This window comes from Pipistrellus kuhlii, unplaced genomic scaffold (genome assembly GCF_014108245.1).
Source record: "Pipistrellus kuhlii isolate mPipKuh1 unplaced genomic scaffold, mPipKuh1.p scaffold_m20_p_10, whole genome shotgun sequence".
NCBI lineage: Eukaryota > Metazoa > Chordata > Mammalia > Chiroptera > Vespertilionidae > Pipistrellus > Pipistrellus kuhlii.
Window position 1 is genome coordinate 4,566,908 of NW_023425405.1, and position 144,179 is coordinate 4,711,086.

Below are 144,179 nucleotides of genomic sequence, written 5' to 3' on the forward strand. Positions count from 1 at the left end.
TTTATGATGCTAGTGATGCTCATGCCCACACATTTTTTATAGTCTACGCCTTCTCAAGGAACATAGTCCTCTTTTGGGTCTTGCAGCCTCACATAACTGTTCCAGAAGACCCAAAGCTCAGGGCCATTCAATCTCCTCCTCTACTATGTACCACAGCAATTCAGGTATTTCATCCTCTCCCTGGCTGATTTATTTCCTGGCGTCTGTTACTACGCAGCAAATTTGCACCATATCTTGACTTTTCACCAGAATGTTAATTCCTGTCTCTGTGACAGGGAAACCAATGAGCTCTTCCTGATCCAGTTTTACGGTCCACCCTTTTAATGGAGCACCTGCTGTATCCAGTTCCACGGGCTCTCCTCTGACCCCTGTGGACATACCTGCTACCTATCATAGCTCCTTTGGGATACAGTCTATTTCCTCCTTCATTAGGACCCATACTTCTCTAGCTACATTCCTGGGACTTTGTTGGCCAGGAGAAAAGGTCAGGGAAGCTGCTGAGAGAGCATCCGTTACTTTGTGAGGGAAAAATCCTCTGTATTATGTTTCCACATAGGAGGAGTGCAGTTCTAAATTGGAACAAGTGTGACCATACTGTATATCCTGAAAGTGGTGGAGAATCAAAATCTTCAGAGGTACCCACTTAGATGTCCTATATCATGTGACAGAATCCATTATTACCCATCTAGAACCTTGATGTCAGCGTGAGAGCCTTGATTGCACATTCAACCACCTTTGAAGCTTAGCAACTCTGGTTACTAAATATTGGTCTTGATTTTTATCTTTTTCTGCTTGTTCACTGCATGGGAGGAAGGCTGTTTCTTCACCACCAAAACCACTCTTTTCCTGACATTTAGCTTACAATTGTTTGCTATTTTTTTCTAGATTTTTATAATCTACCTTTAGGGTAGCAATGAACTTAGTAAAAAGTATTTGATGCCATTATTTTTTAGTTATTAACTCCCCGCCCCGTACAATTCAAATGACTAAATCTTCATACTATTCAGAACACAGCCCTCCACCACACATTCTCCAAGGTAGCCACAGGTAAAAGTTTACTTTTAAAAAATTATTAAATTGATGTTTAAAGAGAGAGGAAAGGAGAAGAAAAAGAGACAAACATCGATGTTAGAACAGAACATCAAATCAGGTGCCTCTTACATGCCCCCTTCCCAGCATCAAGCCCACAACGCAGGCTTGTAATTGAAATACTGGCTTATGCCAGAGGCTGTGCATGCTTCATTTGGCACTCAAGATGGGATCTACATTGCCAGCTGAAGAATGAGGAGAGTCCCTATACCCCATCTTATTCCCCACCTTCTCAAATTATTCCTGGTACCAACTGTGCCCTTTTGTTTATCTGGAAATCAGATGCTGACACAAAATTTTTACAGGAAGGTAAAACCTATGAAAGGAAAATGGAGTGAGGAAGGGACAATGAGAACTAATAATGTCTCTGTCAGTCCGGTAGGGTGAACTGGAGCAAAGATATAAGTTAGAGGAAAACTGATGGTGTGCAGGCCTTTGCTTAGCTTTAATTATCTTAGATAATTAAAGAACTGGATAGAAATGAAATTAATTTTATAGCATCTACCATGGGAGCCAATGTAAAAGTTTGACCTTGTATCAAAGCTAAGGCAGACCTTAGAGGAGCTAACAGCAGAGATGATCAGGTCACCATGTTTCTCACAGCTGAGCAGTGAGTCTCTTCCTGAAGGGAGATCTGCAGGCCACGTCGTCATGTCTACCAGATTCATAACCTAACTGCTTCTTTATTTTCATTTTTAATCTGTTTTGATTGTAACAATAAACTCAGGAATTGGAAGCTTGAAATATTGCTCTTGGTGGTGAAGATGTTATTCACCTCTGGGAGGTAGATATATTTATACTGATTAAGTCATTATCTTATTGATTTCAAGTGTGACCTGACCTGTTGTTTACTTACTTCTTCAGGTACTATTTAATTCTTGATTTCAGGGAGAATGCAGAGTTTGAAATAAAAGGATTGAATTCTGCTAAGACATCTTACTTAGGAGATGATTTTATTGAATTGACTGGGGTACAGGTTTTAAATATACAACTCAAAACATCATCTGCACACCTTATCATGCATGCATCTCCCCAAGCAAAGTTCCTTTCCATATCCATTACCGTGCCCCCCCCCCCACACTTTTTTTTACCATCTCCCCCTCCTCCCACCACCATTTCCCTCTTGCTATTAGCACACTATTATCTATGTCTAGGTGATATATATATATATTCCCCCCCCTTTTTTTTCTTTTCTTAATCCCTTCACTTTCTTGCATCCTGTCCCTGAACCCCCAAACCCCTTCTTCTCTGACAGCTGTCAGTCTGTTCCATGTACCTGTGCCTCTGCTTCTATTTTGTCAGCAATTTGGGTCTTGAAAAAAAAAATACAAGAGAGATTTTGGAAATGTTTAAATTAGAAATATATCCCTTGTTTGAGGAAGTCCACATGGAGAAATACTAATAATTAGATGCTTAGGATATGTTTTCCTGTCTTGGTAACTATAGTTCAGTAAATGTGATCATTTAAGGCTGGGCTTTTTAAATTTTACTTTTTAATGCTCTGTGAAAAATAGATTTTAGCACTAAATCAGTAGTTTGTGAATTGCAGAAAATCTAACTCTTTTAAGGCTTTAGAGGCATACAATTCATTATGCCACTTCTATTTACTTCAATAGTTATTATACTTGTTAATTAAAGCATGTCCCCAAAGACCTCTGCTTTCCAACCATGTATTATCCTGACTGGAAGTGCCCTACATATATGAAGATAAAGATATTTAATGAAAGTATTACATAAGACAGTCATTTTACTAAACTGAATTGGCTGTAAGGGGAAAACCATGTACTTGAAAGTAAAAAGTTTCACTTAAATGTTGATAAATAATAGAAATTACTAATCTATGTTGGTCTTTGCTAATGCATTATGCATTTATTTGTGAGTTTGGGACTCTTTTAAGTTTAACCTAGCACAAACAAAAAGGCAAATTTATTATAGAGGGAAAAGTGCTATCTAAAGCAACTTATGCTTGAGGATGGTAGATGCTGTAAAATTAATTTCATTTCTATTCAGTTCTTTGATGTATTTTGAATATGCAAATCTGGGCTCCAGTTGCATTTCAAAACAGTGCTTTGAGGATAATTTGTAGTTCTCCTGAAAAGAAGTTGAGAAGGGGAAGTTGGGATAGAGAGAGAAAGGAATCAGTATGATGGGGAGAAGCTGGAATTCTAAGTGGGGCAACAAGGCCAAGTAGAATAAAAGAAATCCTGGCATAGGGTGATTAGAACTTTAATGCTAAAAGAATTTATTGTTTCTTTCTCATTATTGTAAATCCTGTTCTGGCTTCCTCAAATCTTCAGTAGCATTTGTCATACACACAAATGCCATGTTTGAGACCCATCGTATTATTTTCATGTTGTTTTGAAATTTGCTAAATTGTTTTTAAAGAATTACAGAAAACATTGAGACTAAAATCTATGACTGGACTTGACACAAATAATTGTGAGACATCATCAGTTAGAAAAAGTAACAGAATTAATTCAGCAGAAACCAGTGCTGACCATGGAAATCTAAGCAATTTACACGTTCCATCCCTTGCCCTCCAATCCCTAGTGATTAACAGAAGTCTTGGGAAGTTTTTAAATTATTCACAAATAATAGAATTAGTGTTCAAGTCCATTAGCTACATCTTAAGAGCAGGTGATTCTGTTAAAATCTGAGTTGCATAGAGATACTGCCATTCAAGGATGGAGATAAACCTGGGCCTCAGTAATGATGGAATCAAGAACTCAGTTTCCTCAGTGGTTTACCTTAGTTTCTTTAGATGCATTAGTTTTTTCTAATTTTAATTTTTTAACACTTAGCATGAGATATGTCCTCTTAACGGATGTTAAATGTACAATTGTCAACAAATTGTCAACCTTTTGTTTGCAAAAGTCAGAACTATTTTCACAGATGAATATCTTATCTTTTTCCAAACAGGTCTTTGTGGGGGAGCAAGTTTTCAACAACCATAGGCACAGGATTCTATAGCAGATCTTTAGGATGTACTTACCTTGCCCAACTAAAACTTTATGCCACTGCCTTTGTTTTTGCTTATGACTAAAACCCTTCTTTCTCCACATGGTAGGAAACTCAACTTCCAACAGCTATCAGGAAGGGATGATTAAACTTGGTAGTTCCCAATTCTCTAAATCCCAGGGACAGGTCTGATGTTACTTGACTCAGATAATTTCAGATGACACTCTCTGCACCAGCCAACTGTGGTATTGCATAATTTGCATTGGTTTACTATTACAAAGATTTTGTTTTAGGGTACCACTGTGTTTGGATGTATTATATCTATGTTTCTATAGTCATCCATTTTTTTTTCTTTTGACATATGGATTAGGAGCTTTGTATCCTCCCAAATGTAATAGGCCTTTTAATTCATTGGTTACAGAATATGGTTAACTGCCTTTTCCAATCATAAATCATGTCAACATTGAAAAAGAACATCTGTGATAATTCAGGAACATGGCAGCAAATTACTAATGGGACAATTGAGACAAGGGGAAAGATACACTTATTACAGTCAGGAATAGGTGATGGGTGGTAGAGCAAGTTTATTTTCCTGAAGAATTTGTTACACTTTCCAAAGACCATCTGCAAAGTCTCCTCTGAATGTTTATCTGTGTATTTTGAATTTAATCACAACTTTAAACATCTCTTAGCTAAGCACATCTGTCAAATTATATTGAAGGCAGACAACTGAACAGGGCAGCCTGGATTTTATTTTAGAGACTCACTCATTAGACGAGGCTAAATATGTGAATCATATTGATTTTCAACTGTTCTGTCTTAAATCTCACAGAATATAAAATAATTGGGGTATGTTTAAATATATGCCCATACATATAGGTATGAAAGTATTTCACATGTCAATATCTTTAAAGATGATTTTCCTGAGGTTCATCACCCACATTGTGCTCTTATGTTATGTTAACTGTGGATGAAAATGGGCCATATAGTAAACCTGAAACACTCGGGGAGGCATGTGTGGTGGCCTTACAAACTCAGAGACTTACAAACTCAGTAACAGCAAAGGATGGTCTGAAATGAAAATTTTCAGCTAAAAGTAGGTTATGGTGGGTAGTCATGCCCTGGGCTGATATCTTCCCTGACAAAGGTTAATCTTTACCTTAACTAAGTCTGCCCATTGTCTTTTTGCACCTATGATAATATACCATCGGAAAGTCAAAGTAATTTTCCTTTTTCTGGAACTCTCAAAGCACAGGCATTGTTCTGCACAAACCACTAATCCCCTCATTGCTATTGGGCTAGTTGTTGACTGTTAAGCATCCTATAGCTACCTGTAAAAGAAGTGTGTCTGCCATTTTACTTTTTAATCCATTCCCAGAGATTTCTCTGCTTTGCTTTCTCCTGCTGCCCTAATCTATCACCAGTGAGTTTCATGTAACCCACTTCTGTTTCTCCTTTGATTGTAATGGATAAAATAAGGTGTAAAACGGCTATTCTCTGGAGCATTTTCTCATTCAATGAGATTTTACCTCCCAGTAAATGTCATCAGTTTGGCTGAAATAAAGTGTAATGCCATTGGTCAGCACTAGTCACATGGCCCCACCCAACTATAAAAGAACTTGGAAGAGCCTTAAGTGCCCATCAGCAGATGAGTAGATTAAAAAACCATGGCACATCTATACAATGGAATACTACACTACTGGGAAAAGGAAAAACTCTTACCATTTGCAACAGCATGGATAGAACTGGGAGGCATTATGCTAAGTGAAATAAGCCAGTCAGAGAAAGATAAATATCACATGATCTCACTCATTTGTGGAATATAATAAACAACATAAACTGATGGTCAAAAATAAATCCAAAGACAGAGAAGCATCTAGTAGACTGTCAAACTTCAGAGGGAAGGCTGGTGGGCGAGGTGGGAGGGTAAGGGTAAGAGATCAATCAAAGAACTTGCAGGCATGCATATAATCATAACCAATGAGCCCTAACACTAGGGGGTTGAGGGTATGTGCTGGAGGGGGAGGGGTGAGTGGCCAGGGAGAGGTCAATGGGGGGGTGGGGGGGGGGAGGAGACATATGTAATACTATAATATATGCAATTCTTCAAACAATAAAGAATTAAAAAATCACAAAACTTAAAAGAAGATAATAAAACTAATGTTCAAAAGACAAACAAATAAACAAAAAACTGGGAAGAATAAAAGAACACATGGAATAATCTATGAAGCAACTTTCTTTGCCACACTATATTCCACACATTTTTTTTTTGGGAAAGAGGAATTCTAATGAAACCAAACAAAAAATGTTAAATATCAAGCTTCTTGTTCCTTTCTCTTTATTCCAAGGGCACAGCACATGTAAAACATATTGACATAGTACAATAGCTCACTTCCCTCCTGATTTTCACTGCTTTTCCTTTAATAGTCATGTAGCATGTGAGTTGGATAGAGATGACACAGAACTCTCAGCTGGGGAAATGCTGTGAGTTCTGTGACTCTGCCTCAAGTAAATAATCGAAACCAACCCAAACCATTATTTATTTGATGTAAAGTTAATTTCTGGTGGAAAACTTGTTTAGGGTTAAAAAAACACAACTCAGTTTTGCACTTCGTTGACCTATTAACCACCTCTTACTTCTTTAATCCCTAATCTCCTTCCAATGAGGAACAGGTGAGTGGACAGAATCAGTCCCCATCTCCAACTGTTTACTGTAAATCACGGTCTCTTTTTCTAACTTTTCCCCATATGACCCATTTTAGTTAGAGTTGGAGTTGATAAAAATCAAATGAAACAGTAGTCAGAGAGACCTATGATAGTCAGAAACAACTGTGTTATTGTAGAAAACATTAAGCTTTTAATAACATTTAAGAAAATGTTTTTTAAAGTTTCTCTCAGTGTGTACATATAAATCACAACTGATATGCAAAGCAGAAAAAACAATTGGCTAATTCATGAACTTTGTTTTCTTAACTTCTTGATAATATTTATATTTTAGAAAGTGATTCTACCTTGGTTTTTAGCAAAGAGTCAATGAACTTTTAAATAATTTTTGTGTATATTTAATTAACCAAATACTGTATTTCATATGTGAATTTTTAGTTAATTACATATATTGATTTAGTAAAATTTATGTCGTAAGTAAATTTTGAATATGAAATGTACTCAGAATTTTAACAAATTTTATAATTTATAGCTATAAGTGTGAGCCACAATATGTCTAACTAGGTTATCATATATATTTAACATAGATTTTAAAAATATATACAGAGAGAAGGGAGAGAGATAGAAACATCGATGAGAAGGAAACATCGATCAGCTGCCTCTTGCACACCCCCTACCGTGGATGTGCCCACAACCAACGTACATGCCCTTGACTGGAATCGAACCCGGGACCTTTCAGTCCACAGGCTGACGCTCTATCCACTGAACCAAACTGGTTTCAGCTTAACATAGATTTTAAACAATTTCTTTCTATAAGAAATTTCTGACATACCAATAAAGAGTGTAGAAAGAATAAAAAATTTAGAATACCTTGTTGCAAATAACATAATTTTTGCTGAGTGGACTGCTTTAGCAGTAATAATGTAGTTGCTTCTTTTTAATTATAATAAAATTGACAATATTCTGGAAGAGTAAAATTCATTTATAATTTTAAAACCATTAGACCCTCCTGGGACATCTCAAGGTACTTTTCATTTTTTAATCAGGATTTGTTTTTGCTTGAATGAAATGATATTTGTGTGTGGAAAACAAAGCTAAAATAGATACAGTTTTCTTTTTTTTAAATTGTGCTAATATAGATGATTAGTATTAATGGCACTTTTAGTACATTTGCAATTAGATTTTAATCATCTTGATTCACTTTATTTGCTTTAGTTGTTGTGTTTTGTCCTTAGGGTATACCATATTTATAGTAAACATTTTTTCTAAATGAATAAATCTTATAATTAACTGTATTTAAAAACCATACTCATTTGATAATACAAGCATGGATATATATTTCTAAAATCTAAAATGCAATATATTTTTAAATATTTAGGTAACTAAGATGAGGATATGCACCTTTCAGTGGTTAGTACTAAATTCAGATTTATATTTGTAGTTGTAAAACGAGCAGCTTAAATGGCACATTCATTTTTGGTTTTGATGGTTTGAGAGACAATTAATTTCATCTTTGTACGTTTAAGACATCTTTATAGGCGTACCCTTAAATACGCACAAGTTGTCATCTTGGATGACAAAGAAATAGACTCCGTCCATAAGAGTCAATAATGGAAACTTTCCCCCTAATTAGTAGAAAGAAATATCCTGGCTCTTTTTAGGATTTGTTAGACACTTTTTAAGTTTGCTAACAATACCTCAGTATCTACAGAGACATTCCAAGACCCTGAGCAGATGCCTGATACCACAGTACCAAACTTTGTATGTATTATGTTTTTTTCTTAAACGTACATAGCCTTCCTGAAATCTTCAGGTAGGCTTGATGCCTTTTGGTGAAACACCTAAAGTTATTAGGAACACATTTTCTGCTCATGTCTCCCACCACAAATTTATAGTTGTCTCTATTTTAACTAAGCACTTATCCCACACACTGTAGCTGTACCATTTTTTAAATGAGTATATATTTATTGATTTTTAGAGAGAGAGGAAGAGAAGGAAAGGGATATGGAGAGAGACATTAATGTGAGAGAGAAATATTGATTGGTTTATTCCTAACCAGGGATCAAAAAATTGCAGCCTTTTGGTCTATGGCAGTGGTTGGCAAACTGTGGCTCATGAATCATATTTGGTTTGCGAGCTGCGGTTTGCAATATCTGTTGACTAATGAGTTTGTCAACCACTGACCTAGACTCTCAATTCCAATAATTACAGGCTGTTGTTCCTTGTGACTAAGCACAAGGATATATTATCACATTTGAACCAATTGAGCCACCCAGCCAAGGCTGTCATTGTAACTTCTGCAGTTTGAGGTGCAATGGCAATACTAGCATGAATTTCTTTTGCCTTCTTTACAATTCCATGGATAGAAGTTTTCCCCACCCTATATAGATCTTAGCAAATTCAGCATAACAGTATTTTTCTCTCCTTATTAAGTCAAGAATTTTTACTTAAAAGCTTCTCAGTGTGGCATATCCAAATTGTCAGCATTACTACTCATGTGCTTTGAGGCTATGATTAAGTAAAATAAAGGTTACTTGAACGTAAGCACCGTAATACATGACTGTCTATCTGATGCCCAAGATGGCTACCAGGTGACTAATGTGACCTATTGGTGGGAGTACAGAAGTGAGGCAACGGGATGATTCACATCACAAGTGGATGGGCATGAAATTTCATCACACTACTCAGAATGGTGCATAGTTAAAACTTACGAATTGTTTATTTCTGAAAATTTTCATTTCATATTTTCAGACCATGGAAAGCAAAATCACAGATAAGGGTGGGAGAGGAGGCTACTGTAGTTTGTAGAGCTGCATTTTATGAATTATTTGTGTAGCTGTTTAAGAATTTATGTAAGAAATTAAAGCAAATTTGAATATATTTCATTCATTTTTCAGGTGAATATTTGCTCAATATACCTATACTTTCATACTTTATACTTATACACTGAGCCAATATTATATTGGCCCATCCATTTTTTATTTTGCTAAAAGCCTGAGAGAGGAAACATTCTAGGGCAATGTCTTATAGAAAAGCAAATAGGGCGTCAGTAGCTACAAGAATATAGGTGAAAAAATAAGAAATTTCTTACAGGCTATAAATTATTCTTAGTGGTGTCAGGATAACATCACAGAACATCATCTTTATTTTAAAATATTTATTCACCTTTCCCCTCCTTTACCCTCTTGCTATACATATTAAAAATGTGATTCAACATTTATATATTATAGTACAAATAACTGAGGCAAAAAATTTACCCCAAATGATGGAAGGCTTTGGAATGTTTTTGTGGTTAAGATAAATTAGCAAAGAGTTTCCAAGATCTTCTGAAAAGCAGTTTTAAAATAGAACATATGTTTGTTTGTTTTTTTAATTATTATTTTATTTTATTTTTTAACATATTTTATTGATTTTTCACAGAGATAAAGAGAGAGGGATAGAGAGTTAGAAACATCGATGAGAGAGAATCATCTATCAGCTGCCTCTTGCACACCTCCTACTGGGGATGTGCCCACAACCAAGGTACATGCCCTTGACCGGGATCGAACCCGGGACCTTTCAGTCCGCAGGCCGACGCTCTGTCCACTGAGCCAAACCGGTCCCAGCTAGAAGATATGTTAACAAAATTATGAACCTACTATCAGGTATATTTTTCTTTGGCACCTAGAACTGATTCTGCTTTACATTTGTGTGTAGGTATATAAATACGAAATTCCTTTTGAAGATAACTCAAATAAGAATGTACATTATAAACTGGAGTATTTTAAATAATTAAATAAGTTGTGAGTATTCTAATGTAATTTGTGATCACAGTTCAAATATATCTACCTTGTATGTCATTATAGGAGAAAGTGTTAAATAAGTGTCAGGATAAATAAGTGTTCATCAGGAAATGAGTAACGAGTGAATGAATAAAGAAAAGGGTGGGAAATGGGTGGGGGGGATTGGGTGTAGGGGGTCAGAGAATACAAACTCTGGTTACAAGATAATCTGGGGAGATATAATGGATAGCATAGTGGCTATAGTTAGTAACATTGTATCCCTTAAACTTATACAACGTCATCTGTAACAAGGGGCCCAGTGCATGAAATTCTTGCACAGATAGGGTCCCTATGCCTGGCTGGTGATCAAGGCCAATAGGGGCCTTCTGGCTGCCGGCTGGGGCCTTCCTTTGTTCTGCACCACTCTCTGGTGGTCAGGGCACATCATAGTGAGCAGTCAAACTCCTGGTCACTTGAACTCCTGAGGGAACAATTTGTATATCAGCCTTTTATTACATAGGATTATATCTTAAGAAAACTGGAATAAAAATGTCATTGTAATTAACCTTTAATCTTCCTCATATATCCAATAAGCATCAAATAAAACCCTGCTCATTGTGATATCTAAGGAAATCGATATATTCCATCTAACTCAACTTTATTCAAAGGCTTACTTTCTCTTCCAAGTAAAAATGTGCAAAATGAATAGTTAGGGTAATTTAGTCAAGGTATATAAAAACCTTTAGTATCTTTATTGTTCTACTCATTGGGCCTGTAAAATACACAATTAAGTGATATTTTTATAAAATACATAGAGGTTTGAGGTTTATAATTAAAGAACAAATAAGGGCTAATTCATCTGAAATATCAATTACTGAGATGCCAATCATTAAATGGCATATTTAATAATGTTATAGACACCTTAGAATGCTGAGCCACATAGGAGTGATTATTTTGAGCCATATTTCTATTATGTTTATAACCTTTAAATATGATTTAAAAAAGGGATGCTTTTGATGAGCATATTATCAAGTTGTTATGACAGATAAATTATATTCATGGAAAGATGGGGTCACTGTAAGTATTCGACATGCCCAAATTTCTGAATATGATTGTTGTTTTCATTATATTAGAGTAAATGTAACCCAATATGGTTTTCAGAGAAGAGGATATAAGGTAAAAGTCTTGGTTACTGAACACTCTGTCCTGATGGGATTTATTTAAAACTAGTAGCTCTGCACACGAATCCATGCACCAGTAACTCTCTGCAGGGCCTGGCCACTCTGCACCCACTGCCCAGAGACTCTCCATGGCCCAGAGGCCCATCCATGGCTGGGCAAGAAATGCTTGCCTCATCACCATTAAGCAAGCATTCCGCCAGACCACTCATGCTGCCCGCTCTCAGCATCTGCCCCCCTGGGACTGGGGGACACTAGAAGGGCTGAACGAACTGGGTGCTGCCATCTATGGGCTATGGGTGCCATCATCTTTGTGACAGAGTGACAGCTAATTTGCGTATTACCCTTTTATTATATAGGATGAAGGCACAAACAGGTTGCTTCTTAAATAAAATCATTGAGAATATTGTGTAAGATAAGGCAAAGTATCAATGATATGTAAACCACTTTTTGCATATCAGAAAGGGGAGCAGCATTAATGTTATTTGCAGGTTGTCTTTTCTAATTAAATTAGTCTGTTCATTAATAAATGTTTTATAAATATAATATTTCATTTTTACTTTGTTTCTACTAACAAATGTTAACATTTATTTTGAAAGAGACACTTATTATGAAAATAAGTAGGGGAAACAATACCCAGATGGATGACAGAACGAATGAATACAATGACTAAGTTATTAGTTGGATTATACTAATGTAAGTTTTCTGGGAAATATATGCTACCATAGGCCCAGGAAACTCATCTTATAGGTATATTATATTGATTATTGAGTTTTATTGAGTCAGTCACTAAGATTGTAGCTTATCTAATAAAAAATATTTTTTAATTTTTTTGTTAAGCCTCACCAAGGATATTTTAAAATATATATATTTTATTGATATTTTACAGGGAGGAAGAGAGAGAGGGATAGAGAGTTAGAAACATCAACGAGAGAGAAACATTGATCAGCTGCTTCTTGCACACCCCCTACTGGGGATGTGCCTGCAACCAAGGTACATGCCCTTGACTGGAATCAAATTTGGGACCTTTCAGTCCACAGGCCGATGTTCTATCCACTGAGCCAAACTGGTTTTGGCCCAGGGATATTTTTTTTTTCATTAATTTTTAGAGAGAGTAGGATGGAGAGAGGTGGGAAAGAAAACAGAATTGAGGAAGACACATCAATTAGTTGCTTTTTGACTGGAGGCAGGGATTGAACCTGCAACCCAGATATATGCCCTTGATTAGGAGAATCAAATACATGACCCTTTAGTGTGTAGGTTAACACTAACCATTGAACAATACCATCCAGGGCTCTAATGAAAATATTTAATTATAGATTCATACATATCTACGTGTTAGGTACAAAAAACCTTATAAGAATATTTTTTTAGTTCAAAGAATCTATATAAACATACATTTCTAAATTTATAAACATCTGACTCTAATGTATATACATCATAGATGTCTAAAATATAAATTGCTAAAGTTTTCAAAATGAAGATAACATATTAAAGTAATTGTTTCTAATATTATAGATGGCATTGAATGGTACATGGAGGTAAAATGTCTACATGAATATAAAGTTTCTTTATATTACAAGCATTTTACTATTACAGTACAATATAAACATCTCTAAAATGAATCAGCCACCTTATTTTTCCCTTAAACATAGTATATAAGGTATTTTGAATTAGTACCTCTGCTATGAACATAAATTATTTACACAGGCTGTGAAGCACAATGCCTATTGCCCATGGTGACCCCTAGTGTCTGCCATTGATAAGGGATCCCTCTTGCATGGTTCTTTCTGAATGTGTTCATCATTTTTTCATGCTTTCTTTCCTCTGGTACCTTTGTTACTTTTAGAGTTTGTGAATTTTAATCTGCTGCATCATTTTACAAATATATATGTCACATTCTCCTTTATTTGCTTCTTTCTGCTCTAATTCTTTTGATGCAGTCCTTTTTATCTCCCTTTCTTCAAATCCTCTCTCTCTCTCTCTCTCTCTCTCTCTCTCTCTCTCTCTCTCTCTCTCTCTCTCTCTCTCTCTCTCTCTCTCTCTCCTTGTTGTTGTTGTTGAAGTTATTTTTTGTTCTTTTTCCCATTTTAATTTAATTTATTTTTATTTTTAGTCTTTATTGTTGAAAATATTGCAGATGTCCACTCCCCCCTCCCCACCTCTTTTAGTTGGGCCCTGCCCCCCACCCCAGACCTTCACCACCCTATTGTCTGTGTCCATGGGTTATGCATATATGCATACAAGTTCTTTGGTTGATCTCTTGCCACCCACTAACCCTCTCCTGCCTTCCCTCTGAGATTCGACAGTTTGTTCCATACTTCTAAGTTTCTGGTGTTCATCAGCTTATTTTATTAGGTTCTATGTATGAGTGAGCTTGTATGACATTTGTCTTTCTCTGACTGGTTTATTCGTTAGCATAATGTTCTCCAGGTCCATCCATGCTGTTGGAAATGGTAAGAGTTCTTTCTTTTTTACAACTGTATAGTATTTCATTTTGTAAAGATACCACAGCTTTTTTATCCACTCATCTGCTGATGAGCACTTGGGCTGTTTCCAAATTTTAGCTATTATAAGTTGCACTGCTCTGAAAATAGGGGTGCATATATTATTTCTGATTGGTGTTTCTGATTTCTTAGGACATGTTCCTAGAAGTGCAATCACTGGGTCAAATGGGAATTCCTTTCTTATTTTATTAGTTTTTTATTCTCTCTCTCTCTCTCTCTCTCTCTCTCTCTCTCTCTCTCTCTCTCTCTCTCTCTCTCTCTCTCTTTGTGGTTTTTGGTTTGGTCCTATTTTGTTATGTCTTGTTCTGTCAGCACCTATATAACAGCTGCCACAATGTGGTTGGGATTAAGCATCATAGTCAGCCAGCCCAAGGAGACAACCCACCAACAAAAGGAACAAGAGCAATCAAGAGCCAATTACAATAGAAGGGCTCACATAATCCATGCAAGAAACATTTCTAAGTTACCCCACTCAGAAGATCAAGGAGACTAAACCACTGGGTCCCAGAATACACTCAATATAGAACAGTCCACCAGGACTGGGAATCATTGCAGATCTACTTAATAGATACAAACATGCAGAGGCAACCAAAATGGAGAGACAAAGAAATAGGCCCCAAAATGAAAGAACAAGAAAATTCTCCAGAAGATGAGCTAAATGAAATGGAGATAAGCAATTTTTCAGATGTCCAGAGTAATGATTAAAAGAATTCTCAACAACATGAAAAAATAAATACAAACGATGAAAACAACTAGTTGGAAAGGAAGAATAACTTAACAGAAATAAAGAATAAACTGGAAGGAATAAACAACAGATTAGAGGAAACCGAGGATCAAATGAAGTTTGAAAAAGAAAGGTTTAGACAGAGTTTTGAAAATAGCTCTATAAATGCTAGCTTGGTAAAGCCTAATAGGGTAATGATATTTATCTAAAGCACTAAGACCAATCATACACAAGACACAAAGATCCCACTGCATTCTTTTGCTTATTCTAGAAGTATTGCTCTCATGATTTAGTTTTGTTTATTATTTTGTTTATATATTTGTGCTCCAGAGTACAAACTATAATTGGTAAGATGAAAACTACTTTCTCCTTGATCAAATACCATATAAATTATGACCTGCTTTGAGATGAAACTCTCAAAGTCGTTATGCAGGGACAAGATTAAGCAGATATTCAGCAGTATGCATCCATTGATTTACTGGATTTCTCAGACCTGACACACATCAGCCATCTGGAGCACAGAGGCAAACTTCATGATTTTGTTTGAGTTTACTGTGCTGCTCTCATGGTGAAGCACAAAGTCATAAAGAAATGGTGGTGGATAATAAAAAGGGAGTTTGGGAGAGTAACCCAGTATATAGTGACAAGCAGCTTGCAAACAGCTCAGTAGTGGCTGGGAATTTATGATAGCATTAGTCAAACACCATTAATTTTATCCTTGCTCACATTGGGAAGTAAAAGAAGGTAGGATAATTGAATCCAGGGGTTCACAGTAAACAAGAAATTGACCACTAGCTTCAGTCTGTGTGCATCATCTGTGTTGGCAATATATGTCCCAGAAAAAAGGAAGGTGAGAAATGACCAATGATGATGCTGTGCATATATATTAAGAATAGTTCTTAACACATACTAATCAAGTTCTTTGATAAACACACACACACATATATACACATACCAAACTCTCTCACAAATCCCAATTCTTATAGCTCTGTATATATATATATATATATATATATATATATATATATATGTATATATATATATATATCTTAATGTATTAATTTATTTTAAGATTTTTCAGCTCTAGTTTTCTATGTCACTTATTTGGTGGCCAATTTGGGGCCAGTGGCCCATGTAACCTGGTGTTTATGAACAAGGGCATAGTCTCCTTCTTGGATTCACATTTCAGGCTTACAAATTAGTGCCTGTGTGGATATTGTCTTAACAGGTTACTTAACCTTTCTGGGCTCTATTTACCTGTAATATGAACCAAACACTATGAACCTCATTGAGTTACTGTATACTTGATTACATTGTACATCAGCTAACACTCCTCTTAGCACATGATAGATGCTTAATGAATTTTAAGTACTATATAATACCATGCTTGCTATTTTACTTTCTCTGTACGTTAGTTTTTTCTCCCTAATCAGGTTTCAGGCTCCTAGAGGAAAGACAAGACTGCAGATGTTCAACAAACTCTTATTATCTGTCTTCTGGTTTGAACCTTGCATTGCTGATTAACCGGTATAGAAAATATTTGTTTTTTGCATGAGAAGTGAGACTGGTTATGTTTTCACTGATCATGTCACATGGCAGCGTCTCCATTTGCCACTATAAGAAGCCAAACTTGTTTGGCTTAGTCCTCCTTGCCTTTCTTGCCTTCCTACATGTGGAGGGTTCATCTCAGCATTTCCAAAATGGATATGTATCAGGAGGTAAAAGAATCAGAGCTTGCACATACACTTATTTTTTTTAAAGAAAACTGAGACATAAATGAAACCAGTTTGGCTCAGTAGATAGAGCGTTGGCCTGTGGACTGAAGGGTCCTGGGTTTGATTCCGGTCAAGGCATGTACCTTGGTTGAGGGCACATCCCCAGTAGGAGGTGTGCAAGAGGCAGCTGATCGATGTTTCTCTCTCATCGATGTTTCTAACTCTCTATCCCTCTCTCTTCCTCTCTGTAAAAAATCAATAAAAAATATTAAAAAAAAATGAAATCTCACTGTGCATCAACTTGTTGGGCTTCTTTAAAGTTCTTGTTTTGGAAATTTCCCCATTCTTTTCCCTGTCTGATAACTGCTTCCTTTTTCACTCTTGCCAGTCTTATTTCCTAGCTGATTTCTTCCAGGGTGGAATGGGATAGGACTTCCTGTGGGTGTGTTTTCCTTGAGTTATGATCCTTGACTACTTCCATTGTTTCACTTTAGCTGAGGTGTTCCACATTCCTGCTGCTATATCAGCTGTCCTACTCCTCAACCCCTCATCCGTTAGCTTGCATGTACACTTATTTTTTAAAGAAAACGGAAGACATAAATGAAATCTCACTGTGCATATTATAGATGATTATTTGTCTCACACAGAATGTGAGGTGAATTGAAATGAAAGAGCAGGAGCTCTCTGGCCTGCAGATGGGGTGGAGACCACACTCATTCCCTTGGTTTCTACATCTTGCATATGTCACAGTTTATAGATACTCTATTAAGTAGATTTATAGATAGATGAAATCAACAAGTGATTTAAAAGATTTCATACACATAGACCTCACATTGAGAATATTAATAGAGAAAACCACACAAATAAAATAAAAAGGGTGGATTTCACAGTTTTTAGCAATGTTTTTCATTAGCCACATTAGGGCCCCAATATATTAATAATATATTTAATTTTATAATAACTGGTCACATAAATGAGATACCTTGAAATATAGTTTGATTTGCATACACTATAATTTTACATGATCATTACCACATTTATATTTTCTATAATGTATCTGTTGTATATTTGTTATTTCTCAGATACAGCTTTCATTTATATTAAGTATAGAAATACATTATATAAATTTAGGATCATTCCTTTAAATGACTTCATCATGTTAAATAGGTAATTTTTAAAAATTTGAATACTTAACAATATTAATCATAATACTATTTTAATAATATGTAATAAATATAAACACATAATATATATTGATTATCAATTTTAATTAAAGCTAAATATTTTAGTGACATTAAAATTAACTATTTATAATAATGTTTGTTTTTATGTCATTCTTTTCAATTTCTTATTTTTGCATATTTTTATAACTTATAAAAGATATTACTAATACATGTATCAAATTTACACAAATATTTAAAATTTAGCTTTTATGCTAAAAATTATGCTGTTTGTGAGACATGGTCAAAATATTAGTGACATCAATTATAACTTACCATTTTCTTAGAGCTAATACTGACAGTGTTTAACACTCCAGGCACCTTGAAGGACTCCTTCAGGTACAGTCAATACAGCAGTGCTTCTTAGCATTGATTGAGCTTTCACATTGCTAGGGATCTTGATAAAAATAAAGATTCAGTCGGTCTGAGGAGAGCCTGGAGTCTGCATTTTGGTAAGATTCCAGGTGATGATGATTCCGCTGGTCTCCAAGAGTGCACTTTGAGCAGCTGGGCTGCAGAGCACATGAAGAAACCTACATGACTACTCCCCTCTCTGCCATCTCATTGATCAGGCAGCCTAAGGCAGCCACGGATCCAGGCTTTGCAGCTCCAGGAATTTATTTCTTGATGGGATCCAAATGGGGGAAAGACAAATTTACAGTTATGTTAATAAATTGCTTCCCATAAATAGCTAGTGTGTTTTCATGTAGTTACCTTGGGATGACCTCACTGAAGGATTTAGGATCCTATAATGGAGCAGGAGGAAACAGTAATAAAATAGCAGTGCTGAGCTTCGGGTAAAGTTTTCAGGTTGTTATTTGAAAAGACTATTGTGGTGGGACAGTATGTAGCAACATTTTAAAGAATATTTTATCAATGGGAAGATGATTCATTCTTAAAAGGACCAAACTAACTATGTTTGATATATTCAAATGCACCAGGATATATTCAATCAGTATACATCATATTGTCTGATCAATGTGGGTAGGACTTCAGGTACTGTGCTGAATAAGAGTAGTGAAGTGGATATCTCTGTCATGTTCCTGCTCTTAAGGAAAACACTTAGTTTTTACCCAGTGAATCTGATGTTGGCTATAGGTTTTTCACGTGTGGCCTTTATTATGTTGAGGCATAGCCTTTATTCCCACTTTGCTTAGAGTTTTTATAACTGGGTGCTGGATTTTGGAGAATCCTTTTTCTGCATCTATTGATATGATCACATGATTTTTATCTTTCATTTTGTTTTTGTAATGTTTCATCACATGATTTTTATCTTTCATTTTGTTTTTGTGATGTATCACATCTATTGATTTGTCAATGTTGTACCAGTCTTGCATCCTCAGATTAATCACACTTGTTTATGGTATATGATCATTTTAATGTATTGCTAGATTCAATTTGCTAATAATTTGTTGAGAATATTAGCATTTATGTCCACCAGGGATATTGGCCTGCATTTTTCTTTCTTTGTAGTGTCTTTACTGGTTTTGGAATTAGGTCAACATTGATCTTGTACAAACTACTTGGAAGTGTTCCTTCCTTTGAAATTTTTTGGAATATTTTGAGGAGGATAGGTATTAGTTTTTCTTTAAATGATTGGTGAATCTTGTGTATTAAACCATTGGTCCATAACTTTTATTTTCCTTGAGTTTTTTTTTTTTTAATGTTTATCTTCAACTCAGTCACTTTAAAAAAAATCTTTATTGTTTAAAATATTACATATGTCCCCTTTATCCCCCATTGACCTCTCCCATTCCACATCTGCCCCTAGTCCAGGCCTTTACCATGGATGTGTTGTTTTGTTGTTGTTGTTTTATTACAGCTTTATTTTCAGTCTATCCAGGTTTTCTGATTCCTCATGATTGAGTTTTGGAAGAGTGTATATTTCCAGGAATTTGTTCATTTTGCCCAGGTTGTCCAGTTTTTTGGCATATACTAGATGCTCATCATATTTCCTTATAATCCTTTGTAATTCTGTGGTGTCAGTGTTACTTTGCCTCTTTCATTTCTGGTTTTATTTGAGTTCTCTTTTTTTGTTTCTTGATGGGCCTGATTAAAGCTTCATCAATCTTGTTTATTTTTTTTAAGGAGCCAGTTATTGGTTTCACTGATCTTTTGTATTGTGTGTGTGTTTTTTAGCTCTATGTCATTTATTTCAACTCTAATTTTTATTATTTTCTTCCTTCTACTTATTCTGGATTTTTCTTGTTGTTCTCTTACTAATTCTTTAAGTTGTAGGTTTTAATAGTTTATTATTATTTTTTTCTTATTTCTTGAGGTTGGCCTGTAGTGCTATGAACTTCCCTCCCAGGACTGCTTTCACCATGTCTCAGATATTTTGGATTGTTGTGTGTTCATTTTCATTTATTCCAAGGAACTTTATTTTTTCCTCTTTGGTAATCCATTCATTGTTTAATAACATGCCATTTAACCTCCATATGTTTAAATGATTTGAGTTTTTTTATTGTAGTTGATTTCTAGTTTCATGTCAATGTGATCTGAGAAGATGATTGGTATGATTTCAATCTTCTTGAATTAATTAAGGCTTATTTTGTGTTCTAACATATCTTTAAGAATGGCCAATGTGCAGTTGAGAATGATGTATTCTGATGTTTTGGGATGAAATGTTCTGTAAATATCAATTAGATCCAATTTATCTAGGGTGTTATTTAAGGTCACTGTTTCTGCGTTGATTTTTTTCTTGTCTGGTGAAGTCAGTGGGTGTTAAAGTCCCCTACTATGATTGCATTACTGTTGATCTCTCCATTAATGTTCACCAAGAAATATTTTACCTATATCTATCTATCTATCTATCTATCTATCTATCTATCTATCATCTATATATATGTATATATTTAGGTGAAACTGCATTGGGTACATATATGTTAACAAGGGTTATATTTTATTATTGAATTGATTCCTTTACTATTATGTGACCTTCTTTGTATTTTTTATAACCTTTGTTTTGAAGTCCATTTTGTCAGATATGAGTATTGTTACCCCAGCTTTTTTTTTTTCAAGAACTGAGTGGTTCATTTCATTATTATTAATTCAAACAGAACTGGACAGAAATATAAAACCAAGACAGCACCTGGACTTATCAAATCAGATGCAATTAGGATGATTGTGTGTTGAAAAGTCAGGGCATGTGTGTTGAAAAACTTCCTCAGTTTGTTTGGAATGATTAATAAATCTCCATCTTTTGAACCACTCAGTAGTGAGCCTTGAGGAAGAAATAAGTTCCAAATTTATAAGTTCCAAAGTTGCAGTGAGGCATGGAGGTAGTTGATAAAACGGAGCAAGAACATAAAAGAGGGCAAATAGCCTGAAGAAGGGACACAGATTAAGATGAATTACTGTGTATAAAATAATTCAACCTGTGCCAGAGCAGATGTAAGCCTGATCAGGAAATCATCAGAAACAAGATTTGGATATAAATTGGATCAACATCTTGAGGTAAGGATTTGTGACTACATTTACCTTGGTAATCTCTACAACCTTGCACATATCTGAGGATCAATAAATATATCCTGTTATCAGTGCTTTGAAGGTAGAACAGGTAACTAAGATCATGCAGAAGTGGAGAAAGAGTTGGTTGTGTGTCACTGGTCCAGGTAGGAGGCAGAGCCCATCTGCTATACCAGATGCCCAGTGGTCATCTGAACCACAAGCCTGTGGGAGGCAGAAGGCATCCCTTTCCAAGAAGGCCACCAAGAATGAGGTCAATGTAACTATGCCAGGGCTACTTCTAATCTCTGCCAATAGCCTAGCAATAAAAAAATATTGAGTTCCCTAATTTAATCAGAAAGCTCTACAAATGTGTGGAGAGGTGTCTGAGTTGCAGTTTAAAATAAACAACCTTTGAATGTGACTGATAAAGGTGAATTCATATGGTGTCTGTTATGCAAACCTCTACTATTTGGGTTTGCAGTGCTTTCCTTTAAACAATAATTTCTATAAACCGATTACAAAATATTTCTGAATTGACCCTCAATTTTTAATATAAGATTTAAATAATCTATGTATTTTGGATGATTCAAAACTTTTATTTAGCTGTAATAGACAGGAGAACTTGAAAATAATTTAATTAACTTTCAACTGCAGATTTCTAGTTCCCTCACGTACATATAACAAGAGTATTGAAACACACTTATGCAACAGTTGCCTTAAATATGCGCTATATTTATCCCATGTCAACATAGACTTGATGCCATAGCTTTCTGTAACCAAAATTAAACATTTTGATTTAATATAAAACACTTGATGGGGGAGATCCGAGATGGCAGTGGGGTAGGTGGAAGCTATACTCACATCCTCCCAGGACCAAACTGCAATTACATCTAACATATAGATCAATCAACCTTAATAACCAATTGAAGAGAAGTCTTAAAACCAAGGATTTAAAGAAGAATCCACTTCAAGATTGGTAGGAAGGGTACAGATGTAAAGAGGGCTGGTGCTACCTCTACAGACCACAGCTGAGGTTCTGAAGAAATATCTCAGCTGCAGGGGCATTCACCCGGGGGTGTAAGGTGTAAACCACAAGCCAGAGAGAGGCACCCATCAGACTAATCCAGGGAGAGGCTCCCATATAACAACTGACTAAGAAAGGCAGTGGGTTTTCTGTCTACCAGAGAGATGGGAGTCTGATAGAGACAAAGGCACCATCTTAAAGAGTCCTGGGGAGGGAGCTGAAGGAATAGTCATCAGGATCCCTGTGCTGAGTCATTCTCCTATCTTTCTTGGGTGGAGCACATCCTTCCTGGTGCATCAAACTAGGGGAAAGCCATAGTACCACCCTCCGGAATTTCTCTTGTCCTAGCCTGTAAAGCTTACACCCTGTAAGGAATATAGCCAGACACTAACAGGCAGCTTGCAGGTGGAGGTAGGCAGAGACTAATCTTCTGAGGTGCCTAGGGACTTTTGCTGACCTGCCACCAGACTCAGTGCTGTACAAAGCAGGCCATCATATATAGTTTCATCCTTCCTGTGTGCATCCAAGCCCAACAGAATTAGCCTCAAACTGTGTATGGCTTGTAGCTTCAAACAGCTTGCCAAGGGCAAACACAGACAGTGTCTGACATTGGCCTGAACCAGAGTTTCTTTCAAGATGCCCAGAACTAACAGACCCAGTGATCAGGATCAGTCAACAGCAGAGCAAGATCCAATAAGCTTTACAAACAGCATATCCAAAAGGAGATATCTTCAAGTACCAAACCATGCTGAGGCAAATTGTGCTTCATGTGGTTAAACACAGCAGCTTGCACACTATGGTTGGGGTTGAGCCTCACAGTCAACCCGCAAAAGAGCTAACTGAAATAGAGGCAAACATTTTATTAGATATAGAGTTAAAAGTAATGGTTATAGGAGATGCTCAACAACATGAAAAAGGACATAGAAACCATAACAAAAAAGACCAATCAGAAATGAATAATATAATATCTGAAATGAAGAATATACTGGAGGGTAACAAAAAGTAGGTTGGATTAAGCAGAAGATTGAATCAGCAATTTGGAAGACAAGGTAGGAAAAAAGACCCAACCAGAGCAACAACAACAAAAAGAATAAAAAGGAATGAAGAAGTTTAAGGGACATTTCAGACAACATAAAGCATAACAACATCTACATCATATGGATTCCAGAAGGAGAAGACTGAGAAACTATTTGAGGTAATAATGAACAAAAACTTATCCTACATGGTGAAGAAAAAGACACACAAGATAAAGATGTGCAGAGAGTTCTAAACAAGATGGACCCAATAAGATCCACACCAAGATACATAAAAATCAAAATAACAAATGTTAAAGACACAGAGAGAATCTTCAAAGCTCCAAGAAAGAGAAAAAATTAGTAACTTACAATGGAGCTCCCTTAAGACAGTCATCTGATTTAAAAAAAAAAAAACACCCACAAAAAACCAAACCAAAACAAAACAACAAAAAACAAACAAACAAACAAACAAACAAAAAACACAAACATTTTAGGCCAAAAGGGATTGGCATGAAATATTCAAAGTGATCAAATGAAAAAACCTACAAACAAGACTACTTTACTTAGCAAGGCTATCATTTAAAATTGAAGGAGAAATAAAAAGCTTCCTAGATAAGCAAAAGCTAAAGGAATCTTTTGCCACCAAAGCAATATTACAAGAAATGTTAAAGGGCCTGAAACAAAGAAGAAGAAGGAGAAGGAGAAGGAGAAGAAAAAAAAAAGGAGGAGGAGGAAGAGAAGGAGAAAGAAGAGAAGGGGAGGAGAGAGGATTAGAGTTAAAAAAATTTAATGGCAATAAATACACATAACTATCACTACCCCATTTAAATAGAAATGACTTAAATCTCCAATCAAAAGCAGCTGAATAGATGATGAAATAAGAACCATATATGTGCTACAAGAGACTAACCTCAGGATGAAAGATACGCAAAGATTAAAAGTAAAGGCATGGAAAAAGATATTTCATACAAATGCAAAGAAAAAAGCTGGGGTAGAAATAATTATATCTAACAAAATATACTTTGTAATAAAGGCTATAGTAAGAGAAAAAGAAGGACCAAAAAAAAAATATAAAAGTGAGCAATTCAACAAACAAATATAATGTGTGTAAACATTTATGGACCCAAAAATAGGAACCCTAAATATATAAAGCAAATCTTGATGAATATAAGGGGAGAGACTGACAGAAATATAGTCATAGTCTAAGATTTTAACATTCATTGCCATAAATGAATAGAAATTCCAAACAGGAAATCAACAAGAAAACAGCAGCTTTAAATGACACACTAGATTAGATGGATTTAATTGATATCTTCAGAACATTTCAATCAAAAGCAGTAGAAAATACATTTTTTTTCTAAATGCATATTCATATGACATATTTTCTAGGATAGACCATACTTTCCTTTTTCAGATATCTCCTCTCTCTCTCTCTCTCTCTCTCTCTCTCTCTCTCTCTCTCTCTCTCTCTCTCTCTCTCTCTCTCTCCACAGTAACTCTAAGGACATACATTATTGTTTTTTTGAAGAGATGAGAAAATTGAAGCCCAAAGGGTTTCAGTGGTGGGCTGGAGAACACAGGTACAAGTAAGTGGCCAGAGTGAGGTTGAATCCAAAGTCTTCCAAACTCTGAAGTGCATGATCAATCAGGTGTCTCTTCTGCTTTCCTTTCTTTGAAATACTGAGTACTTTAGAGGAATGGAGGAAATCGAAGTAATATTTCTGCCTACGGACCTCGTGATGCATGTATGTGTTCTCCATTGTCAAACTGGTCCACTCTACCTGTCACCAGCAGCAATTAGAAATGGCCAGGGATGAAATCAGGGATCAAGTGGTCAGGTGCTGTCACCTAGTGAGCACACCACGGCATTTGGGGGAGAATTCATTGTAAGAGGAGCTGGGACAGGACAAAGTGACAGTGAAAGAAAATATCACAGGGGACATTTTAAAAGAACATAGAATGCTAGAAAATACTAGTTTTGTTTTATCTTTGTTAAACTGAGTCTGTAAATTATATCTTGAATCTAAGAGCAAACGATTCTGGGCTCAGGAAAGATTATTAACTTATCTTGATGTCTCATAAAATAAAATGAAGCAATCCCTAAATCAAAGAGAAATGATGTATCAATATATATTCAAATATAAATACTACTCAGAAAGGATAGTTGTGTACTTAACATTTTTTTGGTGGGGAGGGATTTAAACTAAGCTGATTTGAGTCAGTTTCATTATCTTTAAAATGGGTAAAATAGATATGATCTTACTGGGAATTGGGACAAATTCAATGAGATAATATAACAAAGAACTAAGCCCTGTGTTCAAGCCACTGGTACCATTTATTGGAATATACTATAAGTAGTATGTAACATTTAAAAATTTATTATAAATTATAGAAACTGGTTTGGCTCAGTGGATACAGCATAGGCCTGTGGACTGAAAGGTCCCAGGTTAGATTCCGGTCAAGGGCATGTACCTTGGTTGTAGGCACATCCCCAGTAGGGGGTGTGCAAGAGACAGCTGATCAATGATTCTCTCTCTAACTCTATTTTTCTCTCTTCCTCTCTGTGAAAAATCAATAAAATACATTTTTAAAATTGCTTTGAAGGTTTTTTTAAAAATAATAAATTATACAATTTAAGTTTGGTCTTAGTTATCCTAATCGGAAATAGATTTTATTCTAAATCACTCCCAGATTTCTGCCAATATAAACGCACAAAACTTTTGATTTTTTTTTTTTTTTGACTATTTCTTCCCTAGTCACACTTTGTATTTACCTTCCTGGATTGTGCTGCGATAGACAGAACGGCAGTAAGAATGTCTTGTGAATAAACATATATTGTATTTGCAAGATCCCAGGAGAGGTTATTTCGGGGCCTTTGAGCAAGGGAAGGCGTGTCTCCTGAGAAAGGAGGGCAGGCTACTTCCATGGGCCAGGGAGTCTCAGGGGGACTCAGGCCTGGAAATTGTGAGCTTTTTCTGTATCCATCCAAGTGAACCCTTTGCAATTATTAGGACCCCACTCTCTTCCAAAAGATGCCTGGGTCTTTACAAGAGAGAATTGATGAGGCTGCAAAGTCAACTTCTATTATAATTTTACAACCCACTCAATTAAAGTTTGTGTCTGATTTAATTAAGACTGGGCCTGTGGCTACAAGGGAAAAGGGTTTATTTTAGGACTGTCATTGAATTTCTGACTCTGATTTGAGCGGAGAGTCGAAAGAGCTGAGCCTGTAGTTTTTCCCTTCTTTAAGGGCTCTGGAATACTCCTCAGGGTCATCTTGACTGCAGTGAACAGGTGAATGAAGCAGTCACACAGTACCCCAAGGAACGTGCTTCATCACCCTAAAGCACAGGTGATAATGTGATTAATCATGATGTCACTACATAATGTAGATTAGCTGCATCTCATTTTCCATTTGTAAGTAGCTCAGTACTGTGCTCCTGACCAAAGACATGACCAAACTGATGCCAACTCACCATCACTGAGAGTCTCCTTTTTGGGTCCTCACTCCTGGTACCAATGTCTTAATCAGCCCGTGAGGTTTCTGTGTGTGTGTGTGTGTGTGTGTGTGTGTGTGTGTGTTGCATTAAGTACAATATCATCCACTCTAGTTAAAATGTAATTAATGACTTAACTGTTCCAGACCTACCTGACTTCTCCCTGTTCCTCTCTTACCGCTGCTGTCCTTCCAATACAGTAGAAGTAAGTATAAGTCATTTTCTGACTGTGGTTGTTGTTTTGTTTTTGTGTTTTTGGTTTCATATTTCCGATGTGTGGAATACCATTCTTCCACTAAGCTTATTAAGATATTACTTTTCAGGGCCCAGCCTAATTTTCTTGGATTCCCTGATTATACATAGCAGAATATCATAATGAAATTGAAATTGTATTTTTTTTCACTGTTACCTGTACCTCAACTCAAGCTTTCTCTGGATTATTCATATCTACCTGCTAGAGAAAAATAACAGATAACACCACCTTTCTCAGTCCTCTCTAGAAGTTTAATTGATTCAGGGTGATAGTAGGGTGAGCTGAGTGAGCCAGACAAGCCACTTAGTAGGACTCTGAAGAGAAGGATGCATGGAGGATCTACAAAAGCAAAGCCATTGGTCACCAGAGCTCCCAGTTTTGTGTAATATCCCGGGCTTTGTAGATTAAGCCATGCTTTGATAAATAACAATCGAGAAAGAAAAAAAGAAACCACAGAATATGACAACACATTTCTGTGTATTATTTCCATTAGTATTTGAGACATAATTGAATAGAATAACAGATCATTTAAAAGATTCAGCTATCAGGCAAATTTCATTCCATATACTGGGACATTTGAATACTATTTAATACCATTTATGCTTTTAAAAATACATTATCATTTATAGGTAGCCATAATGTGAGTAAAAAGTTTGTATGTAATAACTAGTTATATTTTCAAGACCATAATACAATAAATAGATTCATTAGGCCCTCATTTATGATGCTTCTCCAATAGTTAGTTTAAGAAGATGGGAGGACATATAAGTTTCTTTGTATTTAGTGTCAATCTACTTACTAATTATTCTGTTGAGAGAAATTTTGATTATTATAATGATCACTTTAATTCTGGAAATGCCATGTTGTTTTTTAAATGATATCTATGAATTTATGATGAGAAACATATGGAAGGTCATCAAAAGTTCATTATCCCATGGCCACATCTAATGCAAAATACAAGTGCTAAAAAGTTATTTGTAGAGCTTTACTTAAGAAACAGGAATAAACTGACAGACATGTAGACACACAAAAGGAATATATTTTTATTGGCTGCATTTTGAATAATGACAAAGTGATGCTATAATTTATATATATATTTTCTCCTATTGGTTATATTGCTTTATGCTTCTGGGTATTAATAAGCAAGTCTTTTACTTCACCATTATCAAACTTTAAAACACATCACTTTGTATTTCATTTTTGCTATATTCTTAAATTAATTTTAATTTTTACATGTAAAATCATTACCTTTTTATTATTTGTCAGTCTTTACTCTAAAATAGTATTTGCAATCATTAAAGCACAAAATTAATCATTTAGTTACATATAAGGGATTTTTTTTACTTAACCAATTCTATTATATATAATACAATCAAGATACTATTTTAATTTTCAACAAAACAAACAGATACATTGTTATCAGGAAAATACATTATAAACTAAAGATATCAAGTTTTAAGAGATAACAGTTTCTAGCCCTAACCGGTTTGGCTCAGTGGATAGAGTGTTGGACTGTGGACTGAAGAGTCCCAGGTTCAATTCCCATTAAGGACATATACCTTGGTTGCAGGCTTAATCCCAGTCCTGGTCAGGGCATGTGCGAATGTGAGAAGGCAGCCAATTGATATTTTTTTCTCCTCTCTCTCTCTCTCTCTCTCTCTCTTTCTATCGCTCCCTCTCTTTCTCTCTCCTCTTCCCACTTTCTAAAAATCAATGGAAAATATCCTCAGGTGAGGATTAACAAAAATAAATAAATAAATAAATAAATAAATAAATAAATAAATAAATAAATAAAAAATAACACTTTCCATAAATTAAGATAGTAAAATAGGATATAGATAGAAAATATTTACATATTATAAATATAAATATTTCTATATAAATAGAAAACAAACAAAACCTCTCAACATAGTTTAATATTTGTGTTTCATATTTACCATTTCCAGAACTCAAAATTTCTTTGTGAATACCCAATTGTCTGGATTCATATTCCTTGTTCTCAAAGAACTTGCTTTACACATTTCTTATACTGTGTCTGCACTCTCAATGATTTTTTTCAGCTAATGTTAAAAAAAGTCTTTGTCACCTTAAATTTTTAAAGATATTTTCACTGGTTAGAGAATTCTGGGTTAACTCTTTGTTTTATATTGACTACTTTAAATAAGTTATTTCATTGAGCTCTGATTTGCATAGTTCCTGAGGAGAAGTCTGTTATAATTTTTATATTGTTCTTTTGTATGTTTTGTTTCTTTCTTTCCTCAATCCTGCCTTCAAGATTTTCTCTGATTGAGGTTTCAGCAACCCAAAATACCATGTGTCTCTTGTGTACGTATTTAGTACTTTTTATACTTGAGATCTATAGGCTTCTTGAATCTATGGTTTGATATCTTTCACAATTTTTGGAAAATTTGAGCCATTAATTTTTAATTTTTTAAATTTTGTTCTGCCCTGTTCTCTTTCTTTTGTCCTTCTGAGGTTCCAATTAAATGTATGTTAGGCTGCATTGTGTGTCCTACAGCTCTTGGATACTCTATTTTTCACTCCCCCTTTCCCTTTGTGTTTGTATTCACTACTACAGTTTAGTTAATTCCTTAACTGTGTCCATTTGACACTTTCTTACGGATTCCATCTCCTTGTTGAAATTTCCTGTATGTTTATGCACTTGTCTATTATTTCCTTTAGATATACTTAAGATACAATAGAAACTATGGCTTGTTTAAAATCCAAGACTGATAGTTCTAATACCTGAATCATCTACTTTTCTGGCTCTATTGATATCTCTGTTCTTTCACAAAGTTGGATACTTTTCATACTTATTTATCTGTCCCATAAATTTTTATTGATTTTTGGACATTGGGTGTAGAATAGCTGACACTGAGGTAAAATAGTATCTGTTCTTCACAATGAGCATGGCCTGCCCATTGTGGGTGGTGGAGTCATGCTATTTGGCAGTAGAGGTGAGTTTACATTTTGCTTTTGCTTTGGGTACTTTCAGTGGATCACAGTCTTCAAGTTCTTCCAGAAGTGGTCTGTCCTTGCTTTGCGCTTATTGGCATAGAAACTAAGAGTCAGGAGAATTTCTCTATGCGTCAATGTTTCTTTCCAAGCTCTAGGACATTATAGACTTCCTGCACCAAAGAAAAAGTCCCTCTACCCTCTTGCCTTTCATTGGGGGTATAATGCTGCTGCTTCTCAGGGATGCTGGCTGAGGCTGGGGGAAAGGGGTGGGAATGGTCAGTGTTTGTTTGCCAGGTCCATTCTTGTATTAGACAGGCCTTGGGATTAGAATATGGAGTGAGGCTTCCTCAACTTTCCAACCCTTCTTTCCTATCACTAAAGTCTGCTCTGTATCAGTGGTGGGTCTTGTGTCACACAGAGCTTTCTACCACTTTCCCCAGCAGTAAACATATATTTACACTGGAATAGGCTACTAGCCTGCTTCTTCTCTAACCATTACACATATGCCCTAAAGAGGACAGTGTTTCCTGCCCATCCCTCAGAAGCTTAGATGTGCATTCCATCGGAGAGGATGCAGATAGTAACTGGTGCGCTGTGCCTTTCTCACGGTGGGAGCTCCTACTATCTTGCATCTCCGCATAACCACAGAAGCCTTTTCTGGCCAGTCACTGTGCCTTCAATCTTTCTTGAGGATAACGAGTAGAGGTCAGTAGGAAAGAACTTGGAAGTGAATTGTAAATTGTCTTTTGTCTGGATCTCTCAGAGGTTCTAATCTGTCATATAGCTCACACTTGTCCTTTATTAATTAATCAAAATTTCAGCTATTTTTTTCTCACTTTTCTTACCCACTTGTATAATATCTAATCTCTCTTTATCTATATCCTACCTTATTATTTGTTTCTAGAGGAGTTTGTTTCTCTTTGAATTTTAGGGTACTACATTGCCTAGTGACCCCAGCTTTTTGCTGTGTTCATGGAAAATTATGATTTTGTATATTATCCAGTTTTTTTCTCATTATATTATAGTTTATCCAACTGTTGCTCTTTCCAGATTTATATAACCCAGGTGGAAGCTGAACTTTCAATACGTTAAATTTTAAGAGTATTGACCTTGCCACTCATTCAGATCACTCAAGATTGTTATATCAAATTATATACTGGAATCAAGGGATAAGCCTCTCCCTGGCTGGTGTGACTCAGTTGGCGGAGTGTCATCCATTACATTGAAAGGTTGTTGATTTGATTCTCAATCAAGGCACATACATAGCTGTGTGGGTTTGATCCCTGGTGGGGGTATGTATGGGAGGCAACAATCTCTCATACATTGATGTTTCTCTCTCTTAAAAAAAAAATCAGTAAACTATATCCTCTGGTGAGGATTAAAAAAAGATAAGCACAGCTTTGCCATATAACCTAAACATGTCTTAAAAAATTAACATTTTCTTTCATGATTAGAATATAGGTTTCCTCTATCTAGATCTCATGAAAACATGACATAATAAAATTACATTGTATTTTATTTTTTAAATTCATTTTTTCCCCTCAGCCTTCTATAGCTTCCAAAATTTTATGCTGAATTTACATATATCAAAGTCGATACCAAGATATTCTGAAAACGGAGGAGGCAATTTTTTTTTATTTTCCTCCTATCTTTTTCTACTCCTTAAGTTATATCCCTTTAAGCAGGCAATGGGAGTATAGGATGAGGCAGAACTAAGGCAATGCCAGGGGAAATTAATTTCCTGGTAACTTCATTCCTCCATGCCATGCTTGGCAAGAGGCTTTTTCCCAGTCACTCAAAGCCAGGATAGCCATTGCCTCGTTTTCATAGGCATCCACGTGTACTTTCATCTGATATTTGCCTCTCCAAGGAGTTCCTTTCAAGCAGGCTCAGATCTCCATGAGAGTTCCAGAAACTGACTTTCTATCAGTTCTGAGACTTCATTGTCTTCCAGGTGTATGGCTGAAGTCATTCATCATCATTGCCATAGTACCACACATTTCTATCTTGGCATATCAGACATAATATTACCCAGGACCTTCACAACCTATCCTGTTTGTCAGGTTTGTCCTTTATTATAAAACAGGCAAGATGGTATTGATTATCTCTGCCTATAAAGAACATCTAGACTTCTTGGACGCAATGCCATGATTGCTTCACAGAATTGGCATTGAGAAAGAAGAGCAGATTTTTTATTTGTGTGTGATGAATGGACCTTGTCCATTAGACATTTCCTGATAAGTAGGTTTGCATAGTAGGTCTCAGGCAAAAAAAAAGTCCTCAATACTCCTAATGGCTGTATTTCAATTGCCACTTCATCTCAGCCCAGTGACTTCATAATTTATTCGTTTGTAAGTTCGAATATTTCATTTTCAAAAGGGATAATAAATTGGATCTATTCCAAAATTATCTTATTTTAGAAATATATGAATTCATCCTTGTGTCACTTATAAAGATTAATGCTTATCCACAAACTGATGATCAGTATTTCTATCATTTTCTCTAAGTCTGTCTCTAGGGACAAATCAAAAGGGTGTGGCAGGCAGGGCTCCTGAGGGCAACTGTGTCACCAGGGTGGGATTTTTTTTCTTGTCCTGAGCTGTGGTGTCTGGGAGGGGCCACGCCTCTGAGGAAAAATGGCCTTTCAGTTTGGGTGGGTGGGTACAATTGAATGCTGGTCTCCCAGATGCCACTTTCCCCTGTCTCCTCCCAATGCTTCCCACCCCACCTGTCCTCAGTCTGTACCACCCTCTCTCCAGCAGAGCCTCAGCTGAGAAGCTGCAAAGAAAAATCCTGTACTCCTGAGTTATTTTGTGGGGTTTTTTTTTTTTTTGGTTTTTTTTTAGGTGACTACTTTAAAAAAAAATATATATATATATTTTATTGATTTTTTACAGAAAGGAAGAGAGAGGGATAGAGAATTAGAAACATCAATGAGAGAGAATCATCGAACAGCTGCCTCTTGCACATCCCCTACTGGGGATGTGCCTGCAACCAAGGTTCATGCCCTTGACCGGAACCGAACCCAGGTCCTTTCAGTCCGCAGGCCAACGCTCTATCCACTGAGCCAAACCGGTTTTGACTTTTTTTTTTTTTTAAACAACAAAAAACAAACAAAAACAGAGGCTTTATCTCCAAGCAGTTCTAGTCTCTCCAGTGGCCAGAAGCCCTGCCTCCTTTCATAGCTGGATGTTACACTGGCCAATGTTCTCAGCTCTGGTTCTCAAGGCTGGAGAGCTGAGCCTGGTCCTGGCCTTGATCTCCTCGGGGCACTGCCCACCGGCCCCCCAGCTGAGAGATCTCAATCCCTCCTTACTCTCAGCCTGATGCCCATGGAAACCAGGCCAGCTCCTCTCATGACCTTGACCTTCCTACCAGTCTCCAGGTGTTTCCTGTCGTTCCTTGTTGTAAGTCTCCTCCTCAGCTGGACCTCAGTTGGTAATTCCAGGTGGATGTTCCTCAATTTACTTTTATTTCAAGTCCAGCTCTCGGCAGAAGTGCAAAAAAAGTCTGCCTATTTGGCTTCCATCTTCTTCTCTCCTTGGTTATTTTTATGACATGAATCCTCTAGCCTCTGTCCCTTTCCAGATTGAGTCCCAAAGATATAACTTGGAAAAGAAGGGACACAAAGCATTACGATTTTTTTAAATGATAATTTTAATTGTAAAAAATAACCAACCAAACAAAAATAACTCACGTATTTCAAAGACAAAAGTAAGTTTATTGGAGTTAATGAAAAAATTCTTGTGGGTAAAATTTTTCATTAAATAATGTAAAATGAAAATCCGCCTGTGTGCCTAACATTTCGCTATTTATATTGCTTCTGCAATTGGAGATATTGAGCAAACGTTGCTGACATTGCAACATTTAGCCGTGCATAGCATTTATTATCAATATATAGCAGCCCAACGTGGTCTCCCTTGCTTCAGTAATGAAGTTTGCTGTGGTCAGTGGAAAGAGTTTGATTGATTTACAGAAGAAAGAGCTATGTTCAAAACAAGTTACACACGCAGCCTAGAAAGGTTATTGGAAAACGGGTCTGGACCAGATATGAGTACACCAGTTTAAACTACTAGGAAACAAACACCACGTCCTTCAGAGGAAGTGACTGCGATGGGGAACTGATGAAAGCATTTGTTCCCAACCAAAAAGAAAAGAAGAAGATAAGGAAGAAGGTGAATGAGAAGGATCAGGAGGAACAAAGGTAACAATAATTGAATTTACCATTGCCAGCCTGAAAAGAAAGGATAGAGTGAATATCGATAAGATGGTTATGCAGATCATATCAGTCACAGTGTGAGAATCGCTTCCTCCACAAAACATGCTCTGCTCTCCCAGTTTGCAGTCTCTTTCCTCTTCTGCAATCCTCTAAGGTGGTGATTTCAAAGTGCAGTTCCAGATGAACAGCACTGGCATCTTCTGGGAAATGCTTATAAATGAAAATTCAAAGGCTCCACCTTAAATTTACCTAGACACCTCGGGGTGGCCCCCCTCCCCCTGTCATTTGTGTTCTAACAACCTCTTGAGTGATTCTGATGTATGCTCTCAAGACAAAGGACCCCAGCTGTAGGACAATGCACCTCTACAAAAAAAAAAAAAAAAAAGAAAAAAAAGAAAAAGAAAGAAAGAAGAAGAAGCAGCTTGTAATTGTTGTTTATTCTTTTTTTCTTTTTGTAAGAAAAAAACATAGCTCACTATCCAAACTCTTATTTTTAGAACAAAATCTACAACCTTGTTTTTCAAAAATGAGATACTTAGTAAGACAAATTTTTCACTGTCAGAAACCATACTGAAAACTCTGTGCTAGTAATATGTCAATCAATCTGAAAATCTAAGTGTTTAGAGTAGTATAATTTGTTTTGTTAAAGGGCTCATTAACATGCATTTGTGCAGAAAGCTATTTTTTTGTAAAAGCAAATGAAATCCAAAGATTAAGCAATTCACTAAAATTAGGAGCATTTACCTTGTTGCACTAAAGAAATCACCTCTTTTTACTATTAAGAATCATGATTAGGTGGAGAGTGTAGGTGTCTGAATATTAACAATTTGTAATTTCCACATGGAAGCCACAATGTTCTCTCCTATAAAATTTTAGTTCTAAAGGTAAATTTTCTGTGCCTTTTCAGATAAGTAATTTACTTTTACGTTCCTAGCACTTTTCACAATCTCACTAGATCCATCTTATCAATGCATCTGACTTACAACCAGCATTTTTGTTTGTTCTCTCTTTATGATTTTGAGAAATACACCTTTTGGTCACATCCACAAATTCTATAAAGCATCATTCATTTTTATGGTGGAAAAAAGGATTCTATTTATTAAGGTCACATGTTTCAATGTGATGAATTTGAGGTGCCCAAATTTGAGATCCTCTTATTCTAAAGTTTTCTTTAGAATAATAATAGTAAAATAAAATAGTATTGTATTAGCATAGGATAAGTTTAAATTTTCAAAATTACGTTCATATAAATACAAAGCCTTACTATTGCAAATAAATGTTTTACTATTATCCAGAAATTTATTTTCACCTACAGGATGCACAGAAGGTAACTATCTCTTATAACACCGTCATTCAACCATCCTTCTTTCACAGACTCCATGTAAACTAGAAAACTCTCTTCATAAAGTACTCTCATGCTCCTCATATTCACTAATGTGTATTTTATGCTTGTCTCACCCACACTCACAAAGTCTAGGGCAGTCAAACCCGATAAGTCTCCTTCTTTCTAAGGAACTTGGGTCATGCAAGTTGCTTTTGGTTTTATCTTGATGGCATCAGGATCATAGGCAATGAAGTTTGTATATAATAACTGACTAAATTGTCAGGTATTATTTCCATGGCAGTTTCATACTTTAGATATTTTTTTGAAGATGTTTCTTCATCCATACATAGTTTTTAATGATGATTCTGACTTGATTTCATCTTTTATTTTCTTTTTGGAGATTTTCATGTAGAATTTATCTTCCTTCCTTCACTGCACATATCAAGAATTTTAAAATCTTACCTACCAATAAATCATATCATATTCTAAAAGATCCCATGTTTCTTATTGATGTTCCTTCATAATTATATTTCAAAGAGATGGTCCCCAGGTCCTTGAGAAAGACAGTCCTGGGTTATAAAGCTAGTTAGAGGTTTATTTAGGTTGTTTCAAAGTTTTCATTTTTAAGTGATGAACTGAATATCACGTGTTTGTTTTCTTTATAACATGATTAAAATGATTGAGCAATACTCAAGAAATCATCATCCGAGGTAGTCCTTCAGAGTGTTATGCATTTGATGTTGTTGCAATGAAGACTGAAGTAAGTATTTTGCCACACTTATATACAACTTGTCTTTCTGAATAGTAAATTAATGTTAAAATACAAATATTTTCTATGCAACTTTCTTCATTCTTGTATTATTATTCCCCTGTAATCTCAACTTCTTTCCTCTTTCTTTAACATAGTAACAGTTTCAAGTTTTTAAATCAGTGTTCTCAAATACAGCTGTGTGTGTGTGTGTGTGTGTGTGTGTGTGTGTGTGTATTTTCCAGCCAAACTCTTTGAAATAGCAATCTCTCTCCCATTTTTACATTAGTCCACAATGATATGACTTAATCTGGCTTTTATCCCACTTCATTAAAACCATACTTGGTAAGGTCATCAATAACTCTTAAAATTCTGGATCAAATTATTTGATATTGCTGAGCACACATATCCTTCTGCCTAAAACGCCTGGCATGAATTGGAACAATTTCTCCTACATTCTTAACTCTTCCCCACTTAGTGTCCTGACGTCCTCTTCCTCTTGTCACCCTTTTAATACTTTTTCCAAATTTTCTTGTGTGAATGTGCGAGTTGGTAGAATATGTAATAAAATTACTTAAGTAAAAGTATTCACAGAAGGTGTTTTAAGCTATTACAATATTAACTCATGATAGATATGAGCTGAGGTTGCAAAAAAGTAATGCATAAGGATAATGATATAAAATGTAATGAAAAGTGGTAATAGTTATTCATCAATATAAGAATGGATAAGTAAAAATAGGACACACATGTAGAGGAGCAATATAAAGTAATTAATGAATTATTAATTGAGGGCATAGTTATATCTTGGATATATATGATTAAATAGACATAGCTGGTTATTAAAAAGGGAACTACAATATGTTAAATTTATGTAAATTGAAAATACAAATATCCTTACGTATTTAAGCATATATAAATAAATAGAGGGTAGATAAACACTAAATTCATAATAATCGTTGCTCCTAACAAGGAGGAGAATGATCATGTTATAAAAGAAACTTCAGTGTTATCAATTATGTGTTATTTCTTTGAGATAAAAAAGATATTCAGCAAAATGATAAATACATAAAATTATGGTATTGCACAGATTAATGTTATATTAGTCATTGTATTCTAATACCATGTTTCCCCGAAAATAAGACAGTGTCTTATATTAATTTTTGCTCCCAAAGATGCGCTAGGTCTTATTTTCAGGGGATGTCTTATTTTTCCATGAAGAATAATACGGTACACATTTGTTGTTAAATGAAAATAAAGGAAATTTATTACCTGTTTATGGTACGGTAGTATGGTAGTTGTCAACACAAACCAGACAAACTGTGAATCCTACAGTATCAAGAATTTACTCATTTATTCAATGACAATCATGGCATCATCTTCTGGAACATCATCATAACAATCCAATTCCTGAATTTCCTGGTGAATTTCTTGTGATCCATTTCTTTCAGAATCAGTGGACCAAATCTCTCATGTTTAGCTTGGGGGGGTGGGGGCTTATTTTCAGGGGGATGCCTTATATTTCACTCAGAAGGAAACCTGTAAGTAGGTCTTATTTTCGGAGGATGTCTTATTTTCCGGGAAACACCGTAGTTTAAAACTTTTTCCACATTTAAAAAATAGTGGATGATTACTTAATATAATCTGGATGTATCTGGCTGTGAGGCACTGCAGAAAACATGAGCAGAGATTGACGAGGAATGTGAAGGTAGGATACAACACTTTTTAGGATGGGATTGCGTTCTGCATGTTGTATGACTGCTGGAAACACCCAGTAGGAAGGATAGAGCGATGAGTAAGAGATGGGAAGCAATGACACAAATCTCAAGTGACCTGAACACAGAGACCTTGAGAGGGCAGGAGAGAAGGGTAATATAGCACAGTGAGAACTCGGCTAATTTAGGTCCAATGAATGAGTAAATGGCTCATTAAATGCTCTTCAGAAATCCCTCTGGATGTCTCTTATTTAATTACTTTTTCAACTTTTTAAAACAATAAAAACTTGGGACACTTTCCTCTTGTTTACAAGTTTATCATGTTCTCTTTCTTTTAAATAGAGAATATTCTTACTGCTGGTAGAGACAAGAAAGACATAAAGTTTATTTTTAACCACCAGTTTATATATTTACTGAACACTTAAATTTCAGATGCTATTCTAGGCATTGGAGACAGAGCTGTAAAAATACAGTGATGCAAATAAAATCATACATGGGTATGACGATAGAGTGGGAAGCCTTGTTAGTTGTGGTGTTTAAGAAAATGCTCTTTAATATATTTTATTAATTTATTTTTTGGGAGGGGGAGAGGAATAGAGAGTTAGAAACATTGATGAGAGGGAAACATCAATCAGCTGCATCCTGCACACTCCCTACTGGGGATGTGCCTGCAACCAAGGTACATGCCCTTGACCGGAATCAAACCTGGGATCCTTGAGTTCAAAGGCCGATGTTCTATCCACTGAGCCAAACTGGTTAGGGCAGAAAATGCTCTTTAAAGAGTGACATTTCAACAGTTTTGAATAAAATGAAGGAGTGGAGGCCTTTTAGCTGGAGAATTTACTTGAGTAATTTCTTCTGGAAAGTATCTTGAGTCCATTTCAATTTTCACATGTCTTTCCCATGTGAAGAAATGAGATTATTAGATCTCGGTTCTTTTTTTGTTACAATTTTAACATTGTTCTCCAGTCTTTTTTAGTTTCCTGCATTGCAGGAAGTAGAGCATCGTAATTCCAGTCATATTTTATGCCTTTGTTACCTCTTTTATCTTTTTCAAACCCTAAAATTGCTTTTTGTTTTATCTTTTTAATTTAAACACATTGCTGAGTTTGTGTAGAATAAATATTTATCTCTTATACTGAAATTGCCCAATAGGTTATGACATATTAGTCTGAAATTTTTCTTTAGTTCAGGTAAGTATTCTACTATAACTTATTTGATTCTCTCTTTTCTATTAAAGGAAGTTGCCGTCTGATCAACAAAATTACTCTTGACCCAGGATTCAATTTCTTCTAAGATCCTCAGAAGCCAATATTAGTATCAATGATCTCTTTTCTCCTTTCTATAGCCTCTCTAGGTGCATTTTTTATTCATCATGTACACATGCTTATGATTCACTGTTGGAAGCTACCCATTGTCTTAACAATCAGAAAAGTATAAACAAGGAACACAAGGTCCTGAATCTTTAGCTCTGGCAAGGGACAGAGCTATGCACCGATTATTTAGTCAAGACAATGGTGGCTCAAGCAATTTCCTGACCAAATAATCTCAAAGTAAATATTTACTAATATTTACTGACCCTTAAGATAGTCTGTCTGTTACTGGAATTGCCTGCCTGACTAAGGGCAATATGTGCATCTAAAATTAAATAAAAGGTTGGCGGGGCTTGGGCAGAAGTGAAGTCCTTTCCCTTGCATTGGACTCCCCACCTGGGCCCCCATTATTTCCAAATTATTATTTCTTGTCTTGTCTCATCATTTGCCCCCAGCCCTTCTCCAGATCCCTAACACTGAACCATGTGGGATGTGGTTCTTACAATTCACACCATCATAAAGGACCTTTTAAAGTGTTTTAGCATTTGCATACAATCATATTTCTTGTATCTCACTTTCATTTCTAAAATAGTTTTCTCAATAAGATTCTAGTTACCAAATGCAAGATGCCTTTAATACTTTGATTATTTGATACACCAAACATTTGAGAACTTTTCTTGAAACTCCTCTGGTAACCCTTGTAAAACCAATATATTTTTTTTTCTCTTTCCAGAAATCAGTGGCAGAATTATCTTAATTTCCTATGTGATTTCTCTTCCTTCACTTCACTCAAAGTTTGGCTTTCTCAGAGTATTATTTTTTTTTTCTTCTCTTCACTTCAAACTTTTCTTGGGCACATGTATTTAATCCCATGGTTTTAAGTATACAATGACTTCCAATTAATAGCTCCTTTAGAGTGATTTGGCTGACTTCCAACAGCCTGTTAAACTATCTGTGTGCTATAGATAACTGAAAATAACAGGTAAAAATGGAAATGACCCCCTACAATCTTTTCTTCTGAATCTGCTCACCTCTTTTATTCTAAGTCTTTTAAAAAATATATATATATATATATATATATATATATATATATATATATATATATATTATTAATTCTTTACAGAGAGGAAGAAAGAGGGATAGTTAGGAACATCTATGAGAGAGAAACATTGATCAGCTGCCTCCTGCACACCCCCTACTGGGGATGTGCCCACAACCAAGGTACATGCCCTTAACCAGAATCGAACCTGGAACCTTTCAGTCTGCAGACTGACACTCTATCCACTGAGCCAAACCAGTTTTGGCTATTCTAAGTCATGATGATTAATTTTTATCTGCTACCAGTTTTCTGAACAAGTATATGGCTCAATTCTAGATTTCCCTATTTCAATAGCTTCATATCTAAATAACATTGTATTAAGCTGATCTCTACTTAATTAATAGTGTTTAAAACCCTCTTTTTAAAAAAAATATATTTTATTGATTTTGTAGAGAAGGGAAGGAGAGAGATAGAGAGTTAGAAACATCGATGAGAGAGTCATCGATCAGCTGCCTCTTGCACATCCCCTACTGGGGATGTGCCCGCAACCAAGGTACATGCCCTTGACCGGAATCGAACCAGGGACCCTTCAGTCCCCAAGCCAACGCTCTGTCCATTGAGCCAAACCGGTTTCGGCTCACTCTTTCTTTTTTAAAAATAAGTTTTTATTGATTTGAGAGAGAGAGATAAAGGGAGAGGGAGAGAAAGGGAGAGATAGAAACATTGGTCAGCTGAGTCCCACACAGCCACTACTAGGGATCAAGTCCACAACCTAGGCATGTGTCCTGACTGGGAATTGAACCATTGATCTCTTGGTTCATGGGTTGATATTCAACCATTGAGCAACACCAGCTGGGCAAAACTTTCCTCTTTTTCAAATCATGAATCTAATGTCCTAGCTCACCTGGAATAAAGCAATATAATAAAGTTAGTTGTTCAGTTTTTTCTACTATTCTCTTCAAGTCAGGCTACACGATTCCAGGATAAAATTTATAAAACACAAAATTAATCTTGTACATGTGTTAAACTTTACTCATTTCTTACTATTTTATTCAAGTTAAAAAATCAGAATTCTTCAGTATACAAGTCCCTGTCAATTATGCTTACTGCCAATCTATTCATGTCTCAAAAGTTTACCCCCCTACAAAGGATTATCTTTCTCAGGACACTACTTCTTATGGAAAGCAGTTTTCTACTCTTTAATACCTGGGTAAAAGATTAGTCACATAAAGACTTGGATATGCTGAAACTGGTTTGGCTCAGTGGATAGAGCATCGGCCTGTGGACTGAAAGGTCTTGGGTTCAATTCCGGTCAAGGGCACGTACCTTGGTTGCGGGCACATCCCCAGTGAGGGGTGTGCAAGAGACAGCTGCTCAATGTTTCTCTCTCATCGACGTTTCTAACTCTATTCCTCTCAATTCCTCTCTGTGCAAAATCAATAAAATATATTAAATAAAAAAAAAAGACTTGGATATGTCTGCTTTTGTAACCCACCCCGTGATCCTTTTAATATTGTTCCTGTAAATGGTGCCTTGTAAATTCACATGTAGCTGTTAAGGGAGGAGAGAGGGCTTCATCATACCAGTTGCCCATGGGAGTAGAATTCTTATGACATACCAAGAAAAATGAATTTTCTGAGATGCATAGCAGAAGGAATGATTTTTATTTGCAGGGCATCAAACCCCTGAGTGTCCAAAATCCTACTTCTCTTTGTCCCACCATAGAAGAAGTGTAGCTGGAGCTTCAGTAAAGCTAAAATCAGAGTCAGTGCCCAAAGTTTCCTTTTCATGCCGGACCCAGTTCCAGTCCGGCATCAGCTTAGCTTGTGTTTCACATTACTCCTTTGTGTGTGGAGTCTGTATCTCATGAGCCAAAGGTGCGAATGCAAGGCAGCAGGATAAAAGAGCATAAGAGTCACAAGCTAAATATATTAAGAGCAAGAACTTCTGTGTTTAGGAGATTATGTATTTCCAAATTCCCAGGTGCCTGAAATGGCTGCACCCATTCTGGCCAATGATTTCTGTTCCCAGGTGTAACTGACAAACAAGCACCTTTCCTCATCACCCCAGCTTTATTGGGCATGTGTCTATCTTCACCCAATTTTTTGTGTTTGTTTTTTTTTCTTTTTCAGAGAATAGGCTGATGATTCCCTGAGGAGTGCAAAGTTGCAGCCTACTGGTGAAGCTGCCCAAAAGACATGCTGTCATGTCTGGCCTTTGCTAGGATTAATAACTAGCTAATTACAATGATTTCATGACTACTGATAAACAGCCTGTTTGCTCATGGATTCTAAGAGTTAACCTCAAAGGAAGTAGACTCCAGCCTTCCATCATTTTGGCTCCAAGAGGTTTGCTCACCTTAAAGGAAAACTAGACCATTGTTAAGAAGAGCCTACAACCCTCTCCAGTTTCCTTCATCCTGCCTTCCCCTTCCTTGCTCATAAAAATCCTGCCTGCATAAAAATCCTGAAATGTTAAGATGGTCTTTGTGACAGGAATGCCCCCATATTCTCCAGCTGCTGGCTCTTGAATAAATTTGATTTCAGACCCTGGATTAGCTTTCAAGCAACAGGCAGCCAAATCTGGGTTTAGAATCAAGTCCATATTAAATTTTGCTTGTCATCCCGATACATTTAACAAAAAAGAAAAAAAATTATGTGATACATTTTAAATTAGACACAATATCTGGCTAACTATATTTATCTTTACTAACATAGAGTTTCCCTTTGTAGAATATTTAAGTTTGTGAAACATCAAACCTACTGTAGACCTTTCTGGAATTGACCTGTTAATTCTGCTTACAGAAAGGAATGGAGCTCTGGTTTTGTTTCATTACAGGAATAGCAGTCTCAGTACTGACTAGGAAATTGTTTCTGCTATACAACGGCAGACATTGTAAAACAAGAATGATTGTCTACCTCAGAAGTTCCCAGAACTTTTGCACATTTGCATCACTTTGAAAATTTAAAAAATTTCGAAGCTTAGTTCCACCTTCCCCACCAAATGAAGTCATAATCTGTACCCTGAAGAAATAAAATCATAATTTCTGAGTGTGAAACAGAGACATTCATATTTATTTGTTTACTTTTATTAAAGCATTAGAGGTGCATAAAGCCTGGTGCATGAATTTGTGCACAGGTGGGGTCCCTTGGGAGGAGGGACCATGGGAGGTTGGCTATGAGAGACCACTGATCAGCAGAGGACAGGACCTGCATCTGCCCTTGGTGGTCAGTTCATGCCATAGTGACCAGTTGACCGGTCATTCTGTTGTTCGGTCACTTAGGCTTTTATATATATAGACTAGAGGCCCATTGCATGACATTCATGTCCTGAGAGGAAAGGGGATCCCTCAGCTTGGCCTGTGCCCTCTTGTAGTCCAGGACCCCTTGGGGGATGTTCGCCTGCCGGCTTAGGGGGATTGGGCCTAAGCCAGCAGTTGGGCATACCTCTGGCAGTGCGGGCTCTCACAGTCCGGACCCCTCACTCCTTATCACCTGTCTGCAGCGGAGGCAGTAGAAGCTATGGCCACCATTGCTGCGCTTGCCAGCCGTGAGCCTAGCTTCTGGCTTAATAAGTGCTCCCACTGTGGGGATACTCAGTGTGCATCATAGTGACTGGTCGTTCTGCAGTTTGAATGATTTGCATATTAGGCTTTTTTTTTTTTTATATATATATAAGATTCCAGCTGGTTGCAAACCATTTTAAAAACCAGGGGATTAGAATATTGCTCAAGTTTCTGGCTTACGTTAATTTTAATGTTTCACCAAGTACCACTAAGAATTTATTTTCTATTTTTAAAAATGAAAGTATATATTAGTTTTAGCTATATTAGTTTTAGCTATACAATATAGTGACTTGACATTTCTATATCTTACAATGTTTTTGCCCCACTAGTTCTCATAATCATCTGTCACCACACAAACTTATCACAATATGATTGACTATATTCCCATTCACCATTTTAACCCCTACCACCACTTCCTTCTGGTAACCATCCTTTTGGTCTCTGTTTTTATGAGCCTATTAAAAAAAAAACCACAACATTTTATTTGTATGTCTACTAAGTCTGCTATGGAGAAAACTTGATTTCTGAAAATCTCAATGTGCCTATTTATTACACTATTATAATTACTTTACCAAGTGGCAAGAGTATATTTAGTTTTAATGGAAATAACATCTGACTAGACATGTAAATAGTATATTTACAATAATTTAACCACATGTTATAATAATATGTAAATGTACCACATAACTTCCGTGAGAGCCCAGTTTAAAAGGTTCTTTAATGTGACTTCAGATAACTTAAAAAAAAGAAAACCAGAAACTTTTACATCTCTTAAGACTTCATACTATATATTTCTTAAAGAAGAACCTAAGCTTTTTTATCATCAGTCTTATAATACCGTTGTACTTCAATTTCTCACTAAATCTTAAATTAAAAAAAAACATCATTAAAGAAAATTCTGTTTTTATATTTTCTTACTCCATAGATATATTCTTTAATTAAAAAAATATATATCAAGGGAATGTAAGGAAATGGCATAGATAATTGTGCTGATTTGTTTACAAAAAAAATCATTTTCTAAGAAATGTTTTTCTCCATTTGCTGGAGGCAATTTCATTTCCCCCAGAATCTAAACTGAGGAAAGTGGATTGTTATGATAAAATAAGGTAACTCTGACTTGGTTGACATTTCTCTTTCTCTCTCTCTCTCTCTCTCTCTCTCTCTCTCACTCTCTCATCTTTCTCTCTTTCTCTCATCTTCCTCTCTCTCCCTCTCTCCCTTTCCCTCTCGCTCTCTCGCTCGCTCTCTCACTCTCTCTCTCTTTCTTTTTTGGCAGATCCTAAAGGTGAAGTCTCTGGGTGGGTCTGAAACATGGTTAAAGCTGATACCAGCCTTATATGGTACTATATTTGGTTCTTTATAGGTTCTCCGCTGGATTCCTCTCTTCTCAATTCCCGTGATTTTGGTAGCAGTCTTTGGTACACCTTTCTCAATCTATGGACAGTTATCTTTATGTTAAAGACCACTATCAATTACAAACCATCCTAAGAGATGAGAGCTGACATGACCTCATATATACTCTCTTCTGTATGCACCTGCTAGTCCATGAGAAACATGTCTCATGTCTAATAATTTCTAGGAATGTTGCTCACTGTCAGCACAAGATCTGCTCTCAACTCTCCCATCACAAAAGCTACTCAGCCAACTCTTCTCTCCCTCCCAAGCTTCCTTGGTGGTCATATTCCATGCCTTGTTTCTTGATAGAAAAGCAATGAAAACTTTTTTTTTTTTCTAAATAATTTCCTTTGCAAATTTTTGGGTTCACAGGAGTGATTTTTATCCACTCACTCAGGTAGATACCTTGCATTTATTTTTCATACTTCAGTCACGCTAAGATGAGTTCTATTCTGAGATCCTCCTGTTCATATTTCTGTTTAGTCACTCTCTCCCTAAATCCTTTATGAAACAAGGTATCAAAAATATGCAAATCTACATACTTATAGTACATATAAATCAAATTTGAAGCTGAAAGACCCATTAAGGTCAGGAAGTTAAAATAAATAATAAAGAGCTGTAAGTACTAAAAAGGAGAATGTAGAGATGATGGGATATAAAATTATTAAAAGAAATTGAGAAACATCAGAATACAGGTAACATTTGAATTGAATCTTAAGGAATGTTTCTGATTTTATTAGTACCACTCATCTCCCAATTGTTGGAAACACATTCTCTTCTCTAATGTTCTCAATCACATCGCTGTTTAGAACCTATTTATTGTAACAGCTCCTGGTAAGTCAACTGAAGAATGAAAAACAAGTAATTAAAATGTCATTTCAAGATAGAATAACACCCCCGTATCCTAGGAGTTCTCTTCATTCTTCTTAGACTCTTTTCCATTGGAAGTATAATTATAATACAAGAAAAGCAAAGAAATGAATCTCCATTGTCAGTCACTTATACAAAAATCTATAACTAGAACATCAAGTCTTTAAAAAAAATTTTCCTTTAGGCCTAATTTAATTTTATTGTTTCTTAGCCTTTGGCTAAGATCAAGTGTAGATCTAATGTAATTTGCCACATACCATTTTATAACCTACACTAGAGGCCTGTGTTGAATGAAATTCGTGCAATAGGCTCTGCCCTCACAGCCCAACGCAGCCTCTGCTGGCCCTCACAGCCCTGGCTTCATTCATATGGTTGTCCCGGGGGTTGTTCTGTCTAATTAGCATATTAGCTCTTTATTATATAGGATATTTATTTGACACTGCTACATTATTGTCACACTTCTTGATCATTTAAAGAAGCTGAGGTTCAATATCTATGAATTAAGCAATAACTAAACTAAAAACGTTTTGGAGGTTGCCAAGTCAAAAATGCTTTTGTATGAACCTGTAATAATAAAAATTGTTAAGTTACTGAGGGTTTACTCCAGGCCAGACACTATGCTAAAAGATTTATGTGCACGATCTCCTTCAATTTGTACATTGTTCTATAGAGCTAGTTTTTATAATCATCATCATGTAAATTAGTAGATGGAAGGAAGCCTTGAGGCATTGTAATTTCCCAAGGTCACAGTCAATACAGAGTCAGGCTTTAGCCTTGGCAGGTTAAGTTCAATGTCATGTTCTTAATCACCACAATTTACCACTCTGCCTTACTTCCAACTATAGCACAGGCAACCTTCTTCAAATTGAAATTTTTACCTAATTAAACATTACATCTGCATCTTATACATCCACTTGCATATCAGTTACTTGTGAAAGTAGACTTGGAAGAATTTTGTAGCCTGTTATAAATAGAGTACAATTTCGTTCCATAGACTATATCTTTTGGTAAAAAGCAAAGTGGTATTCATCTACATAAGTCATTTATATGGTATTTATGTATAGCCTCATCACATGTGCCAAGAAGTAAAAATATCTCTTCTGAAAAAGGCACCTGTTCAACTTCTTACAATTATCCAAAATACCACTCATATCCATTGTAAGTGTATAATGTATGTGGAATGAATGAATGAATAAATGCCCTATGCTGCATAAGGGCCAGTTAATACAGTGAATACATGAATATATGAGATTATGTTTGTGTGTATGCATTTATATTTCAACTATTACAGATAATCATTAATTTGTTTTTAATCACCCCTATAATGTAAAAATGCTCATTTGACTTTAAAGGAAATGAATGTGGACACAGTTCATAATTCCTTTCTTCAACACTCAGAGAATAGCTTCCCCACTGGCTAGGATGTAAACTATAAACTGGATTAAAACTGTTTTTACAGCCTACGTGCCCATCAGCAGATGAGTGGACTAATAAACTGTGGTACATCTACGCAATGGAATACTATGCTGCAGTAAAAAAGAAGGAATTATTGCCATTTGCATGGATGGAAATGGAGAGCATTATGCTAAGCAAAATAAGCCAGTCAGTGAAAGGTAAATATCACATGATCTCACTCATTTGTGGAATATAGTAATGAACAACACATACTGATGAATAAAAACAGATTCAGAGACAAGGAAACATTGGTCAAACCTCAGAGGGAAGGTAGAGGAAGGTAAGAGGGGAGAGATAAACCAAAGGACTTGTATGCATGCATCAACACAGACACCAGGGAGTGAGGGCTTGAGTGGGGTGGGGGTCTGGAGCAATGGAGGGATAAGAACACATATGTAATACCTTAACCAATAAAGGAAAAAATGTTTCTAATGCTAGAAAATAATCATGGTGTATACCAGGGGTCGGCAACCTTTAAGACATAAAGAGCCACTTGGACCCGTTTCCGAAGGAAAAAAAAAAACCTGGGAGCCGCAAAACCATTGCGACATTTAAAACAAATATAACACTGCATATATGGTTTCTTACCTTAATGCTATATACCGGATCGTGCAGTTAGCTGTCAATCTGAAGAAAAAAAGGACTTTTTTACTTAACAATGTAAAATATATTTTTGCAAATTAATAGCTAATTAAAATATTTAATTTACTTGGTTAATGAGATTTTTGCTCCTGAACCTCAGTGCACAGTGTCAGCACATCAGGGCTGTAAGACGTTACCTTCATTTTCACACAGGCTTGCCAGTTGTCGGAGCCGCGGTAAAGCTTCAAAAGAGCTGCATGCGGCTCTGGAGCCATAGGTTGCCGACTCTTGGTGTATACTAATATTAACATGAGTCAAAAATTTTAAAAACATGCAGTGAAGTGAGGTGAGGAGATAAGAAATTGCAATGCCAAGTACTGCTTCTCTCTGTTGTGGGTAAATTGTTCCCAGTTTATATGAAATCTATGATTTAATCTTTTTCACTCAAAAGACTTTTACTGTAATCAAAACATCAGGAATGAAAATCCACCCACTGGCATAATAAGCATTTTAATAATCTGTAACATATCCATATCAGTACGGAGGCTGCAAGTTGCCATTAATAGCATAGCTATTTCAAAGTTTAATTGCAACTTTAACTGCAACTGCTTATTGTCTTGCATTTAAAATCAGACTGCCAAGGATCCTGACTTCTGTGTTAAATACAGATTAAATCCCACAATGTGCATTGCTAATATTTTACTATTAAAAACGTATTTTAATGAGACCATGACATTATTTGATATAGGTTGTATAATTTCTTATCCCTCTCATATGTTTTGTGAGAAGAATAGTATACATTACAACAATGACTACAAAGAATGAGTTTCATAGAATAAAAATTATTGTATTGGTGCAATGGTTTTATTGAGATATAAAAATAGACTTACTTATTTTTCTAAGGACAAAAAATGAATAACTACAAAAATGAGGTGGAAGAAGCAAGAAGGGTCTATTGCAAGACTTAGAAAACTTGAAATGTGAGTGATTTTTTAAAACATTTGATAAGATATGGTTCCTTGGGGGCCATATTGAACATCAGTAACCCAGTGTGCTTTAGGAACACTGTTCTGGAGAAACACAGCTTAAGAAATGCCATTTACATCATCATTTGCTTGAATAAATGCATCTGTCAAGTACTATGTTCACTGGAGAAGTCAACATCTACCAACATTTATGATTGCTCTCACCAAGGGATTATATTAGATTCACATAGGCCAGCAGCCTATATGCTTTCCTGGTTGCTGGAGGTATGAAAATGAGCCAGGGTGTGAAATGTGCAACCTGTAGCCAGAACTTTTTAATAGCAAAGATTCTGAAATATGATCAGGAATATGTACCTGACTGTTGAATATTTTCTACATATGAGTGAAGCAGTAAAAATATAGTCCCCTAAATATAGAGTCTTTCTTCAATAAGATAATACTTGACTTGAACCTGACAACATAAATCATTCCAACTTCAAATACTCCTTTCCATTCTGCACACAGAGTAGCAGTTAATGTTCCTTTTGAGACTAGAACCAGACATAGCTGTTCTAGTCAGACTTTTTTGCTATAGGGTAAAATGAACTGTATATAAAGGGATAAGCAGTGTTTAACTGTTAATTTTCTTAAAAATTGAATACCTTGCTCAGAGCCCAAAATAATAACTTACATATTTTGGAAAATGACATTTCAAGTTGCATCAACTGAAATGTCATAAGAATTTTTAATTATCAAGAGCAGGAAAAAGGAAACAACATTATGGAAATATAAAAACTCCTTTGAAAGACAAATACTACACAAATGATGCTCTAGGATTCTTTTCTCCAATGAATCCCTTGCCTGCTTCAATAAGCAAACTGACATATGGCACTGTGTGTTTCTGGTAGATCAGCAATGACACATACAAATTCAACAAACCCAGTCTACCTGATAAACCAATAGTCTGACGTGTATAGGCATCAACTGTCAGTTACAAGAAATAAGAAAAATGTATATAGAAAATATTAAACCATACAAATTCATAGTTGAATAAAAATGAAGATTCATTATGTTGACTTTCTAGTGTTAACTTATTTTTAAGAATCTATATCTCTGGCATTCAGATAGAGTGTAATTTCATCCTATCAAAAGCATGTAAAATAGCCACTCTTGGTAAATGAATATAAAAATTATTCCACTGTTGGTTTGGAAAGTAAAATCTCAGAATGAAAAAGCCTCCTCATCAATGACTCCAATACAATGTCTTAAATTTTATCTCCACTTTTTATTTTTCACATTTCTATTCCTGCAGGTTCTAACCTCTAGCCCACACAAAATGCTTACAGAATATAGCTCTGGCTCAAATAAGTACAAAAGCCCACCTCCCCTTACTCCCCCATCCCTGGTTTCTTAGGATAGATAATGCAAATTGAGGTTTCTTAAAGTATTTTATAAATATTAATGGAGGGCTACTTGGAAAGGACATGATGAATACACACAAATGTTTAGTCCAAAAAATATATTCCTGTGGCAGAACTTGCAGAATGTTGGAATGGGAGCTATAAATCAGAGGTTCCCAGGATTCTCTCCTGGATTTGATTATTTGTTAGAAAGGTATACAAAGTTCTGAAAAACATTATATCTGATTACAGGTTTATTATAAAGAATAATAAAAATGATAACATAAAATAGGATATTTTATATGCCTCAATGTGAATGAGATATAGGATTGTGAAGATAAAAATCTGATGAAAAGTTACATAGGGTGAGGTCCCAAATGATCCTTCAGCCAGGAAGTGCCTGTCCCCATGGAACTAGGTAATTACCATTCCAGCATTTGGATGTGTTCACCAACCGGAAAGTCATTAAATTTCATTTCTCAAGAGTTTTTACAGAGCTTAATCTCCAGCCCCTGCACTCGCCTTGAAATTCTTGAGCAGGGCTGAACATTTGAACTCTCTAATCTTTTATTGCTCTGGTGACCAACACCATTCTGAAACTATCTAAGGGACCCATTCTCAGTCATCTCAGTAGTATGTGCATGTGCTCAAAAGGGGTTTCTTATGAAAACAAAAAATATTTCTCTGACTGAGGAAATTCTAATCACTATGTGAGCTTTGTGCCAGGAACCAGGAACAAAGACCAAAAACATTGATTAACACTTACCAGAAAGGGAAACTGGCTCTGAGTAGCTCTGCCTAGGGTTGATCCATCTTATATGGGTTCTTGACTTCATGAAGGAAAGATTTCACAGTATAAATCCAGGTTGTTTTAAGGCCACTTTTATTAAAACCGGGACAGTGAAGCAAGGATGGTCTTAGCATAGAAGAAACAAAAGGAGAGCCTGGGCGGGCCTGCTTTAGCTCAATGGGAAGTCAGAGAAGAGGGGGCTTGGAGCCAGGTTCAAGGGGTTAGTCTGGGATGAGCTGCCACTGCCTATTGTTCCCCTGGTTGCAAGTCTGATGGGGACCCTCAGAGTTTCAGAGATGCTGCATCCTGTGGAGGAAGAAGAAGGGAAGGGGAAAGGCTTGGGCATGCCCAGGAGGGAGATTGCTTTGTTTTGAGGGTTTTATCTCTCTCTTGCAGGAACAAGGGAAGGTCTGAGGGGAGGGTTTCAGCAGAATATTCATCAGCTTTCCAGGTGCACCCTTTTGGTCATGGTCTGTACTGATTGGTCAGCGCCAGGGAATGGGGTCATTAGTCATTGCAGCTGGTACTGGTTCTGCCCACTTGGTTTTGCTGCTTTTCTGGGTCTGGAACTGAAATACAACTGAGGCCTACATGTTATCTCCAGGAGTTGACCTTCATTATATGGACGAAAGGAGCTACTTGCTAACTTGACAAGCTCAGGGGAGGCCTGTGTGGCAGTCTTGCAAACTCAGAGACCTAAAGTAATTACAAAAGACGGTTTGAAAATTAAATATTTAACTACAAACAGGTTATAGTGGGTAGTCATGTCCTAGACTGATATTTTCTCTGACAAAGATCAACTTAAATCTTCTTTACTGAGCCCATTTGTCTTTTTGCCTCTAAAATAACATATCTGTGAGATGACTGGTCCCTTTTTCTAGAGCCTCTGGGACACAACCAAATGTGGTGGGCACCAGGACAGATGCCTCAAATTTCTTCATTATCATGTTAATTGTTCCAGTACCCAGCTAAGTATATGTCCATCATTTTACTTTTTATCCAATCCCAGGGTTTCCCACCACTTTGCTTTCTCCCACCTCCTTAATCCATTACCAATGAATTTCATGTAACCCACCTATGTCCCTCCTTTGATTGCAATGTATAAATAGAAATGTAAACCACCATTCTTCAGAGCATTATCTTAATTCATTGAGGTTCTGCTTCCCGGTGTATGTCATCAGTTTGGCTCAAATAAACTCACAAAATTCTTTACAGGTTTCAATCTTTGGTTCTTTTTTTGTTAACAGGTACCTGGATGTAAATTACTTAGCCAGTTAGTTCAGCTGTCTCAATTTTCCTATTCCACTTGTCCTGGCTTTCTGCTCTGTCTCAATACCACAGACTCATACACCACAAAATTAACCCCCCAAAAAGGATTATAGTTTAAAATGCAAGAGCTAAAACTATGAAATACTGAGAAAAAACATAACAGAAAATGTTTGTGGCATTGGTGGGGCAAAAATGGTTTTTAATTTATAACAAAAAAATAAATTGGATTCCATAAAAATTACAAACACTTGTACTTCAACAAACACCATAAAAAAGAAAAGAGTAAAAAAAAAAAAGCAAAACCCAGACTGAGAAAAATATTTTCAACTCATATCTTATGAGGCTTTTTATCCAGAGTACATAAAGAAGTTCTACACCAATTACAAGGAAAAGGACACAAGTTAGAATGTTATTTTAATATAATTTTCACCAAAGAAGCTATAAGAATTGCTAATGAACACTCTAAAAATGCTAAACGTTAGTCATTAGGGAAATGTAAATTAAAACTACAGAGAGATTTCACTTCATTCTATAGAACTGATGCAATTTAAAAGACAAGTGCTGTTGAGGATAGGGAGAACCAGGAACTTTCATAATTGCCTGTGGAAATTTAAAATATTACCTCCATTTGGAAAACATTTTCTTTTATCTGTTTCATAAAAATTTAAAAATAAAAATGCTCTATGACAAGCAGTCCTGACAATTAATAATCAGAAAAGAACTTGCTCCCTGCAGAGCATTGAGGGAAGGGGACTAGCCAAAGAGAAGATAAACACATGCCCAGGAAAGATGGGATAACATAGGGAAGGTACTTGCATGACAATCACACCTGGAGACGTTGGTCATTGGCCACAATGGGCGTGGCCAATGTAAGCCCCAGAAGATGTGGGATACTTTACCCCCTAAACATTTTTACTAAAATCATTGAAGTGCACATGTAAAATGGGTGAATATTTGTGGTCTATATATTTATGTAATTTACTCATCAAAAAGCTATTTCAAAGGACTTATTTCTGATCTTCCATAATTAATTTTTTTCTCAGGGCATGAAGGCTCCATATTAATTCAATTACCATCTGGATTGGTTCTCTTTTAGCTCAAAGAACTTGAAGAACTTATTTTTTATACTTCCTAGCTCTTGGTCAGTCTCCACATGGAAATTAATACCACACAAATTTCTAGGCAGGAACAATCTCTTAGTAATATGTTAAAATTATTATCTTGAGAATAAGAGTGCTTTGTTTGTTTATTTGTCAAAGCTTTACTTAGAGGCCTTCTTAATTTGAATTTACATTCTGAAACACATGCTGTTTCTTCAATTGATGGACACCACAGACAATTTTACTTTCAGAGACCCAAACTTGAGCATAGGAGCATTATCTAGGCCCAAATACAATATGAAAACATGAGTTATATCTGGTAGCAAGAGAATCATTCCTTCCCTTACAAGGATGCAGACATAAATGAATAGATATAATCCAATAAGCAGGGAAAGTGATGTTAGTATTTTAGAGGTACAGTAGGAGATGAGAAAGAATTGTTACCAGGGAACAATAATTCTGGGTCATGAAAATAAAATGGAAGTGGACCAGCCCATGAGAGGTAGAAAATAATATTCTAAGTAGATAGTATGTGGAAGATATTGGATGGGTTGCTTCTTAAAAACAAACAAACAATAATAAGATATTATAATGAAATGCATTTAGTGAACTAATGCATTTATACCTAGAATATGAGGCATCATTGAAACTTATAATGGGAAATAAAAACTGAGAGACTGGTTTTTTAGTCAATGTTAAAAAATAACAGCTTTAGTTTTTGCTTATTTTTATTTTAAACATATAAATGGTCATTGATTTCATGTTGTAGAAATATCACATTAAGGGTTCTATATAAAAATATTGGCTTAGGGAGAAACATGATGTACTAAAGACTAGGCAACTATTGTTATCGAGTTCTGCAGAAGAGTTATTAAAGAAAAACAAGGACAAAAGCCACTGTTTTTTAAAGGTATTTTGCATTCAGAATACATTATTTAAGAAAGCAAAATTCTATCTAATAAAAGAGTAATATGCAAATTGACCATCACTCCAAGATACAAGATGGCTGTCCCCATGTGGTCAAATATGTCTGCCCTCATGTAAACACAAGATGGCCACTTGCAGAGGAGGGCAGTTACAGGTGACCAGGCCAGCAGAGGAGGGCAGTTGGGGTAGGGGAACCCAGGCCAGCAGGGAAGGGCAGTTGGGGGGACCCAGGCCTGCAGAGGAGGAAGTTGGGGGTGATAAGGCCAGCAGCGGGGGGGGCAATTAGGGGCAATCGGGCTGGCCAGGGAGCAGTTAGGCATCAATCAGGCTGACAGAGGAGTAGTTAGCAGGTGATCAGGCTGGCAGGCAGAAGTGGTTAGGGGTAATCAGGCAGGCAGGCAGGCAGGCAGGCAGGCAGGCAGGCAAGGCAGGCCAGTGGTTGGGAGCCAGCAGTCCTGGATTGTGAGAGAGATGTCCAACTGCCTGGTGGGATCGGGCCTAAATGGGCTGTAGATCAGCTCTCAAGGGGTCCCAGATTGAAGAGGGTGCAGGCTGGCTAAGGGACAACCCCTGCCCCCTGTGTACGAATTTTGTATATTTGAGATCTTTCCATAATATTTTTATAATAATTTTTCTTGAAAGAAATAGCTTTTATAATCTTCCATTTTTATACCTGTTGGCAAAAAATGCAATCCTTTTTCTTGGCATTCAAAACACAAAATTAAACAGGATTTATATATACAGATACATTTATGTATACAAACATGGAAATGATAGGCAAATCTACAAAAATATAGATTGGAGAGGGTACAGGTCAGGCTAAGGGACCCACCACTCCCCTGCACGAATCTTCGTGCACCAGGCACCTATTTGAAATATAATTTTGTGGGGGAACATATAAATAGAAAATATGAACCAAAGATAATATTTCTCTTTCTTATCAGCTGACTTTCTAGCTGAGGGCCCAATTCTACAAACAAGTATGATTTACTGATGTAGTTGGGTTAATTTGAAATGAAACAGGCTTTTCCCCATTGAAATGAAGATGCACAGAATAAAGTATTTCTTCTGGTGTGGTTTACGAAGAGGCTTTAATGATTTCCTTCTAATGAAATTTCTGGGTTTATGTCGAAATGGGTCATTAGTAAGACCTCTGATGTGCCTGGACATGAGTAGTTATTTTAGTGAAAATCAGCATCTGAGCATAATTTCTATGGTTCTTATGATCTCACTATGCCATTACGTTATATAAATTTCTCACTCCCATTTCAGCTTTATTTGGTTTCCCTTTTAGTTTTTGTCCTTATAGAAGATCTGGCAAAAGTAGGTTTATAATTGTTCATATGGAGAAGAATGCAATAATTAATAAGTAATACAAGAATAAACTCTGTGTTTCATATACCCACAGCCATTAATCCACTCTTTTTTCACCTTGTATAAGTCTTAGTTTGTATAAGAAGTTCATGTTAGATATTTTCTTGTCTGAGAGAGCATGTGTTTATTTTGTTTGAAGTTCAAAATAATGCTGGTTTCTTGACTTAGATTACAAGCAAATACATGGTTCTTAACTTTCAGTAAAAAGAAATAAGGCAGCTCAGAGCAAGTATGTGGTTTTCTGTATTGGGCCTGTGCTTTTTATTGACTAGTTCATTATGTATGAGGACATGTGCCATCTTTGTTAGCCAGTCGGCTTAAAATATCACATTCTTATAATAAAAGGCCTTTGGAATTGAAAACAACCTCATGCTCTGTTTAGATTTGTGACTGTCATTCTTCTGGTTAGTATTGCACATAGATCTTGCAACCGTAGCAAAGATGCATCCACAATAGCTGTCAACCAGAATGATCATTAAACTCAGTTTCCAGTCAACACTCCTGCCACGTGGCACCTCAGGAACACTAGACAGAGCATTCGAAGCTGCCAAGACTCATACTTTTCACTGAGATCTGGTGGGAGGATAAAATAAAGCCAATGGCCCCTGGGAATAAAACTCCTGGCAGCAGGTTTCTGTCCCCAGGCTCTTTTGTTTATAGGCAAAAACAAATCATTCATACTTAGAAATGTACATTGCTTATTGTTATATTACATAAAACATTACCCGGTTTTCTAAAATGTATTATTCATTATGATGTTGTATTTCAAATGGTGATTTTTTTTTTCCTGCCTTTGAGTTCTTCATATGATCTGCCTCCCCAGTCCTCACATTATCTCCCTGCAAAACTGCTTGTACACATAGAGTCAGATATCTAGCAATAATATGTTTCAGACCTACTAGTAAATAAATTCCAGATAATTATCAGTTGTGAAGTAAGTTAATGAACTTCAACGTGTCCTCCAATTTCTTTCTAAAATAACCAGAAACCTCTTTATCTATTTTTACGTGGGAGGTAATTGTTGGGATTCTGAAGGGATACTACAGGAAGGTGGAGGAACAATTGTCTCATTTCACTCATTGGCTCCGGAGTGGTGGGTCTTCCCCAAAGTTTCTGGTAGTGACTAATTGTAGGAAAGGGAACTCAGAGGACAGATTTCCCAGGCTTTCCATGTAGAGAAGATACACTCAATCTACTTTCACCACACAGAAAATAGTTTTAGACTTGCCATGTGCCACCAACTCTGAGAGCTGGGAACACGGCAGAAAGCAAATTTTACAGAAGTAGTTGTCCTTGTGGAATGAATATACTAGAGTGTGGAAGGCTTAAAACAATAAGAATATAAGAAAAATAATGCAGTATTTTAAAAATCAATCTTGAGAAATATAAAACAGGAGAAAGAGATAAGAAATGCTGAGAAAATCAGAGGACATGAGGTCAGAGAGGAAGCAAGCTGCCAGGTCAGTTAGAGAACGACAGTGGCCTTTATTCTGAGCTTCATGATCAGACTAGAAATTTTTGAGCAAGGCAGTGTGCTGATCGGAAATTTGTTTTAAAATCATTCCTCTGACTGCTTGGTTAAACATAGACAAGGGGCAAGGATGGAGTCAGAAAATTGAACAGGAAGCAACTGTAGTAATCCAAGTGATAGAAGTTGGAGGCTCAGACTAATGAGCTTTGGTATCAGAATGATGTTCAATTCATAAGCTCAATTTGCAAGCCATCCACATTTTTCCATGTTAAAGAATTGTTTTCATATCATATAAACATATGGGAAAGAGTTGATACATGGGAGAAGATAAAGCTTCATTTACCATTGAAGTATGAAGATTATCCCTTGAAAAACAGCAAAAATTGACATAAAGATCTAGATAACTACTCTACCTTCATTAAGTACTGATATGCTATAAAGACATCTGCCTCACTCCACCATGTGGAGATTGCCTTTTTTCTCTGTGTGTGTTCATATAACTCTAGACAACTATATGTGCAAAATTATAGTCTACCTCAACCTAGTCATGGTGTTTAGATTAGAGAAGAACATTTACTCAAATTGAATCAATGTTTTTTTTACTAAAAATTAGGAAATTCCATTCATTCCAGTGTTTACCAGAATCACAAATGATAATGTAACAGATGGGGAATTGTGGAATATCCATGTGTTATGTTTATATAGGCAAGCAAAAATTCACCCAAAAGCACATGAGAAATTTCAGAACTATTAGGAAGCAAAGAAGAAAGGTGTTGAAATTCCTACTGAGATTCCTATTGCTGCTCATTGTTCAAGTACTTTCTCAAGTCTGAGCCAGTGTTCTACAATACAAGACATTCCATGCCTTTAGGGGACTAGGAAAGGCGAGGAAAGTTGTGACCAATGGTACAACACACTCATGTATAGGCGAAAATGTTCAAAGAAACTGTTCAGTAACACTGACATAGGAGGTACAAGTGTATAGAGGAAAGCCAAGTTTAATTTTATCCAAAATTGGAAAAGAGCTTTAAGTCAAGGAGTTGAGGACATAAGGGGTTTCCAAAGAGTGCAGTTAGGAGAGTCCAAACAGTAGCAAACAGTGGAGAATTAATCAGAGAGGGGAACCACTGAAGAACACTGATGATTTATTTCTGGATTATGTACACAGAAGACAAGTTGGCCCTTTGGTGGGGGATGAATGGTAATAAGCTAGAATAGCATGGAGTTACTAACTAAACGATGATAATTTTGTACTATTAGAAGAATCTGACAAAAAAAATCATTGTGATGTTTAGTAATGCTTAAAGAAATATCAATCTTCTTAATGCTGGTCACTCTCATTTCTGATTTCTGAAGGAATTAGATTTGGGTACAAGGACTAGTGAGTCTTTTTCTGTTTCTAAAGGATTCAAAGGCTGAACTTTGGGCAGGGGTGGCTTTTCTGTAATGCATGTAGCTTCTGAGGATTTTTCTATTAAATCAAAGCCAAATACATGAAAACAAACAGCTCTATTCAATCCAACTTCTAGAGATCCTTTACCCAACAGGTGGGAAGTTGGGGAAACAGCAATTGTTATCATTGCTGTTTGCTTGTGAATTTACTGTATCCAATAAAAAGGCTCTTTTACAGTTTTTGTAGCCCAGTATTAAATAATAAGATGAATCATGGGAATGGGCAAAGGAAAAACAAAATGGACTCTTTGTAAATTAAGTTATACCTCTAAATTAGGGGTGTTGAACTCAATCAGAGAAGGGGCCAAAATCTAAAATCCAGCCTAAATCGCGGGCCGAATGGTTTACTGAACAGTCATAAACTGTCATTGTGATGGAAACGCAGGGGAGTACAGTGATGACAGCGTGGTGCGGGCCACATTGCAAGGCCTGGTGGGACGGATTTGGCCCGCAGGCCTTGTGTTTGACACATGTGCTCTAAATCATTCTCAGTAATTATGGAAGGGCAATTCATTTATTGCTTACTTAATCATTCAAAATCTTACCTCAAGCCCTAATTGGTTTGGCACAGTGGATAGAGCACAGGCCTGCGGACCGAAGGGTCAAGAGTTTGACCCTACTCAAGGGCATGAACCTCAGTTGCAGACTCTTCCCTGGTCCAAGCTCTGGTTGGGACTCAAGAAGGAGGCAACTGATCAGTGTGTTTCTCTCATTTCCATGTTTCTCTGTCTTTCCCTTTCTCTTCTACTCTCTCTAAAAACCAATAGAAAAATATCCTTAGTGAGGAATTAAAAAAAAAAAATCTTACCTCAAGATCAAGCTTTGAATATAGCTGTGGAACAAGAAGAACTTGGTTCAACTTTTGTCTTCCTCCTACCCTATGGTAAATTGTAAGAGGTCATTTCTATCTCACAGATTTCCCCATCCCACCCCTGCCTGGAATTAATCATTTAATACATACACTACACTGACAAAAAAATAAATAAATAAACCCAGAGTAACCCCTGATTAAATTCTTCCTTTTCTCATTTCTATGCAGAAGCCAGTGGTTATGAGCAACAAACACTTCATGGATGTGGCTGACTGCTGTCATGCCCATATTATTTAATAGTGGCCAATTAGCCTGTAAAGAGATGGCTTCTTCTAAGACACATTTATTTAAATTCTCTGTGTCTATGTTTGTGAGATTGAGGATACTGTGGCAAATAAAATAATCACTTTATTTTTTCATCATGTTTCAAAATGTTCCCCAAAATTTAGTCATTGCATGCTCTTATGCCTATTTGTTTCAAGTTATTCTGAAGCTTAGAGATTATCTTTCAGTGAGCACAATCCAACATGTTAATCGAGTGTTTCTTGTTCTTGCAGTTATTTCAAATAGCTTTCAAAGTCTTAGTGTTCAAATATAGCTCAGTCTCATGGTATAGTTATTGAAAGAAAATAATTTGAGATTATGATTATAGATATATATGAACCAAGAAATGAAAGGCATGGCAAATATAACTCACAAGACATTTGCCTTACCTTTTCAGAAACAGAAAAAAACCTGGTTGCTGCTCTTAAATAGATTTAGTTCAATATTAAAATCAGATAAAGTAATCAAGTTGGGTTTTCTTTTCATTATGCAATTATCAATGATGTTTTACAAATCAGAAAGCTGTACTTTTCTGTTAATTTGCTCTATGAATTAAATATTAATGATAATAAAATGAGATTAAAGCTTAGAAAAATGTCAATATATTCCCCAGGGAAAAGTGAAGGTGATTATATTTTATCTTACATTTCTATTGCTCTCTAATTCACCACTTAAGCAATGTAGATGGAATATTGACATAGCCAAGTGGGAAGAAGTCAAGAGCAGCACAACTTAATCTCTCAATCCAAACCTACTTAGAGTTTAGGCTTTCTCATAGCACTTTTTAAGAAGTCTTTTTTAAGTTTTACATATTTTTTAAACTCCATTATTGGAAAACCACACTTACATTTTACTTAATTGTGAAAATTTAAAATTTAGCTACCAATAACTAAGATTAACTTTTGCATTCATAAATTGCACTGGACTAACTGTTGCATTTCTAAAGCTGAGGATTGAAATGAATATATCAATACAATCATTCATTTTAGCAATAATGACTGAAATTGAATTACCAAAGCAATAAAATAATTTTATTTTTTAAAAGTCTAAAAAATTTGTTGAGAAAAAATAATATTTGTAAACGTAATGAGAAGTATATATAAGAAGTATATATAATGAGTTGTTTTAATCTTTGAATTTTAAAGCCAATTGTGTAAAAGTATGACTCATAGGTTTGAAAATGGCTTGTGCTTCCATCTCACTCAGAATTGACACAAAAAAGCTGCTAAAATTGTTAACATTTCAGGCTACTACCTCTTCAAATATCTTTGTAAAATTGACAGATATCTTCTCTTTAAGAGTTATGTATTAATTATTTTTTGCTATGGGTAGTAATGATCATGTCATATTTTTGGCTGGTTATGAAATATTAGTAGCTAGTGCTTTTTCTATGATACTTTCCTAATTCATCAAAACATTCAGATTATTTTAAAATGCATTAATTAAATAAACTATTTGCAAAATATAATTTAATAAGAATATGTGCTGTTTAAGACCTGAAACACGCCTGGGGGTGCCATGGGGATGGTCTGCAATTGACCTAACCCATTTCATCACATGAGAACAATAAAAGGTACAAAATGTACCTACTTTACAATCAGAGAATTACTCAGTTGATAATAAACATTTATTTAAAAATTTATCTCATTGAACACTGCTCTTATGTACTGAATGTTTGTGTCCCCCCTCTCCTAAGTCCATAAATTGAGATGCTACTCCACAATGTGATGCTATTAGAAATTGGGACCTTTAGAAGGTAATTATGCTTAGATGAGGTCATAAGAGTGGGGCTCTCATAAATGGGATTGGTGTCTTTATAAAGTCCAGAGAGAGCTTGCTTCATTTGCCAAATGGTCTTAAATGCATTTCTACTCTATAAGTGATTAATGATTAAATATTGAATTTTCTTTCATGGAGACTTATAGTATGTCCTGTTGTCAGAGACAGCAGGAACACTGCACAGCACTGCTGCTCTGAGTTGCTCTGAGTCCCTATATTCTTCTAAATTCTTCCCAACTACGCCAGGGTAGGTCTTTCTCAAACCCTGCCTGTTGTACTAACTGTTGGGAACTTAATCCAAGTTCCTCCTTTATCCTCTGCTCACTAATTACAGGTGTTGGGTCCCAGACCTTCTGCCTAGGGCTGGTCCTTTTTGGATGCTGGGTCGTAGGTGGAGAAGCCCTGAGAAGTTGTGGGTGTATACGAATGAATCTTTATTGCAGAGGCTAGTGGCCATATAGTCATCAGACAACATAGTCTTTTACAGCAGTTCATAAAACAGGCACCCGTACACTGGCCGGTTAACATGGAAGCTCTTGACCTTATATCATAGCAGTACCAGTTCTTGGCTCCATCTGAGCTCTCCAGCCTCTTCTGCACAGATAAGAGTTGCATTCTCTGTGCTTACCACCTCTGCTTCTCACACTAGCTGGTCAGTAAAGTATATTACCATGTAGACAGCGAAGGCTGGTTGCCAACAGAGACATGAATCATTTGGGTTATGAAAGGGCATAGTGTACTGTGGGATCTCTGTGGCTTTGCAGCTGTGTGCAGAGTGGCCTTGGGCATTCAGAATACTATCAACAAAGCCTTTCACACTCTGAGTGGCCTTGATTGTCTGGTGACTCTGGTACAGTTCCCACACCTGTCTTTCCAGGAAAACTATATCCTGGTTAGACCCTATCCTCTTCTGCATTCCATGATTTGCTGCATTTCTCTCCCTCTTTTAAATTTATCTTAGCCCCAAAATACACATCATCCATAGATACTTTTTCAGTTCTCAGGATTAATCAATCAAATGTGGAGGGGTGATATTAAAAAATATAGAGGGGTTGCCCTAGCTGGTTTGGATCAGTGGATAGAGTGTCTGCCTGTGGACTAAGGGGTCTGGGTTTGATTCCAGTCAAGGGCATATGTCCAGGATGTGGGCTCAGTCCCCAGTGGGGGGCATGCAGGATGCAGCCAATCAATGATTCTTTCTCATTGTTGATGTTTTGATCTCTCCCCCTCCTTTCCTCTCTGAAATCAATAATATATATATATTAAAAATATAAAGGGGTGATATTCAAAATATGTGTTAACAATTATGGTACAGTCCAACTATTATCACAGTTGAGCACTACACAAATCAATGGCAGACACACTTAACTGACCTGGCCATATTGGTGCACACTGACTAGATTTCACTGTTGAGAATATACAAGCTCATAGAAAAACAAGAGCATTTATGGAGATATATTTTTTGAAGATTCTATTAGTTTTCCAGGACAGTTTTAATGATTAATCACAAACTAGACAACATAAACAAGAGAAATGTGCTGTCACAGTGGAGGAGGTCAGATCCCCAGTTGAGGTATGGACAGGGTTGAAACTTTGAGGAACTCAGGGGTAATCCCTTCCATGCTTTTCTTCTAATCTGTGCTGACCACAGAGACCTTGGCATTCCTTACCTGGGGCTTCAAAATTCCATATGCTTCTGTATCCATGTGACACGCTTTCCTGTGTCATGTTTCCCCTCCTCTTCTCTTATAACACACCATTCATTGGATTTAGGTTCCACAATCTCATTCACTGTTCCGAATCAAAGTAAGTCATGCAATCAGCAATTCAACAAGCCATCTCTAACTACATAAATATTTAGTAACATGAGCCAACTCAAGAACTTCCAGGACAAAAAAGACCATCATAAAACATTTACTAATCGAATCAGACAGAAGAACAACCTAGGGGGCTAGAAACGTCATAACACAATGATTGCAAATCATCATCCCAATTTACAGATCCAGGCCAGCTAAAGAGCCCCTTTAAACACAAAATAAAATGTTCATATTATGCTTCACTGTGTTCTAGAAAGAACAAAACAAATGAGACAAAAATTAGAGACTTTTTTAAAATGTCAGGGCAAACGCTCTCTTTTACTTCATACACACAAAAAAGACTGTTGCTGCTGAAGACAAATTAGGCAAGTGCTGTAGCAGTTAGGCCTGCTTTCCCTAGAGCTTGCAATGACTGCTTTGCTTTTCAGGTAGACAAAACATTGCTTTATGGGTAAATTTCAGTCCTCACTTCTATTTATGCTAAATTCATATTCTTCATGTACATCATGACCCAAAACGGAAATAAATACCATTTTCACTAAATGAATTAAAATTGCAAAGTATAAACAAACAAAACAATAATTCAATTACCAAATGAAAAAACGTGAAGTAAACAAGCAGAGAAATCACTCAATTTGCATTTTTACAAAGCTCTGCAGAATTCCTCTTTTACAACCTGCTAGATAATGTTGTAATAAGTTAGAATTACTTTTCTTAATATTCACTTTTTTTTCTTTGCCTACAACAAAACTTGGTATGTACCTTTCAATATTGTCTTGGAGAATGTCAAGAGAAGCATTGATTTCTAAGACCTTTGTGACTTCCATATAAAGAATAATATATAATATTAGCTATAGGTCTATTCTCTTTAGTTAACATTTTTCTGAAAAAAAAATCCATAAATTGTGCCTATAACTTAAACTTGATATATGTAGCTGAATAGGGGACTTTCAAAGACTGATAAAGAAATTTGCTTCATTTGCACTTATTTACATACTATCTTTAGTAAGTTAATTATCTTATGTAAAGGGTCCAACTTCATTTTCTTACAAGTTTCTATTCACTTGTCCCAGCATGCTTGGTTTCTTTTTCCCTGTGCTATGGTCTGGAAAGTTCTACCAGGAAAAAAGCTGAAATAATTGTGAGGCTTACCTCTTATGTTTACCTATTTTGAATGATTGCAGTCTTTTGCTATCTGTTATCCAATGCATAAGAAGAGATGTTCTATGTATTTTGGTCAGCTTTATAGTTGTTAATTGTGAGAAAAATGTTCTAAAATCAGATACATGGTCATAATCTTCTCATACCACCTTAAAAATACTTATAAAATTTGCTTTCTGAAATTTTGTCAGGTAACTGAGGTAATTTACATAAATAATATTAAGACAATTTTAGGAAAAAAACTGACATGCACATTTTGAGAATAAAAAGGTGGTGACAGGGTTAGGTATAAGACAAAATATAGTCAAATTGGCATGTCTCCAATATCAGAAAATCACAAAATCTACCTGTTCAGATCATTTCAAAGGTCATTGATTAGACCCTAAAATGGGCACCAAAGTTAAACCTTCATTTTAAATAGAGGGATTCCTAAGAAGAAGCTGATATAGGGCCCACAAGGGTGAATAAGAATACATATTTTTAAAAAACTAGGGAATGATGCAGGGACAGATAGCTAACCTGAGACTGAGTTAGGCAAAGTTTTATGGATGCCACGTAGCTCCCTTTCTCTTCCCTTAAAATAGGTCCATTGATGGGGCTACCTGGTGAAGTCAGACCTTGGAATGATGGTGAAAATGTATTTTTATAATCAAAGTCTTAGTTTCCAAGGGTGTTCACTCTGGATAATCATACGACCTACATGTAGAGTTTTTGTTAGAATTGAATGAAATCTACATAAAGTACTTCACATGTTGCAAGAACTCAAGAAATATTAAGTCTATCTAACAATGTGTGTGTGCACCATGTGACAAAGCATTAGTTTGATTATAGAAATGTAGTAATAAGTTGTCAGGAAAATCAGAATATTCTGACTGCATTTATTCCCATGCCATTTGTTTATTTATTGTTTTAGAACTGCATGGACTATTTTAATAAAAAGGTATATGACAGTGTAAATGAAAAAGTTTATAGCAAAATATTTTTTTTTTATCAGCTGGGGTTCTCTTTATCCCAGAATATGTGTTTTAGATAATGTGTTTGCCTTTTGAAATTATTAATAGAATAAAATCATTTTTTAGAAATATAGATGAGAAAGTAATGGATATATACTGAAAAAATAGAAAAAAAGGCATAGTTTTATATTCAATAATAATAAGTAGCTTAATCCAAGAAGACCATCTTATTTATTTATTTATTTTTTTTAAAGAACTATTCTTAGGACTCTTGAAATTTCTGTGGATTTAATATTATAGTAACGACATGGATGATTTTACATCAATATAAGCAAATTTCAATCACCTAGCAAATACTATATAAGAGTATCTGCAAAGATATGATGAATTGTGCTTATATGTTATACACTAAAATAATATTATAAAATTGTTAAAGTATTCTTTTGGATCATAAGCCATCCTTCTTCTGAGAGCAAAAAAGCCTAAAATTATTATTTTTGTTGTTATCACTATGTCTTGTTTATGTATGTATGTATGTATATATGTATGTACTTATTTATTTATTTATTTATTTTTAATTGAATTTTTGGGGGATGGCATTGGTTCACAAAATTGTACAGGTTTCAAATGTACAGCTCAATAATACATCATCTGTCCACTGCATTGTGTGCCCATTGCTCCAAGCAAGTCTCTTACCATCCTCATTTCTCTTTGCACCTCCCATCTACCCCAATCCCCCTTTCCTTCTGGCTATCACCACACTGTTGTCTCTGTGTGTGTTATATATATACAACTTATTTTTGTTTTGTTTTGTTTGCTTAATCCCTTCACCTTCTTTTATCCACCCCCTCCTCAACACTCTGCCCCTCTGACTGCTGTCAGTCTACTCCATGTATTCATGCCTCTGTTTCTATTTTGTTCATCAGTTTATTTTGTTCTTTAGATTCCACATATAAGTGAGATCATATGGTACTTGTCTTCTCTGACTGGCTTATTTCACTTAGCATAATAATCTCCAAGTTCATCCTGGTGTTGAAAAGGTAAAATTTCCTAAAAAAAAAAAAAAAAAAAAAAAAAAAAAAAAAAAAAAAAGGCAAATTATTAAACTAAAATATTATTATGTAAATCAGTTAAGAAGCTTTAACATTATAAAAAAATAAATAAAGGAACTGATTGCCTCACTGACCAAGCAGTTTAGGGAAAAAAATCTAAAAAAAGCAGTTACTATCAAATGTAAAAGAAAATAATTATACTTTAATTAATATTGAAACATTCTATTGGTGGCAAGTAATGCTGTTATTCTGGGGCACTGCACTATTATTTATAAAGCTTACATTATGTAGGACAGTTTTGCTTTCAAGGTCCTGTTAAAATGCAAGTTTAAGGCCACAAGCTAAGTGCTACTTACACTTGGCACTGTAAGCGGACCATTTACATTTGGAAGAAAGAGAGGTTTAAGTTTTTCTTTCTGTTTTCTACCTGAAATTAAATAAAGTTAATAAAACCCTTTGTTTACTATGTTACAGAGGAAAAGGTATAATGAAGATGTAAGGTGCAGTGTGGCCATATCATAGCTATACTATCTAACCAAAAGAACTGGTGATGACTTTTATGTACATGTATATATGCATGTTTGTAAGTGTGTATTTACATATGTAAATGTAAATATATACATATATATTTTTAAAATATTGATATATTTTATTGATTTTTTTACAGAGAGGAAGGGAGAGAAATAGAGAGTTAGAAATATCGATGAGAGAGAAACATCGAACAGCTGCCTCCTGCACACCTCCTACTGAGGATGTGCCTGCAATCAAGGTACATGCTCTTGACCGGAATCCAACTGGGACCTTTCAGTCCGTAGGCCGGCGCTCTATCCATTGAGCCAAATTGGTTAGGACTACACACACATATTTTTAAGCCTCTTATGCTACATACCTAATGTTAATTACCTGCTAAAATAATTGCAGAATCATATAAATTCTAGTTTAGCTAGCTGTTATATATTAATTGCATTTAAAAATAAAATTGAGTAAAATCTTGAAAAGTAAATATTAAATTAAGTGTGTTTATATCTGACATTATAAATATACCCTTATAACAAAACTGTCATACATCAAAATGAAGCCACACACTGCCGAAACTGGTTTGGCTCAGTGGTAGAGCATCTGTCTGCAGACTGAAAGGTCCCTGGTTCGATTCTGGTCAAGGGCGTATACCTTGGTTGCGGGCACATTCCCGGTAGGGGGTGTTCAAGAGGCAACTGGTCGATGTTTCTCTCTCATTCTCTCTCATGAACGTTTCTAGCTCTCTATCTCTCTCCCTTCCTCTCTGTGAAACATCAATAAAATATATATTTTTTTAAATGAAGCCACACAATTTCTTTTTCAGAAAACATTTTAATTCATCAATGACATTTTGAAAATAAACCATTATACAATAAAAAATGGATTTTCTACTTTCTCTTTTTTTTTTCTTCTTCACTAGAAATACTATTTTACTCCTATTTATGTCTGCCTCATTTTTGGAATTGAATTGAGATTGACACACAATTTGGACATATATATTGAGCACCTGGTGGTTAGATTGGTGCAGAGTCCCAAAGAACCACATTAGAAAATGTGCTGGTGGAGATGGCAGAGAACTAAACTGTCCTAATTTGACTTTGTGCTAAGTGGGGGTATAGAAAAGAATAAAATTGCAAAATACTTACAAATTAAAATTTGTGTTACTAAAGGAAATGCTGACATAGAAAGGGAAAATGAACCAACATTAAGTAGACTGTTCAGAAAAGGACTTTCTGAGACTTAAATTAAGAGGAATTAATTAAGCCTGTGAAGTAAGAGAGAAAATAGCATTCAAGTTCAGAGAGCTCAAAATGGGAAAGAAAATAGCTTTTTAATTAATTGAAAAAAAGAAAAAAGGAAGAAAAAAAAAACCAATAAGGGAGACTGGCTCAGAACACAGAGTGCCAGGAAGAGGACTAATTATCCAGGACCTTGAAGACGATTGAAAAAAATTTGGATTTTTTTTTTTTATCCCTCTGGATGCATTGAGAAGTCATTAAAGCTGTTTAGAATAATTAGAGTTAAGATATGATCTACTGAACATTAAGAAAATTGTTTGTTTTTTGCAATTGTGTGAAAAATTGGTTGGAGTTGGGCAAAAAAATCTAGAAAAAAATTGTAAAGGCCAAATTGAAGAAGTTTTTAAACATTGCTCTACAATCAAAAGCACACCACCAAAACTTTAAGTAAATATTTTAAGACTGAAAATATTTATGTTTTAAGTCAATAACTTGGAAAGTAGTTGAATATAATCAAGATTATCACTTAAGACAGTAGAAAAATTCAATTATTAAAGCTTGGACCTAGAAGATTGACAAACAGCAAATTTGAGAAAGCAGGCAATAAGATTTTAAGTGAAGACACAAGTAAATGGGACAATGTTATGTGTTCATGGAACAAAATAATCAATACAGTTACAAAATCCAAACTACCCTAAACAATCTACAGGTTTAGTGCAATCCTAATCAAAATCCCACTAGTATTTTTCATAAAAATAGAAGAAAACAATGCTAAAATTTGCATGGAACCAGGAAAAAAAAATCCTGAATAGCTAAAGCAATATTGAGAAAGAATAACAAATCTGGAGTCATCAAAGTGTATTTCAAAGAATATTTCTAACAATATTACAAAACTATAGTAATTACAACACTATAGTATTGGCACATAAACCAATGGGACAGAATAGAGAGTTTGGGAATAAACACATATATGCCAAAATGCACAACTGGGAAAGAAGAGTCTCTTCAAAAAATGGTGTTGGGAAAACTGAACAGCCACATGAACAAAGTGAAAGAACTCTGTTTCATAACATACAAAATAACTCAAAATGAATTAAAAACTTGAATGTAAGATCTGAAATAATAAAATCCCTAGAAGAAAGCAAAGGGGATAAGTACCTTGACATTGGTCTTGGCAATGATTTTTTTGGATTCAATACCAAAAGCAAAGGGAACAAAAGCAAAAAATAAAGCTTATACAAAACAAAAGCTTCTGCACAACAAAGAAAACCACTCACGAAATGAAAATGTAAACCGAATGGAAGAAAATATTTGTGAATCATATATTTGAAAAAGAGTTAATATGCAAAATATGTAAACAACTCAATTGGGTACAAAAACTGAATAGAGAATTTAAAAAAAAAAAGTTATACAGATGGCCAATAGGCACATGAAAAGGTGCTGATCATCACTAATAATCAGAGAAATGCAAATCTAAACCACAATAAGATGTCCCCTCACACCGAGTAGAATGAATATTAACAAAAGCCAAGAAATAATAAGTGTTGGAGAGTATATGAAAAAAATGAATTCTGTGCACTGCTGTGGGTATTGGTACAGCCACTATAGAAACAAGACGAAGAATTCTCAAAATTAAGAAAAGAACTATCATATGATTTAGCAATTCAATTTCTGGGTATATTTCAGAAGGAAATGAAATCACTGTCTTAAAGAATTATCATTGCAGTTTTATTTATAATAACCAAGACATGGAAATAACCAAATAACTAAACTGTTGGGGGGCAATCATCTTGCATATAGCAAATAACTATGTTTTCACCTTAAACTAATACAATGTTATATGTCAATTATATCTAAATAAAACTGGTTAAAAAAAAAAAAGAAGAAGAAGATATAAACCAATAAGGAGATTTCATTTGGACCTTATCAGTTTGAGATTTCTTGAAACAATGTAACATCTGTCAACAATTCTAAAATTCTCAATTGTAGAAAAGATATTGTGAATAGTGCATATAATTAACATGATTATATGTCCTTTGGTTATACTGAGAGTTCTAGAAATAGGTTGCCAGAGTAAACCCTGAGTGATGGATGAATGATTACTCTGACACAGGTTTGCTATGAAAGAGAGGGCTAAGGGACTGCCTGGCTAAAGGAGCCAGACAGCCTCCATTTCCTGCCTCTCCAGGCTTTTATAATAATAGTAATTTGAGATAAGTTTATCTTTTAGATACTGTCAGTAGTAAGAAATCTTAAGAGGACACATGTGTCTGCAGTGTCCTTTAAGCAAGGACACCTAAAGATTAAGAATAAAGATTTTGGTAAACACCCGAGGGTCTGCACATGCACAGACTTGTTTGGAAAAGTCAAGGAACAATTAGGGGCAGCTGCCTTCAGCCAAACTCCCCTAAATCAGAATTTTGATAAACAGGATTGGCTGCCTTCAACTAATTTCCCCTTTTTGGAAATTCCTCCTTATAAACTTTCCAAACAAGTCCCCTGTGCTCCCCCACATAGGTTCAATTTCAGAAACTAAAAACATGGTTGAATTAATATGGGTTTAATAAGAGATTGATACTAAAAAACAGTTTTTGTAAAAGTAAATCTAAAGTATGGACAGTTAAAATCTTTGACTACAGAGTCTGTACATGGTCAGGTGTTCAGGGAGAGATGGACAATAAGGAAGAATGAATGCTACTATTTAAGACTTCATTCTGGAAGATTCAGAACATTATTTACTGAGTATTGTTTATTTGGAGGGCACTATACAATGCACTTCTCTTCTACTTTTTACATAAATATCAGAATAAATTGTCCATTTACATAGATTCTCAGTAAAATTCAATCATTTATCCTTTATGATGATTTGTTATAAGAAATCTAGCGTTTTAACCCCCCCGTGTGTCTCTCTCCAAAGCCCATAAAATAACAAATTGGGATCAGAAAGAGAAATTCCATAATATGAGGTCCCAGAAATGGTGCATCTCTTAGTGTGCTTAGTGGTGTTAAGAGTTCAGTTGTGGCAACATGATCAAGTGTGGACATGAAACCAGAAATGAAAAATATTGAAGTTCTATGAAGGAAACCTAATTCATTATAAAGAACATAAGATTAGTCATTTTTATAACTTAAAACTTAGATTCAACTAGAAAAAAATAGCTTATGATACATGATAAACATTTTTATTAAATTAATTTTATTTTAAAATTTTTTTATCTTTATTGTTGAAAGCATTACTTATGTCCCCTCACCTCCATTAACCCCCTCCTCTCCATTCCCTTCCCCTCTCCAGGCCTTCACCACACTATGCACTATTGTCTGTGTCCAGACATATGTATATGTGCATATATATTTTTTGGTTAATCCCTTCACCCTCTCCAAATCCTCATTCTGATGCATGCTTCCATGTTTCTGGATCTATTTTGTTTCTCAGTTTATTTTGTTATTAGGTTCCACTTATGAGTGAGATCATGTGATACTTGTCTTTTTCTGACTGACATATTTTGCTTAACATAATACTTTCCAGGTCCTTCCATGCTGTCTCTGAGAACAGAAAACACAGAAATCAACCCAAGCTCAATTAATATTTGACAGAGGCAAGAGCATGCAATTGAATGAAGGTGGTGGTGGGATAATTGGACAGGTGCATGCAAAAAAAAAAAAATGAAATTAGACCACCAAGTTATACCACACACAAGAATAAACTCAAAATGGGTAAAAGAATTTGGTGTAAGTCTTAAAACTATAAAAATCCTAGAAGAAAACATAGGCAGCAAAATATCACACATCCCACATAGCAGGATTTTCACCGATACAATGCCAAGGGCAAGAGAAACAAAGGAAAAAATAAACAAATGGGACTACATCAAAATAAAAAGCCTTTACATATATTTTATATGATAACGATTTAATGGATAGAAGCTAATAATTAAAATTATATTCAAAGCAACTTTTAAAAAAAATCTGTGGATGCTAGGGGAGCTTTTATTATGGAAATCTCTTATTTAGGTTTCATTTGTTGTGGCATTGTAGATAACAATCAGGCTTTGTGATATAGTGTCTCAGGATAAAACTGGAGAAAAATAAAGTATGGGTTGTGTGCTGAGCCTTTTGCCGTTTTGCTATTGGTGGTCATTTGCTGGAAACCAAATCTTTTTCAGCTGGGAAAGAGATGTTGACAGGAAGCCAGGAAGGCTGGTCAACAACCTCAATTGCTTTAAACCTTTAGTTGAGATTATGTTAAGTTGAAGCAGCTGTTAAGCCTCAATAAAAGGGGATGGCAGGGCCAGAGCAGTCGTAGTTCTCCCACTAGAGTTGGACTACCGCCTGGCCCCCCAAATCGCCAAATTAAATTTCTTTAAGTCTCTTCATTTGTGTGCGGCCCTTCTCCAGAAGCTGAACCCTGAATTGGAACTCTTTCTACGCTGGCTGGGAAAGAGACTCCAATAGTCATTTACAACATTTTGCAGCTAATTGACCAACTAAGTTAGTGTTAATCATAGTGTTAATAAGTACACTCTCCTGGTGAATTAATAAAATAAAAAAAGAGATTTCCACGTGTGATCTAGTTATTTATGACTACAGCAATGTAAACCATTTCTCTAAATTTTAAGTTTCAATAATTTAAAGTCTCAATTTATTCATCAAAATATATATTAGAGCCATTTACCATATTCTGGCACCTATACTACACTAGAAATAAAAATTTGTTCAAGACAAATACATTGCTCATAATGGGCGTCAAGCCTGTGCTCTGGCTGGGTGGCTCAGTTGGTTGGAGTGTACTCCCATATACAAAAACATTGCAAGTTTTGATTCCTGGTCAGGGCACATACCTAGGTTGCAGATTCAGTCCCCTTTGGGGCATGTATGGGAGGAGGCAACCGATCTGTGCTTTTCTCTCACATGGATGTTTCTCTCACTTTCTCTCACTCTCTTTTATCCATATATATTTATATATAAAATAATGATAGGCATGTGTGAGTATACCCATGTGTATACCCTCTCAAATATTATATATCCTTTAAATCTTATGCTCAGATAATAGATTTTCACAATTAACTAGTTTAGAAATTAACTAAATTAAATTAGAATAACATATGCAATAGAAAAAAAGGAGAAGAAAAAACAACTTTTAAAATGGAAAAATGATATAAGTTTATGCAACTGGGATATCTAGGTTTATGGAGTTGAAATATGTCACCTTCTGTTGACCTCTTTCTCAAATTTGTTTTTATGTATTTGTGAACCAGACAGTCAACAGTAGCACCAGTTCTTTAGTGCCACTTTGAAATTATTGCATATTTTTCTGAGCAAATTATTTTTGAGCAATCATCTGGGTAATGCAGTCTTTATAGGCTTTTGCACAGAACACTAACCAACGGAATGCCACCACCATTAGGATAGGATGACTCTTCAATTTTCAAAGGGTAGTCTTGGAATGCCACATCCAATACCAAAGGCACAACTCACCCTTTAAAGGGTCAAATAATAATAATTAAAAAAAATACATTGTTTCATGATTTATTTTTAATAGTGCTGGAATTCTTAATGGTTATAATTAATGTCATCACACTGATTAAACTATGGGAAAATATCATTTTGTTCTAAGTGTTGGTAGACTGGGGGAAATATATTTATTTCATCACGAGGCACGTCAATTACCCTTTTGCACACGCTGTGTGTTGGCATAAGCAGCTTACTAATGCCATCTGTTTCACTTGCAGGGTGTAATTCACTGATATTACTGCCAAAGAGAAGGGATTTGATAAGCTAGACAGTGCTTGATTTACTTAGGATTTGATAATAACTAAAAGATAATATGTGTCCAGGCCAACCTATGATCCAGGAGGTCACAATTCAATTCCAATTTAAGGCACATGCCCAGGTTGCAGACTCAATCCCCACTGTGGGGTGTGCAGAAAGCAGCTAATCAATGATTCTCTCTTGTCACTGATGTTTTTATCTCTCCCTCCCTCTTCTTTCCTCTCTGAAATCAATAAAAATGTATTTAAATAAAGAAGATGATGTGTGTGGCTGTATATGTAGTAATTTATAAGAGGAGATCATGGTTACTAAAATTATAATCAGTTAGTTCAAATAAAAATAAAAATAATGCAGTGAAGATATATGGGAAAGTAATATACAAATTGCGGGTCTTCCTCTTGCTTTAGAATGATCCCAATTTCTCCAGCATCTTTTCATTTTAAACTCTGCCTTTCCAGCCCCCGCCCTTGCCCACACCTGCTCCATGACCCAGAGCTCAGGAAGTGATAATCATTTGCAGGGATTGCCAAGGCCTGCTTTCAAGAGTTAAATCCACAGCATTTTTCACTAACCTCTTAAAATTTTAACAGCGAGCATTTTGTGCTATGGAGCAGAAGATATCTGGGGATATATAGACTTTAGGTAAGTCCTCAGATTGTCTATTTTTTTTCTATGACTATTTCCAATTTGATTAACCAGCCCTCTGAATACATTTATATGATATTGGGAATTCCTTGAAAGCTCTTTCTATATGAGTAATGTGATAATGATAAGCCAAAGATAATGGAATTAATGAGATAAATATTATCAAGATGGAATTAGGAAACATTGTACCTGATTAGACTGCAGCAGAGAAACAAAATACATGCTATTAAGTGTCTTCAGTCTTTTGAAAATGTGGATGTTTAAATTCTCATTTGATCTCAAGTCTTACACTTAAGCTTTTAACCTATTCTGTGATATGTGGTAGGTCTAATTTTCAAACACCTGTGATTGAATAGATTGTCTTTATCCTATTGTATGTCCTTGCCTCAGCTGTTAAATATTAATTGATTAGATAAGTGCAGGTTTATTTCTGGGTTCTTTATTCTTTTCTATATGTCTTTTCTATATGTTTTTATGCCAGCACCATGCTGTTTTGATTACTATGGCCTTGTAGTATAGTTTGATATCAGATAATGTGATTCCTCCAAATCTGTTCTTTCTGGAAATTGCTGTGGCTATTTGGGGTCTTTTGTGATTCCATATAATTTTTTTTAGATTATTTGTTTTAGTTCTGTGAAATATGTTATTGGTATTTTTATATGAATTATACTGAGTCTATAGGTTGCTTTGGGTAGTATGGACATTTTAACAGTGTTAATTCTTCCTATCCATGGGCAGGGTAAATGCTTTCATTTATTTGTGTCTTGATCATATATTGTTGGAAATGATAGTTTAACTACATCCTAAGAAAGCCTTCATTTGTTCTTTTACCCATGACCCAATATCAATTTCCTTCCACACTGCATCTTTATTAGACTGTCTTTCTAAGAGGCTAATGTAGATGCAATGCATAAAGAGAATTTCCTTAGACATGTTATGCTCAGAACTCTTACATTTTCTCACCCTGCTCTCCTGATGTCTTTGGAGAAATTTTCTTTCTAGCTTATTTCTTATTCATTTTATGCTTTCATAGAGAGTCATATTTATTAGCCACTATAGGTAATACATATATGCACTTAAATAGGAAATGCATGACTTTCCAAATTTTAAGGTAATGTGCAAATCAGACTTTTAAATGAAATTAACAGTTATTGTTATAAAAATAATAACACTTTAGGCAATTAAAGAGTGTGTCCCTGGAGAGTTAATATGTTTGTATTAACTGTTTCAATAACTTAGGATCTAAAAGGAAATTAGACTACACTTTCTATCAAGTCATTATGCTTTTTGATTTATTTTAAGTAATCAGTTACCTTAAGAGTTGTCATCTGCAAAAGCCACAATGTCTGAAGGTGGTTCCTACTTCTTTATATTATGAAAGAAATTCAACACAACATTCATCTGAAGTCATAGTAGTCCTCTGGCATTATAGAAAGCGTAGGATTTCTTGTTGACTTTAGAGATTTGTTTAATAAGATTATATTGAGTATTTCCTAAATCTTAGGGGATGTTATGTGGGTAAAATAAGTACAAACTCATGGCTCATGAGTCCATCATCACCCACGTGATATGTGTCTTACACTATACTGCATGCGGTTTGCAATTGTTCCAAAGTGCCTGGTGCCTACGGTAGTAAATGTACTAAGCCATCAGCTGGTAAATGACTTCGGAAATTAGTTGGAGGTTAATTCTCTGCCTCATTGGGCCCCCAGAATGGACAAACTCTAATTGAGTTTGATAGCTTTCAGGAAGTGCTTCTCTTTTCCCCCTGGTAAATAATGGAGGAGTATTCATAGAGACATCTCTGAATATAGGAAAAATTAAATGGGTATAAATGAGATGTATTGAGAGCTTATGTTTCTGTGCTTAATAAACTCTCCTGTCTTTAACTAACAGTACTGTTGCTTTAAAAACAACTACAAATTCTAAACTGTCAAAATATTTTTCTGCCAAGTATTCTTTTTTGTTTTCAATTCTCACCCAAGGATATTTTTCCACTTATGTTTTAGGGATAGTAGAAGAGAGAAGGAAAGACATAGAGAAACACATGACTGGTTGCTTAGGCACAACCAGGGCCGGGGCCAGAGAAGTGCCTGCAACCGTGGTTCGTGCCTTTGATTGAAACTGAACCCAGGGCCCTTTGGTCCTCAGGACAATGCTCTTTCCACTGAGCGGAACCGGCTAGGGCCCAAGTATTCTTTATTTATAATAATTTAAATATTGTAATTTAACTGCAGTAACATTTTATTTCAGTGCATACTATCATAGAAAAGTAGCAGGTAGGCCATATACATGGACTTGTACCCATAAGCTCACGAAAGAAAGAATACAGTGTGGTCCTTTTAGGAGAATGACATCCTCAAAGGCATCTTGAGCCAAAGGGGAGAAACATGCTCAGGTGTATGTTCATGGGCATGAATCTTGCTCAGTAGTTACATGGAAAAGCTAAGTCAGTGCTTTCCTATTTAAATGAATTTCTCTAATCTCTAGCAAATCATGTTCTGGATTTTTTTTTTTTTATCATGTTGATTTGCTTAATCCAGACCTTTTAAACTCTAAGTAGAAATCTTAGGGTAAATAATTCTGTTCTGTCTTTAAAATATACCAAAATAGATGTCCTGATTAATCTGATAAGATGATGAATGTAAAATGTCTAATTGCATCCAATGGAGGTTTACTACACTGCAAGTACTGAAAGAACTAACCCCAACAAATTTGTCAAACTTGCTGTGGGTTCTTTGGTTTGAGAAATTCTAGGATATGGCCACGAGGGCATAGTAGAACAAATATTTTTCCAGTGATAAAATTTACTAAGCACTGTGCGCTTATAAGCCATCATTATACATTGTTTAAAAATTATGTCATAAGTTAATTCAGTTACTTTTTTCTTACTTTACAGATCAAAGAACAGAGGTTGAAAGAGTCTAAGTAACTTGCTCAGCACTATATATATTTAGAAAGTGCTGGAGCTAGAATTCTAAAATAGGTCAAAATTAGATCATTCATAAATCAATCAAAGATTTGTAAAGGCAGATAGAACATTCTTCAAATAGTTCAACATATTATCATGATTAAATTAGACAGGTATATGCAAAAACAAATTAAACAAGACCACTAACTTATAACGTACACACACACATATGGAAAAAAAAAACACACCCTCAAAATAAATACATAAATGTGAAACCTTAAAAGTCCTAGAAGAAACCATAGGCACCAAAATCTCCGACATCTCTTGTAGCAATATGTTTACCAATACCTCTCCTAGGACAATGGAAACTAAGGAGAAAATAAACAAGCAGGACTACATGAAAGTAGAATGAATGCCTCTTCTCTAGTCTTCCTCGTGGACTTCTCCTGCCTTAGAAGCTAGGTACCTGTGGCTGTGCATTGCTGTAGCCACATATACTGTTACTGACCATCTGTCTCCACCTTACACGGAGAGTTTCTTTTAAAAGAGGATATAATGCCCAGGTAGTGTGGCTCAGTGGTCATGGTTCCATTCCTGGTCAGGGCATATGCCCTGGTTGTGGGCTCAATCCCAGTAGGAGGCATGCAGGAGGCAGCTGACCAATAATTCTCTCCCATCATAGATATTTCTATCTCTCTTTCTTCCTCTCCTTTTCTCTCTGAAATCATTATATATATATATATATATATATATATATATATATATATATATATATATATATATATATATATATATAGAGAGAGAGAGAGAGAGAGAGAGAGAGAGAGAGAGATGACACATATGGTCCCTAAAATTATAGATCTCAAAGCAGCACTGTGTTCTACATAGAAGTGATGAGAAAGCTACTTTTTACTCTCCCTTATGTTTTTCTCACACTTTATACTCTTGGTCTAAGGAAGCATACTTTGCTTTTCATAGAATCCTAATGAAAACTGTCTCTTTTCTGTTTGTATCCGCTGTCTCCACAGGTTCTCGCCAGGTGACACAGGTTGTGGAGTGCGGCCAGGGTCTGCACTTGGAACAAACCCTCATGCCTCTCTTCAGGATATACTCAAAAGAACTATGTGTCCCTCAGTCCCTTCAGCAAAATCTCTCATCCAGACAAAAGCTCGCATTCACCAATGCCCAAGGCCATTCTGTTCAATGGGTCTTGACAACACCCTGGCCTGTCAGAGTCTGAGATGAAGCTCAAATGGACTGTCATTTAAACTGAAACCTACACTGAAAGGAAAATCTGTGCAAAGGGATTGCAGAGTGTAAGACAAGACTACTGGCCAGTCTTTTTATGTATTATTAGAGGCCGGTGCATGAAATTTGTGCATGGGTGGGGTCTGTAGGCCTGGCCAGTGACCAGGGCCTATCCTGGCCATCTCTCCCAGTCCTGGCTGCCAAACAAGGCCTGCTGGACACGGGGTTAGGGTGGAGAGGGGCTTTGGGAGAAGGAACATGAGGAGGTTGGCTGGCCATGAGAGGTTGGTTGTGGGCACACTTACCACCAGGGGGCAGCTCCTGCATTGAGCATCTGCCCCCTGGAGGTCAGTGCATGTCAGACCACTGGTCAACCAGTTGTTCTGGTCATCTGTTCAGTTGTACCAGTTGCTTAAGTTTTCATATATATAGATGACTGTAAAGTATAATGTTTCCCTGAAATTAAGCTTTTAACTGAAAGTGAAGAAGCCTCTTGGACTCATCTCCATTTCTTTAATGGGCTGATTTACTTAATCTGCTCTTTTATTGGGTACTTTAAATAAGAAGTTGTTTTCATTTCCCCTGGATGCAATAAATTCTAAAAATAAGCTCAGGATCAGAATTACTTTTGTCTTTTTTTACGCTCCTTTATTTTGAAAATGTTATATTGAATTAATTGTCTTTACTTATTTATTTATTTTTATTTTGTTTATTGATTTTAGAGAGAGAAAGGAAGAGGGAGGGTGGAAGAGAAAAACATCAATAGACTACCTACTGCAAACCCCCGATTGGGGATCGAGTTCAAAACCCAGGCATGTCGCCCGACCAGGAATCAAACCAGCTACCCCTGGTGCAATGGATGATGCCCAACCAACTGAACCACACCAGCCAGAGCTAAATAGTCTTATTGAAGACAGCTCAAAATACTTTTTAATTATGCTTGTATGCCATTTCTCTCTCGAATAAGCCAAGGCATGTTCACAAATTTATGGTATATTTTTATACATGAATTTGTAACTTAACATTAAAACAGTTGTGCATTTTAATTAATTTATTGAACAAAAGGTTTTAAGTGAGTCAATATATACATGAACAATATCTTTCAGAGGTAGGCACAGGAAACACACAACAGTAGCCTTTTTTTTCTAATGTATATATGGAATTCAGATGGGAACATTCAGAAAATGAAAGAATTCTCACATGCATAATTATTCCCAGAAATTAAGCTTTTTTAGCTCAAAGAGAAGCTTCCGGGTCTCATATGTATTTCTATTAAAGACTAATTTAATCTATCCTTTTATTCTGTTATTTCCATAAAAAGACAATTTTGTTTACTATAGCATAATTAAACTCTCTAGAAATAAGTTCCAAAACAGAATTTTCTCTCTTTTTTAACTCTCCTTTATTTTTGTTATGCTATGTTGAGCAGATATTTTATATTTCAAGGAAATCTGAAAGCGATTGTGTTTTTGTGACATTTTTCCTAATAGTTCAGGTCATCTCCAGAATCAAACATTATTTGAAAAATATAAATATTTACACAGTTTTGCAACCTATTTAGCACTTTATATTTTTCACTTTCATTAACTTCTTGAACAAAGATCCAAGTGAAGACAATATGTAACTGAAAATAATAGGATGATGCCTTCACAGGTCGGTCACAGCAGGATATTGCTTTTGTAAAAATTTGGCTTAAAGATCATTTTTGGTGACCTACTTTGTGTGACATGTTGGGAGGAGTTGTGGAAATGGCAAAGGATGAGGACCAATTCTTTAGATATTGAAAATCTAGTGACAAAGAGAAGTTGAATATAAAAAGTTCTTCTCTCACAAAGAATTTTAAGTAGCCTAAGTAAAAATTGAAGAAAGTTGCTTGAAGGCTCTAAGGAGACAGAGTTTTAGCTGCTTAGGGGATTCAGGAAATGTCTTTTGAAAAAGGTGAGCCAGAGGAACTGAAGATGGAAAGATTGTTGATAGAAGTAGAAGTGTTAGTAGGGACCATTCTAGGTAAAAAATAACGTAAGGTGAAAATACAAAAGCAAGAAGGAAAATGACGTGGAGGGTGTGTGTGTGTGTGTGTGTGTGTGTGTGTGTGTGTGTGTTTTGTGTGTCATCTGCCAGACACCGAGGTAAAAAATTCTCAGGAAGCAGGTAGTTATATGAGTCTGAAGTTTAAAGTAGAAGTTTTCATTTGGAAGCTTCATTCTCTCTCATTTCTTGCATTGCTAGCTGCTAGGGATTAAAAAACAAAGCTGAATGGATTCTCCAGGAGCTTGCACATTAGTTGGAAGTTAAATATATAATTGGACAATTTTGATGAAACTGGATATGTGTTATACTGAGATATTAGCAAGGTGAGATTTGCTTAGGAAAACCAGGCAAAGTTTGACAGATGGTGATGTTTCAACAGTGTCTAGAGGACATAATGTGGGCAATTTCCCAAGGGAAGAAGTGAAAACATGTCAAACTGTCAAATTACAAGTTTTTTGAAATGAGAACAATATTGTGTACATATGGGAGAAATGGATGAGATAGTACTAGGCCAAAAATTTACCATTCTAATAAATGGTAAATAGCCTCTGTGCACCCACACATATAGAGTTTTTAGTATTTTAAAATGATAAATAAAATGCAAATTACTTTAAAATGTGACATTTGGGTCCAACAAAAAATTGAAGATTATATTCATGCTTGAAAATATCAATAGTATGTATTGATGTCTAGTTTATTTTCCCTTATGCAAAGGTGTAGATAATGGTGTCATTCATACAGGTAAGGGGCACAGAAGAAGGACCATGTGTCAGAGACACTGCACAGCACTGCTGCTCTGAGTTGCTCTGAGTCCATATATTCTTCCTGACGTCTCCAGAGCAAGTCCTTCTCAAACCCTTCCCACTGTACTAACTGTTGGAAACTTAGTCCAGTTCCTCCTTTAGCCTCTGCTTACTAGTTACAGGTGTTGGGTCTGAGCCCCCCGCCTGGGGCTGGATCTCCTTGGACGCCGGGTCATAGTCAGAGAAGCCATGAGAGGTTGTGGGTGTGTAAGAATGAGTCTTCATTGCAGAAGCCAGTGGCCATAAGCCATCAGACAACACAGTCCTTCACAACAAAGTCAATGCAGGCAGACAGCTGACACCAGCTGGTGAATACATCTTTCCTACACAGCGCAGCAGTCTCTGTATTCACGGCTGTTATCTGAGCAGGTGCACTCTGCCCCCTAGACTCACCGCTTCACATCATAGCACTACCTAAGCTCTCTGGCTCAGCAGCTTCTCCTGTCTGCCCTGCCCAGCACAGTGGCTGGACTCCGTAGCCTCACATAGTAACTACCTCTGAGCTTCTCTCAGCACACCCGCTGGTTAACATGGTAGCTGTATCTGAGCTCTCTGGGAGCTCTTAGCCTTACATCGTAGCAGTACCAGCTCTCAGCTCCATGTCTTCAGCACACTTCTCACCCCACTGGCTGGTCTCTAACTTGTATAGCATTCCTTAGACAAAGAAGGTTTCATGCCAATAGTTACATCAATCATATTTTGGCTACAGAAGGGCACAGTATATCATGTGTCCTTGTACCCACTCATGGTATCTTGACCTTGGGCACCCCAATTAGGCTCATGCTCAGAGCGGCCTTGGCCATTCTGGAGTATTGACAACAAGGCCTCTGCTCCCATTGGCCCTGACTCTCTGGGACCCCGGCGTGGTTCCCACACCATGCTAATAGGTTCAGGTTTATCTTACAGAACCTGCAGCATTGTCCCAGGAAGCAGTTCAGATATAAGGAGATTCAAGCTGTTGCTTAAAAAGGGTTTGCTATGTAAATCTGGAACTGAGTCTATCTAAATTATTATACTGCTAATGATCAATCAGAGCATAGATGGGAAATGTGAGGAGGAAGAGACCGAGTACAGAATTAATTAAAACAGAAATTATGAAGAGAAAGCCATGTTAATAAATGGAAATAGTCAGGTAGGAAAACTAGAAGGTTCCAACATGTAAGAGAGAAAAGAATATGTCATTTCTTCAATATGTTTTTCTGAATTCTGAGATAATTAGTAGAGTTTGTTCTGTTTTTATTTTTAATATCTCTGCTATAATTGCCACTTGAATCCTATCTACATATGAGTACAGAAATATTTCATTTTATGTGAAAAAGTGCTAAATAATCATTTGCCCTACTTATTAGTGTAGTTAAAATAAGAGTTAAAGCAGAGGGTTAATGTTACATTTTGTGAATAGTATATCTGTTGTGAGAAGATGTGACCCAGTTTGATCACATACAGTAACACCGATTCATTCACTGTAATCTTCCCTTCATTATTTTTAGAATGCCAGGTAAGAAGTTCTCAGTGTGAGTAGTGCCTCAGAAAAAGATAAGACTTTAATATCTCTTAATATCAAATAGTTTACAGACATTGCTGCTTATGAAAGGAATCTTGTTTAATGAGGCTCACTTGTATTCCATTTATTAGAAGTTCAGTGTCCACTCACTTCCTTATTGTACATTTAAATTTTGAAAATTGATTGATGAGGAGTAGCAAACATTGCAGCACATTTCCAATATTTTGACATATATAATTTCAAGACTATTCCATTTGATATAATTCTAAAATGTCTTCGGGTTAGAGTAGGCAGTGAGAGATTAACTGGGGAGGATTCCACAGAACAGAACCAGATATCAGATTAAGCTCGATTAAGTTTTTCAATACCTCCCCCCCTTCCCCAGGCCACCCCGATAATGGGGTTGGGGGTGGGGAGACGGCACAAGGGCAAGTCCTTTCACCAAGTGCATGTGCAGCAGAAGCCAAATGAGAAGCAGAAGCAGAAGTGTGCATAGCAGGAGCCAAAAAGGTGACCATAAAAGGGGGAGGCCACTAGCTGGGAATAGCCAGGACAGAGATTGGATAACTCAAAAGAAAGACTGCTCTTTTTCCCAAGGCCAAGGGAATGTAGTGAGAAAACAAAGGACTGTGAAGCAGGGAGGATAGGGAACTGTGCAGGCTGGAAGTGAGCAGAGACTGAGCTGGGCTACTGGAGCTCTGGGCGGGGTGCTGGGGGGAGGGGGGTTGGTGCTGCAGCTCTGGGTGGGCTCAGTGGGCGTGGGTGTGGGCCTGCAAGCTGAAAGCTAGACTTCTTCTGTAGAGGGAGCTAGACCATCTGGAGTTGTACCCTCTGGTCATGGATGAGATGTTAGGCTGCTGTATCTGGAGGCAGACTGACACTGCAGACCAGCTCTGCTGCTGGCACACCCTGGGAAGCACACAGCCTTTGCCAAGGCACCTGGGCCCTGCCTGCTCTTTCTGCTCTCCCACCTCCGCTTGCACTTTAATAAATCTTGCCACCATCGCTCAAATCCTCCTTGACGAGAGTGTCCCCGAGATGCTTTCTCTGTGATATTGCAAGAACCTATTTCCAGATGTGTCCAGTTCTGGTAACAAGCTGTTGTGGAAATCTGTATTTTCCCTCATGTTTGAATGAGAAACAAAAACCCCAGGAAATAAAGCACTAGGACTGTTGGATGTGATATGGGAAAACTTGGACTGGAACTCGGTGTTCCTCTGGGCGGGATGGTTTCCGGGTTCTTGTCTGGTGGAGTCAAAGAAGGAAACCACAGACAAAAGATGGTAGAGTTAAAGGTGAAAATTTATTAAGAAACAAGCAGGGACTCGCATGTGGGGAGGGGGAGAGAGTCCCACTGAGTCCCTTTTCTCTATGTTTATAAAGGCTATTGATCTTTATGCCTTGATATCCCCTCTGATTGGTCATTATCCCCTCAGATTGGTTACTATAGCAACTGCGGAGCACAAACCTCACATGAAGTAGTGAGGTTCCTTCCTTCTTCCCCCTTATTGTTCTCTTATTCCCTCTGGGCTTTCTTTGTTCCTCTTTGAATGAGGGGCTTCCTTCCCTTTATTGTGGAAATGTGTACCTTCTGCTATTCCTAGTTCCCTTATCTTATAGAAATGTACCCTTTGTAGCTCAGTAGCCTTGTGCTTTTTCCATGGACCCCATAATTCCTAAAATTTCCTAAACCTGCCTATTTCACCCCTAAAAACTCCTTTTAAATCCTATCTAATAAAGAGGGAATATGCCAATTGACCCTCATGCCATTGCAAATATGGTGGCATCCACAGCCAATAAGGAGGCAATATGCTAATTGACTGCCCCACCCTCAAAGATTGTGGTGCCCATAGCCAATAAGGAGGGGAAATGCTAATTGAGTGCCCTGCCCTCAAAGATGGCAGCACTCACAGCCAATAAGGAGGGAAATGCTAATTGATTGATAGGCCCTCAAAGATGGCAGTGCCAACAGCCACAAGATGGCAGCACCCAATATCCTCAGTCCTGCCCAGGCAGCAGGCACATGGCAAGGCTGCCTCCAGAGTCCCCTAGGCCCCTTAACCCCCTAGCCACCCAGGGCCAGCCTGAGACACAGGCAAGCCTCAGATGGTGGCTGCCCAGCCACCCAGGGCCAGCCCAAGGCACAGATAACCAGGGCAGGCTGAGGTTTGCGCTGCCGGCAGTGGCAGCAGCAGAAGTGTGATGGACTGTCGCCTTCCCCTGATCCCTGGGTTGCCTCCCGCCCATCAGGGCTATCAGATTGTGAGAGGGGGCAGGCCGGGCTGAGGAACACCCATCCAGTGCATGAATTTTCATGCACCGGGCCTCTAGTGCATTACATAAAATTACAGATACTCTTATTTGCTTTGGGTTAAGAAAAAGTAAGTACATCAGCACAGATACTTTAGAGACATTTGTTTCTAAATAGCTTTTGCAGACATTTCTGAATCTTTCCAAGGAGTAATATGAGCTTTGTTCTTGCCTTTTGTCACTTCACTCACAGTGACTAAGCAAAAGCCTCTCTTGGTGTCAATCTTGAAAACTCCCTGGGCTCCTAATGACCAATTAGTGTCAAAGCAGTGAAGACACTTCTGTTGTCTTGGTTTAGACTCCCAGCTGAGCTTTCACTGGTGGCTGTTAACAGCTAAGAATTGGAACTTTCTGAATACAAGCTGGATTCTGTGAAGGATCCCAGAGTTTTAAAGCCACACCATCCATAAAGCACAGTGTAAATGAAACTTTCCTGTTTTAGTTTTTACTCCTTTCTATTGTAATGCAAATCACCATCAGAAAGCAAAAAATGCATGTTAAAAATTACTGAAATACGTCTTTATTTTTAAGAATTGTTTGGTGCATTTCATGAATAGATATTAATTCAATAACTGACATATTTAAAGTAAAATTTAGATTTTTTAGGTTATTGACTCACAATTCTCTTATTTCCAATTTGAAAGAACATGTTATCTGAGATTTTGTTTTATTTTCATATTGCTTTATTTATTTATTTATTTATTTATTTATTTATTTATTTTTGTGCTTTATCTATTCATTGGTGGAATACCAAAGCAAAGTTAGCATATAACTGTGTTTTCAAGAGCAAGCCTTCCAAAAGGAAGGAGTGATGAGTCCCAAGGTCTAAACCTAGGAAGTAAATTTCAATAGATCTAAGACTTTGAATCAATATCTCACTCTCAAGTCCCACAGGGGTGGCAACATCGCCCTCATGGCTCTTTGCAGTTAAGTGTTTTGTGGAAGAAATAGTCTTATGCCCTGAGTCTGGGACTGTGGTGGAATTGGCAGCCCTGGTGATTTCTGAATCTCTTTCAGGGTCACATTTCCCTTTCCTTGAAGAATAGCTCACATTTGCAGCTGACTAGCTATGTAGTCTCATTCTGTGGAATCTAAGAAGTCCAACAGCCTTTCTTCACTCCATCCCATGTTCTCTGTCTCTGTTAGTTCAAGCTGGCAGTGTCTCAGTTTCTATAATTTCTCTGTATTCTAAGGTTCTGCTAAAATGATTAAGTCCTTGAGTTACATCCATAATCTCTTTATCAAATGGTTGCTCAGTAATACCCTTAGCATTCTCTTCAGAAAAATTTTTTGCAATATGGACAGGCTGAGAATTTCCAACTCTCCGAGTTGTTTCCTTTTTGCCTAGCAATTTCTTCTGCAACTTACTTCTCTCTTGCATTTACTATAAGCAGTAAGAAGCATACAAACTGCACTTTCAATATTTTGCTTAGAAACCTCTGCTAGTCCTGGTTGGTTTGGCTCAGTGGATAGAGCATCAGCTGGCAGACTGAAGGACCCCTAGTTCAATTCCAGTCAAAAGGGTACATGCCCAGGTTTCAGGCTCAATCTCCAGTAGGGGCATTCAGGAGGCAGCTGATTAATGATTCTCATCCTTTCTCCCTTCATCTCTGAAATCAATAAAAATATTTTTTTAAAGAAATCTCTGCTAAATATCCAGTTTCATCATTGATAAAGTCTACCTTTCACAAAACACTAGAACAGTGGTCGGCAAACTCATTCATCAACAGAGCCAAATATCAACGGTACAACGATTGAAATTTCTTTTGAGAACCAAATTTTTTAAACTTGAGCTTCTTTTTTTTTTTTTAAATATATTTTATTGATTTTTTACAGAGAGGAAGGGAGAGGGATAGAGAGCTAAAAACATCGATGAGAGAGAGAGACATCGATCAGCTGCCTCCTGCACACCCCCTACTGGGGATGTGCCCGCAACCAATGTACATGCCCTTGCACAGAATCGAACCTGGGACCTTTCAGTCCGCAGACGGACGCTCTATCCACTGAGCCAAACTGGTTTTGGCAAACTTGAGCTTCTTCTAATGCCACTTCTTCAAAATAGACTCGCCAGGCCTTGATATTTTGTGGAAAAGCCAAAGAGGTGCATGTGACTCACGAGCTGCAGTTTGCCAGCCACTACACTAAAACAAAGTTCAATTAAGTTGGTTTTTGTTGTTGGTATTGTTGTTTTGCTTTGTTTTCACTTTGTAACCAAGATTACATTTCCTCCATTTTCCAATAACATGTTGCTCATCTGAAACCTCATCAAAATAGCTTATAAATGTTCATATTTCTATCAATTTTCTGTTTATTATTACTTATGTACTAGAGGCCTGGTGCATGGATTTGTGCACCAGTGAAGTCCCTTGGACTGGCCTGCACCCTCTTGCAATTCGGGACCCCTCGGGGGATGCTGGAGGCCCTGTACTCATTATTCAGTATCAAAAAGGTTTCCCATTTTTAGTTATTTATTACAGCAGTACACAACTTAGTGCTAAAATCTGTCTTAGTCAGTTTGGGGTGCTGTAACAAAACTCCATAGGCTGGGTAGCTCAAAAACAAATTTATTTTGTTATAAATTTGGAGGTTGAGAAGTTCAAGATGAAAGTGATGGTTGACATTTTGACTTCATATATACAGTCATGCACCAGTTGATGGTGGGGCTATGTCCTGAGAAATGTGTAATTAGGCAGTTTTATCACTGTGTGAGCATCATAGGGTGTACTTACACAAACCTAGGTGGTACAGCCTACTACATACATAGGCTTGTGGTATATCCTAATACCCCTATGCTACCAATCTGTTCAGCATTACTATACTGAATAGTCTTGGCAATTATAACACAGTGGTAAATATTTGTGTATCTAAACATTTATAAACATAAAAAAATGTACAATAAAAATATTGCTTAAAAGATTAAGAAAACAGTACATTTGTACATGAGTGGAACTTGGAAGACTAGAAGTTGCTCAGGTGAGAATGAGTGAATGTGAAGGAGGAGGATATTATGGTACACTTCTGTAGACTTTATAAACACTGTACACTTAGGCTACACTAAATTTACAGGACAAATGAGATTAAAGAGAAAATGATGCAATAAGAGACAGTAAACATGAGAGGAAGATGCTGCCAGCATAATCCTATGTAATAAAGAGCTAAAATGCTAATTAGACCGGATGGCAGAACAACCTTCTGGAATGATCAGTGGGCGCGGGGGAGGGACCCTCGGAGCCTGAGGAACTATGGGGCTGTGAGGCTGTGAGGCAGTCAGGGCTGCGAGGGCCTACTCTTGCACAAATTTTGAGCATCAGGCCTCTAGTACAGCATACTGTCTTACAGCAAGCTTTTAAAAAATAAGTACTGCCCTGATCGGTGTTGCTCAGGGGATAGAATGTCAGCCTGCCCACTGAAGGGTCCTGGGTTTGATTCCGGTCAAGGGCATATACCTTGGTTGCAGGCACATCCCCAGTGGAGGGTGTGCAAGAGGCAGCTGATTGATGTCTCTCTCTCATCGATGTTTCTAACTCTCTATCCCTCTCCCTTCCTCTCTGTAAAAATCAATAAAATATATTTTTTAAATAAAAAAATAAGTACTAAGAACACACCCTAATATAATAAACAAGAGTATAATATTAAATATATAAACCAGTAACACAGTTGTTCTGAGTAATAAAGCAATTTTAAAATAGAAGTTTTAAAAGATAACCAAAATGTTCTCTAGTAACAATAAATTAAATAAAAATCTGTAACGAAATATAAAACATGATAGCTGCAGAAATAACTATTTGTGTGTATGAATATGTTTGAGTATATATATAGCTATGGCTATATGTCCTAAAAGCATAAATAACTCAGTAGCAATGAACACATCTTATACTCAGATCTTAATCTTTAAATGCCATTTTCTAACAATAGAAAACATGGCTCTTTGAAGAAAAGCTTCACTCAGGCCCAGCAGGGAAAATATAAAAATCTTATGCCACAATCTTATAAGAAGTAATAAAAAATAATAAAGAAAATATGGAGAAAAACCTGGCACCAATTCCAAAGAAGATCCAGTAGCCAAACTTTGGAAAATTGAGTAACAAATTTGCTGTATTATAGATTGGGCATATACACTAAGTAGCCAGATTATTATGATCTCTGAATGCATAATTAACTGGCCACTCAGAATATATTCTATATAATAAAAGGCTAATATGCAAATTGTCCCCTTGACCAGGAGTTCGACCAGCAAGCAGGCCGGCCAACCACCCATGTCCCCTCCCTCTGGCCAGGCTGGCCAGACCCCACCCATGTACGAATTCATGCACCGGGCCTCTAATATATATATATTTTTATTGATATGTCCTTGAAATATCTTTTATATAACATCAATAATTATTTCCTACTTTAGTTATTGTTTCCTATAGGTCTACGAATATATCTGACTTAAGAAGAAAGAAAACAGAGTTCATCAGTCTAGTTTTGAGCTGCTGTTTCAATATTATTATTTCCTTTTTCATAATCACATTCTCCATTAACTCTTGTTTTTGTAAATGAATTTTAACAAATGGATCATGTCAAGACAAATTCCTGACATATTAAAAATAGGTTCAAAGTGCATTTAAATATGTAAAATATCTCAATAATTTGTCAAATAAGTTAATGTTTCTACATTATATTTATAAAGTACTCATTTTACAAATTGCATAAATGTAACTACACATTTATACTATTTATACTACCGTGTTTCCCCGAAAATAAGACATCCTCCAAAAATAAGACCTAGCACATGGGAAGATAAGACATCCCCTGAAAATAAGACCTAGAGAAACTTTGGGAGAAAAAATTAATATAAGACACTGTCTTATTTTGGGGGAAACAGGGTATTTATCTAAATATAAATATATAGCATCACTTCATAGTAGAGTTCTCAACTAATTATTCCTCAATACTTAAGACTTAGCTCTAGGAAAATAACTTCATATTTTTGGGAGTGTTTCTCACCTGAAAAGTTGATATATTAAGCTAAATGCTTTTAAGGTCCTTTAGAGAGTCAAATGCTTGAGTCACAGGATACCTCCATTTAGTTGTCAGTCAATGAATTACAGGCAAGTTCACTTAGGTATGCTACCTGCAGGATTTCAAATGATCTGATTTGCCCAATACATCCTCTTTTGAATGCACGGAAACAGGCATTACAGATGCATATTACTAATATTTCAGCCCCACTGACTGCTTATGTATTATGTAGATACCACTTTGTAGTACCAAGTTTGGTATATTTTTCTCAATATTTTTCTTATTCTTTTCTTATCCCAGATAATGGACAAAATTTAAATGAACAAAAATACCTGGGATGTCCTACATTATTAGCAGCAAAACTAATAAACATATTTGTCCATTAGAAGGAAACTTTTTCAAGGCAATAAATGTAAAACCTTCACACAGATTACGATTCTCCTGCCAGAGTGTGGAAGACTTCAGCATTGACAGCATAAGAAAAAAAGGACTTTTCACAGATCATCATCAAATTTTAAAATTGTGATTGTTGTGAACAAAGTAATATAAGGCTGCCTACTAAGCAAAAGTGACAGTTTATAATCTAAAATATGTCACCCTTATATTTGAGTCTAATTTATTTTTTTCCTCTACCAGCAGGATATCATAAAACTGTTGATTTTAATAGTATGCCACATAAATCTAATCTTATATTTCTTTGTAACTTTTTTTCTTTTTCCTCTTATTGATTCTCTCAACCTAGCAGGAGATTTTATAACTTCTTACTGGTTCTATAACTCCATAACATGTTTCATAAATTACTCTGTAAAATTGCTTGTACAGTCTATCTAGTCTCTATGTGTACATAGAACTTGCTAGATATTTTATATAATACTGAATTACCTTCATTGAATTAAATGGGGGCTCCAAACTAAGGTTAAAATATCCTAAACAAAACTGCATTAATGTTTGTAAACCATATTGCTTAATTTATTCAGCAGTAATTCTTTCTTTAAAAACAATTATAAAAGGAACATGACATGGATATACTTAAACTTCCATAACTACTCTGGAGTTTACTACACAATTTTCATCAGAGTAGTTGTGTTAGTTTGCTAGGTGTGCTACAAAAAAATATCATAGACTGGGAAGTCTAAAAAACAGAACTATATCAGCTTGGCTGGTGCTGTGTGGTTGTTAGAACATTAGTCCATGCTCTAAGGTGGTGAGTTTGATTTCCGGTCAAGGACCTAGGTTGCAGGTCAATCCCTGGCTCCAGTCAGGGGCATGCAAGAGGCAACCAATCCATGAATGTATCTATCTCACTCTCTTTCTACCTCCACTCTCTCTAAAAATCAATGGGGAAAAAAATCTTTGGGTGGGTATAAATAATAAATAAATAAATAAATAAATAAATAAATAAATAAATAAATGATAAAATAAAAAAATAGAAATACATTTTCTCACAATCTGGAACTGGAAGTTCAAGATAAGGGTTTCAGCAGGTTCGATTTCTCCTGAGGCCTCTGTCCTTGGCTTGCAGATGGCCACCTTCTTGCTGCGTCATCCCCAGCCTTTTTCTCCGGGTAACAACAGTTACATTGTATCTGGGTTTTATCCTCGTGATCTCACTTAACCTTAATTACCTCTATGAAGGCCCCGTCTCCAAATATAGTCCGATGTGTTAGGACTTTGACATATTAATTTTGGAGAGAACACTTCAGTCTATCACATTTATTAATTTCTTCCATAAAATATGGAGTTTAAAGACATGAAGAGTCCTGAATGATGTGCTGAAACACAAATATTGTCAATATAGAGTAACTGCAGATAATTAGATTTTGTTTTGTTATGTTTTGTAGGGAGTAAAAGATCACAGTCAGTTTTACAGCACTGAAATTTCTATCCGGCTTTCTTTTAACTCCACAGTGTTTTGTCAATCTCAGAATAAGAAACAGGCAATCCCTGCTGAGAAGAGATAAAGAAGTCCCTATGCCTGGCCACTTGTACAATTTACTTGTCATGCATATTTTCACTGTTTTGCTTTTTATGCACAAATATATGTCCAATAATGCATGTTTTAGATAAAACATCTTTTAAGAATTTCATAATCATCATTTAAATGATATTTTCTTGCCACTCTTGAAATAAATGACTGGTTGTTAAGTGATTATGTGTGTTAAATGATTATGTGACATCTTTTGTGTCATTTATAAATAGCCCCAAAGTACATACTTTTTTTTTTTTCCTCTTTCATATATTGTACTTCAGTTGAGAAACCAATGCTTTCAGATTATGGAAGTAATTTCTATTATAATAGGTGAAAGTGAATTCATTATAGTTTTTAAAAGAATTATTTTAAAATAATGGGTAGTGTGCCGAAACCAGTTTGGCTCAATGGATAGAGTGTCGGCCTGCGGACTGAAAGGTCCCAGGTTCGATTCTGGTCAAGGACATGTACCTTGGTTGCGGGCACATTCCCAGTAGGGGGTGTGCAAGAGGCAGCTGATAGATGATTTTCTCTCATGGATGTTTCTAACTCTCTATCCCCTCTGTAAAAAATCTATAAAATATATTTTTTTAAAAATAAAATAATGGTAGTGTAATAAATAAATATGATAAAAGTTCTCTTAATCAGTTGCTTCTAAAATGCTTAATTAGATTAAACCATATCTTCATTCTCTCTGAAAATATACTCACTGAGGGCTTCAGAATGTAGAGAATTTTTATGTAATGTTGTTCATATGCTTCCAACAGTGAGACTCTAAAATTCATTTATGCTTGTCACCAAAAGCTTTTATCCTAGTTGTACCTCTTGTAGTTATGTAATTTAATTAACTATTACCGCACAGTAAACTGTGAGCTTAAAACAATTATTTCTATGGATGCTCAGTTGAATATTTTGGAAATAGATGAGAAAAGTGAGTCACTAATATTGCTGTTAATGTTGATACAACTTTGTAAATTTGGACAAAGCATAAAAATTGAGGCTTATCTACATTTATTACTTCATACTGGTTTTCCTTTTTTTTTTTTTTTTTTTTTTCCTCATTCGAGGCTATTTCCACTGATTTTTAGAGAGAGTGGAAGGGATGGGGAGAGACAGAGAGAGAAACATGGATGTGAGAAAGACACATCAATTAGTTGTCTTCCGCACACACCTCGGCCAGGGCTCAGAGACTGAGCCTTCAACTGAGGTATATTCCTTTGACCTAAATTGAACCAGGACCCTTCAGTCTATGGGCTGATGCTCTAACCACTGAGTTAAAATAGCTAGAGCAGCTTTTCCACATTTTCTATAGAAGCTGAAAACAGAAAATCTGAATTTGAATTAGTAACTAAAATTCACTCTACAAAGAAGAATCAAGTCCAACCAAATACATAAGGAAGAAATAATACTAGATATTTGTTCTTTTAGAAAATAAAGAGGGAACGTACCTCCAAATACATTCTATGAGGTCAATTTACATTCATATTAATAACTACATTAATATGAATATGATAAATGACAATGCTCATCACTAATGATTACATGCAAAGGAAAATATTAATTTGTTGAACAATTGATATCTTGGATAATTATAGTAAATGTAAATAGATTACAAGTAATATTTAAATTAGAATGACAGAATGTTTTGTTTTATAATACCATGTTTTCAACAATAAACACACATAATCTTGAAGTTAAGATTGCTATAATTAGCCAAATTTTTCTCTATGTATCTCAATTAAATGATGATATAATAATGCTGTCAAATTAATCTTAATGCAGGACATTTAAATCTTTAAACTATTTAATTACTAAATACTAATGATGTTTATATTTTAAGAACCCTGAATAGTCTTTACAAAATATGTTCTAAAATTATTAAATTAGACCTTATGAGTTTTAATTATTATGATTCAAGTATTTGCACTGTTCTTTTAAAATATATACTTCTATTTATTTCAGAGAGGAAGAAAGAGGGCAAGAGAGATAGAAACATCAATGATGAGAGAGAATCATTGATTGGCTGCCTCCTGCATGCCCTACACTGGGGATCGAGCTGGCAGACCTGGCATGTGCCCTGACCAGGATGTCATTTCATTCAATGACCTGTTACATGTGATATACTAACTGTACAATACTAATAAATACTAATAAGATATATTAGTATAACATTAATAAAATAAACATTCTATAATGTTTAGTTACTACAATTACAATATAATAATAACTATGGCCCTAATTATTTGGTATTTTTTATATGAATCCTATATACTATAGAGGTAATATGCAAATTGACTATCACTCCAACACATAAGAAGGCCACTCCTATGTGGTCAAAGATGGCTACCCCCATGTGGACACAAGATGGCCTCCACAAGATGGCCGACAGGGGAGAACAATCAGGGGGGGACCCAAGCCTGCAGAGGACAGTGGAGGGGGACCAGGCTTGCAGAGGATGGCAGGTGATGGTCAGCAAGCCTGCAGGGGAGGACAGTTGGGGGGAACCAGGCCTGTGTTGAGGAGGGCAGTTGGGGGGAACCAGGCCTGTGTACAGGAGGGCAGTTGAGGGAACCAAGCCAGCAGGGGAGGGCAGTTGGGAGGCACCAGGCTTGAGGGGAGGATAGTTAGGGTCAAACAGGCCTTCAGGGGAGGATAGTTGGGGGCGATCAGGCTAGCAGTGGAGGACAGTGCTGACCAAACCAGCAGGGGAAGGCAGTTAGGGGCAATCAAGCTAACAGGGGAGTAGTCGATCAGGCTGGCAGGAAAGTGGTTAGGGGGTGATCAGACTGGCAGGCAGAGGTGGATAGGGGCAGGCAATTGAGCAATGGTGAGCCAACAGCTCTGGATTGTGAGAGGGATATCTGACTGCCCATTTAGGTCCAATCCCACCTGGATCAGGCCTAAACGGGCAGTTGCAGATCCCTCAAGGGGTCCAGATTAGAGAAGGTGCATGCTAGGCTGAGGGATACCCTCCAGTGCATAAATTTTGTGCACCTGGCCTCTAGTTAATATATAAAAGAAATTTTATATATTACCACAAAAAACTTTAGAAAACTGGAAGATAAATACAGGGTATAAAACTCACCTTTTATATATAGTAATATGGATTAAATAACTTGAAATAATTTTATCTTGCTCTGAGATATGATTTACAAATCTAAATATATTGAAACTGTTCATCAAGTTATGAGAAATAGGTCAACAGAAATCTAATAGAAAAATGGGCAGAGCATATGAAAAGACAGAACAGGAAATAGAAAGAACTTTTAAACCAATAGAAATATAAGATACTCATGTATACTCAGATTAAGAAAAATTCACATTAAAATGTCACTTAGATCATATTTCTCACCTATCAGATTGAATGAAAACAAAATAACTGGCCTCACCTTCAGTTGTCTAGACTGTGTTATTAGTATTCTGTGTTTGGTGTAACTCTTATGGGTGTCAATTTGGCAGTATCTATCAATATTATAATTACTAGAGGCCTGGTGCATGAATTCATGTACCAGTGGGATCCCTTGGCCTGGCCTGCAAGATCAGGCCTAAACCAGCTCTTCGACATCTCCTGAGGGATTCCAGATTGTGAGAGGGCACAAGCCAGGTCGAGGGACCCCAATGGTGCACAATCGGAGCCAGGGAGGGACATGGGAGGTTGGCCAGCTGGGTAGGTACAGTGGGAGGGCTCCAGGGCATGTCTGGCCTATTTATCTCAGTCCTCAGCGGCAAGCTAAAGTACCAGTCAAAGCTTCTGCCCTCTGGTGGTCAGTTCACATCATAACAAGCAGTTGAGCAGCCTTAGCATATTATTAGCATATTATACTTTGGTTGAATGGACGACCAGATGACCAGACACTTAGCATATTAGGCTTTTATTATATAGGACTAGTGGACTATTGCAGGAAGATTCTTGCAATAAGGCTTTTTGCTGTGGTTGCTGCCGCGCCTGCTTCCCTTCCTTCTCCGCCACCTCACTTGCTTCTCCACAACCTTGCTCCCTTCTACAGCACTTGGCTTCTTTCTATGCTGTCTTCAATCTTCGCTCTGGCATGGATATGTAAATTAACCGCCATCTTGGTTGGATTAATTTGCATAGTCACCCTGATTGGCTGCTGGGCAGGGCTTGTGGGCATACAAAGGTGCAGTCAATTTGCATGTTTCTCTTTTATTAGGTAGGATAGTACTTTTCGCTAGGGAATTTTACTTTGGCAAAGTGATGACTCAGATATACCCACATAAATGCAAAATAATGTATTATCTGTGATAGCACTATTTTAGAAACAGTTTTATATCCAACTCTACAAACAACTTAAATCAACTGTGTTTTATCAATAGAATAGAATCCTACATAGCTATGAAAAGAACAACAACAAAAAAACCCACAAAAAACAAAACAAAACAGAAAGCTACCTATGTATTGGTTTGGAAAAACTTCCAGGATATTCTATTGAGCCAAAGGGCAAGGAGCTTGTATATCCTACTCTGTATTTTGCTAGGCTAACCTTGTATAGAAAAGGAAATATTATGTATATATATACTATTATATGCCTAATGAAATTATAGAAGTATAAGCTAAGCACTGTTGACATTAATTTCTGGACAGGGAGTGCAGGTAAGGGTGTGAAGTTTGCTGAAGCACACTGTTCACTTTATACTTGATTATACATTGTGATGTTTGTAAGTGCATTACAGTATGACTTTATCATCAAATAAAAACTGGAATTGGGACAATAAATGGGGCCATTAATGATATTGAATAGGGCTGACAAATAAACAAATTGAAAATTAAGGAGTGTCAAATATTTTTACTCTCATTGATGCCCTTAGTGAGAGCTGGTTTTAATTTCCATTGTCTATAATAAACTTTGAGAACTTCTGCATTAATAAAACTCACATAATAGTTTCATTCAATGTTTCCCAATTGGGTAATTAAATGCTTATTCAAATAGTACACACTAATAACCATGTCAACTTGTGTTATTTGGAATGTACTTTGGGAAAATACTGTTCTATGACAGTGAAACTTTCAAGAACTTTGTCATTCAATAACAATTACTATCTTAAAAGTGCATTGTCTAGTGACATGCAAGAAATATGTTTTTAACAAGTTAATTATGAGTGCTTCCGAAGGGTAGCGTATATAATTATAACCATTGTGAAAATCATTTAGTAGAATAAGGAAATGAAAATCTTAATATGGGTAAACTTGACATTTCTTTAGGTTGAACTAGCAAACTTAATCCTTTGAATAGCTGACATTTGTATTTTGGCATGAAACCATTTCAAGCTGTGTAATGAAATTAATGAGGCTGTACAATGGTACAAAGCCATAATCAACATATATTCCATATAGTTTATTGTTAGGAAATGTATTAAGTCCAGGAGGTGAACTAAGACAGCTCTTTTGTTTGTGTGAGTCAGAAAGATGACATGAATTCCATACCGCTTTCCTGAAAGAAAAAGAAAAAGAAAAAACAGCATTCTAACTGTGCACAAAGCCTGGGAGAAGGTCAACGTCATTTATTTTCAAACAAATGTAGAACCCTGAGAATCACTCAATGTCATAATATTAAAACACAAAAATATCTTTTCTGCCTACCAAATGGACATACACATACATGTATATACATTGAGTACCTATCTCCAACCAATGTCAAAACAGCAGGTCTTCTGCCAAAGTGATTATGATCCATAGTAGTAAATATAAATATCTGTTGGCATGACATGTCTGGCAGCTGAAAATGAGTTCAAATGTGTCCAAATGATATGCCATATCAGAAAAACTGATGAATCTCATGTGAATACATGAGAGTGGCTCCTTCTCCTCCCTTCTCCTTCCCTCCCCCCCTCCCTCCCACATATATGCTGAATCAAAAGAAATACTTTAGATATTGGGGATTTTTCAGAAAATTACAACAGCAACAAAATTACTTAAAATAGTTCTTTGCTCTACTCTACTAATAAGATGCGTGAAGTATAGCCAACCAACACATAGCTATGTGTACATTTATTCAATTCATCCAACCACCCAGCTACTTAATTATACCTATTTACTGATTTCTTAAACAAATCTTGACTAAGTATAATTTGGTCTCAGTGCTGGTATATTGTGTGTATATATATATATATATATATATATATATATATATATATATTCATAGTCCTTCTTTTCCAGGAGCTCACAGTCTGGAGAACAGATTGGTTATTCAGACTACTAAATAGTCTTACAGTCAGTCAAATTCAACATGGGAATCAGGGGAGGTGTCTCGTAGTGGTGACACCTGAGCTCAATCTGAGGAGATTGACTGGGAGTCAGGGAGGTGAAGAGCGAGCATAAAGCCATTTCATGGACAAGTGCAACAGCGTAGAAGAAACTGCCAGATGTGCATAGCAAAGGACAACCAAACTATTATTATTCAAGGAAAGCGGGGCCAAGACATGAGTGTGGAGAGTAGATGAAGGTCAATAAAAGGTGCATTTGAAGTTGAAGTTTCAGAAATAAATGTGAACTTATAGGGACTGCAAAAGAAAAAATAAGAAAAGTAACAAATGTTCTGGAAAAAATCTTATACACATAGTACTCTAAGCATTTTGAATCAAATGCTATATCTAAATGTGTACATCACTGTTTTCTCCATCTAAACAATTAAAGGCAAAATGTGCCCATCTCTTTTATTTGCTTAAATGATGCTTTAAGAGTATGGTGGGGAAGTAAATAAACACAATTATACTGATGTATGAAAATGAGAGTCTACCTTGTGTGGCCAAGAAAAGGCCTGGATAATCAGCTGTGGAGGCAGCAAGTCATAGTACAGTTGAGAGAATGTTTCTATTGTTTTAGTTTTGGTTGAAAAGAATGTAAGAAATGTTTTATCAGTCCCTTTTAAAACTATAAAATATTATTAGGATATCGTAGTACTTTGTTTCACAATTTTCCATGGGTATGCTGATTTATATTGTTTTTCTTGGAAACAAAATTATGCCACCTAATTCATAGATTTTTAACATTTAAATCATTGTTACATTATATCGATACTAATTTGTATCAATAGCTACCCATCAATTGTTATTTTTTAAAAATATATTTTTATTGATTTCAGAGAGCAAAGGAGAAGTAAAGAAAGATAGAAATATTAATGATGAGAGAGAATTACTAATTAACTGCCTCCTGCATGCTTCTCACCAAGGATCAAGCCCACAAACTCAGCAATGTGCCCTTGACTGGAATCAAACCCAGGACCCTTCAGTACCAGGCCAACTCTCAATTGTTATTTTAATTACTCTCCTAATCTAATTGTTTTTAATCCCTAATCAGTAGATTTAGGGTACTAATAAAATAAATTCTCAAGTAACCTATAATTTGCTAGAAGTCATTAAGTCTCTCAACACAACTTGTAAGGATGAGGAGAAATTAATTAACCAACAGCTTTGCTACATAGATCTGTGAGTTACACTTACATGCATTGTAATCCTTCATTTTGTTTTCTTTGTCAAGAATAATCTAAAGGGTTCCTTCTAATTAAATGAAAATATTCTGCTTTTTGAATCTATATTCTATGATTTTTGTCTATTTCTCACACAAGCTGCCTCTTTTAAACATGGATCTGAAATTTTTTAAAGATGAAAATTATTTTTATTTTGAAAGATTTAGAAAACCAATGTTTCAAGAACAGTTGTTAAAAAATCAAATTACCAACTTAGAGGAAGATAATAAACATTTTAAGAAATGTTTGAGTAGTATCAAAGAAAATGACACATTACTAATTTGGAAATAAAAGCAAAGTATGTCTTCTGAATTATAAGAAAATCATAGGAGCAATCCATCAAAAATGGTTTTCCAAAAGCATAAGACATAAAATGCTCTCAAGAAAAAGGAATATTTCCTTTACATGTATTTCTATGTCACAAAGTATCTTAAATAAGATCTAACTCAAGTACCTAAGAGTTTGATTTACTTTTATTACTATATAATAAAAGGGTAGTATGCAAATTGACCCTAACAGGGGAATGACCAGAATGACCTCTCAACCAGTCATTATGAGGTGCACTGACCACCCCATCAGACCCTCTCCCTAGACAACAAGCTCCAATCACCTGATGGCAAATGGGGAGCCAGGGTTGTGGGTGGCTCCAGGCCAAGGCCCTGGCCCCATCAGTCACTCTACACACTGAGGGTGACCAGCTGCGGGGGCTGGCTGGCAAGTGAACGTAAAAGCTGACTTCTCAGTCCCTTCCCCTGGCCATCAGGCTCCGATCGCCTGATGGTGAATGGGAAACCAGGGGTGGATGGTAGTGGGGATGGGCCAGTCCAATTCAGGCAGTTGAGGAAGATGGTCTTGATTTCAGGCCAGGCCTAGGGATCATACCCATGCATGAATTTCATGCACCGAGCCTCTAGTTTGAATATAATGGGGGGGAAAAGAAAGTCTAACAATTCATAGAAAGACTGGATATTAGTAACATCACAGGATTTACTGGTTTGCAATGGTCTCCTTACCATGACTTGGTCAAACTCAAGTGGATTTCCATATTCAGTGTTTGCAATTTATTTGATTACAAAATACTAAGAGCATCTCAAATAAATCACTTACTTGATGGCTATCCTGCTTCTTTTGGACAAGCAGCTAGTGATTTTAATTATTTCATGATTGCCTCCTGCATGAGCCTCACCAGGGAGGAGTCTGCAACCAGGTATGTGCCCTTGGCAGGAATTGAACCCAGGACCCTTTGGTCCATATGCTGACACTTTAGCCACTGAACCAAACTGGCTAGGACTGGTATTTTCAATTCCATGCATTCACCTATTTTTGTTTTCAGATTTAAATGATTATTTATAGATAGCGTATGGGTGGTGTTTTTTTTTTAATCCATTATGATGATTTCTTTTATTCAATATGATTAATTGTATCCCATATTATTTTTTGTTTCATATGTTCTTTGTTCATTTTTTTCTTTTTCTGCCTGATTTTGTATTATTAAATATTTTAATAATTTTAAGTTTATCATAAATTAATTCCTCTTTTGAAATCTTTTCAGTGGTTTCTCTACAACAAGTATGTCAAACTTGCAGCCAGCGGGTTGCATGCAGCCGACAATGAATATTTTTGTGGGCCAGCCAATATAATGGTATGTAAGAACCGTTTTAATAAAAATTACTTAATTTTTATAAAATCCTGTTATACATAATAATTAATAACAAACTACAATGTTCACTAATGACTGATTATTATAATCGTGTTGCATTCATTTCCCTTACATGCCTATGCACAGGCGCACCATTTCTCTCGACTAATACTAGAAGTGAATGTTTTAGCAACCAATTACCACATCATTACTTTTGTACTGACTTATGTGGTGTGCACAACGGGAAATATTTCACTTTCAGAGAATAAGAAAAATAGGTTTATTTATGTTGTACTTATTAATTTGTGCAGTTATTCAGGGCTAAGTTAATGTTCAAGAAAAAATATTGATTTTTAAAATGTTTTCTATTATCTTATGTTAATGATTACTCATTTATTTCAGCCCTTTGTATTCAGCATGTATCTATAGAAATAAACCTATCTACATCTCTATGAAAATTGAAGCTTTTGTTTTTTTGCGGCCCACATAAACTTAAACCTTGTTTATTTGACCCGTGTTGGCCTTTGAGTTTGTCATGCTTACTCTACAATCTAACTACAGGCAGTCCTCGGGTTACGTCGGACTCGATGTACATCGTTTCATAGTTACGTTGCCATCTCCCATTTATTTATAAAAAAAGAAAAGTTCCATCATTTAATGTATGTATATATGTGCTTTATGTTTCTTATTATTTATTTACCACAAGTTAAGATCAGGAATTGTTATCTTGCTGTTAATTTTTTTTTTTTTTTTTTTTTTTTTTTACTGATTCACTTCTGTGTATGTGCTCCATGTGAGTAACTTAGGTGCTTATGCAGGTGGTTATGTAGGTGGTTTCCAGCTTATGGCAAAAATTGTGTTATGTCATGTGGTAGGAATAGATCTCTGATGTTAACCTGAGGACTTACTGTATATAAAAGCCTAAGTGACTTCCAACTGGCCAGTAGCTATGATGTGCACTGATCACCAGCGGGCAGATGCTTAACACAGGAGCTGCTGAGTGACAGCAACTTTGCAAAGTGCCCTCTTGCACTCTGGGACCCTTTGGGAGATATTGGATTACTGGTTTCAGGCTGATCCCCACAGGCCAGGCCGAAGGCCATCACCTGCCTAAGAGACCCCACTCTCTCTGCAGACACCCTTCAAGCCCCAGTGCCGCCCCAGGTGCAGCCAGCCGGGGAGGGACCATGGGAGGTTGGCTCCAGATGTGTCTGGCCCATCTTGTCCAGTCCTGCCCTGTCCGCCACCTTCTAATTCATTTACTTTTAATGTGCACGAATCCATGCACTGGGCCTCTAGCATAAAATATATGAGTAGAAATATTACATAGAAGTCTTGTTAAAATGTGTATTTTGAAGTAGTAGGTCTCTGGTGGGGTTCAGGAGAAATAGGTGCTGTGTAGTATATTCTGAGTAGCAAGATACTTGAGACTACTTTAATTTGAAAGGGAGAAATTATACACAATTATATTTTACTTCATATTAACTATATGGGTTGGTAGTACATAGGGAAAACTCTAGTTTCAGAACCCTTTTTCAAATATGTATAAATACTTCTCTCTACTTCAGAGAATTATTAGATAAATAATTCTTATAAAGTGCTCAAGGCAGTGTCTGACACATGATGTGTGAAGAATTAATATTAGATAGTACTAGATAGATCTCCTTGAATTGAGTCTTAATGGTAATGTTATGACTCAACCACTACTTAGGTTTATATAAATTAATTCAAAATAGAAAGTATTCATAATCACCATTTGAAGGGTGACTGAAGTATTAGGATTAGAAAATGTGCTCAACCTCACACAGCTAATAATTGGGAAAACAGAGATTCAAATCCAGAGAGTTTCACACAAGGACCAAAATTCTGAGCTATAACACAGGTTGAATTATCAGGTAAAGCCATTTAGAGAGCATGCCCAGAATCAAGGTGTACTCAAATAATATCAAGGATACAGACAACCAAAAGATAAGAGGGAGCGAAGGAATGTAAAAGACTTTTCCTAAATTTTCTCCTCTCTGGAAAAAGCCCTTTGTTCCAGAAATTTATCTCTACGCAAGATACCTGATAGCACCTCGTACACTGGGAACATCTAAATTATCAACTACATAAGTATCCAGGGAGCCACGCCTCACAGATTTTGGTTCTATGTACTATAGAAAATCCTCAACTAGGAAAATATGGCTAGGCGAATTAGGGTTCTGGCCTATTCTTCCTGGGAAATATTGGGAAACATGCTAGAATTATAAGAAATATTTTTTAAAAATATATTTTATTAATTTTTTACAGGGAGGAAGGGAAAAGGATAGAGAGCTAGAAACATCGATAACAGAGAATTACCGACCAGCTGCCTTCTGCACACCCCCTACCGGGGATGTGCCCGCAACCAATGTACATGCCCTTGACCGGAATCAAACCAGGGACCACAGACCGACGCTCTACCCATTGAGCCAAACCGGTTTCGGCTGTAAGAAATATTAATCATGCTCTGTTAACCGTGATTGTTTTTTATTCTGATTAAAGAAAGCACATTCTAGCCTGGCTGGCAGCTGCACTCAGGGCCTGGGGGCTCACCTGGAAGTTCAGCCCTTCCTCCCCATAATAGGAACTGCTATTATCATGGAAAGATGAACAACCTATCCCAGAAACCAGAGGCAGAAACCAAGATCACCAGCCCTTTGAGGATTCCCAGCCCTTCTGCATACCCGTAAACTGCCCATTGGTCCTTCTTGCCCATGTAATAGTTGTACATTATATTCTACCGATATAAACAGCTGGCTAATGCTGAGCTGCACAGCAGATTTGTGTGGCTGGCCTGCTGCTCTCCTATACTGCGGGCAATATTGGAGTAAACGCTCACATATGACTCAATCCTGTCTCTGCTTAATTGGCACAAGGAGTAACAGTCAGCACAAACCCATTGATTGTCTGCTTACACTCACCTAGGATTAATTCAGCACAATCACGTTGAAGCACACACAGCACATGGAGAAATTGCTTTTCCATGAGGGAATTCACTAAAATTTATGTTGATTACATCAGCACATTTTACATCATAATCTACAATCTCAGAAGAAGGTGAGACACTCCGTGCGCTGCATTTGTTCTGATAGGATGGAAAATGAATGAAGTGGGGCTGATTTTAAAGGCTAAGTGTGACTGGGGATTTATATAAACCAGCATCAGAAAGAGGCATCTTTGTTTTCTTGAAACAGAAGAAGAGTGAAACTCAGCATTTCCAGGAACTTTGAAATGTACAGATTAATAAAAAATTGTTTACCAAAAGTTGACAAGGCTCTTTCTCAAAACAGCTGTCACAAAAATCAGTAGCAAATCCCACCAGAAAATATGCTATATGCTGGATGAGGCTGGCTTTTCCAAATAAATCACTATCTCAATTCTACTGGGTAATGAAAACGGCAAACACACACAGTTGCCGTTGATATAGGACACTGTGCTGCTTTGCAGATCATTTGATGTCCTAATATATAAAAAGCCAGGGGCCATAACAACCAAAACAACCAGATGGACGACCAAACAGCAGGCTAGGGAGCTGAGGGAGTGGGAGAAATGGTCACTATGAGAGGACCCCATCTGGATCAGGGGTGTGGCTGGCCTTCAAACCACCAGTGGCTCTTAGCTCAGGCCAGCCAATGCCCCAGAGGAGACCCCAGCCACAATTGGGGCCATGGCCAGCCTTCAAACCTTGGGTGGCCCCTAGCCAATGGTGGAAAGCTCCCCAGAGGGGACCTCTGCCACAATTGGGGAAATGGCTGGCCTTCAAACTGCTGGTGGCCCCTAGCCCAGGCAGGTCAGCACCCCAAAGGGGACTACCACCACGATCAAAAGGCGTGGCCGGCCTTCAAACTGGGATGAATTCAGAGCCACATCTTACTTCCCATGAGACTGAAAGAACCATGTAAAAGGATTTTGACAAAAACTTTCCACATCTCTGTTTATTCTTTTGAATCCATAAAACGACCTTAAAAAAAAAGCATTTGGGCCAGAATGCTCAAAGACAGAATGCTCTTTCTGGCCAGAGCATGCAGGATTATTTTACCCAACAGGTAAAAGGAAGCAGGGAGCTGCTGTTATAGTAATACAATAGTAATAAGGATAAATACAATATAGAATAAGCATTAAAGTGTGGAATTGAAGTGTGATATCTGAAAGTATGGAATGTAATGTAACCAAATTGATAAGCACCCTTGAGTAGCCTGTGTGCAGGAAATAGATAAAGTGATCTGTACCCCATATGTAAGACCAGATAGTAAGGCTCCTGGGACCCACTGAAAAGACACACCGAAGACACATCTAAGCACTGAAGATACATAAAAAGAGCAAGCCCCAGAGAGGATCAGAGACGCTCCTTCTGCTCTTCCACAGAGGGTTGCTCTCCACTTTCCCTGCCTGCACCAGTCAAAGCTCTGCCCTAGCTGCAAGCCCTCAACTGAAGCCAAGCTGCAGCTGCAAAGTTCTCCGTGAACCTTGTGTGTGTCTGTCAGTGCGGATCCCCAGGTGGCCTGCCGAGGTCTGGAACCCACCAGGACTCTGCTAAATAAAGCCTGTGTGATTCATGCATTGCCTGTTTGTCTCCTGTGTAATTTATGCTCTGTAGATTATTAATTAAGTACCTTGGGTCGTACGTGTCAGATTTCTGGCTGAGGCAGCCTAGGTCACCTGTGCATACATTCCTTGTGGAATTATTGGGACAGCTGCACAGTGGAAATGGTCCTGGTGCCCTATGAAGAGACTGGGGTACTGCGGTTGCAGAAATTCCATAAGCCTCTTGCTACCTTCTCCTTTGCAAAGCACACCATCCAGATCCACCAGGACTGGAAGCAAATGAGAGTCGCAGCCGTGGGGTGGGGTGAGGTAAGCAAATCCTGGGGGGGGGGGACCTCTGAAAACATCTGCAATTGATTATACGGCAGGTCTTTATGTAAAAAGAAATAAAAGAACAGCTTTGTTGAGACATAATTCATATACTGTACATGATAAAGTGATCTGTACCCCAAAGTATACAGTGAATTGGTTTTTTAAAGTAAATTCAGAGTGGTACAACCATCACCATGCTCAATTTTTAAATATTTTCATGACCCCACTCCCTCCAAAGAAAAACTTCTATCCACTAGAATCACTTTCCTGATCATCTCCTCCAAAATAGATTGCATTTTAAGAGTGGGCAAAGGAAAGTTGAGGGAAGTTAAAATACTGCACAAAGGATATTATAAAATGACAAAGCCCAAAGTGAAGATCATGTGTTTTCTTTTTTAAAAAAAAAAAAAAAAAAAAAAATATATATATATATATATATATATATATATATATATATATATATTATTGATTTCAGAGGGAAAAGGAGAGGGAGAGATAGAAACGTCAAAAATAAACCCTAACTGGTTTGGCTCTGTGGATAGCACGTTGGCCTGCAGACTGAAGGGTCCCAGGTTCAATTCCGGTCAAGGGCATGTACCTTGGTTGTGGGCACATTCCCAGTAGGGGGTGTGCATGAGGCAACTAACTCTCTATCCCTCTTCCTTCCTCTCTGTAAAAAATCAATAATATATATTGTTATATTTTATTTTATTTTTCTCACATTTTAATATATATATATATATATTTATTAAATTATTATTTTTGTACATATACCATTGCTCCCCCTTCCTGTACATACCCTCCCTCCCCAGAGTCCTGTGTCCATTGGTTGTTCCTATATGCATGCATACAAGTCCTTCGGTTGATCTCCTATCTCCCCCAGATCACCCCAACCTCCCCACTGTAATTTGACAGTCTGCTTGCTGCTCTACTGTCTCTACATCCATCTCTTGGTTCCTCAGTTTATAATGTTCTTCATCATCCATACTGTTATATTTTAAAAAGAAACATCAATGATAAGAATCACTGATCAGCTGCCTCCTGCAGGTCCCCTACTGGGGTTCAAGCCCGCAACCCAGGCATGTGCCCCTGACTAGAATCAAACCTGGGACACTTAAGTCCATAGGCTGTTGCTCTCTCCATTAATCCAAACCAGCCAGGGCCATGTGTTTTGTTTTGTTTTTAAGATCTTTGTGGTTGTAATGGACCCCAAATCTATACTAACTAAAAGGTAATATACTAATTAGAGTGGATGTCTTCTGGAGTCCTTCCAGTCAAAGCTGCAGTGGCTGTGAGGACTGAGGCTCAGGCTGGCAGTAGCAGGATAATGGGGGGCGGTATCTTCCCCTTATTTGCCAGGTTGCTTCCCACAGAGGGAAGCCAGACTGGAGGCTGAGGCAGAGGCAGTTAGGGATGATCAGGCTGGCAGGGGGGCAAGTTAGGCATAATTAGGCTGGCAGAGGGGCAAGGCAGGGGTAATCAGGCCAGCAGGTAGAGGGGTTAGGGGTGATTAGGCAGGCAGGCAGGTGAGCGGTTAGGAACCAGTGGTTCTGGATTGTGAGAGGGGTCCCCGATTGAAGAGGGTGCAGGCCAGGCTGAGGAACACCCCCTCCAGTGCACGAATTTTGTGCACCAGGCCTCTAGTTTTGTTATAAACATACTACTAGCTTCCCAGGATGTTTGTTCATTTATTTTGTGAAACCATCAGCCAGCAAATTACTTGACCACCTGATTCCTGTAAAAAAGTTACAATTACCAGCAATTGATTTTTTTAGATAGTTTTTGAAACTTAAAAATGTCTAAGAATGCTATGTTTTTATTGTAGCTCAACCAATGGCATTGAAACGCGGAAATTAAACCGAAAGGCATTTTCCTCTGGACAGGATGCAAAGGTGATCTCCCAGGTTCTTGTCCAGGTAGATTCAAAGAATGAAGCCACAGACAAAAGGTGGTTCAGGAAAAGGTGGAGATTTATCGGAAACAAGCACAGACTCCCACATAGGGAGGGGGAGAGACCCACTTAGTTCCTCTTTCTAAGGTTTATAAAGGCTGCAGTTCTTTGTGTCCTGTTATCCCCTCCAATTGGTCATTCTAGCAACTTCAGAGTTCAAACTCTACATGGGGTTCCCCTCATTTTCTCCCCTTTGTTTTTTGATTCCCTGTGGCCTTCCTCTTTAGTCTGTGACTGAGTGAACTCCTCTCCCTTTATTTTGTAAATGTGTACCTTTTGGCAGCTCCAGCCCCCTTATTCTATGAATGTATGCCTTCTGGCAGCTCCCAGCTTTGCAGCCCTGCAGTTATCCCCTAGGGGCCCCTAATTCCTAAAACTCCCTAAACCTGCCTCTTTTACCCCTAAAAACTCTTTTCAACATATTTAAAAAAAAATGTATATATATATTGTGTGTATATATATATATATATATATATATATATATATTGTATTGATTTTTTACAAAGAGGAAGGAAGAGAGATACAGGTTAGAAACATCAATGAGAGAGAAACATCGATCAGCTGCCTCTTGCACACCCCCCACTGGGGATGTGCCTACAACCAAGGTACATGCCCTTGACCTGCATTGAACCCGGAACCGTTCAGTCTGAAGGCCGATGCTCTATCCACCGAGCCAAACCAGTTTTGGCTCTTTTCAACAGCTTTCTCATCTACACTTTAGTCTTTCTCTGCTACTAGGCTAAGAATGAACTGTGGACAAAAAGGGGCCACAAGCTAACCTGATTAGCTCAGGAAAGGCTTGGGTGATGGCCTTGCAAACTCAGACACCTAACGTAACCACTAAGGATGGTTTGAAGTTAAAACTTTAAATTAGAAAACAGTCTATCGTGGGTAGTCATGTCCTAAGCCAGTATCTTCCCTGTCAAAAATCAGCTTCAATCTTTACTGAGCCTATTGTCCTTTTGCATCTAAGATAAAATAGCAGTGGAATGTCAGAGTAACTTGTAACTTCCCTTTTCCCCAGCCCTTCAGGGCACAACCAGTGTGCCAGGGGGCCAGGATGGAGACAACAAATTATCTCATTTAAAAATATATTTCTTAAAAATATATTTTATTGATTTTTTACAGAGAGGAAGGGAGAGAGATAGAGTTAAAAACATCGATGAGAGAGAAACATTGATCAGCTGCCTCCTGCACACCCCCTACTGGGGATGTGCCTGCAACCAAGGAACATGCCCTTGACTGGAATCGAACCTGGGACCCTTGAGTCTGAAGGCCAACGCTCTATCCTCTGAGCCAAACTAATTAGGGCAAAATTCTCTCATTCTTGTGTTATTTGTTAACCCTTGACTGTCAGTTATTCTGCACCCAACTAACAAAAAAGAAGTATGTGTCTATCATTTTACTTTTTATCCAATCCCAGAGGTTTCCCCACTTTGCTTTCTCCCACCTCCCTCATCCGTCACCGAAGGAGTTCACCTACCCACTCGATGCGTAAAACAAGGTGAAAAACTGCCATTCTCAGGAGCATTACCTCAGTGTGTCGAGATTCCATTTCCCAGCAGAATCAGTCCACGGTTTGGCTCACATAAACTCACAAAAATTCTTTACAGGTTTGAATGTGTCTTACGTGAACAGAACAAACTACTCTGATAGCAACTATAGCCATGTGTTGCCTACACACTTCCAATGAAACAAAAATATGTTAGAGGCAAAAGCAAGTCTATAGCTGGGGCTGACAAACTTTCACTGTACAGGGTGCGGCAGTGCATATGTTCGGCTTCTCAGACCACATGGTTGCTACTGCTCTTTGAAACTACTCAGTTATACCGATGAAATGTGAAAGCCACAGACACGATGTAAGAACACGGGTGTGGCTGGCTGCCAAGGAAAAGTATGCTTATGGAAACAGGCAGAGGCCCAGTCAGGGCTCGAATGTGACATTTCTCCTGCTCCTGGCCTATCCGCAGCTGCTTCCTTTTCAGACTCTGATGGATTTGATTACAGCGTCTGAATATTCCAGCACACAATTTGTTTACTGGCATATATCTTCAGAACACTTCTGTTACACTTCATTTTCTGTCTTTTAAAGGTGCAGGATTTGAAAAAAGGGGTCAGTGGTAGTCCAAGGAAAAACCTCTTTTGCTTAGAGGCTTAGAGGACTTAAACTGAAGTCATGATGCCCGATGAGAAAATTTTTCCAGATCTTGGTGCCTGACATCCCGTATCCACCCCTTTAGAGAGGATTGAGGAAGCTCTGCATCAATAAAAAATTTTATTTTTATTTTGAGCTGCTCCAACTACATAAAAGTCAGTGATTGAACCAGGAACTGTAATTAATAGGGACCATAAGGAAACAAATGTTACTTAGAGACATATCCATGTAACAAGAAAAAACTACAACTAATGCTGCATAATTGAATAGAGAAAGAAAAAATGCTAATTATTGTTTTGAAGCATCCATCTTGTATGAAAACTGCTGTTTGAAATTTTAACCGAGCTATTTGGCTTCTGTAAATTTAACCTTCCCCAGACAAAGTTATCAGTGCTGGCACCAGGCCAGGTACATACGGGCTCTTTAAGAACTTGCAAAAGGGGGCTGGAAACACTCCATATTTGGGAGATAAAGATAGTAAAATCATATAAATAAGGAGAATTCCTGCATGTTGGGGCCCAGAATTTGAGATACATTTTCCTCTGGACCTGCGCATAATAAATGTAACTCTATCTCTTTGAATATTGCTTTGTTCTTCTTCTGTTTTCTGTAACAGTTTCAGAAAGAGCCTAAGGAAGAACCCTAAAACCTTGGAATGTTCTACTGCTGATACCAGACACTAAACCAAGTCTAGACCTCCTGCTACTATTTGAATCAAATAAGGTAGAGACAAGGTTGAATCCTATATGAGCATGTATTTCAATAATGCCAACATTATGGAGAGAGCTGCAGATGATCCTGTAAATTTTGTTTTAATTTTTTTTTACTAGTGAGCTGATTACCGTATTTTTCAGACCATAAGACGCTCCGGACCATAAGACGCACCAGTTTTTAGAGAAGGGAAATGAAGAAAAAAAGATTCTGAAACAAATAGTGTCCTAAAATATTTTATGTGCATTAAAACCCAACATCACAGTCATAAACACATGTAATCAACCCTGTAAAGTAAACAGCAGCATTTAGAACCATTTTAGAGCTGGGCAAGCACACAGAGACCACACAGAGCCAGGCAAGTAAAAAAACTTTTTTTTTAAAGTATATGTGTAGGCTATATTTGGACCATAAGACGCAGGGACTTTTCCCCCCCACTTCTGGGGGAAAAAAAGTGCGTCTTATGGTCCGAAAAATACGCCATATATGAACTAGTGCCCCAGTGCATGAATTTGTGCACATTGAAAGGAAATTCATTAGGAGGTGCCTGGTGGGGCAGGACTAGGAGAGATGGGCCAGACATGCCTTGGAGCCAGCCAACCTATGGCTGTTCCTCCTTGGCTGGCCGCAGTTGAAGTGGTTCCTGGGACTAAAAAGGCATCTGTGGAGTAAGTGGGGTCCCTCCAGCCAGTGGGGTCTCTTGGCCTGGCCTGTGGAGATTGGGCCAAAACGGGCTATCCAACATCCTCGAGGGGTCCTGGATCGTGAGAGGGTGGTTCTTGGGTGATGCATCCTGGAATCGGGCTCCCTTCTCTCTGGTTTTGAGGTGTGTCACTGAGAACCATCGCTGCCAAGTTACCGCACGTTGGCTGCTCCTGCATTAAGCATCTGCCCCCTGGTGGTCAATATGCATCATAGCTACCAGCCAGTTGGATGGTCAAATAGTCGTTTAGCCTTTTATATCCACTGAGTGGCCAGATTATTAGGTGTTCAGAGATCATAATAATCTGGCCACTCAGTGAATACAGATAAGGAATAATTACTGCAGGCAAGGAGTGGGGAGCAGAATACGGGCTGCAGGGTTCATGGTCCCCGCGTCTCCTTCCAGGATTTTGAAGTCCGATAATATGAATGTTGATTTTCGATGGTGTTAAAACCCCTTGGGTAGCATAGGGATGGGAAAATGGTTAGCATTCCTGAGGTAAACTCCCAGAGCTCAGGGTCTAGGCACAGCAACCAAATCAAAGCACATCCTGTTCTTCATTTGTTTGCAAAATGCATTTTCTTTTCTGAGCAACTGACTGTTCCAGGCCGCAAGGCATCTCTTATCTTTGCATAGCTTTGTTTTTCTTTTTGTAGCACAGTTTCCAGTTTCTCAAGGTCTGTAAGAAAATTTCTTCTATAGTTATTAGGTGAATGATTATTAAACAACTGTGATCCTATTATGTGCCCTTCCTCCTTCCATTTTTTTCACTGTTAGTTTAACTATATTAGTTTAAAACGAAAGCTATTACTCTCAAAAGAGCATTTTATTTAGCTTTGAGAACCTCTCACTATGAGTGCAGGACCTAAACAAAGGAAGTTTTTCACTCTCTATTCAATTATGCAGCATTGGTGGTCGTTTTTTTCTTGATGCGTGGGTACATCTCTAAAATAAGCAAAATTTATTTCCTTATGGTTCCTATTCATTTCAGTTCCTAGTTAAACAGCAACAAGTAATCACACTACAAAAAAAAGAGAGAAAAGAATAAACTACAGAAAAATTAAAAAGAATTACTGAAGAATGGTTAGGTCATGTAGCCAGGAGGTCAGCTTGGACAATTCGAGTCCAAAATTTTTTTTTTTTTTATCATTGTTTTATCCTGGAAATAGTGTGTGTGTGTGTGTGTGTGTGTGTGTGTGTGTGTGTGTGTGTTTAATCTGTTGAATGTTGTTCTCTAATAATTGGGGATTATCAGAAAGATTAAAATAACATAATTGTTAGAATTCTTCATATCCATGATTATGCAGTAGTAAAAGACAGTCAATTGCAGCTTGATTCTCTGTCACTGCATCCCTCACTTGGCTTAGATTTTGTTATAGTATTTTAACTGCCTGTACTACACTGCAAGCTAGTTTGTCCCTTTTTATATTAAGAAAACCTGCCATTACCAATGTAACAAAAATAGTCAAAGAAATAGGTTTTGCAGGGCTCCGTGCAGGTGGGCTGTCACTGCAGTCTGGAGCCAGGACTGTGGAAAGGTCCCTTTGGGTCCAGCCGGTGTGATGCTTCTGAGACAGGAAGACAATCAGCGGTCCTAGGAACATAGCCCCCTATGCTCTTAGCAGGGATACATGCACAAACAGCTAAACCACATGTAAGGAATTTACCCGCTGAAAGCGTGATATGTCCATCTTTGTAAGAGGTAGATGAGTAATTAGAGCAAGTTAGGTGAACAATGAGAACAAGGATGCAAGGGAAAAATTGAGAGATGTTTACTCTAAAGGTTGCTGCAGTGGACCCTAGTGGGGAATTGTCTGACCCTCATCAGTTGTACTGTCATTATTGCCTGTCATTATCCAATAACTACAACTGGATAAAGGTCCATATAAGTGACCTTTAAAAAAAAAAGTGAATAAAATGTATATAGTTTTGCATATTAGTAATAGATGTCCCAACCCCAATAGGCAGCATGTGATAGTCTGTTCTACATAAGTTCCATGTGAAAGGCAAATGTCAGAGACATTAAGAACATTTTTTGTTACATAAACCCAGATGTTTTCATTTCTCTTCTGAAAGAAAAGGCCACATGCTAACCTGACAGGCTCAGGGAAGGCCTGCGTGGCAGTCTTGCAAACCCAGAGACCTAAAATAACCACAAAAGATGGTTTGAAAATTAAATATCTAACTACAAACAGGTTATAGTGGGTAGTCACGTCCCAGATATTTCACCTGACAAAGATCAACTTCGATCTCTTTACTGAGCCCATCTGCCTTCATGACTCTAAGATAACATATCTGTGAGATGTCTGGGTAACTTGTAACTTCCTTTTTACCCCGGACCCCTCAGGGCACAACAAATGGCCTGGAGACATTCCCTCATTGTTATTGTTATCAAGTTAATTGTCAACTGTTAATTACCTTAGAGTATCCTGTATCCATCTCTGTAAAAGAAGCTCATGTCCATCATTTCACCTTTCACCCTATCCCAGAGGTTTCCCGGCTTCGCTCTGTCCCACCTCCCTAATCTATCACCAATGAATTTCATGTAACTCACCTACATCCCTTTCCTTTGATTGCAATGTATAAATATAGAAATGTAACCCGCCATTCTCCAGAGCATTATCTCAATCCATTGAGGTTCTGCTTCCTGGCATTAGTAAACTTATGACTCAAATAAACTCACAAAAATTCTTTACATGTTTCAATGTGGTTTTTTTTTTTTTTGTTTTGTTAACATGCCAAACTATTAATTATAGCCAGTGTTTAATTAAGGTATATATTTATTTCCCCTCCCTCCCTTTTCTGTTCCTATAGTAGTCTGAAAGTGATATGGAATTTTTGCACTGAAATACATGGTGCTCCCCTGGATTGGAACCCAGATTCTTTGTCCACTCAAGTCAAAGAATGAATCCATGGACAGAAGGTAGTATAGGAAAGGTGGAGGTTTATTGAAGATCAAGGACAGACTCCCACATAGGGAGGGGGAAAGGGTCTCACCGAGTTCCTTTCCCTGTGGCTTATAAAGGCTGCAGATCCTGTGCCTTGATATCCCTTCTGATTGGTCATTATTCCCTTAGACTGGTTACCATAGTAACTCCTGGGCTCAAAGGTTGAACCTCACATGAGGTTCTCCCTGCCCCCTTCTTTTTTATTTATTTTTTAAAAATTTCCTTTGGGCTTTTTTTTTTTCTTTCCCCTTTTAGATGAGAGGCTTCCTTCCTTGTATTTTGTAAATATAGACTGTTTGCTGTTTCCAGCTCCCTCATTCTATGGAAATGTACCTGTTGCAGCTTTTCAGCTTCTTCCCTATTCTATGGAAATATGCCTTATGCTGCTCTGCAGCCCTGAGCTTCCTCCAGGGTCCTCCTAATTTCTAAAATTTCCCCAAATCTGCCTTTTTCACCCCCACAAATTCCTGTTTCAACAGGTCACCCACCTTTTATGGGGACTAGACCAATCCCCCACAGGGTCACCCACATTTTATGGGGACTAAGACCAACTCCACTTCGGGGGAGTTACCCTGATCCTGAGCAGGGCAATTGATAGCACCTGGTTCCAATGCAGATGCTTCTCCCAGTTCGGCTGTTAGGGTATGATTCACTATCCCAACCTCCCCTGAGGCTGTGGGCTCCAGGCTGTATGCAGCTTCCAGGTTATATTGAGGAAGTTACAGCCTCTGGGTAACTTAAGAAACAAAAGCAGGTACATTATTGCTTTGTGTTCAGAAGTCCAAATTGAGAGAGTGTCCTTCAGAAGAGTCCTGGCTGGTTCAGAGGCTTTTTCTGTTGGGCTGGGGTATGCTTCTATCCATCCTGAAAACGTGTCAACAAAAATAAGGAACTCCAGCCTCCAGATTTTGGCATTTGGGTAAAGTCTATTTGCCAGTCCTTAAAAGAGAATTGTCCTTAGTACTGTTGTTACAGAAGACCAAAGAAATTCCAAGCATGCTTCCTAGAGAAAGGGAGGGACCCCATTTATTAACACTAGTGGATAAGGGAATAATTTCCAAGTCAGAGTGAAGAAACATGCAGAGAGCCTGTCTATATATATCCTGCTGGGGTCTTTGTCTTGCAGATATGGTCCCACCCCCTTTGTGGCCCTGCAGGAAGGCCCCCAGGTGTCAGACTACAACAGATGGTCTGTCCTGGCACCAGCATAACAACCCTCCTCTACCCTCACCCCCCATCCCTGCCCATTGCATTGTTCACAGTTCCATGGCCTCTGCATTTACAATATATAACAAGTTCTGCAAGACCAGTTTCCTCCTCACTGTCTCTTCTTTTTTCTCTAATGGGGATACATTTTAGGATTATTTTTCCTGCATGTAAGACATTTAATTATAACTTGGCGGATTGTTGGAGAAATTTCTGGGCCTGTGATCGAAGGCTTAATGTAGGCAGAGTAACTCCCCCAAAGCGAGTTGCCTTATGAATGTGCTTTAAGATAAGCCTCATTAACAGCTCAGGCAGAAGAATAATCCCTTGTTTACTTACTTCCCAGTCATTCTTAACTTCTTTGATGCCCCATTTTCCAGCTCTGTCCTGATCAGAGGGTATGTACTCTGGATAAAACTGAGGTAAGTCGAATGTAGGCATTAGAGGTAACAAGTATCCTCCTTTTGCTGCCTCCTTTGCAACTTGTTAGCAAGCTTGTTTCCTTGAGCTATCTCTGTTTTCTCCTTCTGATGCCCAGGGCAGTGGGTTACAGCCACTGACTGGTGCCAAGGATGGCCTGCAGTAAGTCTAGGGTCTCTGACGCATGGTTAATTTCTGTTTCCTTGGCAGTCAATGGCCCTCTCTCTTTCCATATGGCACCAGGTGCATATACGATTAAGAAGGTGTATTTAGAGTCCATGTAAATATATATATTAAAATATATTTTACTGATTTCAGACAAGTGGGGAGAGGAAGAGAGAGATAGAAGTGATACCCTGAATGGCAAGCTGGAACTCTATCCCTGGTTCTTGCCCTATGAAGTTTCAAGAACAAAAATTCACAAACTAAAAGATTGTAAGCAAAAGCATGGAAGTTTATTGTGAAGATATACAAACTCCCTTTGGGGAGAAGTCCCCAAAATGGGAAAACCAGTGAGTGTCTTTGTCTAAGGGTTTATAAGTGCTGGCAGCTTCTTTGTCTGTTCATGCCACCTTCTAATTGGACCCTTCCTCATTTCATATCCCCCATGTTTTCCCCTAATTGGCCAACTTCCCCCTTTCCCCTGCATGGTATCAGTTTCAAAGTTTCAAAGCTCCCCCAGTGCATCCCCCCCTTTTCTCCCCTTTACCTTGTAACACCCTTCTGTCCATTGTGTGTGTAGGGTAAACAATCTGTGGCTTGGAGCTGTCTCCCCTCATGTATGCATTCTGCTCCCAGGGACCCTTACTCTTAACTGCCTTTCGTGTCTCGAACTCCTTTCAGAAGCATCAATGATGAGAATCAGGTGATGGGCTGCTTTCTGCATCTCCCTTCTCCCCTTCCTGGGGATCATGCCTGAAACCCATGCATGTGCCTTGACTAGGAATCAAACCATGACCTCCTGGTTCATAGGCTGATGCTCAACCACTGAGCATACCATCTGGGCCTGTGTAAATACTTACATACTTTCTTTTTATAATTTCAGTGCTCTGATGAGAGTAATTAGCTCAGCTTTCTGTGCTGAAGTCCCTTGCCTCAATAATCTTGTCCAGTGTGACTATTGTATATCCTGCTTTTCTCTTCCCCTGTTCTATGTAGCTACTCCCATCTATAAACAGGTTTAATATGGCTCTATAGACCCAGATATCTGATCAGCTGGAATATTTTTTTAATCTATAATCTGGACACAATCATGATACGAAGGAGTGCTGCCAGGTTTGGGGAGCAGTGTAACAGGGTGGAGGGTACTCACAGTTCTGAGGGAGACATTGGGATGGTCTAGGAGTACTGTGTGATGTCTCCCATCTATCCTGCAGTTAGCCACCAGTTTTCTCCTTGCTCCAACAGACTAAGAACTTGATTAGGAGCAAAAATAGTTATCAGCTGACTGTTATGCCCAGACTTCGTGATCCCCAAGGACCACCAGGGAGCCGAGTCCGATGCAATAAACAAAAGAGCCTGTACCATGCTAGCAATGGGCTCCTCCCACTCATGCTGGCAGCATGGCGGAAGAGAGCGAATTTCTCCCAGTGCAGGGGTTTTGAGGGCTAGGGATAACTCCGCCCTACGGGGCGGAGTTGGGAGCTCATCCTCGCCCCGCCCTGCCCTCTCATTCCCCCCTTGTCTAATGTGCCTAGTCAAATCATTGACTCAGCAGCCTACTTCCTTTCAGCATAAACAACAAATACAGTTATCAAGACCCTTAGTACCACAGTTCCCATCAGTATTGTCCTCACTGAAGTCCAGTTCCCCTCCTGCAGGCACCAGTTTTCCTCCTGGCCTGTAGTTGCCAGGATCAAGGCCACGCAGGAGCTGGGAGTCATGTAGTCAGGTCTGGGTGCCATCTACTTCAACAGCAGTGGGCGTGCTCAGGATAAAGTGCAGCATCCCTTTGAATCCTTGGGCAGCAGATTTCTTTACCCACATTGAGTTCCGGGGCTACAGGGTCTGCGGTGGGCACTGGCAGTGCATCTGAAACAAGCAAACTGCAGAGCCTGTAAGGACTTGAGCAAGGAAATGGTTACCATACATGATCCCCTCCCAAAAAGGGGAAACTTGTCCCAATAAGGGATACACCTGGCCCTCAAGAGGGCAAAGTACAGGGGGTTGGTCCAATTTTCACCGATTCTAAGACACATTTACTTAAACCCCCTTCCTCCTGAGTCGCACCTATCTGTCCTAAGGCTAGAGCTATACTCTGAGATACCTTAGCTACCAAGGTGGGGCTGTTATCTGATAGTGGGATATACCTCAACCTAATCTGAAGTGTCTATAAAAACTAGACCTTAATGCTGGTGGTTTAATCTCTGAAATCCACCTACCAATGCTCTCCTGGGGAGGTTCCCTGGGACCTGAATTCCCAGGGGGGATCCCCTTACCTTGCTTAGCATTTACCTGTGCACAGACAGTACTTCTAGCAACTCTACCTCACAGAAGTTCAAAAGTCTTGGTGACACTTAACCTGGTGTCACCGGGCAACTCTGACCTAGAGCCTCTGGGACCAACAGTATTGTCATCTGGAGGGTCCATCAACCATCTGGTCCTTCAGTGGCTTGCTTCTGGTCAGCCAATTCCTTCTGGCTGCAGTTGGTAACCCTCTTTTCTTTGTGGATGGCACAGTGTCTCTATCAAAGGGCCTGGATTAAGGCCAAAAGTTCTGGAACTGTGCCCAAATGGTGTGGTCCAGGGTGACTACCACTGCCCCTGCATATCAGGTCCCATCCTGAACGTAACTGCTCCCATCCGTGAACAGTACCTTGTCGTCTGTTACCTCTGTGCAGTCATGAATGGGTTCCTCATCATCATCTGGAAGCAGGCTGGCAGGGTTGATGGCCAGAGTTTTATGAATCTGGACACAGGGCTGGTCCAGGAGAAAAGCCTGGCCCATCCAGGTTAGCTCCTGGTCCAGAGTCCGCTTATCTGCCTCCTTCACCAACAATGCTGTGGCTGCCACAGGGTCCAGTCTCTTAGACAGATAGGCAACAGGTCTCTTCCAGGGACCTAGAGTCTGAGTGAGAACCCCTTTGGCAATGTCTCTTACCTCACTCACGTAGAGGTGGAAGGGCTCCGTGTCGTCCGGCAAGGCTAGGGCAGCTGCTGAGATGAGAGCCTTCTTTAGCTCCTCAAAGATCCGTTGTTCCACTTTGGACCAGTTCAACAGCTGCATTCCCCCAGTACATGTTCCTTCCGAGGACCACAGTCCTTCTTGATGTCCAAGGAAAACAGGCAGTTTGTCCGGTGGCTTCCTGGGCTGATGTACGGGTCCTATTGGCTCTCTCAAGACTAAATAGGGTGCCCCCATGCCCATCAGGAAACTAAAAGGCTTGCCTCTCCTAGCTAACCTGTCAGGACATACTCTTTATAATTTCTATAAAAATCTTATCTTCCAAAAATACATAACAATGCCTCAAATTTTAAAAGGCAAGGGAGGAGGGAGCAGGTCCAGTACCTGTTCCCAGGCCTCTAACAGCCACCTGAAATGTAAAATGCCACATTTTCCCTACAGATACAGATCTATCTGCATTTCTAAGCCCCTCTACTCCCCCCTGCAGAACATCGGTGAAAATTGTCCAAGCAGTCTTGGGGGGTTAAATTATACAAATAATTGTTTTCACATTGTTTTAACACAATTCTAAATAAATTATAAACCTTTGTGATGAAGTCTACTTAAACCTATAAAGTAGATACACATGACTGAAACCAAAAATTATTCCCAAACTTTAAACAAAATACAAGATGCAGGTACAAGCCTAAATTCAACAACAATGGCATATGAGAAAAGCAAAACAAAACAAATCAAATCTAAAACATTACTTTAGAAAAACTGACTTAAAAAAAAATACTGCATCACTGACTTAAAATAATTTTTTAAGTGTAAGCATTACATACTTTTTCATCTGACAAATGAGAATAAATCAATCCTTGAGATCTTTGATCATTACTGCTTATTCTTAACATATATAATACAGTTTAGCCTGCCGTATTCTAGGCATCTAGTTACTGCAATTAACTTTTCCTAATTCAACTTATACTTTGAACTTTTAAAGCTGGCAAGTCAAATAAATTTGGCATTTCTTAGATTAATAACATTACATTTTTAATACATCCTACTTAGGGTAAAGTTTCAGCAATTCATTTTTTTCCCCAGCATTCAAATGCAAATGAACAGATTCTTTAGCTGAAGACTCCGGGCCATTCACCACCATTCACGGCCATTCACCACCATTCACGTAAACTTGTTACCATTACCATCTAGTTTCCGCCTCATGGCCGGGAATTACAAAAGCTGCTTACAATGTCTTGGGAAACCAGTTTTAATTTATCTCCCAGTTATCTCCACAACGTTTAAAGCTCATTCTGTACACAGAAAAGTTTTAAGCACAGCCCAAAACTATGCGCACTCGTTTTGAACTGGCCTTTTTCTTTACTGAGCACAGAGATTTGCCCTTGAGCTCTTCTCCGTTACCGGATATCGCCGAGCCAGATGCCTCCACACCGGCCCAGGCCCCTTGGGCCCAGGCCCCCTGAGTGAGGCTGCTTCGGCCGCAGCCCCAGCCATGCTACTCAGGCGGCCCCGAGGAGAAAGCGCGGGTGGCCCCAGCAGCTTCCTGGCTCCGCCTCCCCTTCTCCAGGCAGCCAGCAAATTAACCCAGGTGCCTGCTCCCCAAGCGAGGCCACCACTTCCCAGCCGTGCTCCAACGCGCAGACTGAGCCCCTAGGGAGCCCCCACTCTGACCCAACGCCGCCAGGGGGCCCCGCACCGCCACGCCGGCCACACTTCGCCGGCTCCATCCTGGGGCGCCATGTCGCCCACAGATACCAAACTCAGACCTGGGAAAGGTTCACTTTCCGCAGGTGAGGCAACGGCTCACGCCATTCCTCTCCCCATATGAGGGTCCCTCTCGGGCCCTCCCGGAAGGTCAGAACGTCTTCTGATCCTCCTGCCCGTAGCCTTCATGGTGCGTCCACCAGGCGTCTTCGGGCACCAATTCCATGAGGGGTTTTATGTCCCTCCAGAGCGCGCACACACCTACCGCGGCCAGTCAGACTCTCCGGATCGGGTTTTCCCTAATGGTCCTGGGGATCCCGGACGACTTCCCCCATCTGTTATGCCCAGACTTCGTGATCCCCAAGGACCACCAGGGAGCCGAGTCTGATGCAATAAACAAAAGAGCCTGTACCATGCTAGCAATGGGCTCCTCCCACTCATGCCGGCAGCATGGCGGAAGAGAGCGAATTTCTCCCAGTGCAGGGGTTTTGAGGGCTAGGGATAACTCCGCCCTACGGGGCGGAGTTGGGAGCTCATCCTCACCCCGCCCTGCCCTCTCACTGACCAAGAGAAATTTTCTGCCTCCTGAAGAAGGTCACAGGTAGGCATGCTGGCCAACCATGAACAGTGTGATTTAACTTTACAGATACGTAAGCAATTGGCTGTGGATGCCCCCTCGCCTTTTCTCGCCAACGTGAGGGCTTACCAGCAGACCCTAAGCACAGATGAATGATTACTCTGACACATGATTGCTGTGAAAGAGATGGCTAAGGGAATGCCTTGCTAAAGGAACCAGACAGCCCTAATTGACTGCCTCTTCAGGCTTTTATTATAATAACAGTTTGAGATAAAGTTCATCTTTTAGATACAATCAGTAGAGTAAGTAATCGTGGGAGGACACATGTGTCTGCAGTGTTTTTAAGCAAGGACACCCAAAGATTAAGCATAAGGATTCCAGTAAACACCTGAGGGTCTGCACCTGCACAGACTTGTCAAGGAACAATTAGGAGTGGCCGCCTTCCGTCAAACTCCCCTAAATCAGAATTCCGATAAACAGGGCAGGCTGTCATCAGCCCACTTCCCTTTTCAGAATGTCCTCCTTACAAACTTTCCAAACAAATCTCCCATACTTCCCTACTCCTCCCTCCTCTCCCTTCTCCCCCTCCCCCCGAGTCTGAGTGAGAACCCTGTGTCCAAATCCTTTTTTCTCGTGTTTATATAACTGGAATAGATTCAGCAGAATCAGGAATCTCAGGGCTGGTGTCATGGCCAATTGGGCTTTCAAAGTCTCAAAGACCCATTTACACTCTTTGTTCCACTCAAGGGGGCTTTCCTCTGGTCCCTTCACAGGGTCATACAGGGGTTTTTCTGTAAGTTTAAAGTTAGGGTTCCAAAAACAACAATATCCAGCTTTCCCCAGAAATCCTCTTATCTGTCTCCTTGTTTTTGAAGATTGTATCTGAACATACATCTCCTTGCGTTCCTCTATTAGACTTCTTTTCCCAGGCTTTAGGAGGAATCTTAAGAACTTAGCAGCCTGCTTGCAAATCTGGGCTTTTGAGTCAGAGACCTCATAGCCACAACTTGCCAGACGATTGAGAGTTTTAATAGTGTTTCCCAAACAAACCTCATCCGTGGGTCCTGTGATTAGATCACCCATGTATTGTAGCAATGTGCCCCTCTGGAGCTGGAGCTCTGCCAAGTCTTTGCTCAGTGTTTCCCTGAAACAGTGGGAAAATTCATGCACTCTTGATATAATGCAGCTGATAGAATTACTTCAACAACAATCTTTTTTAATCCATAAAGCTATTCATTCAGGTACTAAAGCTACCTTAATATTAAATTATTCTGTTATTTTCTTTCTAATAGATTTCATGATAACTGAGCACAACAATCAAATAGCTTCATCTTTACTGTAACTAAATTATTGGAGAAAAATAAACAAGAATCAATCATTATTATCTTTCTGTATTTCTTCTGTTTCCTCAAACTTCAAATAAGCAGGATGCTAAAAGGAAGAAAAATGTATGAAATTACATTTTCTACTCAGCTGGGGGCTTGACAAGAAGACATTGTAGTGTAAAAAATATTTTTAAGTCTAATTTTTGGGGGTCTTAATTAATAGAGGAACACTACATTAGTGAAGTAAATAAAAATTGCTTATTGGTGCCTGGCCAGTGTAGCTCAGTGGTTGAGCATTGGCCTGTGAAACAGAAGATCAAGGTTTGATTCCTGGTCAGAACACATGCCTGTGTTTGGTTTAAGGATGGATCCCCAATGGGAGGCATTCAGGAGGCAGCCAATCAATGATTCTCTCTCATCATTGATGCTTCTACCTCTCTCTCCCTCTCCCTTCCTCTCTCTGAAATAATTAAAAACATATTAAAAATTGCTTATTGGCAATTAAATATCTACATTACTTCACAGGTTGGCTGGTTATATGTAAAAGTCTTTGACAAATATAGCTAGCTTATGTTTTAAGTGGTACTTTTTGTTCTGTACTGTATTTTTAATGAAACTTATCTCAGTGGGGTATAGATATGAAATTATGTTATTTTTCTCATCACTACCTTAAATTAGACTGTGTTGAATTTCTAGTTTTTTATTTTTAGTGTATAACATGATTTTTAGTCATTTTTGATCTATTCATTTTAATATGCCAAGTGTTTGCCTTTCCATCTACTCTAAGCCTTCTTGAATTTCTTTACCTTCTCCTGACTGGATAAAGGAGAGGGGGAATGATTCTGGTTCTCAGACACCTGCTTTGTCCTTTCTATTAAAAGCCTGCTTACTTTTCTGTGTTAGAGCGAGCAAGAGATGGAAGAGAGGTCAGAAAAGGGACAAATAAGTCTGAACTGAGCTGGTTCTTAAATTCCTCTCTCAGTGACCACCATCTGTCTGGATGACTATGCTGACCCTCAGTGCCTTGTGAGCTTACTCTCTTTGGGGCTTTAATGTGAATTCTTTGAATTGTCCCAGAAGCACTCTCCTTTTTACAAATTTCCATGAGAATGTTCCAGCTCAATCTTTTCACATTTTTCAGTTCTGGCAAATAGGGTATAACTCCAGAGCAACTTGTTGTTGGGTCCTCAATGACAAGGCATCACTAACTCAGCCCTTGGAAAGATCAAGCATCCTTGATATGCTGAACCTGGGGAAGCCATAACACATCTCTCCCATTCTTCATAATGCCATGTTCCTCTAGTGCATTCTAACTCATCTTGGCACAAGAGCTGGTTTGTAGGCGTGTTACCAAAAAAGATGTCCAACAGTTATATTCCAAAAGTTTTTCATTTTATCTTATTTCATTGATTTTTTTTTAGAGAGAAGAAAGGAGAGAGAGAAATAGCCAGATAGATGATAAATAGATAAATGATAGGTAGATAGAAATTTGTTTCCACTTATTTGTGCATTTATTGGTTGATGCTTGTATGTATCAAACCCACAACTTTGATGTATTAGGACAACACTCTAACCAACTAAGCTACCCAGCCAGGGTGATAATATTCCCAATCTTTAACACTGAATCTATTGGGACAAAATAATATTTTATATTTCCTACTAAATGTGGGCCTCACATTTTGCCAATATTGTTGGAGAAGACCTTACAGGGTCGAAGTTGCCTGTAGGTGACACACTGTTCAAAGTGTATTTGAAGGCAGATTTGCAGTGAAAGCTGGGTTAGTTGTAAACTGTCATTTTCTCCCAAGCTGCCAGGTGCATACCTTGTATACTCAGGTGCCCAAGTCTACTGCTTTTGTTTACTGACAATACTCAACTTTCCTTTTCACAGAAATTAATTTAAACAGTGCAGCTGTTAGCAAAATTTCTAAGGGTGAAAACAATCAGCCCTGAGTCACTTACATTGCCTTTTTACTTCTTTATCACCTTTAATAAAATTTATTTTCCCAATTCAACACTATGATGACTTCCAGCACTTTTCCTCTTCCAAAAGGAAAACAGATCTTGCCTGATATCCTGATATTAGTTATTCTGATGGTGCACATTTAGTTAAATATTAAAATTCTCCTGAGTGTTTTTTTTAACGACTGTATTTTATAACTATGAAGTGAAAGTCTTTTCTGTTATATAAAGTTTGGATAATATTAAAGAGGGAGGTATAAGTATTGGGGTTAGAGTAACTGCTTACATAGGCTTAGAATGCACTGGATTCCTGGCTCTGATGACCACACTTGGGAAGGAAGATGAGAAGAAAAAGTTTTTTTACTTCTCTCTCTTATTTAAAAAAAAAGTATATTTTATTGAGTTTTTACAGAGAGAAAGAGAGAGGGATAGAGAGTTAGAAACATCGATGAGAGAGAGTCATCAATCAGCTGCCTCTTGCACACCCGCTACTGGAGATGTGCCCACAACCAAGGTACATGCCCTTGACCGGAATTGTATCTGGGACCTTTCAGTCTGCAGGCTGATGCTCTATCCATTGAGCCAAACCAGTTTTTGCTTTACTTCTCTTTTAAAAAACTCTTCTCAGTCTACCTACCCTTACCAAATACTCCATCCTCAGTTTCTCCTCTACCTTTAAAATTATACCACAAAATATGGTGTTGCTTTAGCAGTAACTAATATCATAGAGTTCCAAGTTCTTAAATCCCCTCAAAACCGAGTCTAAGAAAAAAAGGAGAATGTCCAAAGTGAGACAGCCTAGGGATTGTCACTCAGGAATAGGAAATACAAGGTGGCTAGGAAACCAAGGTGAGAGCAGGTGGTCAGAAGGAACTGGGGATACACTGACTACAAAAATGTAAGCACCCCTCCACTCCCTGCTCAAAAACACAGGGGAAGCTGAGTTTATCCCTTTCTGACTGCCTGCTTACACTGCGCACACAGCTGGCCATGGCTCCAGCACTGTGCAGCCTTTGTAGGGTGGCAGTAATAAGCAGCCCGATGCCTTGCCCGCACAGCGCAGGTGGGAAGATAGTTACTGGGCAATGCAGCTAGGAAAGGAAATCACCCGACCCTAAAATGGAAATGTGTTCCAATTCTACCACTAACTCAATATCTCTGGACTGCGGAGTCTGGAACAACGCAGGTGACTGCCGAGGGCCTGCTCCCAAAAGGGCGCGCACGCTCGGTAAGCACTTTTACCTCGGAGTCCGCCTATTGGCACGAGCTTAAAATAACTATGCAGGACACACAACACACAATGCTCCAAGTCACACGGTTTATTTACCTAAGTCCTGGCTGGCGGCTTCCAACACCCAGGCAGGGCCACCCGGCGACCCGAAGCGAGACCCACAACGAAGGACTGATTTCTGCCGGCAGCAAGTTGCTCGTGCGGCGGAGGACTTCTCCAAGGCCGAAGGCAGGAGATCAATCAGCAAGAGGAGGCCGGCTCTGTGGAGGCAGATGACCGCTCTGATTCCCTCAGTCTGGGGGTCTCCGGTTTTATCCTCTTTGGTCGCTAGGTCGGTTGTCAAGTGACGTCTTCGTGTGTGTCGCTTATCAGGGTGTCGCAGCCTGCTCGCTGGGGTGAGGGCCTCTACTTGTTTACATTGCACACTGATTTTTTTGGTGGCGTTCCTGGCGCCTTTTACATTTGCTTTCACACAGTTTATATTTCACATGTTCAAGTCACACCTCTATCTAATACAATTATTTCTCTATGTTCTATCTTATAACAAAATGTCTGCCATTTTCAAAAAAATCCCTCCTGTTTGCACACGCCTCCTCTGTGCCCCGCCTGTAAAAACAGCCAAGCAGAGCCAGCCTGAGCCAGTTCAGAGGAGCCGACTTCCTCTGTGCTGCCTCCCCGGTGAGCAGACGCCTAATAAAATCTATATGGAAACTTCTCTGGGGTTTCCTCTTGGTTTCTCTCTTGGGGAACCCAAGAACCTCAATGTCAGTAACAACAGGATTCCAAGAACTGAAGAGCACTGGGGTAAACATGAAATTGGAAAAGGTGAACACTCAGCCTGAGATGTGGCAAGAAAAGTTTGGGTTCCAGAGAACCGAGGGGGTTGAGAAATATAATCCTTTATAATAAAAGACCAATATGCAAATTGACCGAACAGTGGAACGACCAGTTACTATGATGCACACTGACCACGAGGGGGTAGACACTCAACACATAAGCTGTCCCCAAGTGGTCAGAAGCCGGGATCACAGCTGGAGAGCCTCTCCTGCCTCTGAGGCAGCACTAAGGACTCCTCATGGGATGTCTCTGAGGAATCCTGGACTGAGAGAGGGCACAGGCTGGGCTGAGGGTCAACCGTCACCTCTCCCTCCTTCCCCCTCCCCCAGTGTATGAATGTTGTTCGCTGGGCCTCTAGTCTACAATAATAAATGTGATTGTCCATGTGTCTGTGAACATGAGTGCTTTAATTATTGATGATTATCACTAATTGTACTTAGTTTGTAAAAATTTACCACACCAGCTGATAATGCAAATTTTAAAAACGAATTAAATGAAGAAAAATTACATTTGGGAAACATAAAAACTGAGTGTAAAATAGTATTTATACCTAAACATCATAATATACAAATTATTATGCACAGAACTAATGCATATCAATTTATTTTACATCACTGTGACAATAAAGTATATATATGTGCCCAGTGATAACACCACAACCAAGGACAGTGGGCTGTTCTTATCATTATCTTCTCCCAACACACCTGTAAACAACAGAAAAAATGTGTTCTGCTAGGCCACTTTATGTGACTCAGTAGTTGAGCGTCACCCAAGAAACCAAGAGATCATTGGTTCAATTCCCGGACAGAGCACATGCAGGGTTGTGATCTCTATCCCTAATAGTGGGCCTGCAGGAGGCAGCTGATCCTATATAATTAAGAGGTAATATGCAAATTTACCCTCACTCCCTTGTACAAGATGGTTGCCCCAATGTGGTCAAAGATGGCCACCATCATGTGCTCAAAAATGGCCACCACAAGGAGAGGGTAGTTGTGGGTGATCAGGCCAGCAGTGGAGGGCAGTTAGGGGTGACCAGGCTGGCAGGGGAGGGTAGTTGGGAGCAAATAGGCCTGTGGGATCTGGCCTAAATTGGCAGTCAGACATCCCTCTCACAATCTGGGACTATTGGCTCCCAATCACTTGCTTGCCTGCCTGCCTGATTTCCCCTCACTACTTCTGCCTGCCAGCTTGATAACCCCCTAACCACTCCCCTGTCAACCTGATTGACACCTAACTGCTCTCCTGCCAGCCTGATTGCTCCCAAATGCCCCTCTCTGCTAGCCCAATAACCCCCAACTGCCCTCCCCTGCTGGCCCAGTAGCCCCCAACTCCACTCCCCCGCTGGCCCAGTTGCCCCTAACTGCCCTCCCCTGCAGGTCCTGTGGTATCGGGTCTAAACCAGCAGTCAAACATCCCCTGAGGGATCCCAGTTTGAAGAGGGTACAGGCTGACATGAGGGACCTCCCTCCCCCATGCACAAATTTCATGTACCAGGCCTCTAGATTATGATATTTCTCTTTCATCAATGTTTTCATTTTCTATTCCTCTTCTTTCTTCTCTCTTTAAAAATCAATAAAATATATATATTTTTTAAAAAGTTCTTTCTTCTCTCCTTAAAAAAAAAATACATTTAAGCCCTATCTGGTTTGGCTCATTGGATAGAGCATTAACCTGAGGACTGAAGGGTCCCAGGTTTGATTCTAGTAAGGGCATCTGCCCAGGCTGTGGGCTGGATCCTCAGTTGAGGGTGTGCAGGAGGCAACCAATCACTTATTCTCTCTCATCATTGATGTTTCTATCTCTCTCTCCCTCACTTTTCCTCTCTGAAATCTGTAAAAATATGTAAAAAATACATTTAACAATAATCAATATGTGATCATCCGTGGCTCTGTATTGTCCTAAATTAATGTCAAGCTAACTCTGATCTGTCTTTTCACATGTACATATTACTGTTCTTATTTTTATTTACAGGTGTGTTTTTTTAAAGGCATATAAACAGATGGCTTTATTTTAAAAGCTTTGCCTTATCCAAGAAAATTAGGTTCTGTCCAGATGGACTTGCAAGCTTCAGTGCCAATATTGTACCTCTACCATATGGACAGAAAATTTATGGCAGCTGAAACTATGTTCCACTTCATACTGTGGCACAGATAATGTTTGATTACTTGTTCAAACTCATTAATTCTTGTCATCAGGGAACCAGGGAATAGGAAATCCTATAAATAAAATATTAAAAACAGTAATTTCAAGATTCCTAGCCATTTCATAATTAGCAAATTGCATATTAGCCCTTTATTTTTTCCAAGTTTATAAATCCTTAAACATGTAAAACAAGTTCAAAAGGCAAAGAGAGTTATTAACCTCTATAAAATTAAAAATAATTCCAATGCTTATCAATTTATAGAGTAGAAACACTCACAAACATGAAATACAATTAACAACAACATAGCTATGACAAATAATTGTAAATCTCTTATAACATTTAGTGAGTTCCTAGAGAATTAAATTTGAATTAGATCCTATAATGAGAGAGCAAATCGTTTCTTGGTTACAAAGGTAGTTTTTTGTAAGGATTTAAAAAATATATATATTTTATTGATTTTGTACAGAGAGGAAGAGAGAGATAGAGTTAGAAACATCTATGAGAGAGTCATTGGTCAGCTGCCTCTTGCACACCCCCTACTGGGGATATGCTGCAACCAAGGTACATGCCCTTGACCTGAATCAAACCTGGGACCCTTCAGTCCCCAAGCTGACGCTCTATCCATTGAGCCAAACCGGTTTCGGCTTTTGTAAGGATTTTTAAAAAGAGGAATAGATTAAAAATATATTTTGAAGAGTAAAATCTTTGGTTTTAATCCTCACCTGAGGATATGTTTAGAGAGAGAAAGGGAAGGAGGGAGGGAGGGAGGGAAGGAAGGAGAGAGAGAGAGAGAGAGAGAAAGAGAGAGAGAGAGAGAGAGAGAGAGAGAGAGAGAGAGAGAGGAAGAGAGAGAGAGAGAGAGGAAGAGAGGAAGATAGAAAGAGAAAGAGAAGAGAGAAAGAATCATCAGTTGGTTGTTTCTTATAGGTTCACCTGGAATCAGTAGCTAGCATATATTAAGGATACGGTATTTAAGAATAGAGTTATTGTCAGCTATTATGTGGCAGAACCATGGTAGCTAGTAAGGCAAAATAAAATGAACAAATATAAATACAGTCCTTGGTCTCAAAGCATGTAAAAACAAATATTTAATTCACAATAAAAAACACCATACATATATTTTAATTTTATAGGTTGCAATTAAAAAATAAATTGAAAAGAGGTAATGGTAATGTTTTGGTCCTTACCATTTAGAGATAATCTATGAAATGCTAGTTGTTGTCTGATGCCTTATAAAGAAATACAGACCAGTACATCATAGATAATACCACACTTTAGCTGTTATAAGCATTGACTTTGGTTACAGATCATAAAATTCAAATCCTGTCAACAGATCTATGATTCACAGCATGTTATTCAAACTTCCTAAACTCAAGCTCCATCAAAACGGGAAACAGAGCTCTTTGTTAATATTAGTCTCAGAGGACTGTCACTAGCATTGCTTGAGATAATGTATAAAAAGCATCTGTGACAGGGTCTTACACATATTAGTTGCTTACTGATAGTTTTGGTGTGGTTACTATTTTAAATTATGAATGCAAACTTCTAATATAAATACCTATAAAGATTACTTTGATATATTTTATTTTATTATTTTATTTTTTTAAATAAGTCTTTTTTTAAAAAATATATATTTTATTGATTTTTTTTTTTTTTTACAGAGAGGAAGGGAGAGAGATAGAGAGCTAGAAAAGTCAATGAGAGAGAAACATCGACCAGCTGCCTCCTACAGACCTCCTACAGGGAATGTGCCCGCAACCAAGGTACATGCCCTTGACCGGAATCTTACCCGGGACTTTTCAGTCCGCAGACCAACGCTCTACCTCTGAGTCAAACCGGTTTTGGCTACTTTGATATATTTTAATTTTAGGTGTACTTTGATTTTATTTTGAGACACTCCATTTAAGAAAAAAAAAATGTGTATTTGAAAAAAAGAGAAATGGGTTAAAAAATAATTTTTCTGTTAAGTACACCATATTTTGAATGTAAAAATCAAACTGGAAATTCGGATTTAAGCTCTTTTCTACTAACTTAAATTGTTATCTTAGAAAATAAAACTTTTCCATAGTAAAACTACCTTTGTTAAAGGAGTTAATAGAATAAGAGTTTTTGCTTAAAAATCCAAGATCTACTAACACTTGAAAACATATCCATTACAATAAACTTAAAACTTTAAGGCACACAGTTTAAAAGTACATGTTTCAAAACTCACCTAAGATATATGAAAAGCCTATAATCTATACTAATAAAAACAAAATATGCTAATTAGATTGGACAGCCAAACAAAATTCCAGACGTCCTTCCGGATGACCTTCTGCACAAAGACAGGACTGCAAGGGCCTAGCTCCTACCAGAATTTCATGCATCAGGCCTCTGGTATAATGTATAAAAATATAACATTTGTATGTAGATTTTCAGTTTTAATTGGTTATAATTTTATTTTTTAAAATCTATCTTCATTGTTGAAAGTATTACAGATATCCCTTTTGCTTGTTTTCTGCCCCCTCTCTTCCCCATAACCTCCCCTTTGAGAAGGCTAAAAAGGGCTAATTCCAATGTAACCCTGATATTTGGGGGATAGTTTTCTTAATCATGCCAGCAAGCTCAGTGTACATTTTTTATAACATATAATTAGTCATCACCTCCTTCCCAGACACTGGTCTTGTAGAACCTGTTACTGTGAACAGTGCACTGCCCCGGAGAGAAGGTTATTAATGCTGGTGCCAGGCCAGACCATCGGATATGGCCTGACCACCCCCTTTCCCCCCACAGTAAAGCTTTCCCAAACCTCTGCTTGCCTTTGAGTCCTCACTAAAACACAAGTGATGGTGGCTGAGTCCCTTGCAAGTTCTGTATAAATATTCTGAACTTAGAGAACTTTATAACCTCCTCCCCTTGATTTCTTTGTTCTGCTTTGCCTCTGGCTCCTTATAGAAACCTCTGCCTGCACTGAGACGTTGAGGTAGAGACCTCATCTTTTCAGGTGACCAGCTCTGGAATAAACCTCCTCCTTTTTTCTCCAGTATCTCTCCCAGGAGTTTGTTTTTCTTGTGATGGCAGGTAGTTGGACCTTGGTTCCAGTTCCAGTTATAATAGGAGTATTTCTTGAGTTCTCTTCTACCTTTTAAAAAAATGAACGAAACTTCAAAAAGTGTGTTTGATCTAGCATATAGTTATTATGGAATAAAGATTCCTTAGAATTTATGGCCATTTATAATACTAGACTTGGAAATTCTTTGTAGGAATTACTAACCTCATCTCTTAGGACAAGAATTCTGGGAAATGGTACAGGAGCAGAAGAATATAAATGACTTTTCCCCAAAAATTTTTAAATTAGTTCTCTTGGTTCTTTCTCTCTTTTTTTCCACTATAATTTCATTTAGACAGACTTCTAATGTTTCACTTCAATTTTTTAAAACAACTCTAATCTAGCCTGATATATTTTTGGTTAAGGAAAAAAAATTGAAAAATATAAGTGTCTAGATATTAAATTAGGCTTTCCTTGGCATATCATTCAAAATGGCTACCAGAGCAATCATTTCCCCTCATATAAAATTTCATAATAAGTCCAGAAAGCAGTTGTCAAAGAAAGATTGCAATGTACCCTTTTCCATTTACTATTTCAGTTGAGCACTAAGGAACATAGCCACCCTCAAAGGTAATTCTACTGAACACCAATACCTCAGTCAACCCACTCGAGGGGAGTAATTTTCACATACATATTCACGGCCATTACAACTGTAGATTTATAAATATTTAAAGCATCTTCATGTGATAAAATCTAACCAGCATGTTCGTTCGTTGCCACACAGAGAAGAAAATTGACAAAGAACAGTCCACATCATCTTATTTTGACTTGTGTCCATTTCTCATTGCACTTTTTTTTTTTTTTTTTGCATAGCTCTTACCCTTGTCCCCAGTTTCATACTTCATTGGTTCTATGAGCAATAAAGCAGACTTTCGATCATAAAGGTATGTATACTGAGAACAATACAATTATTAGTCCTTAGTGATAGAAAATAAATCTCCTTTCTCTTATGTAAAATGTATGGTCTCCGAGCACATTTTGACTTTTTGTATATGACTACTAGAGATTCTCCTATAGGTGGGAATATAAGAATAAATTCACTTCCATGTTCTACTAATGCTTTTGTAATTAGACCTTATCACACAACTAAGATTTCATTTTGGAAATACAATTTGAGGTATCAAAAATTAAATTAATTTTAATTTTTTCTAAAGTGAGTCTAGAAAAAGAAGAAATAAAACTTGTTGAGATAAAATATTTGGTTAAATGCAGATCATTTTTTATGATCAAAAATTTTTATTTCTTTTAAATATTATTTAGGGAAAATGTTAGTAAGGCTGCCTTTTTTTCTCCTTTCAATGATGGAGATCTCCAATTTCCCCCCAAAATTCTTAATAACATTTATATTTTACTTAATATATGCTTGAAATACTTCCGGTCATAGAAAACACATTACAGCAGAATAAATCAATGCAGAACCATGATTTAAAAGAATTTTCACCTAATAGACACAGAAATAATACTTAATACTGTTAGTTTAATATAGATTTGAGATTCCAAAGAGCAAACAAAGTTATAAAAACATATGTTGCAGTGGTCTGAAAATGTCCTTCCAAACCCCCAATCTCCCTCAAAATCCTATCTAATCCCTGTCACCATAGATGAAAAATAAAAGATAGGTAAATTGTTCTGGATAAACCCCACATACAATCACATGTATTTTCATGAGAGTGAAGCAAAGAGATTTTACCTGCACAAAGGGGAAAGAGAATGGTACTCATGGAGGGGATGGTTAGAATGCCACAGCCCCGGAAGCTGGAGGAGGTGAGGAATGAAGTCTTCCCTAGAGCCTCCAGAGGAAGGCACCATTTCAGACTCCTGGCCTTCAGGGGAGATCAACATTTCTGCTATCTTTCAGTCCACCTAATTTGTCATAATTTATTACAGTAGTCACAGGAACCTAATACATACACACATACTTGAAGCATAAATGGCTGCTGTATTCAAGACACTAAATTCAGAGAAGCACATAACCCAAAACTATTTTTTAATAATTAATACATAAAAGTACATTTTAAAGCATCAAAGTTTTGTAATTATTCAATAAACTTATATAATCTTAGAGATGGGTTAGATGGTAAGAAATAAATTGTTTTATTACTGATATTTCTTGTTAGAAAATTAACTTTTAAGGCTACTTTCACTGTTACTTGCTCATTGTTTTTTTGTGTGGGTGAGAATGACATAAAATCAATGAAGTGCTTGTTTCAGTTGCCAAAAGCCTAATGTGAGGGAATAAAATCTATTTATCATAAGGTCGGAACTTTTTCCAATGTGAAACTTATTTTTAAGCCATGTTAAGTGCCTATAAAAGAAAAATCTGGTTTATAGGAAGAAAACAATGTTATTTTGTATCTAACTACTCATAAACATGAAAACAGTCACTACAGAAGGCTAAATAATTTTTTTGCAAGAAACATGTAGAAAAGGATATTTTAATAGATTAACAATCAAGAAAACTAAAACAATTATCCTATCTAATAAAGTAGTACTATGCAAATTGACCAAAACTCCAAGACACAAGATGGCTGCCCCCCCATGGTCAAAGATGGCTGCCCTCATGTGGATACAAGATGACTGCCACAAGATGGCTGGCAGGGGAGGGCAGTTGTGGATGTTCAGGCAAGCAGAGAGGGCAGTTAGGGGTGACTGGGCCAGCAAAGGAGGGAGACCAGGTCAGCAGGGGAGGGCAGATGGGGGGGGGGGAGCATGACTGCAGGGGAGGGCAATTTGGCAATTTCCAAACAAGAGAAATAACTCATGGATACAGATAGCAGTGTGGTGAATGTGGGGGTGTTGTGGAGTGGGTACATGTGGAAGAGGGTATGGGGGATACATGGTGATAGAAAAAATAAATAGCAACAAGATAACAAACCATCAATAAAAACTATATCTGTAGTAGACATAATAGTAGCAAATAAAAAGAAAATTATATTTTGAACTTCATTACTTCCCTGAAGATTTTTAAGCAGTTAAAAAAATAAATAAAACAGCCGGGACTGGTTTGGCTCAATGGATAGAGCGTCGGCTTGGGGACTGAAGGATCTTGGGTCCGATTCCGGTCAAGGGCATGTACCTTGGTTGTGGGCATATCCCCAGTAGGGGGTGTGCAAGAGGCAGCTGATCGTTGACTCTCTCTCATAGATGTTTCTAACTCTCTATCTCTCTCCCTTCCTCTCTGTATAAAAATCAATAAAAATATATTTAAAAAAATAAATAAAACAATGGGGGGATCACAATAAACATCTATAAAGTTAGAGGACAGTCCCCAAGACCACCTTTACTTCTGACACCAACTGCAAGCCTGGGGAACCCCAGGGCACCCTCAAGTTTTAGAATTTGCTAGAAGGACTCAGAGATCACTGAAAACTGCCATATGATGGTTGCAATTTACTGCAGTGAAAGGATACAGGCCAAAATGAACCAATGGGAGAGAGTCCAGGAAACTTCTACACCTGGAATTTCCAGTTGTCCTCTCTCCGCCAGATCATGGACAATGTTAAATTCCCATCAATTATGTGCTCTGATGTATATGGACTATTGCCAACCTGTCAACTATACCAGAACCTTGGATTCCAATTTTGGGGGGCTTGGTCTCCTAAATGCAGTTGGCCACCTACATGGCTGACCTCAGTCTCTAGTCATCACCCTAAATCACACTGCTCCTGTCTGACAGCCCAAAGGCCCCAGGTAAACAATGTCCAGCTGATCCAGCACAGTGTCCCAACACCTTAGAGATTATCTTCAAGGACCCCAGGACCTCTCTTTGATAAGATTAATTATTTACCACAGATCTAACCTTTCTAATTCTACACAAGTTCTATATTTTGATTATTGCAAAACAAGGTCGTATTGCAACTCTATTAATATTTATCCAATGTTAACCTCTTCTTTGTTCCTTCTCTTCTACTAGGCTGCAGAATACACAATTCAAAATGGAACACCAGCTTCTGAATGCTAATTTGGGATTTAAAAACTCATGTATATTTTTAAAACACGTTTTCCATTCATTGTCTGTAGCTCATACACTGTGCTAGAAGTTCACATCCATTCAAAGAAACTGAATTTTAAAATATCTGTTTTGATACAGATTCCTTAGTCAGGACCGCAGTGTCTCAAAACATTGTTATTCATTCAGGTGCACAGTAATGTGATAGGATGAAATGTTCAAAAAGAAGTACTTTTGAATACAAATCTCATTGTGCCAATGAGCCTTTTAAATATTCAGCCCAGCTCTAACAGAGAAAGTAAGTCCTGCTCTAGTAAAGGCTATGTGAAAACATTTTAGAAAACCTAACTTTTCATCAGTTGATGCAGACAATGTTTTTAAAGTAAAAATAAATAAATAAGCAGGCTTGAAAAAGATAAATGGTCCAAGTATAGAAGCAACAAAGGTAGCGAGCCAGAGTATAATTGTGCCTATCTGTAGAAACTTCTCATGAAATAAAAGGCGAGCACAGTTGTAACAGAGAAGGTACACTGTGTCCAAGTGTTTTTGTTTTGAGATGATTTGTCAAGTCCACAAGTCACAACCAACACTTGGGATAAATTCTACCAGTAGAAAATGTTCCATGATTTATTTTACAATTATAAACTCAATTCTCAGTTTGAAAACTTTAGAATGATTCATGAAATATACTGTTCCTTCTATGATGTGTATTATATTGATAAAATGATGTTGAGTAGCACTTTTTCTATGTAATAAAAGTTATCTCCTTTTCACTTTGAATATTTCTAAGACTCAGGCAAAAATAGCATCAATCAGTAATGACCACTCTATATTGCATTCTGCTTTGATTTTGAGGACGAGTTTAGAAAAAAAGAGAGTCATTTGTCTCCTTTGAACAGTAATTGTTTCAGTTTTTCTTTCCTAAAATTGAATATGACATTTGATAGCTCTGATAGTTTGTGCTGAGAGGTAATCATACAGAACTTCTTTCTTTTATATAAATTAACAGAGTAAAATTATTTATATCCCATTTGAATGATTAAAATTCAATCTTATAATAAATAAGTTTATTTTACTTATTTTTTTGTCATCTAACATTATTTCAGTTTACTCTCGCCATTTGAAAGCAATACAATTCATGGCTAAGATTATCTCTATCATAATATTATTGAGCATATGCTATAAGCCAGAATCTAAGTACATTGCATATATTATATATTTTAATTCTTGTGTCAGTCCTGTGGTAAATGCCATTATTATTCTTATTTTATAGTTTGTGAAGTTGAAAAACTGTGAGTTTGAACTTCTCCTTGCTACTTAGCTAGCAAATGATGGATCCAGGAACTGAATCCAGGGGTCTGGCTATGGATTATGTTGTTAGTTAATACACTGCACTACCATACCCTGGTACTAAAAATATGTCACATTTTTAATTTGCATGTGCCTTTATTTTTTCCAAAAACAGTTTTAAAAATATGACTTCTAGTTATTTTTTATCAATGTGAAGACAACATTTATATATGGTTGGTTAGATTTTGTCTCATCCTATATAATAAAGAGGTAATATGCAAATTGACCATCATGCCCTTGCACAAGATGGCTGCCCCCATGTGGTCAAAAGATGGCCAGCCCCATGTGTTCACAAGATGGCAGGTAGGGGAGGGCAATTGGGGGCAATTATGCCTGGGGGGAGGGGAGGTGAGGGTAACCAGGCTAGCAGGGCATGGCAGTTGGCGGTGACTTGGCTGCCAGAGAAGAGCAGTTAGGGGTCACTGGGTCTGCAGGGCAGGGAAGTTAGGGATGGCCAGGCTGGCAGGGGAGGGCAGTTAGGGGCAATCAGGCCAGCAGGGAAGCAGTTAGGTGTCCATTAGGTTGTCAGGGGAGTGGTTAAGGGGTGATCATGCTGTCAGAAAGAAGCGGTTAGGGACAATTTGGCAGGTAGGCAGGTGAGCAGTTGGGAGCCAGCAGTCCTGGATTTTAAGATTGGGCCTAAACTGGCAGGTAGATATCCCCTGAGGGGTCCCAGATTGGAGAGAGTGCAGGCTGGACTGAAATTCTGTATGATTACCCGCCACTGCATGAATTTTGTGCACCTGGCCTCTAATATATATGCGACCCATCAACCATTCGACCCATCGCTATAATGCACACTGACCATCAGGGGGCAGGTGCTCAATGCAGGAGCTGCCCCCTGTTAGTGCGCTTCCACAGTGGGAGTGCTGCTCAGCTGACCAATGGGTGCCAGATGGCCAGATCATGGCTGGTGAGCCTACTGAGCAGTGGTGGTGGCAGGTGCTTTAGGGCTGGGATGAACAGAAGCAGCACAGCACCTGGCCCGGGATCAGGCTCCTCCATGGCTTCCTGCTGCTTCATGCACTACTACATGCCTTGGGGGATGTCGGACTGCCAGTTTCAACCTGATCCCTGCAAACCTACCTTGAAGATTTTGCACTTGTACTTGCTAATCTCTATAATCATGTGACCGATTTTCTTAAAACTAATCAATTTCTCAATCTCTCTCTTCTCTCTTCCCTTCTTCCCTCCTTCCCTCCTGTGTATATCATGTTCATGTATATAAATATAAATAAATAAATAAATAAATAAATAAATAAATAAATAAATACAGGAGTGGGCAAAAGTAGGTTTGCAAATAATATTGATACAAATTATATTAATATAATAATTAACAACTAAAAAATCCTATATAATAAGATCCTAATATGCAAATTGACTGAACGGCAGAATGACTGGTTGCTATGACATGCACTGATACCAAAGGGCAGACGCTGAATGTAGGAACTGCCCCTTGGTGGTCAGTGTGATCTCACAGGGGATCACCACTCAGACAGAAGCCGGGCTCACAGCTGGCAAGCACAACAGTGGTGGCAGGAATCTCTCCTGCCCTATGCTGCAGTGCTAAGGATGTCTGACTGCGGGCTTTGGCCTACTCCCCATGGAGAGTGCGCTTAAGCCATCAGTCGGGCATCCCCCAAAAGCTCCCAGACTGCGAGAAGGCACAGGCCAGGCTGAGGGATCCCCCTATCCCTAGTGCATAAATAATATCATGTATAGGGCCTTTAGTATAAGAATAAACATTTTTGCATATTCACAATTGTAAACTACTCTTGCACACCCCTGTACACCCTTGTACACACACACACACACACACACACACACACAAACACACACTCACATACACACACATACACACACACACACCCATACCACACATATATACTTACCTTTGGAGAACTGTGACCTATGCAGGTTGATATTTAACATATTCAACATCAGATGTAAATGGTCTGAGCATCTACCAGTCAAAACAAGTGCTAGTGTATCTTAAAATTTAAACCTACAAAAAGCCACAGCAATACTATTGGTAGCAGCTCAGTCTTTCAGAAAATGTGATAATCCATATAACTGGGAGGTACCTGGTACCTAAACAAAAATATAATGCCATATAACATCTTAACAGAAGTTAAAATTCCCAAAATATTCTTAGAGAAATAGATTTGCTTACCCTTAATATGATATTCCTTGACTATATTTGACATAGCTAAATCTATCTACTTACCGTAGTATTTATTATTACAAATAATCAGTACTTATACTCATGCTTTATGTATATCAGCCAGGCACTCATGCTTTATGTATATCAGCCAGTTTAATCCTCATAACAATCCTCTTAAATATGTACACTCTTCTCAGCAACCTATGATGATGCAGGTCCGGATTATTATCTCCATTTTTTATGGGTCTGGAAAAGGACACTACAGAGGTTGAGTAATTTAGAAAGTTCACACAAGCTGTAACTTGCAGAGCTGGCATTCAAACCTAAGAAGTCCAGGTCCGAAGTCCTGCTTTTAACTGCTCTGCTACTTCACTTGAAACTATTAGGAAAGGTCATGCTTACTATACTCAGTGTGTTCCCTTTTTCAGTTCTTCTTTTTTTTTTTTTAACCATGACTTTGCAAGACTAAGTCTCTGCATCTATCAGTAAATATTTTCTCCACTTTATTTTAAAAAAATGTATTTTATTGATTTTTTACAGATAGGAATGGAGAGGGATAGAGAGTTAGAAGCATTGATAAGAGAGAAACATCGATCAGCTGCCTCCTGCACACCTCCTACTGGGGGATGTACTCACAACCAAGGTACATGCCCTTGATCAGAATCAAACCTGGGACCTTTCAGTCCGCAGGCTGATGCTCTATCTGCTGAGCAAAACCGGTTAGGGCTTCTCTTTCTTTCTTAAAAAATATAGTTATACACAAACAAGGGATATAGACACAAACTAATATTTCTGTAAACAAAGGAGAGAAATATGGAGTATTTCACAAGCCACTAACTTGTTCATTGTTCAGGTGCAGTGACTCGCATTATTACCTGGCCAGCTTTCTCAGTACCTCTACCTGGTGCCAGAGGAACAGATAGCTTTGTTCAAAGTGCTCATTTCCTACCCAGTGATGACAATTCCCTGATTCTTGATTTCTATAGATTCTTGACTTCTAAACTGAAAATGTTGTCAGCCTAATTTATAGGTATCCTTATCGGAGACAAGGACATCATGTCCAGAGATCTGGACAGGAAGGCGCCCACAGGCAACCAAGTCAGTGATGGCTGCCAAGCAATGGTTGCTTGATAAAAAGGCAATGGCCAGGCTTTCGGGATCAGGTTTGGATTAAATGACTAGACTGCTAGGTTGGGGATACTCACTGGGATTCCAGCTAAAATCCCTGCTGCTTCTGCTCTAAACCATGATGACAGCCACACACAGGCTGCATTCACTTCTATTTCCCTAGCTTCCAATTCACACTAGGAAACACATCAGTTTTTACTTATACTGCATTCCATCAGAACATAATTGAACTAAATTATTTCTTCCTTGTTTATCAGTGTTATTTCAGATGGTCTTTTTTTTTTTAATATGTATTTTAAAAAAATATATTTTATTGATTTTTTTACAGAGAGGAAGGGAGAGGGATAAAGAGTTAGAAACATAGATCAGCTGCCTCCTGCACCCCTCTCCCCTCTCACTGGGGATGTGCCCGCAACCAACCAAGGTACATGCCCTTGACCAGAATAGAACCTGGGACCCTTGAGTCCACAGGCCGACGCTCTATCCACTGAGCCAAACCGGTTAGGTCATTTCAGATGTTCATAAGTCCTTCTCCCTGTGATGTTCTCAACAGCCTCCTCTCTCTCCCATGTGGAGGAGAGGTGAATCTCTTGCCTTCCAGGCCGCCTGATTGACAAAGCATTTCAGACTACTCTGGGCTCTCCTGAGGTCCGTGTGTCCTTCTGACTGGCACAGAGACAGGCACCGTGGCTTGCAGCTCTCCAGCTCTGGGATATTCTGCAAACAAAGGCCATCACAGCTGACATCCTTCTTTCCCTTCCCAAGTTTCCCTGCTCGGACAGTTCCATGCCTACTGACTTCCTTTGCTCTTAAATGGGACTGCATTGCTAGCCTATGCCTGTGCCATGGTTGGCGGCTTTCAAAGTGCTAGATTGTCTCATTTCTGCTGTAGATTTAAGAGGGCTGTGAATTGGAGAATGGCTGTGACCTTCTCTTGAGATTGGGAAAGGAGGCTCAGAAGGTTAATGGACTTGCAGTTAATAATGGCCCCTAAGGCTGGGTTAGTTTCACTCAAACTTCTCCCCACTTTCGCTGGTCCCTAATTGCTTTGCATATGTATAGTGTCTCCCTTTTGAGCATATAAATTATGGGGGTCTGTACTTAATTCAGCAAGATACACATAGTATGTGATCAATAACCTTCTAGAATGTGTGAATTACCAGTCTTAAAGTATGATCATATAGTTGAAGACCTAATCCCTGGGATTTAATAAACATATCATTTAATTTAGAATGAGCTATGTGATTTTGCTCAGCAAAAGCAATATTATTCCCAAGGGCGGAAAAATTAGTTCTTGTGGAGGGAGCAAAATATCCTAGGTATTATAATAGTTTGTGCCTCTCAAAACTAATCTTAGGATTTTCTTTATGTCGTAGCTGTTTATCAGGCAGCTACCAGGTGTCCTGGTTACACATGTCAGCACACTGTGTACAACAAGAGATGGTTCAAAAAGAAAAATGCCTGCTCTCCACCCTTAAAGAGTAAACATAGTTTTGAATTGGGGGAGAAAAGGAAAAAGAACTATCTATTATGCACATGCTGTGTAGCAAATGAAATGGTGGGCAGTGTACCAACTTAATTCATTCTACACATGAGAAAATGTATGAAGTACATAAAGGTTAAGACATCAGTCCAACTACCCTAGCTGAAGAATGACCAATTTACCCTAGTTTTCCCAGGAATATCCATTTTAATCCCAAAAATCCTGTATTCTTGGAATACCCTCAGATCCAGGCAATATGTCACCAACTGTTTAGTGTCAGAACTAGATTCATTAAGCAAACAAACTGAAAAAAATGTTTTACTCATCATTTCATGCTGCCTCATTCAGCCAGTTTATTTACCTGTTTAATCTTTTTCTAAAGATCTATTCCCTAGTAGACCAATTGAAAAATATAATGTAATAACCAAACTGGATATAGTCAACAAATAGAAGGCTCAAGAAATGGGCTCCCAATGAATCACTTGGTGATTACTTATGTAGATACTATTGGATTTGAGATTAAGAGAGAGCAATCTTATCTGTAACATTTGGAATATCTAAAGCAGTGGTTCCCAAACATCTTTGGCCATAGCCCACCTAAGCATCTCTAAAATCCTGATTGCCCCCCATCCCGTTCCCTGCTCCCAATGATATATAATTCTTTTTACAAAAAAAGTGAACTCCTATTCATGTGGAGGAAGCCTAAGGGCCATTCACTTAGTCAAAACAAGCTTCCAAAGAACGGCATCCATGAAAGAGAAAAATAAAAGAACAAGAGGACAGTTGAAGTACTGAGGATAAAATCACTAAGAAATTGTTAAAAACACACACACACACATATAATAATAGAAGTGATATGAAAAAATAGCAAATATAGTTTCAAAACATATAGTAGAAAACTAAAATGCATAAATATGTCACAATATATTTATATACTATATATGAGGCTCCTAGAACTATAAGAAATACGAAAAATTCACTGTTCATAACTCATTCTCAAATTGCCCCCCTTAAAAATCAAATTGACCTGCTGTAGGGCCTGTGCCCCACATTGGGAACCGCTGGGTCTAAATACAATGTGAAAATGTCCCTCCTATAAAATATCTCTTGTGTTTAATGAAAGTAAGATCATGTCAGTGAGGGGAGGGGATTGGGAAAGAACCGAGCAAGGCCAAAGTAGCAAGCCACAT